This window comes from Symphalangus syndactylus, chromosome 5 (genome assembly GCF_028878055.3).
Source record: "Symphalangus syndactylus isolate Jambi chromosome 5, NHGRI_mSymSyn1-v2.1_pri, whole genome shotgun sequence".
Classification (NCBI taxonomy): Eukaryota; Metazoa; Chordata; class Mammalia; order Primates; family Hylobatidae; genus Symphalangus; species Symphalangus syndactylus.
In genome coordinates this window covers 49,170,961-49,278,544 of record NC_072427.2, presented here as the reverse complement: position 1 = coordinate 49,278,544, position 107,584 = coordinate 49,170,961, and the positions used below count along the sequence as shown (strand labels likewise).

At 42.3% G+C, this 107,584-nt stretch overlaps 1 protein-coding gene, 1 long non-coding RNA gene and 1 pseudogene across 6 annotated transcripts; 1 reads left to right on the top strand and 2 right to left on the bottom strand.

Annotated features, from left to right (window-relative positions):
• Positions 1 to 34,917: 34,917 nt before the first annotated feature.
• Positions 34,918 to 72,998, bottom strand: LOC134736786 (uncharacterized). 2 transcript variants are annotated; one of them, XR_010121042.1, is made up of 10 exons: positions 72,613 to 72,998; positions 68,342 to 68,454; positions 66,519 to 66,692; positions 59,648 to 59,679; positions 42,258 to 42,305; positions 42,059 to 42,117; positions 41,678 to 41,748; positions 40,073 to 40,132; positions 38,326 to 38,924; positions 34,918 to 38,147 (listed from the first exon to the last, which is right to left on the bottom strand). It is a non-coding gene; the product is annotated as an uncharacterized lncRNA (long non-coding RNA). The 2 variants fall into 2 exon arrangements; XR_010121041.1 differs by lacking the exons at positions 59,648 to 59,679; positions 72,613 to 72,998 and having other exon boundaries at positions 34,918 to 38,924; positions 68,342 to 68,484.
• An 8,609-nt stretch (positions 72,999 to 81,607) lies between these two features.
• Positions 81,608 to 89,759, top strand: LOC129481565 (golgin subfamily A member 6-like protein 6). Of its 4 annotated transcripts, XM_063640217.1 has the most exons (10): positions 81,608 to 81,813; positions 84,390 to 84,419; positions 84,684 to 84,734; positions 84,823 to 84,916; positions 85,011 to 85,117; positions 86,483 to 86,541; positions 86,868 to 87,009; positions 87,654 to 88,612; positions 88,655 to 88,919; positions 89,580 to 89,756. In XM_063640217.1, exons 1-10 carry the CDS (start codon positions 81,763 to 81,765, stop codon positions 89,640 to 89,642), a joined length of 1,821 nt encoding a protein of 606 aa, XP_063496287.1. In that variant the 5' UTR covers positions 81,608 to 81,762; the 3' UTR covers positions 89,643 to 89,756. The 4 variants fall into 4 exon arrangements, with proteins under 4 accessions (XP_063496287.1, XP_063496285.1, XP_063496283.1 ...); XM_063640215.1 differs by having other exon boundaries at positions 87,657 to 88,919; positions 89,580 to 89,759; XM_063640213.1 differs by having other exon boundaries at positions 87,654 to 88,919; positions 89,580 to 89,757.
• A 4,096-nt stretch (positions 89,760 to 93,855) lies between these two features.
• Positions 93,856 to 100,115, bottom strand: LOC129481564 (cyclin-dependent kinase 12-like; annotated as a pseudogene).
• Between the last annotated feature and the right edge of the window lie 7,469 nt (positions 100,116 to 107,584).

The window sequence follows — 107,584 nt, the reverse complement described above, 5'->3', positions numbered from 1 at the left end:
TTTTCCAAGACCACCCCTGCTTTTGAAACCTGACAAAGTTGAATGGCAGCCTGCAAACCTGAGCGGCATCCCTCTAGGAAACATTCTGGTCACACTGTATGATGAAGTGGACTGACTATTAATGACTAATTGGGCTTGAAATTGAGTTAATAATTGATCATCCCTATGTGATGACACATCCAGCAAAAAAAAAAAAAAAATAGAAAAATCCCTAAAGTATGGGGCTTGGGGATCTTCTGGGCTAATAAATAGAAACATTTCCACGTGTCAGGAGAGTGGTACACCCCAATTCCATGAGGCCAGAAGCTCCTGCATTTGGGACCTTTCTAGACCTCACCCTATGCATCTCTTTATGTGGCTATTCATCTGTATCCTTTGAAATGCCCTTTGTAATAAGTTGACAATAATAAGTAAACTGTTTTCCTGGCTTCTGTGAGTTTGCTAGAGAATTTCTTGGTGTACGGGGAAAGATCCCCACACATCTGATGTCAGAAGTTGTCTGTGTTGAGGATATAGTGGTAGAAAACAGTTTTTTGTTTTTTTTTTTTTTTTTTTTTTTGAGACAGAATCTTGCTCTGTTGCCCAGGCTGGAGTGCAGTGGTGCGATCTTGGCTCACTGCAAGCTCCACCACCCGGTTTCACGTCATTCTCCTCCCTCAGCCTCCCGAGTAGCTGGGACTACAGGCACCAGCCACAACGCCCGGCTCATTTTTTGTATTTTTAGTAGAGACGGGGTTTCACCGTGTTAGCCAGGATGGTCTCGACCCCCTGACCTCGTGACCCACCCCCCTCAGTCTCCCAAAGGGCTGGGATTACAGTCATGAGCCACCGTGCCCAGGCAGAACACAATTTTTAGAAAAAGACTGTACAATCCAAATGGAACAAACTTGCTTCTTATTCATTTCCTGTCAACAATGTCAAAATTGATAACTCTTTTTGTAAAAATCTACGAAACTTATTAGAAAGGATAAAGAATAAAAACTACAGTAACCACAGATATAAAAATATAAATTGTAATATTTATTCATGAAAATGTAATATTCATTCATATTCAGCATCAAATTTGCCTAAGTACACTAATAAATGCAATTTCAAACCTAAAAGCTAAAATGCAACTTTAACACCTAAAAGCTTATATTCCAAAAGGTCTTGCTTGCTATCTTGCAGTCCCTATGTAGCCTCTCAATCTCTCAATTACTTTTTTGCAACAAATGAAAGATTGGTAGAAGTCTATGGTCTCTAGAAGCTATAGTTGATGCGGGGGCTGAAATACCTCAAGGAGTACTTTGTTTAATCTTGGACAATAAAGGCAGGTGTTTATCTTGCATCATAGTTCAGCCATATTCTGTAGTTCAAGCTATGTGTCTAAAAGACATCATTCATTTTTGATATTTGACTTCTGACAGCTTTCAAGTTCCGTAGCTCACGCTTCCATTTCTGCCTCACATATAGGCAATATGGTAAGAAAATGTGAGTACTCCCTCCTTTGGTGCAGGTGGAGGAAATAAAAACCATGCATTGGAATCCTCATCCCAGCCACACTCCTAACTACCTTCAAAACCACAAGTCTATTTTCTTTTCTCATTCTCTTAAGCCATTTTTGGACCTGCTTTGGAGCTGCCTTAATTTCCCCAGAAATCTTCATTATGTGAGCAGTAAACATATTTATACCCTCTTGAGTTGTGTGTTAGTCTTATCAATTTGGATGTCTAAACCAAATTTTGGGGGAGAGGTTCATCCTGTGTCATCGAGTTAGCTAGGACAGAATATCTATGTTATATAGTGGGGTTTTCATTTGTTTGATTGTTTTTAATCTTCACTCAATTTTGAGGTTCTTGCTAGAGGCTGGTCAGTTCCTCTTCTTAAACAGCTCAGTAAGTCCATACCCCAACCACTTTCCTTTTTAGAATCTCACCCTCTGGACCATCATGCATCGGCCTTAATTGCACCAGATTCAGGTACCAGACATCTAGGGACACCTCCTATACCCTGGGGCCTAAAAGAGTATTCAAATTAGACAATCCATAAGGAGTTCACAAAACCTAGCTAACCCCACCCAACTTGCCATACGTAAGTTTCCCCCTACAGTTCCAGGTTGCTATTACCTTACCCTGTCTTCTGATGCAATCCCCTGTTTCACTCTACCTGGCAATCTCCTCTCCTTTGGAGCTGTATATAACAAAAACTTCTACTTCTCTTCTATTTGAGTGTTATTGTGTTGTGTCCTGCCATCAAAATAATTATTTAATCTTAAAAAGCAGTTGCCATCTCAAACAGGATGGCTAGGCCATGACCATGGAATCTTGCATGGCTGCAGGGAGGGACTTCACTTGGCTTGTGACAACTCCAGTCCACCATAAAAGAGGCTTGGTACAGAACGTCCACCTATGGCAAGCTTGTGCTTTAGCCTTGTTGCTTGTTTCTGTGCTTTTTGGTGTTTGCCACATTGTTCTTTGCCCAAGTTTTCTAGTTGTTACAATATTAATGATGAACTTTACTAATTGGCTAAACTTTGGGGGCTAGATACCGGCTAAGTTGGCGACCCACCCTAGGGCAATCAGAATGACAGACCACTGGCTGGGTGCGGTGGCTCACGCCTGTAATCCCAGAACTTTGGGAGGCTGAGGTGGGCAGATCATGAGGTCAGGAGATCAAGACCATCCTGGCTAACACGGTGAAACCCTGTCTCTACTAAAAATACAAAAAATTAGCCAGGCATGGTGGCGGGTGCCTGTAGTCCCAGCTACTCGGGAGGCTGAGGCAGGAGAATGGCATGAACCCAGGAGGCGGAGCTTGCAGTGAGCCCAGATCGCACCACTGCACTCCAGCCTGGGTGACAGAGCAAGACTCTGTCTAAAAAAAAAATAAAAAAAAAGAATGACAGGCCACTGAAGCCATAGTTTCCAGGGCTGGGCATTCTGGTATGTTTCTGGTCACAGCCTGTGTTTGGCAAAGACCTATTTATTTCAGGGGTCAATATTTCTTAGTTATTTATATGGATTACATGTGTCCTCTAAAAAACAATGTGAAGGAAGCTTAATTCCAAATGCAAAAGTTTTGGGAGGTTGGGCTTAATGGGAAGTGCTTAGGTCATGAGGGTTCTACCCTTATGAATGGGTTAATGTGGATTATAAAAGAGCTTGAGGCTATGAGTTTCATCTCTCTCACCATGTGATGCCTTTCTTCATGTTATGATACAGCCAGCAGGCCCTTACCAGATGCCAGCCCCCTGAACTTTCTGGCCTCCAGAACTATGAATAAAACAAACTTCAGTTGTTTATAAATTACTCAGTTTGTGGTATTCTGACATAGCAGCACAAAATGGAATAAGATAAAAATTTCATACCAATAAATGGAGGTGTTGATATAACAAACACCTGAAAATGTGGAAGTGGCTTTGGAACTACATAATGGGCAGTGGCTGAAAGAATTTGGAGAAATAGGCTAGAAAAATCCTGTATCACTATGAACAGAGCATTAGGGACCCATTCTGTTGAGGGCTCAGAAAAAGAGAACTGTAGGGAAAATCTGGAATTTTTTTTTTTTTTTTTTTTTTTTGAGATAGAGTCTCCCTCTGTCATCCAGGCTGGAGTGCAGTGGTACAGTCTGCATTCACTGCAACCTCTGCTTCCCAGGTTCCAGAGATTCTCCTGCCGCAGCCTCCCAAGTAGCTGGGATCATAGGCACATGCCACCACAACTGGCAACTTTTTTATTATTAGTGGAGATGGAGTTTCACCACATTGACCAGGCTGGTCTCAAACTCCTGACCTCAGGTGATCTGCCCGCCTTGGCCTCACAAAGTGTTGGGATTACAGGCATAGGCCACTGCACCCGGCCAAAATCTGGAATTTCTTAGATATCACTTAAGTGGTAAAATTAGAATGCTGGTCAAAATATAAACAGTAAAAGCTATTCTGACAATATACTAGATGGAACTGAGGAACAAGGCATTGGAAGCTGGAGTTAAAGGCCATTCTTTTTAAATGGTTGCAAAGAACTTGTCATAATTTTGTTCATGTCCTAGGACTTTCTGGAAGGCAGAACTTTAAAGCAATGGGATTTCTGGCAAGCTAGGACCTTGAGGGCTACATTTTCAAAAAGAGGCATATACAAGATCTCAGAATTGGCTACCCTGGGTTACCTCAAGACTCTGTTCCCCACATTCTGGGGCAGCACTCTGTGGTCACACCAGCCTTGGCTCAAGTGGGCTCAAGTGCTGCTCATCCTACTGCTTCCCGAAAGTAGAAACAGTAAACTCTGCAGTGCGCACATGGTGCTAATTCTAGAGGTGTGCAACATGCAAGAGCTGTGGCTCCCTGGTGACCTCCAGGTCTTACCTTGCCTCTAAGATTTTTCTGAAATACCTTCAAGTTCATTTTCCAATTGCTTGATGACTAGAACCTGGCTTTCTTTTATCCATATTAATCTCTTTAGAAAATGGTCACTTTGCCACACCATTAGCATTCTCTCCTGAACATATTTCTTTATTCTCTACATGGCCAAGCTTAGGGTTTTCTATATCTTTCCATTCTGATTCTGTTTGAATTATAAATTCTGTCTTTAAATAATTTCTCCCTTCTCTCATTTTACTCTAAGAGGAAAAAAAAAAATGCCACACTTTGCTTGATCAGTAGATTTCAAAGGATGCTATGGAAAATCTAGGGGCAGAAACCTGGGGCAAAGCCACCACAGAAAGTCTCCATTAGGGCAATGCCTAGTGTAGCCACAGGGGTAGGGCTGCCACTGAGACCCCAGAACTGTTGAACTACCAGTGTGCCATGCCAACCTGGAAGAGACACAGGAATTGAGACAGAGCAGGGATGGGGTTTGGCTTCAGCTCATCCCCACTAGAGCATTCTTTCATGCATTCTCACTGATCACAAAACCCACAGCACTACCTCATTGATTCCATATCTGCAAGTAGTCCTTTTACTTAATTCCAGGAACTGGCCTTAGGAGATCTGAAATATTGAACCAAGGTTGCTGAGTGTCCCACCTTGGGAAGGAATGTTGAACAATTGATTTATAGCCTTGCTGCTGTTGACCAGACCACCTGGTGGCCCATTACTCAAGATAACCATCGCAACCAGATATGCTGAACTGTGTACCCTACTCCTCACGTGCAGTGCCCAACCTAGCCTCCAAATCCTACCCCTGATGTCAATTCCCATGCTTCGCCTACTAAAAATTCTATACTGGCTCTTTTTGGAGGGCCAGCTAAAGAATCCTTGCACCTCCACTGTCTCCCTTGCACTGGAATACAAGCCCAGAAATAAAAACCTTGTCTGGGAAATCTGCTTGGCCCCATGTTAATTTCCATTATATGGGTCGTTAACAGATTCTGTGGTGACTGCAGTAGGCCATGGGATGTGGGGAGAATTTTCCTCCCTGGAGAGGGAGGTTCATGAGCCAGTGGGATGCCCAGACATGACCCCTTCACAGCTGAGGAGCGGCTGCCTGGATCTTTGATTCAACGTTGAGGCAACTGGTGAGATTTTCTCCAGCTTCCTGAAGTCTCCTTGCCAACCCTGCAGACAACACTTTCCCTCCCCTCCTGTCCCCGATTTGTTGTGTCTTTTTCCTTCTTCTTCCAGCTTTCCTTTCGTCTTTGCTTTTCGTTAATTTCATCGGCTTCCCCTAAAAAGGTACCTGTGAGGGACGGGCTGCAACAGTCGGTTGGCTCAGTCTTAATAGGCATCGTGCAGAATGGATTGAAATGGCCAATTGGTTCAGTTGATAGGAAACTCTGTCTGGCACCCTGGCTTGAACTTTATAATCTTCTTAAGTCTTCTAAGTACTTTTCCTCCCTTTGCCACACTTTGTGGAGAAGGGAAGTCTATGGGTTGTTCTATCATCTGTCTGTTCCAGCCTGTGAGCCTATTGACTCTGTGCTGTCTTTGTGAGGAGAGAACTTGACAGCATGTGGGTTTGAAGTCTGCAGCACTGACATGCTGATCTGCTTTTCCTTTTGTGTGTTTAATTTGACACCTTTTTTTCTCCATGCAATGCATTGGACAGCATCTTGCAAAAATGAGAGACTTTGTAACACAGCTTGGCCCCCACAGCTATGGTACAGTGAACAGGATCATCAAAAGCCACTCTACTTTTCTGGAAGTTACAGAGAAAGGGAACCTGGAATCCTGGAATGCTGGCGAAACAATAAGAATTTATTACCAGCCAGGCTTCTGGCCTTTCTCTGTGCAAACCAATTAGGTGAATGGTAAAAATCATTGTTTGTCTCCTCTGCATGATTTTAATTAATGGTTAAAAAAAAAACTATGAGGCTGTAGCAAATCTGGTGTACTTTGTGCTATGCAATTGTGTTTCTGTGTTGTTTTGTCTTGGATAGGGGTACCACAGGATAGAACGTGAGCCTAGGACCTTGTAAGCCTGCTGTTCAAGCTGGCCCAACCGACCGGTTAGTTACAAACTTTGCTTCAGGTCCCAGAAACAAAACTGGTAAGGTTTCCCTTCTGTCTTGTTTTATGTCCTTGAGAAATTGACTTTGTGACCATGTTAAGGTACTCTTTCTTGGTCTCGGCCATCTGGAGGGTGGGAATTTTCAGGTTTACATCAGACATCCTGTCTGAAAGAACACATGATAATGTCACGGCTAGCCTTAAGAATTCTCTTGAGCAGTTAAAATCTTTTGTAGGCTCAGAAATGACTGTTCTAACTCTTTCTGGGAAAGACACTGGCAACTGCTTCCTGCTGTAGCTTAGTAGCTAAGGTTCTTGCCTTTTCATGATGGCATCCCAGGTTCAATTCCTGGCTTAGAAAGTGAATTCTTTCTGCTTTGATGCATGTAGGACTTTTGCCATTTATTGATTTGTCTTCCCTACATGGACAGCTTCTAATTTACAGTGTTAATTTTTTTTTCTGAGCTACATTAACAGTGATTATAAATCTCGCAAGAACCACTGCCATTTCTTTGGAAAAACCTCATGTATCTGTGGTTATGTCCTAATCATAGTTAAGGCTCACTGGTTTCATCTGAGAGAATACCTGGGCGGGAAGCAGCTTAAAAGCCAGAGGTGTCAGCTATTCGTCTTAGCTATAGTTTGGTAATGGGCAATTTAAAAGGTTTTTTTGTTTGTTTTAAAGAGCTCTATCGTTGAAAGCTTAATTTAAGAAAGATATCCAAGTTATATGTATATTTAAAAGAACGTTATGCTTTTTTCTCTTATTGAATCTTGTTTTTTGAGAAAAAAGTTTTTTTTCTTCTTAGCTGAATAATTTCTCCATTGATTTCTGTGTGTTTTCTTGCTATCCTCAATGCCCACACAAAAGGACCTAAGGTATTTTCTGACAGCCTGGTGGACCTTGGGAAGAAGAGTGGTGGTGCCATAGACCCTGTTTTTGGAGAAACCTGTTTTTCTCATGGAACCCTAAGAATTTTAAGTGGACATATCCCTCTCAAAATCTAAGGCTCTGCTCTGTTTTTCATGGATACTTAACTTGTTTGAGTTTGGGGAGCATCAGAAATTACTTTTCATTATGAAAGAAATTTTAGTCTTGATATATAGGTAGAAGATATACTTCTAGGAATGGCTAATGGCAGTTGCTTACAGTGAGTGGTTATTACAGGTTGATACTTCTTTCTTCACACATTTAAATGAGAAAAGCAGGCACTTGGGCATCCTTTAAGGCATGAAATGGGGGAACGGGCTGATTACAGAATGGGTTGATTGACTTTGGGTTGCCCACAACCTTGGAGAAATGTCTTTGAAATGATATACATTGTGGAAGCATTGCACTATCTTGTCCCATAGCATTTTCCTCTTTTGGGGGACCCAGGATTTGGTGTAAAAATCAGATCCTTAATTCCTGGGGAACTGTTTCGCCTTTCAGCTGTGCTGGCTTATTAGGCCCTACAAACCACGTGCTTTCTTGGCCCTGTTCCTTGAAAGGCTCTGCCCTAAAGCCAGTAATACAATGAAAACATTTCCATGTTTAAGGGAATCTTCATGTATTAGAATGTCTGCTTTTCCTGGACATCTTAGCTGAACTTTCACTCACATCATTTTTTCTTAGAGTAAAATATAAATCCTCTATCCTGTTTTACCTAAAAGCTTTCCTTTAGGAATACAAATTTAAAGTTTTCTAGCTGGCAATTGTTTTTAGCAAGGAACAGGTAATCAAGGGACTGATGGTCTAAAATGGAAAATAGAAACTTAAACACTGGAAAGTAAAAAAATTTATAATTCTACTAGTTCTGTTTCTGTCTATTTATATGTGTTGTATGTGGAATATTTATATAAAATTAATGACTTAAAGAAAAATAAGCACTTAAAATATTTTGTCAGAAAAATGGAAACTTTAATGCCTTTAGTTCACATGACTTTAGTAATCTTTGGTAATTAAAGACAATTTTAAAGATTATTGGTAAAATAAATAAAAAGTCTTCAAAATTTAGACATTTTGTTTAAATCAAGCAGGTCAGATATTGTCTTTGCTAGATGCTTTATGGTTATAAGCTGCTTTTATGGCTTTTGATAATTGTTCAACTTGGCTGTATTAGGGTGACTAGATTCCAGGTAAGACCTGGGTACATGTGGAGTTAGCCATGCCCACTAGCTGTGCTGAAAAGGGTCAGACATTATCTGCAGTTCTTTCCTGTGTTCTAGACTCTGCACCTGACATATAATTAAAATAATTTCCCTCCTATGTTTCTCACTAAAAATAAGAGTTATGTGCTTTTGGTAAAATATTATAAAGAGGCATACGAGTGTGAGTTTTTAAAGAGAATGAATGTTGTCTAGTTTGGAGATGTTAAGTTCTCATTTGTAAGTGGAAGCTAAGCATTGAGTACATATGGACACAAAGAAGGGAACAACAGACACGAGGATCCACTTGAGGGTGGAGGGTGGGAGGAAGATGAGGATCGAAAAACTACCTAGTACCATGTTTATTATCTGGGTGTTAAAATAATCTGTACACCAAACCCCACAACATGCAATTTTTCTTCATCACAAACCTGCATATGTGCCCCAGACCTAAAATAAAATTTGAAAATAGATATAAGATTAAATTTAAGATTTAAGGCTGGGCACGGTGGCTCATGCTATAAACCCAGCACTTTGGAAGGCCAAGGTGGGAAGATCACCTGAGGTCAGGAGTTTGAGACCCGCCTGGCCACCATGGTGAAACTCCGTCTCTACTAAAAATATAAAAATTATCCAGGCATGGTGGTGGGCACCTGTAATCCCAGGAGGCCGAGGCAGGAGAATCACTTGAACCTGGGAGGCGAAGGTTGAAGTGAGCTAAGATCATGCCACTGCACTCCATTCTGGGGGACAGAGTGAGACTCTGTCTCAAAAAAAAAAAAACAAAAAACTTCAGTAAGTTATAAAAAAAATCTGTAAAATATTGATCTTAGAAGCAAAGTCCTGTGTATGAGCAAGTTGGCCAAAATATAAAGCGGATAATTTGGTTTTTCTATGGACAGCACATTAATATAAAAAGTACACTGATGCAGGCCCAGAATCGGGGCCTCTCTGCCTAAATAACAGGATTTTTGTAGAGCATTAGTTGGCTTTTTAATTAAAAAATTATAAAGAGTTTATAAAAATCTTACCTTGTGATCAAACTAATTAAAATTGAACAGATTTATTACTTTTTTATTTTTATATAATGTTAAAAATAGTGAAATATTTTTGCTTGCCTTTAGAGTAAACTGCAGAAGAAAAGGGGAAAAGAGGGGAGAAACAAGAGACAGACTCAGTTGGCCTCATGCTGTCTTTATTGGTTATTTTTAAAGGTTTTAGCCTTTTTGAAATTTTTTGAGTAATAATTTAGGCTAAATGAATGATCTGTGATCTTATTTCTTGATATCAAGTGTTTTTTTTTTATTTTTGAAAGTGAAATCAAGTTTATTAAGAAAGTAAAGGAATAAAGAATGGGTATTCCATAGGTAAAGCAGCAGCCTGAGCTGCTAGTTGCCATTTTTATGGTTATTTCTTTTTTCGAGATGGAGTTTCTCTCTTGTTACCCAGGCTGGAGTGCAGTGGTGTGATCTTGGCTCACTGCAACCCCCACCTCCCAGGTTCAAGTGATTCTCCTGCCTCAGCCTCCCAAGTAGCTGGGATTACAGGTGCCAGCCACCACACCTGGCTGGTTTTTGTATTTTTTAGTAGAGATGGGGTTTCATCATGTTTTCCAGGTTGGTCTCAGTTATTTCTTGATTACATGCTAAAGAAAGAGTAGACTATTCATGAGTTTTCTGGGAAATGGGTGGGTGATTTGTGGAACTGAGGGTTCCTCCCCTTTTAGACCATATAGGGCAACTTCCTGACATTGCCATGGCATCTGTAAACTGGAGTAGCCTGCTTTCAAACTGCTTTTTAAAACATGTGATTGATTCATAAAGCCAATAAAAGTCCCTTTGCACAACTGGCCTCATACCTTGCCTATGTGGTCCTGTAGAGGGTTTCTGACTTTTGTTAAGTAAAGAATGTCACTTTCTAACAGGTCCAAGAGCCTCAAGTTATCTTGAGGCATTGAGAGGAGAAGAATTTACCCAATTCATACAAGTATTTGCAGGCACAGATAAATATGTGGCTGACCTCATGACCTTAAAAAGTCTTGGCCGGGCGCGGTGGCTCATGCTTGTAATCCCAGCACTTTGGGAGGCCGAGGCAGGCAGATCACGAGGTCAGGAGATCGAGACCACAATGAAACCCCGTCTCTACTAAAAATACAAAAAATTAGCCGGGCGTGGTGGCGGGCGCCTGTAGTCCCAGCTACTGGGAGAGGCTGAGGCAGGAGAATGGTGTGAACCCGGGAGGTGGAGCTTGCAGTGAGCTGAGATTGCGCCACTGCACTCCAGCCTGGGCGACAGAGTGAGACTCCATCTCAAAAAAAAAAAAAAAAAAAAAAAAAAAAGTCTTTTCTGAGATTCCTTATGGAACAAAGTTCTAGAAAAGCCAAGTAAGAAGAGAACCCATAAGGAAAGTAATTATTATTGCCATTCTTTATGCAAATAAGGCTATGCATAATAACACTGAAACTTATTTTGCAAACAGATCAGTCCTATTGTGATTTGTCTTTGATAAAAATGAGAGACTGGAGAGAGAAAAATTATGCTACAACAACAATTTATAAGACACCTGCTGTTAGATTCCAGCCTTGTCCATTGTTTATTGGTTTTTATTATTTTCTGCAATTTGGACTGAATCTTATATCCTTTCTGGGCTACGGGTCTCCACACTAACATTTAAAAAATTACCTTCCAGTTTTCTGACTTAAACTCAATAGAATTGCTATTACCTTTTTTCTAAGACCCTACAACCTGAAGCTTACTCCTTGTAATATAGATGAGAATAATGTGCCAGAATGCCACTGAATTCCTCCTCTGTAACTGAAAATACATTGAGTCTAACATCTGGATACATTATGCCCACCATTAACATTTGTTTTTCTTCTGTTTCTATAGAAATACCTCTACTAAAAATCTGTTTGCCTTATATTTCAGACAACAAGAGACTGGTTTTCCAGTCTATTCACTTAGATTCTAAATGACATCTGATCTATTCTTATAAGCATTGTTAAACTAGGCTTAAGCATTTTATTAATGATCATTGGGTGCTATTTGATTTTTAAAATAATTATTTGTTATATTCAACAGAGGTGCAGACAGTTAAAGTTTATGTCTTCTAGGTCTCAGCAGTCCACGTCAAGCTGATGGTGGTGCAAGGATTTCAACCCCTAATATCCTACGGGGAGGAGCTAAGCCTCTATAACACATTCAATTAGTCAGTAAGGGATTTTTTGTGACCTCAAAAAAATTAGGCAGGGATGATGTCCCTGGCTAGCGGGAAGCAGATTCAGAAGAGGAGAACTTCAGACCTTTGTCTCTAAAAATAAGGAGGATAAAATTTTTCAGGGAGGATTGAAACAGAGTAGGGAAAGGACTTGGCTTCAACTCGCTCCCACTAGGGCATTCTTTCATGCATTCCCACTGATCACAAAACCCACAGCACTACCTCACTGATGCCATACCCACTAATAGTCCTTTGACTCAAAGAATTTAAGGAACGTGCCTTAGGAAATAGCCAAGATTGTGGAGCGTCCTATCTCAGGAAAGAATGCTGAACAATTGATTTATAGCCTTGTTGCCACCATCCAGACCACCAAGTGGACCATTACCTAAGATAGCCATCACAACCAGATATGCTGACCTACATACCCCACCCCTCACATGTTTTGTTCAACCTTGTATACAAGGGGAAGAAATACCCACTGCAAACCCACTCCTGATTTCAATGCCTACGCTTTGATTAAAAAATTTCTACTGGCTTTTTAAAGGGGCCAGCCAGAAGGTCCTTGTGCCTCTGCTGTCTCTCTTGCACTTGAGCTCAAGCCCCACAATTAAAGCCTTGTCTGGGAAATCTGCTTGGCCCCATGTTAACTTCCATTACATGAGGAGCCTAACAGTTTGTAGTTTGTAACAGAATGAGACTTTAACCTTAGACAGCCAAAGCATTGGTTGAGCCCAGTAAAGCCATCGGGCTGAGGCTACTGGAGACATTACAGGCCCAACCTACCCCAGAGTGTACAGAAGTAGCCCATGGAGTAAAAAGTTATTTTGAAGTTTTCACATTTAATGTTATCTTTCTGGTTGGGTTTTGGACTTGCTTAGGGTCTGTTATTTTCTTTTTCCCCATTTCTCTCTTTTGGAATGGACATGTATACCCCATGCCTGTCCCATAATTGTATTTTGGAAACACTTAACTGGTTTTGATTTCACAAGCCAATAGCTAGAGGGGAATTTGCTTCAAGGTGTATTGTGTCTTAAGTCTCACTCATATCTTATTTAGATGAGACTTTGGACTTCAGACTTTTGAGTTAATGCTGGAATAAATTAAGATTTGGGGGTTATTTGGTGGAATGAATATATTATATATGTGAAAAGGACATGGATTTGGGAGGCCAGGGCAAAATGTTATGGTTTGAATGTGTTCCGCAAAAGCATGTGTTGGAAACTTAATCCCCAGTGCAAGTGTTGGGAGGTTTTTATGTCATGAGCTATCCACCACCGTGAATATATTAATGCAAATTATAAAAGGGCTTGAGTCTGTGAGTTTGATCTCTTGCTCATTCTTTTGTCCATGTGATCCTTTCTGTCATGTTATGTAGCAAGATCACCAAATGCTGGCCCCTCAATATTGGACTTACCAGCCTCTAGAACTATAAGAAATAAATTTATTTTCATTATAAATTACCCATCTCTGGTATTCTGTTATAACAGTGAGGGAGAAGAAAAGGAAAAAATCAGGTAAACAGCTAAGGGTGGTCCTTGGAGAAGCAGCCTGTCTGAAAGAGTACAGCTACAGGCAAAACTACAGCAGCCTAGGGAAAATTCAGGCTGCACCTGCACAATAAGCTGGCAGGGTCCTGCACGGGGAGTTGTGCAGACAGCTTTTCAGATAAGAGAAGATACTCAAATAGCTACAGAGATGAGAGGAGTTTCTTATAAAAACTTTGAATTCCATTGTAGAAATGGCAGCTCACTCTGGCTCCCCCTCTCTGCTTTGAAGAGCTTTCTTCTTTCATTCCAACCTCATCTTTTGCAATCACACTTCTTAATTTTCTTGGATATGAGACAATGAGCTCAGACAACACTTTAGACAACAAGATCAGTGACCCTTGTCTGTTTCATTAGTGGGGGCTTATCTGGGATCCATCGAAAGGGTGAATAGGAGCAGAACCATAACTCTAGTTTTATTTCCAAGGTTTCTCGCCCTCTGGTTTTTTTTTTTTTCCTCTCAAGAGTGAAAAAAAACACTGGGCCCCTGTCAGCCATTTAGATATATTTAGTGTGGCTGCCAGGCTTAAAATTCAGGCAACAGGCTTGCTGGAGAGGACTTTGTCAATCCCCCAATTGCCCTTGAGTGTTGGGAATGTTGGCTCTGTTCCAATCCAGTTTCCTCTCACAGAGGGCCTGGTCATCGTGTGGGGCCGGAAGGAGGTCCTGGGGCAACTGAAGTTTTCTGGCTGAAGCTACACCTCTGTGTTACCTGAAGACCCCTGGACTAATTCCAGTTCCTGACTGCCCATTGAGTGTTGACAACAGGGCCTCCAGACTTTTATATCACATTTTCTTCCTTTCTTTTCATGGCTATTATATCTCCTATCCCTTCTTTGTATGCAATGTTGTGGGTGTTTCTACAACCTGGGGATATAATCTTATTGGGTAAAGTCAGCCAGTGCCTGAGTAATCAAGAATGTAATTTAAAAACTTGCTGTCTCTGTGATTCTCTTGAAATTGAGGGATTCTAAGACCTATTTATTTCCCAATAATAGCACTCATTAGGGTTGGATGGGGGGTTATTTCTCCCCGAGTGACTATCCCCCCAACCCCGATCCATTTAAGCTGTTTCTTTTTCCATGTGAGAAGCCAGCACTGTCCAGAAGAACTAGACAGCCTCTCTATGAGATGGACTATTTTTTTCTTGCTGGGAGCATGTTGAAGAGCTGGCCTATCCCTCCTCAAACTTCCCTCTCTAAGCTTTGTCTGGAGAGCATTTGGAGACTACTACTTGGTGTTCCAATCTCTGCCATGCCAACTAGTGGAATGGGATTTTTTTCTCCATGGGGGCCCTATTGGCCCGTTGGCCAAAACCTCTAATTTCCCAATTCATTTCCCTCCTATTCCCTCTACTGGGTACCAGGCTCCATGCCCCATTTGTAGACAGAAAAACTCCTCCTTCAATATCTGGAGGAAGCTACCCTTGAAAGACAAATTCTAGCCTCAGTACTGTCCCCATCAAAGGGATGACAGCCATTTCATCCTTATGTTCTTTTGAGACACCTGTTCTGCATCCAACTACATTGGCATTTAAAGAGGAGTTTTATGTTTGGAAGTCAGTTGGACCTATTCTCTAGGAATGAATACTTTAGTCTGGGCCATAATAGTGGAATATAGAGGTAGAGCCAGAACCCTCCCTTCATTAAGGGACCTTTCCCAGCAACAACTATTACACAGTTTTTCCCAGGACCCATCCAACTTGTCTCCCCCTACCTGGGGGACCTAGCGGCCATACTGGTCATGCAAGATTAGGAAGTTAAAGGGGAAGCACCCGCGGAAGACTAGGGCTATGAACAGTTAAGTGTGATTATTCCCACCAAATGGCTTCTCTGGATGCATGGGTGAAAGCCATGCTTGCATCCATGGGCAGCACCTGTGATGGTCACTGGGACCCAGAGGATGGGAGGAAAGAAGTGAAGGGGGATGCCCTTTCATCTTTCTCTCTACCCTGGGTCACTCTAAAAAAAAGAAGGAAGCTTAGGGATGCCTTGTCTCCTACTCTTTTTTTTAGATGGGTAACAACCTATCTTCAACCCTGCACTTCCCTGAAGTGCAGCTTGAATCTTCTTTAACTCTCAGACCCTGAAGTTCACTCTGAGCAACCCCCAATTCTGCTGTTGCCCCTGCAGGAAATGTCCAATGGACATGGTGCTACTAGAGTTCAAATTCCCTTCTCATTGTAGGAACTTAGACAAACAAAGGGGGGTCCTAGGCAAGTTCTCTGATGACCCCAATAGATATATAGAGAGGCTTTCCAAAATCTAATTCAAGTGTTTGATCTTACATGAAGAGATGTTGTGTTACTCCTACACCAAACCCTAACTGCCTCTGAGAAACAGGCAGCCCTACCAGCAGCAGAAAAATTCAGAGACAAATAGCATGTCCCCTATAGCCAGTCAAAAAAAGAAACCCAGTCAAAAGGGAAAAGAGGGTGAAAAAGAGACAGCATCTCCATTCCCAATAGGAAGAGAGACAGTGTCCCCTTGAAAACCCTAATTGGAGCCTAGTAATCCCATAGTTGCATGGAAAAGAAAACACTTTCTGATGTGCATAATAAAAGGCCTGCAAAGAACCAGTGCCAAACCTCTTAATTACTCTAAGTTATCCATGATAGATAAAAAAACAGATGAAAAATACAAAAATTAGCTGGGCACAGTGGCAGGCACCTGTATTCCCAGCTACTTGGGAGGCTGAGGCAGGAGAGTCACTTGAACTCAGGAGCTGGAGATTGCAGTGAGCCAAGATTGTGCCACTGCACTCTAGCCTGGGCAACAGAGCAAGACTTTGTCTCAAACAAAAACAAAAAACAAAAACATATGTTCCAAAACCATATGGGATATCTAAGGTTGTAATGTCTGAACATATGCTATCAATTGTAATTAAGATTATTATGTTAAGCTATTGTAAACCACAGAAGTAACCAAATTTCTTTGTCAAACATATTTCTGACTGTAACCACCCTGGACATTTTGTTGTTTACAGACAATTGTTGTCTTGTTTTAATCCCCTTTAAAGGATGGTTTATAATCAGCTGTAGGACTTTAACAGGTACTCTCAAATGCAGGTTTGTGATAACAGAAAAATGCACCAGATTCATGAAAAGCTGAAATGTTTATGGAATATCAGGCAGAACAAGAGTTAACTGAATGGATTGAACTAATAGAAAATTGAACTAATTTTTTTGACTTTTGATTGGAACATTGCTGATCCTTATTTTGTTTTTCAGAGTTGAGGGGACTTTCTTTTGAGCTAGCTACAGCTTTTAACAACTAAGTAAGGTATACTCCTGTGAACAAAATTTGAAACATGCTTGTTTCTCTCTGCCTGGTTCCTCTAGAATTCAGAAACTGGTTATGAGTATGCTTGACTTATAACAATATAGTTGTTTACATCAGTCCGATAAGAATTCATTTTCTTTCACAACAAGACACAATTGGAAAAACTGGTTGTTTTACCAAGGCTTTAAGGAGACTCTAAGGAGTCAAGCTCCATTTGCAGAGCCAATAAAAAAAAGCCCGTTGGGAAAACTGACCTCATACCTTGTCTCTACAGTCCCCATACCTGGTTCCTAAACTGCAGTGAGTAAAGAACGTCACTTTCTGACAGGTCCAGGAAACACATGCTCTTGGGACCTCAAAAAAAGAGGAGTTTACCCAACTCACAGGTATTTGAGGACACAAACCCATGGCTGGGTGCAGCTTCAGAAAATCCTATCTGAGATTCCTTGTAGAACAGAGTTCCAATAAAGCCAATCTAAAAGGTGTATGTAAAAAGAATTATTCTTACTGCACTTTATGCAAATAATCAGGCCCAGTATAAGACTAAAGTCCCTTTTGCAAACAACTCAGTCCTATTTTGATTTGTTTTTAAAAAAATGAGTAATGGAGAGAGAGAAACTATGTTTCAAAACTTATCATACATTTGTCATCAACGTCCAGTCTCATTAGCTGTTTTTACGTTTTTGCCTGCATTTTAAACTAACCCCGCTTGTTCCTGTGAACCAACCAGCCATCTCCGGCTGCAGCTCTGAGGAGACAGAAAGGAATGGGTAATGTAAAAATCTGGAACAATGTTCTAGTTCTGGGCAATTATCCTACAAATACTGCGAGGTAATAAGAGTAAATAGAGTGGCCATAACCCAGAGGTTTCTTTGTTTGGAAGGATAAGACAAAGGAAGCTAACCAAAGCCAAGCCCCATTGACCCAAATCTTAACAAGCACAACTATAGCAACAAGTTATCAGGGCATTTCAGCAACCTCGAGATTTTTAAGCTGTCCTTACCCTCCTTTTCTCATTTTAATACATGTCTTCTAATAACCTAAATTGTTTCTTTTCACTGAGAGGCTATCAAGCTCCAAACGACAATGCAAATGAAACCACACATAAATATGCCTTTCTTCTGAGGACCCTTATACCAGCGCCAGGAGGAATCCTACCTGCTGTTCTCCACGCAATGCCCCTCTCCAGCAGGAAGTAGCCAGAAAGATCAACACCCAGTCTTCCTAACAGCAGTTAGGGTCTCCACCCCTGAAAGGGCATGGAATGAAGGAGAGGAAAAGGAAAAATCAATTAAGCAAACAGTTAAGGCTGGTCCTCAGAGAAGCAGTCTGCTTGAAAAATTATAGCTACAGGCAAAAATAAAGCAACCTGAAAACTCAGGCTGCACCTGCACAGATAAGCAGGTGGGTCCAGCATAAAAGCCTTTTGTTCTTTGTGTAATTGGCAGACCCCAAGGAAAAAGCTTCCTCCCCTTTTCCGATATGTACATGGTGGGCTCCATGGGAACTTACACAGGGAGGAGTGGGGCTTACCTCAAACAAACCCACAGTTATACAAACAAGAAAAGTGGTGCTTTGTGCTTGCCTTGAGACATACCCACAACTACATAGATAACAGGGAGTGGTGCAGAGAGCTTTTCAGATAAGAGAAGTTACTCAAATGGCTACAGAGATGAGAAGAGTTTCTTATAAAAGGTTTTGAATTCAACTGTAAAAACAGCAACCCACTAGGGTTCCCACTCTCTGCTGCAGAGAGCTTTCTTCTTTTGCTCATTAAACTTTCACTCCAACCTCACCTTTTGTGTTGATGCTCATTAATTTTCTCAGTCATGAGATAATGAGCTCATATGACACCTTAGACAATGAGACCAATAACCCTGACCTGTTTCAGCAGCACAAAACAGACTAAGACAATTATTATCTGAGTGAAGAACTCTAGTTTTCCCCTGTGTTTCAGTTGATCCCTATGGAAGAAGGTATTGATTGTACTAACCAAACATACAGAAATGACACCTTGATTTCATCAATATTGCTCAGATAGAGGCAGTGGCCTACGTATCTTTGTTGCTGCTGTGTACTTCACTGTTCTCAGGAGCAACCTTCAAGCTCCCCAGACCCTGAGGACTATTATTGGTCACACCCTTGGAGACCAACAGCCCAGTGTTTAACCCAAAGGGGCAAGGAAAAAATATCTAATGTCTAAACTCCCTACCAGAACACCTGATAAAGTTACCCCATTGCTTAAATATTGCAAGACCTCTAACCATTTGTTTGGGTTTTAGTAAATGCATCTGCATGTTAACCTAACAGACTGATACCTTGGACAGAGGAACTAACTTGTGCTGTCCCAGTGAGAGACCACTATAAATCTCAAGGTACAAACTCCAATCTCTGGAAAGTGAACTAGGAAGCCTTGGAACAAGGGACAGATACCCATAAGGTGGTCCACTGGGGCTCTTCTTCCACTCCCCTTTTCTGTAACTACATAGAAGTTCAGTACTATGAGTTATAAGACACAAATAGAAACAAAACGATGTCTTTAGGTGGCTAGAAACCCATAACAAAAAAGAAAGAGAGAAAGAAAGAAAGAAAAAGTATTCATATAAGGGGAAGAAATACTACTGATACTCCTAAAATAATGCATTGATGATGATGATGATGAAACAGTTTTGTAATTTAACCCAACTGGAAATCCAAAATGTACTAAAATAATTTATATAACAGAGATAAAAGTGCACCGATTGGCTTTCATACCTCTATAACACAGTTCCTGAATTAAATTTAGTATTGGCTTAAATACAGCGATTGACAAAACTTCATGACTTTAATACTGGAGCTCAAATTAGAGTTACACCTGGGGATCCCACTAGATTTAAACAAGATGCCCTAATCATTTTATGAGAGTAGCTAAATATAAAATAGAGAAAAATAGGTATGTTTCACGTTATATCTTTTCCTAAATTTCCCAATCATAATACCCATTGTTCTAAATTATGTTCCAACACAATGAATAACAAATTAAACTTAAAGCAATTATTTGGCATTTACAAATTGGATTGATAAAACAGGACCCCATGTGCCCCAGGTTAAAATAGTTTATAAAGTTTAATATAACTAAAAACAGACTTTTCAAGGATTAAAATCTCTTATATAAAAGAAAATTAGTAAAGGAATGATCATTCCCATTGCTTCTCCATTTAACAGCCCAATTTTGCCAATTCTTACACCTAGGAAGAATGAAGATTGCCTCATGGTAGACTACTACAGCTAAAATGCTGTGGTCCCATTTGTTAAGGCTCCTATATTCAATATCTAATATTTTGTTATGAGAAAAAAACAGGAATATTTAGAAGAATGTCCCCACACCCTGGGAAGGAGCTAAGTGACCAAATAATAACTTGGACAAGTCCAGCTTGATGAGTACATGAGGCTTTTAGGACTTATATATAGGACATTCCTGGGCAGCAACAGGAAAACTCCAGAGATCTTCCCTGCCACACGTTTCTAAGCTGCTTTTAAGCTAATTTTTTGGTTCATTGCCTACTGCATGCAATGGATTATTTTTTCTTGGTAGGTTACCTGTACACTCCAGGATGTTTGGGTTCCCAGAAACACCTGTTGCTCAGCTGGAAACCATTGCCTTGGCTCACCACTTGGGCTTCAGGGGCCAAGCAGAAGACCTACACCCTTAAGTAACCTGGTGCAGGGGCCCATCACCCTATGTATTTACATTTCTGATTCTATTCAATCGGCAACCAAGAAATATTTTCCTATTATGGAATTGGCTAATATGTATTGTTCAGTATCTATTTCAAAAACTTCTCAGCCTCAGTTTGGCTTCACCCCCAAAGGGATACAATAGGCCCTTCTGGACTACTGTGTGGTACCTCAAAAGCTTCCTCATCACACACAATCTTTGCAGGAAAGATCTTAACTAAATCTGGCTTTCTCCAGAAACAGAGGTATCTTAGTCCATTCAGGCTGCCGTAACAAAATAGTAAAGACTGAGTACTTTATAAAGAATAGATGTTTACTTCTCACAGTTCCAGGGACTGGAGAGTCCAAGATTTAGGTGCCAGTAGATTTGATACCTTGTGAGGGCCTATTTACTGATGCATAGATGATGCCTTTCTGTTATGTCCTTATATGACAGAAGGGTGAGCTAGCTCTCTGGAGTCTGTTTTATTAGGGCATTAATACCATTCGTGAGACTTCTGCACAATCACCTCCCGGAGACTCTACCTCCTAATACTATAACATTGGGAATTAGTATTTTAACATATGAATTTTGGAGGAGGGGCCCCATGCCTTTGCTAGGCATAACCCTAGTGGCGACTCTCTGTGTTGGCTCCAACCTTACGATAGCCTGCTGCTTGAGTCTTGAGCCTGAGGCTCTGCCTGGCTTCGTTCTTCAAAATCTATGTGGGGGTAGCCATACCCCCATGGTTTATGCATTTTGTGCTTCTTTGGAGATGGCACCACATGTACCCTGCCAAGGTTTATCATCTATGCTGTGTGGAGGGGAGACCACCATGGCCTGTGCTGCACCTGGGCCCACTGGAGCCACAGCTGGTGTGGCCAAGGACAACTGTGCTCAAATTCAGGGAGCAGAGCTTTGAAATCATTCTTCCCTCCAGGTCCTTGCATAAGCCTGTAATGAGAGAGACAGATTCCATAATCTCCAAAATTCCTTCCTGGTTATTCTCTCATTGTTTTGAGAAATAGCACTTGGCTTGTGTTAGATTCCCAATCCATACCAGTCTCCTTATCAAATGGTTACTTGACCATGCCATTTTCTCTCCCTAAAAGGAGGATGAATCCTTCTCCTTCTCCTTCTTCTTCTAGACAGGGTCTTGCTCTGTTGCCCAGGCTAGGGTGCAATGGTGCAATCATAGCTCACTGCAGTCTTGAACCCTTGGGCTCAACTACTCCTCCTGCCTCAGGCTCCCACATATCTGGGACTACACGTGTGTGCTGCCACGCCTGACTAAATTTTTAAATTAGTTTAAAATTTTTTGTAGAGAGAGAGTCTTGCTCTGTTGACCAGGCTGATCTTGAACTCCTGGCCTCAAATGATCCTCTCACTTTGACCTCCAAAAGTGCTGAAATTATAGATGTGAGCCACCACACCTGGCCAGCTTTCTTATTTTTTTTTCAATGTGGATAGACTGAGAATCAAAAATTTTAAGATCCGCTTCCCTTTTGATTAACAGTAACATTTTAGACCATTTCTCTCTTCTGGAATTTTACTATAAGCCTTCAAGAAAAGCCAAGCTCCATCTTCAACACTTGGCTTAGAAATTTCCTGAGTAAAATATCCATTCATTTTCTCAGAAGTTCTACCTTCCATCAAACACTAGAATATGAACACAGTTCATCCAATTTTTTTGTCACTTCATAATGAGAATTGTCTTTCCCCCAGTTTCCAATTACATGTTTCTCATTTCTGTCTGAAACCTCAGAATGGCTTCTATCACCCATATTTCTATGAACATTGGGTTTATGGCCACCTACGCATTCTCAAAGAAGATTTACCCTTTCTCTGCAGCTCTCCTCATCTCCTTCTGAGCCTTCACTGGAATTAATCATTTAAGGCCACTCGTGGAAACATAGGTCCTTGCTAGCATGCACCTCAAAAATATTCCAGCTCCTAATCATTACCCAGTTTCAAATCTGCTACCACATTTCCATTATTTATTACAACAACACCCTAATTTCTTGGAACCAATATTCTGTCTTAGTCTTTGGGGGACTTTCTAACAAAATACAATAGCTTGAGTAGTTTACGAACAAAAGAAATGTATTTTTCACCTTCTGAAGGCTAGGAAGTCCAAAATCAAGGTGCCAGCAAGTTTGTGTCCAGTGAGGGTTAATTTTCCCATCCATAGGTGGTACTATATTATTGAGTCCTCATACGGCAGAAGGGTCAAGCTTGCTCTCTGGGGACTCTTTTATAAGCACATTAATTGCATTTGTGATGGCTCTGCTCTCACGGCCTAATCATCTATTAAAGATCCCGCCTCCCAATACCATCCCATTTTGGGTTAGGATTTCAACGCACAAATTTTGGAAGGACACAGACACTCAGTCTGTAGCTCCAAGGTACACATTTTACTCTCAGATACAATGGTGGGCTCTTAGAAACAACATTCAATGAAATTATATTTTCCCATTAGGCCCCAGGAAGCTGGATTAATTGGGAAGTCTTGTGGGCTCTTCAAATGACTCCTACTTAAGTTACAAAATAATAAATGAATTCCTAAATGGCCTCTATCTTGCCCCAGACCTTAATCTCTCTTAAGTTAAAGATGCGGAACTGGCTTATAGCAATTTTAAAAAATCTTCCCGTCACCATTGTCTATATTTAAAGGGAGATTCAAATGGATCCCAGATTGAGGATACCACTCTCTTAGGTACGTTTGCTAATCAGATTGTTTCACAAGTCAGGCACCTGTTCATCTGACATGGAACTCACTTCAACCTAAACTTACTCCCCAAAATCTTCCTCAATATTCAATATTCATTTTATAAGGGATGGAAAATTTATCTGAGCTCGTCCTCTGATTACACTAAGAAACTAAAATTACTGCCCAAAATCCAGTCCCAAAAATGGTAGAATGAAAGATAGAAAACTCCACTTAGTAACTTAAACTCACATTCAGATATTAAAAGAATAAACACTATATTCCAAAATTATTGTAGGAAAACAGCCTGTTGTATGGCAAGAGTAATGCCATCTTGAAGCAAAACTGCCATAAGGACTGATGTTTCACTCCAGCATACCAAGGCATTCCAGCAGCAAGGTCAAGAAACAATGCCTGCAGCGTAGCTAACCCCTCATAAAGAAACAATGCCTGCAGCATAGCTAATTCCTCATATAGAAACAATGCCTGCAGCATAGCTAATTCTTCATATAGAAACAATGCCTGCAGCATAGCTAATTCTTCATATAGAAACAATGCCTGCAGCATAGCTAACCCCTCATAAAGAAACAATGCCTGCGACATAGCTAACTCCTCATATAGAAACAATGCCTGCAGCATAGCTAATTCCTCATATAGAAACAATGCCTGCAGCATAGCTAATTCCTCATATAGACAGTGCCTGCAGCATAGCTAATTCCTCATATAGAAACAATGCCTGCAGCATAGCTAATTCCTCATAAAGAAACAATGCCTGCAGCATAGCTAATTCCTCATATAGAAACAATGCCTGCAGCATAGCTAATTCCTCATAAAGAAACAATGCCTGCAGCATAGCTAACCCTTCATAAAGATGCTTATCTAACCTCCCCAGTAATCACCAGTTTCACTAAAGGGTCTCAGACATAACCAGCTGCATATGTTTTACCCAAAGAAGGCTTGCTATATAAAGAATACTTTCTAGAGGGCGAGTGCAAAGATTCGCCCTCTCGTGGCCGCCTGAAACATAGCTTCTGCTCATATTAAATGTTTCTTTCTAAGAAACTGGATTTGTCAGCCTCTTTCTTTGGCCTCAGCTCCCTCAGCCTTTGAGGGTAGGTTTGCATATTCCTGCCCTGGTAATAATATATGCTAGAAAAATAAACATCATTAGATAACAAAAGTGTCAAGTGTTGCTGCACACTATTTTGTTGACAATTGGTTTTATTACTATTGAGTTGGGTGCTTTCATTGGTTTGCAATCTGGTAGTCCAAACCCTCCAAGTAAGTCATTGTTTCAAACAGACATAGCAAATGCTATGGTCCACAAGCCATCAAGTATTGCTAATACAGCCCAAAACCTCATCCACTTGCCTATCACCAACAAACCAACAACTGGGGAAAAGGGTTCATACTAAGTGGCTAAATTGGAGGACCTGCCTACAATGTAATGATGGATATGCAACCTCAGCCTCAAGATTTTAACTGGCAAAAAAAACCTGACACCTTATTAACAACATACATGCAAATCAAGCTGTGTGATTTAAAACCTATTTGTAGTAAAATGTTTCTTATCACCCATCTGAGAAAAACCTTGGACTATTGGGAGATTCAGATTTAGATGCTATTAATTATAGTGTTAATTGTGCTAGTCAAGTTCTAGCACTTTGGTACAGTTACAACAGCATGTTAGATGCAGACATTACTGTAGCTAGCCGTGCACCCACAAAGCCCCTTGACCTTAAGAATATTTGCAAGTCAAATTTCCAGGCACAACATTGCCTTCAAATTCCACAAGTGGCTCAGCCTTATTATAATATAGTAGAGGAAAAAAACATGATTCATATCAGCCCTAGTGGCTATCCAACTTGGGAAGGATACCCCAGTCTCACATCCCAGATGACAGTGGTCTGCCTAGTCCAGGAATTCACTGCTGGAGATGACTTAGCTTCAGAGAACATTGCCCCAGACCAATACTTCACCATTGGAGATGACTTCACCTCCTGCACTGGAGATTACTTTTCCCTGGACACTTAGCTTCCCCAACAATGCCCATGGGCTGCCCCTCCTAAGGCACTAAAAAATATGAAATGGGATATTTATGGTGTTTCTTCCTTTGATATTAGGAATTCTAACATGTTTTCTGAGCTCACTGTTTGCTAGACAATGATCCTGGTATATAAGATGGAGATTGGACTCCTCTTAGGGGCCTGTGGGTTGCCTCAAGCATGAAAATAAAGGAAAATCTCCAGTTCTTTCAAGGTAGTCCTGAGACGTATATAAGCGACTTGATAAGCAAGAAGGTAATTATAGCTTAAAACAATATCCAAAGAAGTTGGAATCCCCTATGGAAACTAAGGTAACATCTTAACATTTGTTATTGTTTTTCAGAAACCCAGATTTCCACCAAATGGCTCCACTGGCATATAGACCTCAATCAAGGGAGAATTGAGGACTAAATTGTGCCCACCATTCTTTTTTCTAAATTTCTTCCTGAGAGGCCTGAAGGAAGTCATACCCAGGAGCTAGAGCTAACATTTTGTTCTGCTGACTCCAAATTTTTAAACAAAGTATCTCTTAACCAATTGCAAATCAGAACATCTTTGAATCTACCTATGACCTATAAGCCCCCACTTCAAGATATCTCACCCTTTTAGGCCAAACCAATGTGTAACATCCATATATTGATTTATGATTTTCCCCTTTTACTTCTGCTTTCCTGAAATTTACCCCTACCTTTAAAATCCTTCACTTGGCAAGCAATTAGAGAGGTCAGAACTTAAGCAAGACCTGTCTGAGTCTTCTTGGTTGGTTCCTTGTAAATAAACATCCTCCTCTTTTCCTGCTGCAAACCTCAGTGTGGACATTAGCCTTACTGTCCTGGGCAGTGGATCTCAGTTTGGTTTGATAACAACTGTAACTGCAAAGGAACAACAGTCCCGAGCGGGCATCTCACCTGTGGCACATTGGCTGCTGGCTGCAGCCATGCTCAAACCCTGTCCAGAAGCTGCCTGAATGATTGTATTCAGGGATGGATTCTTGCATCTGGCAACTGACCACCATTATAAAAGAAAGGCCTATGGTGCTTTCTTTTTAATTTTTTTTTTTTTTTTTTTTTGAGACAGAGTCTTGCTCTGTCACCCAGGCTGGAGTGTGGTGGCATGATCTCGGCTCACTGCAAGCTCCACCTCCTGGGTTCACGTCATTCTCCTGCCTCAGCCTCCTGAGTAGCTGGGACTACAGGCACCCGCCGCCACACCCGGCTATTTTTTTTTTTAATTTTTAGTATAGACGGGGTTTCACCATGTTAGCCAGGATGGTCTTGATCTCCTGACCTCGTGATCTGCCTGCCTTGGCCTTCCAAATTGCTGGGATTACAGGCATGAGCCACCGCGCCCAGCCTTCAATTTTTAATTTTAATTTGTGTGGGTACATAGTAGGTGTGTATATTTATGAGGTACATGACATGTTTTGATACAGGCATGCAATATGTATTAACCACATCATATAAAGTGGGGTGTCCTTCCCCTCAAGTGTTTATTCTTTGTGTTACAAACAATCCAATTATACTTTTAGTTATTTTAAAATGTACAATTAAATTATTATTGACTATATTCACCCTGTTGTGCTATCAAATACTAGGTCTTATTCTCTATTTTTTGTACCCATTAACCATCCCCACCTGCCTCCCACCCTACCCCCACTTCCCTTCGCAGCCTCTGGTAACCATCTTTCTACTCTCTATCTCCATGAATTCAATTGTTTTGATTTTCAGATCCCACAAATGAGTGAGAACATGCAAATTTTTGTCTTTCTGTGCCTGGCTTATTTCACTTAACATGATGACCTCCAGTTCCATCCATGTTGTTGCAAATGACAGGATCTAGTTCTTTTTTATGGCTGAATAGTATTCCATTGTATATATGTACCATATTTTCTTCATCCATTCATCTGCTGACAGACTAGGTTGCTTCCAAACTTTGGCTATTGTGAACGGTGCTGCAACAAACATGGGAGTACAGATACCTCTTGGATATATGGATTTCCATGCTTTTGGGTATATTCCCAATAGTGGGATTGCTGTATCTTATGGTAGCTCTATTTAGTTTTTTAAGGAACCTCCAAACTGTTCTCCATAGTGGTTGTACTAATTTACATTACCACCAACAGTGTTTGAAGCTTCCCTTTTCTCCACATATTCACCAGCATCTGTTGGTGCTTTACTTTTTGCAGTGTCAGAAATGAGGCACTGTTTTTGGTAAGTGGAGCTTGTGAACAATGGCCCCAAGCAATTTTTCCTTTAGATGCTGGGTTCTGCTTCAGCAGGACATCTGGCCTTGCTTTGGAAAGGCACAAGGCTCTGCTGAATGAGAGCATATTTAGTGGGGATTACCTTACAGAGAACTGGAGGGATCAAGACCTTGAGAAATTGCATTTTGACTTTGATTTGCTTTCTTGAAATTCTGTCCAAAGCCCAGCTGAGTCCTTAAGGGTTTGTCACCTAAGGCTTTGTCATCTAAAAAAGAAAGCATGAGCTCTATTCCTCCTTGTAGTCCATTGAGGTGCATTAATACAACGCTGCAGCCAGGGGTCAGTGTGCCATAAATGAGATGCCCACTCAGGACTTTTGTACCTTGCATTCACCAATTGTTATCAAACCAAATTGAGGTCCACTTGCCCAGGGTATTATGTCCAAACATCAACACCAAGGTTTTCATTAGGAGAAAAGAAGATATTTATTTGTAGGGTGCGAAACATTTTAGCTTTGGACCCACAAAAAGGAATAAGTTTTTTTATTGCAGCACTACTTGGCCACAATATTATTTAGACTCCAGAGGAAAACAACCTGAAAAAAGGGATCCTTTAGATTCCTAAATTTAAAAAGATTTTAGAGATCTCTTATTAAACAATTGATGGGAAAATCAAATTTTAAAAAGACAACGATAGTATCATGGTTAGCCTTAGGAATTCTCTTTACTAAATCAAAGAGCAAAAATCTGACCTAAGACAAAGTTAAAATTATTTGCAAGCCTAGAACTGTCCACTTCAGATCATCTCTGTGAACAATAGTGAAGACAATCCCATGCTATAATCCACCAGCTAAAGTTCTGCCCTTTCACTGTGACAGCCTGAGTTTGATTCCCAGCCAAGGAACAAGTCCTTTTGGTTTGCTATTTGTGAGATTTTTGCCATTTGTTGATGCATTTTTCTTTCATGGACAGCTTTTGATTTCCATCTGTGGGGGTATATGAGGCTTTTGAGCCTTGTGTGCAGATAGTCAACTAAGAACCTGAGACTCTAGAGAATTTGGGAAATAAGAATGTAGATTATACTCCATTTGTAGCTAGCAAAGTTTTCATTTCTTTGAACTGTCAAAAGACGGGGTGGGTTTGGATCTTGTGAATATTGCTTTCCACCTCTCTGGAGACACCTCATACGTCCTTGGTTAAATCATAATCTTGGTGAAGCTTAACTTAAATGATGCCTTTAAGAAATAAAAAGGATATGGCCAGGTGCGGTGGCTCATGCCTGTAATCTCAGCATTTGGGAGGCAGAGGCGGGCGGATCACAAGGTCAGGAAATCCAGACCATCCTGGCTAACATGGTGAAACCCCGTCTCTACTAAAAATACAAAAAAAAAAAAAAAATTAGTGGGGCGTGGTGGCGGGCGCCTGTAATCCCAGCTACTCGGGAGGCTGAGACAGGAGAATGGCATGAATCCAGGAGGCGGAGCTTGCAGTGAGCTGAGATTGCACCACTGCACTCCAGCCTGGGAGACAGCAAGACTCCCTCTCAAAAAATAAATAAATAAATAAATAAAATAAAAATAAAAAGGATACAAAGTCTTCAATATCAGCTGTTTGTCCTGTTAAAATTCTCTAATAAGAAGTTTGAAAGGATTTTTAAAGAGCTGGATAGTCAAAAGTCAACTTAATTGAAACTGCTATTTAGGTTATATGTATGTTGTGTGTGTGCGCATACACATGTGTGCACATGTGTGTATGCACAAGAGTCTTTGTTTTAAGGCCTCTGTTCTGTCTTTGTGAGAATTTCTCCATTGGCTAAATTTCTGTCTCCTTGCACCCATGGCAGTTAAATATGTGCTCCCTCTGCCCGTTTCTCCTTTTCCTTCTGTCAGCCCCTGTTGCATCTTGCCACCCTCGGTGCCACATGAGAGGACAAGAAATTTTTTTTTTCTAACAGACCGAAATTCCTTAAGGAAATCAGAAAAAGATGTGGTGGATTCCTCTTTTGGCGAGGAACTTCTGTTTTTCCTCAGGGAATCTCAAGAGGACAGAGTCCTCCCAGATCTAAAATTACTCCACCTTATCTCTTCAGCTTTTGCTGTACCAGGAATGACTCCGTATTATGAGAAAACTTGCCTTATAAAATCTTATGGTGAATTCCTGTGATTTTGTGTTGCTTTGGTATCCATTTTGAGTCTTCCTTTAACAAAGCTTAAACTCTTTTTTTTTTTCTTTTTCGAGATGGAGTCTTGCTCTGTCGCCGAGGCTGGAGTGCAGTGGTGTGATCTCAGCTCGCTGCAACATCCACCTCGTGGGTTCAAGCAATTCTCCTGCTTCAGCCTTCCAAGTAGCTGGGACTACAGGCACATGCCACCACGCCTGGCTAATTTCTGTATTTTTAGTAGAGACAGGGTTTCACCATGTTGGCCAGGCTGGTCTCGAACTTCTGACCTCAGGTGATCTGCCCGCCTCGGCCTTAAATCCTTTCTTAAAGGAGAAAAAATTGTCTCTCTCTCTCTGCTTTGAGATATGCGTTGCCAGCTTGTTTCCTCTGGGATCTATTGAGGTCTTGAGCTATGTGGAACAGGTGGATTTTGACTTGTTCCATTTATAGAGATGTAACTGGAATCCAGCTGCCGTTTTTGGACTGGTGAGCTTTGCCAGTCTAATAGCCAGAGTTTTAAAATCAAGAGTCTAGGGGCTTTGTTTATGTCTGTTTTGATCTTTATGTATGCATGCGTGTATGTCTTTGCATGTTGTCTACAATAGCAAATTGGCTTATAAATAAAAGAGTATTCATAAATTAAATACATAAATTTAAATGCTTTTCAGGTTAATGTGATTTTAATAATGATATTCAACAAATAAAGATAGTTTCAAAATTGTTCTTAAAAGCATCTTCAGAATTGAATTTGGACATTTTTGCCTAGATGTATTGGTCAGATACTATCTCTGTTAGATGTTTTAAGATCATAGAATGGTTGCTCCTGTAGTGCTTTTGATACTTGCTTAAATTTTCTATAAACTTATGCCTTTAGATTTGAGCCTTTAGGCCATGATGAGACCTATCCCCAAGTCTGGTACTTTGTCCTGGGCTACACACCTGACACATAATTAAAACTGCTTGCTTCCTGGGCTTGTCACTGAACATAAGGGTTACTAAGAGTTTACATTGTAAGTAATTTATGTAATTAGGACTACTAGACATAAGAAAAGCAATTTTACATCCAAACGCTCTAAAGAAAATAGAATGCACTTTTAATTTAAAAAAGGTTGTAAGAAGGCAAGAGAATGTGGTTTTTGTTAAAGGAAAAGTAAAATGTAAGAGAGTTTGAGAGAGAGAGAGAAGTTTTTCATTTACATGAGAGAGAATTCTGTGTGGTCATAAAGATAAGGGGGAAAATAAAGTAAACCTTTGTCCTAGGATAGAATAGTAAGACATGATACACATAACTGAAGGTTTAAGTAAGTTGTAGAAAGTTTGTGAAAGACTGATCTTGTGAAAATAATTTTGTGTATGATCACGTTGGCTGAAATTAAAAAGAGGTCATTTAGTTTTTCTAAAAATTAAACCTAAATATGAAAAGCACACCGGTGCACGGCCAGAGCCTGGACCACTGTGTCCGAGTAACAGGGTTTTCTTGGAGCATTGATCTGCTCATTAATAAAAAATATAAGAGTTTAGGCCGGGCGCGGTAGCTCACGCCTGTAATCCCAGCACTTTGGGAGGCCGAGGGGGGCAGATCACGAGTTCAGGAGATCGAGACCTGGCTAACACGGTGAAACCCTGTCTCTACTAAAAATACAAAAAATTAGCCGGGCATGGTGGTGGGCGCCTGCAGTCCCAGCTACTCGGGAGGCTGAGGCAAGAGAATGGTGTGAACCCAGGAGGCGGAGCTTGCAGTGAGCCAAGATTGCACCACTGCACTCCAGCCTGGGCAACAGAGCGAGACTCCGCCTCAAAAAAAAAAAAAGTGTAAGACTTTATAAAAGGTTTATGAAAACCTTTTCTTGTGTGGTCACAACTGACTGATATTGGATGGACTTGTTTATAAGGTTTTATAAAAATTAGCTTTAGCTTCAACAATACACTAATGCAAAGGCAGAATTTGACTTTCTCATTTTAACAAGATTAGGCTGCTGGTTTTCTCAAAGGTGAAAACTGCTGGAGTCTTCCATGGAGAAGCCCACGGGAGTCTCTTAAAGTGCTTACTGCAGGGTCCTTTGTAGTGAGAGATGAAGCCTTTGCTGTAGCTGTTGAGGTCCTCAGTGGCAAAGACTGCTGGGGTCCTCTGTAGAGCAGGCCGGGGGCCATGGTGGCTTCACCATGTGGTTGATGCTGATAGCCTCACTTTTCTCTTTGTCCCTAGCAATCTGCAGACATCTTGGCTATGTCTGTCTCCCCAGCAATCTTGGCAGGGTTAAACCAAAGTGAGCCCTTCAAGCGGTACCCCCAAAAGGTGGGGAAGCTGGTCGTTCACTCTGCTCTCCTTCTCTGCTGTGAGGGGAACTCATGGGCCAAGGAAATTGCTCTCAGTGCTGAGCTATGCAGAGCAGGGACATCGGCTGATGCAGGCAAAATGAAACTCCACTTCCAACATTTTTCTGTGCAGTTTTCTCAATTTTTTTTCTCCACTGTGTTGGTAAAGCTTTTTTTTTTTTTTTGAGACGGAGTCTCGCTCTGTCGCCCGGGCTGGAGTACAGTGGCACAATCTCGGCTCGCTGCAAGCTCCGCCTCCTGGGTTCACGCCATTCTCCTGTCTCAGCCTCTCTGAGTAGCTGGGACTACAGGCACCCGCCACCACGCCCGGCTAATTTTTTGTATTTTTAGTAGAGACGGGGTTTCACCGTGGTCTCGATCTCCTGACCTCGTGATCCGCCCGCCTCGGCCTCCCAAAGTGCTGGGATTACAAGCGTGAGCCACCGCGCCCGGCCGGTAAAGCTTTTTAACTGGACACCTGAGCTCTCCCAGAGCAATGTTGCTCATGGTTAGCTAATTGTGGTTTGTTTATTTTGTGGTGAGCAAAGGCTGTGTCTCCTACTCTGCCATCTTGCTGATGTCACTCCATTGTTGCAGGCACTTAAAAAAACAAATGTATTGATGTATGATTTGTATACCACCAAATCCACACAGTTCAAATGTACATTATTATGAATTTTAGTAAATTGGTACAGTTTTTCAACCATTACCATAAATCAGTTCTAGAACATTTGCATCACCCCAAAACATTTCTCCATGGCTGTTTATAGTCAATCCCCACTCTCATGCTCAGACTCGGGAATATATAGGTTTTTATTCTACAGATTTGCCCTTCTAAAATTTAATATAAGTTGAATCTTACAATGAGATGTCTTTTTGTCTGTTTTTTTTTCAGTTAGCACAATTTTTTTACATCTAAGTAGTATATTATATTGTATAAACGTGCCACAAAGTTTATTAATCAGTGGAAAAACCTTTGAATTGTGTCTGATATCTGGCTACTATGAACAATGCTTATGAATACTCATGCTTGAGTCTTTCTGAGGACACATATATTCACTTTTCTTGGGGCGATATCTTGATATGAAATTGCTGGGTTGTATAACAAGCATGTGCTTAACTTTTTGAGAAACTTCCAAATTACTTTCCATAGCAGGGGTACCATTTTACATCCTTACTAGTAATGTATAAAGATTTCAGTTTTTACACAGCCACACCAAGGCAGTACTGATGGTGCTTTGGACTATATTTACTCTAGAGTGTGTGTACGCTGATTTACAGTTTCCTAATTACTAATAATCTAATAATGATTGGCAACTTTTTCTGTGCTAATAATCAATATATTTGTTATTTTTGATGACATATATTCAGTTTGTCCATTTTTTTCAAAATTTTTTGTTTTTTAAGAGACAGGGTTTTGTTCTGTCACTGAGACTGGAGTGCAGTAGCACCCTCATAGCTCATTGCAGTCTCAAACTCCTGCGCTCAAGGGATCCTCCCATCTCAATCTCCCAGTGGCTAGGGTTATAACTGCCAGCCAATTTCTTACTTTGCTACAATATATTATGTACTTTACATATTCTGGATACAATTACTTTGACAGATATATTATTTACAAGTATTTTCTCATATTCTGTGCATTTTTTTATTTTTAATGGTTTGTTGAAGAATAAAATGCTACATTTTGATGCTCAATTATCTCTCTGTTTTTAAGGATTGTAAATCATAACTAAGAAGTTTTTGCCTAATCCAAGTCACAAAGATTTTCTACTAAGTTTTTATTTAGAAGTTTTATAATTTTAGGTCTTATATTTAAGTTAATGATGCATGCTTTTCCAAACACTCAGTTCTATTGCATTCACTATATGTCTATCTTTATGCCAGGACCACTTTGTCTAGATTGCTATTGCTTTGTAGTAACTTTTAAAATCAGGTAGTAGACCTATTTTTAAAATAGTTTTAGCTATTCTAGGTTCTTTAAATTTCCATATAAACTATAAAATTAAATAATCAGTTTCTAGACAAAAACTACTTAAATTCTGATAGTGATTGCATTACCTCTATGGATCAATTGGGGAATTGCCATTTTAATAATACCGACTCATGCAATTCACATTTATGCATTTATCTGAATTTATTTAGATCTCCTTTAATTTTGCTATGCAAGTTTTGTTGCTTTCAACATGCAAGTCCCACGCTTCTTTTTTTTTTAAAAAAAGTCCTCTTAACTATTTGATTTTTACTTTATTATGAAAAAATTGTTTTTTTATTTTAAATTATTTTCATTTTTACATATTTAGAGAGTACAAATGCAAATTTCTTACATGCATATATTGAGTAGCGGTGAAGTCTGGGCTTTTAGTGCATCCATTATGTGAACAGTGAACATCATACCCAATAAGTTATTTTTCAGCCCTCACCCCTCTTCCATGCTTCCACCTTTTGTAGTCTCCCATGTCTATTATTTCACTCTGTATGTCCATGTGTACTCATGGCTTAGTTCCAGCTTATAAGTGAAAACATGCAGTATTAGGCTTTCTGCTTCTGAGTCATTTCACTTAGGATCATGGCCTCCAGTTCCATTCATGTTGCTGCAAATGAATGATTTTATTTTGTATGACTGAATATTATTCCATGCTCTGTGTGTGTGTGTTTGTATTTAAAATATATATATATATATATATATCTCCAACCCTTCATTGATGAACACTTAGGTTGGTTCCGTGACTTTGCTATTGTGAATAGTGCTGTGATAAACATACAAATGCAGGTATCTTGGTATCTTTTTGATAGAATGATATATTTCCCTTTGGGTAGACACCCAGTAGTGGGATTGTTGGACTAAATGGCAGTCTTGTTTTTAGTTCTTTAAGATGTCTCTATACTGTTGTGAAGGTTGCATTCATTTACATTTCCATCAACAGTGAATAAACATTCTCTTTTCTCTGCATCCTCACCATCTGTTGTTGTTTTTTTATGTTTTAGTAATAGCCATTCTGACTGGTGTAAGATGGTATCCCATTGTGGTTTTAATTGCATTTCTGTTATGATTAATGATGTTGAACATTTTTTCATTTTTTGGCTACATGTATATTGACATATACATTACAGCTATATATATTTTAATCCTGCCTCCCCCCCACAAAAAAAAAATCATTGATAAGAACAAATTTTTGGTTTCACTGATTTTTTTTGATATTTAATTGTTTTTCTGTTTTCTATTTTGACGATTTCTGTTCTGATATTTATTTTTTCCTTCATTTTACTTACTTGAAGTTAATTTTCTACTCATTCTGGGGCTTCATAATGTGGCATCTTATATTATTGATTTTTAGATGTTTTACTTGTTCTCATATAAGCATTTAAAGCTACAAATTTCCCTCTGAGAACTACTTAGGTGTGTCTCATACAGGTTGTAATATTTTGTTTTTATCCTTATTACAGTGAAAATATTTTCTAATTTACTTGCGATTTTTGATTAATTAAAATCTGTGTAATTAAATTATTAAATGATTTCCAAAATAAATTTAAAGTTATTTTTAATCTAATTATGTTGTGATCAGAGAACATACTTTGTACAATTACTCCTTTTAAATATAGTGAGACTTGTTTTATGACCTAGGATGTGATTTATCCAGAGAATGTGTCATGTTATCTTAGAAAGAATGGGTATTTCTGCTGTTTTGGGATGTCATGTGCTACAAATGTCAAATTGAGTTGGGCTACTGTGTTGTTCACATATTCTATATCCTTACTAATTTTATTTCTATTCTCCAATCAACTCCTAGAGGATATATATTAAGATATCTAACTGCGATTGTTAAACTCTTTATTGCTTCTTTTAATTGTCAGTTGTGCTTCATGTATTTTGGGACTCTCTTGTTCAAGCATGTATGATGTTGTCATTGTTATATCTTTCTATGTGTGATCATTTATCATTAAGAAATGTCTTTGTCTGTAGTAGTATTTACTGTCTTAAACTGTATTTTGTCTGATATTCATATAGTTGCTTCACCTCTCCCATCATTACTGTTTGCATGGTCCACATTGTCTATCGTTTTACTTTCTATCTATTTGTGCCATTTAATCTGAAGGATGTCTTGTGCAGACAGCATATTCTTCAGCTTTGCTTTTTAAAAAATCTAGTCTGAACATTTATGACTTTTGATATAATACAATTATTGATATTGGATTTATATCTACCATATTGCTGTTTTCTGTAATTTTCATGTATTTTTGTTCTTTTCTCCCTCTTTACTAACAGATATTTGTAGTGTATTATTTTAGTTCAATTGTTGATTCCTAATTCTATTTTTTCAACATATTTTCCTAGAATTTGTTCTAGGAATATACCTACATCTATACTTATCCCAAACTTCTTTAGGCTTATAATGATGTCTGCCTGATGAAACACAGCAACTTTGCCACAGTGTAACTCCATTTTCTCTCTTCTTTGTGCAGTTATTGTAACACACATTACAGCGATCTATGTTTTAACTTCTGTCTCCGCAGAAAACATTGAGGAGTATCTTCATGACATTGGGATTTGTCAAACATTTACTTAAAAGTAGCAAAAACATTATCAAGACAAAATATTGCTAAATTAGATTTTATTAAAATTAATAACTACGGCTCATCAAAAGAAAGTAAAAAATCAAGACACATTGTGACAGAGAATAATTATAATACATATATCCACAAATGTGCATAATATTTGTAAAACTCCTAAAATCAATAAGAAAAATGTAGACTTTCCAGTAGACACATTACAAAAGTGCATATTGAAATGTCAATAAACATATGAAAATGCACTCAATGTCAGTGATGATCAGGTTAATGCAAAATTACTCCAGCATGGGACCAAATACTCAATAAAATGGTTTAAATGCATGTGAGAATTAATTTCATGTGTCAGCTAGACTGAATCATGGGTTGTGATTTTTGTTTAAACATTATTCTGGGTGTGCCTGTGAGCATGTTTGTGGATGAGCTAAACATTTGAATTGGTGACTAAGAAGATTGTGCTTTCCAGTGTGGGTGGGCCTGATACAATCCAAGAAGTCCTGAACAGAAACAAGAAGATGATTAAGAGCAAATTCACTCTCTCCCAGCAGGTCTTTAAGCTGGGACATGAGTCTCGTTCTGCCTTCAGGCTCAGGTTGGAATTTATACCATCAGGTCTCCCAGTACACAGGATTGCAATCTTGTCTGTCTGTCTGTCTATCTATCTATCTATCTATCTATCTATCTATCTATCTATCTATCATCTATCTCTCTATCTATCTGTCTATCTATCTATCCAGTCTATCTCCTATTGGCTCTGTTTCTGTGGAGAACACTGATTTTTGTAACAAGAGTGGTTCTGGAGGAACAGAATTTTAAGAATGAGTTTTCTGAATTGATTTTGGGGTTTCTGGAATTGACCCTCTAATCTGATTAGATTTAAAGGCACCAATCACTGTATTTATAGTAGTAAAGAAAACACAGATAGTCTATGACATGATCTGGCAATAGAGATATACAAATATCTTCATCGGATACTACTAATCAAACACTTAGAAGAAGCAAGAAGCTGTATCAATGTGCATATAATTCTGAACACTTTTGGAGAAATGACAAATATACAGCAATGTGCCACATAATGAGGTTTTGATCAACAGCAGACCACATATATAAGAGTAGTCCCATAAGATTACAATGGAGCTAAAAAACTTCTGTTGCCTAGTGATACACTGTCATAAGGTCATAGTTCAATGCATTCCTTTTTCTATATTTAGACATTTTTAGATACACAAATACTTAACATTGTGTTAAAATTGCCTACAGCATTCAATATGGTAACATGCTTTACAGGTTGTAGCCTAGGAGCAATAAGCTATACTATGCAGCCTAGGTTTGTAGTAGGCTATGCCATCTAGGTTTGTGTGAGTACACTCTGTGATGTCACACAATAACGAAATCATCTAAGAACACATTTGAAAGAATGTATCTCCATTGTTAAGTGACACATGATTAATGAGGTTGGCTGGTTGTTTCTAAAGTTACTGGACAAAGTGCTGAAAGAGTGATATCAGGGATTAGAATTCCTAGCTCAAGTGCAGCGTAAGTGACCAGAAAAATTTATCTGTGCTCTTAAAAAGACTCTCATCTGCAGTAGCTACAAGGCTGAACTTGCTAAAAATCACATACACAAATCCTGTGACTGTTTGCCTTACAGAAAGCCAATCACTGAGGTTAAGACTGTGATTGTTTTTCCTGTAGGGATCCCAGAGGGACAGGTTTTAACCAAGTGTTATGAATCCATGGTTTAATGCTGGCTAACTTGACAGATGAGGGGGTGATCAGCAGCATCTCAAAAGGACTGGACCATTGTGGTTGCAGCTGGCCTTCACCCAGGTGGGATTTTCAGGTCTTCAGCAGGACTTGGTTCCTGGAGTTAAAGAGTGAAGAGGCGCATCTTTAGGAAACTGGAGACTTTCAGAAGCAAATTCAGGAAGACTAGTCAGTATATTTTTAATTGTTTTATATATGATAAAAATCCACAAGTCTCGGGGAGTTCAGAGAAGTAGTCTCTCATAAAATGTTTTGAAGGGGAAGAGGCAACTCACTTTAGGGGGGCTATTGTGTCTTCAGCAAAGCAAGAGAAAAGACCTATTCCTAGGTAAGGTTGTGTCTTGACAACTGTGGTCCCTTTGGCACAAGTAGGTCCATTCAGTCAGTAGGGCACTTAGGACTTTATTTTAGTTTGACCCCTCATGGTCAAGACACGCAAGACAGAGCATCAGTGGCAAAGCTTTTATTTTGTACCATATTATTGCCAGGTTACTGTGGCTACTTGGCCTGAGTCCAACCTGTCTCTCAGTGAGGCTACCTATGGCCAAGAGACTTAGAGTGAAAAGACTTATATCCAAGTAAACATGTTAGGCCAGACAGGAATGAAGGTGGGTAGGCACCCATTAATTCTAAAAACCCTTTTAAACAACTTAATAGCCAAAACCCAAAGTCAAAAAGTAAGGTTAATATTCCCGTCATCAGGCTAATCCCCCATGGCTTGCATAGGAAGTCTATCAGCTGCATCATCTGGGTGCTCCACTTGCCATTGACAGGTGGAGTTGTGCAATCCCTCTTCTCAGGATCAACAGATCTTACAGTGACTTTCATCCAGTCCACCAGGCTGGCTTTCTCTCAGAAATAACCTCCTGTGTGTCTGGAATGAATATATATGTGAATGTATATATACACACATCTCCATCTGCAACATATATATACACATTATATATATATACACACACACACATACACACACATATATAGACACATGCACACACACACACACACATACGTATACATATATCTCCATCTGCAACAATTCAATAGTCAGGTGCAGGTCATGCATCAACCAAAACATGCTCTTCCATTCTGCAATGTTTAAAACCAAAGACATTGCTCCAACATTACAATCAATTTTAGTAAAGGTTCCTCAGGAAGCTGACGACACCAATGTATAAAATGGAACATTTTTGAAAAAACATCATACCCTCCAGTTTCAGTAGTTACTTGTTTTTGCCCTTCCCTGACATTGACTAACTTCTTAGAAACCACAGGTCTCAGAGGTACATTCTGGTTTCCTGGCATGATTTCCCCCTTTTGTGGGTAGCCTTGAAACTAGTGATCTCAGCTCAGACAGACCCATGTCTGAATTTGGTCTGGCTTCAGGGTCCAACTCAGCACTCTTACTTTTACTTTAGCTGTTATGGATAACAATAACCAAGAGATTGAATATTTCACTTTTTCCTTATTTGTTTACATTTTTATGCATCCAGTGAACCAACTCCCTAGGAGTTGAATTTATTTCTAAATTGTATTGGTAACTTTTATTGTTAATAATTGCATGCAGCACAGCTGCAACTCTATATCATGGGTGACCAGGTTGCCAATCAGGAGTCAAAGATTAATCTAGGTGGTGCACGGTGGCTCATGCCTGTAATACCAGCACTTTGGGAGGCCGAGGCAGGCAGATCACAAGGTCAGGAGATCGAGACCATCCTGGCTAGCATGGAGAAACCCTGTCTCTACTAAAAGTACAAAAAATTAGCCGGGCGTGGTGGTGGGCACCCGTAGTCCCAGCTACTCAGGAAGCTGAGGCAGGAGAATGGCGTGAACCCGGGAGGTGGAGCTTGCAGTGAGCCGAGATTGTGCCACTGCACTGCAGCCTGGGCAACAGAGCGAGACTCCATATCAAAAAAAAAAAAAAAAAAAGAAAACCATTTCAACAAAGTATCAGGCCAATCTTTCCACGCAGATTTATCAGATCTACAAGGTCAATTTCCACTTCTCAAATTGGTCTTCTCATACCAAAATATATGTCATTTCAGTCAAAGCCTTGGTAGAATAACCAATGTCTTCAATTGTGTCCTGTTATAAAAGAAAACAGATTTTAATTAATTTATAAAATAACTACATTTCTATGAATTAAAAATATTCACAAATGGTTTTCAAAATCTGGAGAAATCAGGTAGAGAGAAATATGCTTCAAATTTTATTTACAAAAGTATATTCTACTCAATTGTTGCAGGTGATAAGTAGTTCAAAAAAACATTTTTAACTCTGAAAAACAAAACAAAATCAGCAAATTTAAAAAAAAAAAATTATTTTCATCCTGTATTAGTTGAGAGCATGCAATTAACTTGGGTTTTTGTCAGACTGGATTAGCTCCTTTTGAAAATATCCACGTTTTAATTAGAGTCCTGGAAGTTTTCTTCTTTCTACTCCAAAGTCTTCAAAGTAATCACAAACCTGCATTCAAGAGTCTTTTTCAGCCGGGCGCGGTGGCTCAAGCCTGTAATCCCAGCACTTTGGGAGGCTGAGGCGGGCAGATCACAAGGTCAGGAGTTTGAGACCAGCCTGGCTAATATGGTGAAAGCCCATCTCTACTAAAAATATACAAAAATTAGCCTGGCGTGGTAGCACATGGCTGTAACCCCAGCTACTCGGGAGGCTGAGACAGGAGAAATCGCTTGAACCTGGGAGGAGGAGGTTGCAGTGAGCCAAGATCATGCCACTGCACTCCAGCCTGGGTGACAGAGCAAGACTCTATCTCAAAAAAAAAAAAAAAAAAAGAATATTTTTTTCATGAACTTCCCTGAAATACTTAGTTTTGGACTGTAGCTGATTGTGAACTTCTTCTCAGATCAGAGCAGAACTAAATGAAATTGAAATAACAACAACAAAAATATACAAAAGATAAATGAAACAAAAAGCTGATTCTTTAAAAAAAAAAAAAAAGAAAATTGATAGACCATTAGCAAGATTGCCCAAGAAAAAAAGTGAGAAAATCCAAATAATCTCAATAAGAAACAAAACGGGAGATATTACAAGTGACACCACTGAAATACAAATGATCATTCAAGGCTACTATGAACACCTTTATGCACATAAACTATAAAACCTAGAAGAGATGGATAAATTCCTGGAAAAATACAACCACAACCCTCCTAGCTTAAATCAGGAAGAATTAGATACCCTGAACAGACCACTAACAAGCAGTGAGATTGAAACGGTAATTTAAAAATTACCAACAAAAAATTGTCCAGGACCAAGCAGATTCACAGCAGGATTCCACCAGACATTCAAAGAATAATTGGTATCAATCCTTTTGACACTATTCCACAAGACAGAAAAAGGGAACCCTCTCTAATTCATTCTATGAAGCCAGCATCACCCTAATACCAAAACCAGGACAGGATATAACCAAAAAAGAAAACTACAAACCACACCCAGATAACTGATAGCTATAGTTATGCTTGCTAGGATTGGGATGCATGGTGCTTGACTTTCGTTAGCTCCCTTGGTTTTACTTTCCCAAAGAAGAAACCTCTGGGTGATGGGCACCCTATTTATTCCCAGGATTTGCAGGATAATTGCTCAGAACTCTATTATTGATCCAGATTTTTACATTACCCATCTCTCTTGTTCTTTCTGAGCTGCAGCTGGAGACTGCTGGTTGGTTAACAGGAACAAGTAGAGTTAGTCTAAAACGTAGGCAAAACTTAATTAACAACTAATGATTTTAGAATTTAACGACAAATGTATAAGTTTTGAATCATAATTTCTCTCTCCAGTCCTCATTTTTGTTAAAAAACAAATGATCACAGGACTGAGTGGTTTGGAAAACAGACTTGGTCTTATACTTGGCCTGATTATTTGCATAAAGTGCAGCAAGAATAACTATTTCTACATAGGCCTTTTAGATCGGCTTTGAAGGAACTCTGTTGCACAAGGAGCCTCAGATAAAAGGTCTTTTAAAGCCAAGCCCAGCCATGGGTTTGTATCCTCAAATACCTGTTAGTTGGGTGATCCTCTCCTCTTAAGGTCCCAAGATAAACTTGGTGCTCCTGGACCTGTTAGAAAGTGACATTCTTTACTGACCACAGGTCAGGAACTCTGTACGGGGACTGTGTAGGCAAGGGTGTCAGGCCAGTGTCCCCAAGAGGTTTTATTGGCTCTGCAAGTTGAGATTGACTCCTTAAAGGAAGCATACCTTTCCAGTCAAAGCCTTGGCAAAATAACCAGTTTCTCCAATTGTGTCCTGTTGCAAAAGAAAAATGGATTCTTATTGCACTGAGGCCAACAACAATATTGCCATAAGTTAAGAATACTCCCAGATAGTTTCTAATCTCCAGAGGAACCAGGCAGAGAGAAACAAACATGCTCCAAATTTTGTTCAGAGGAGTCTACTTTACACAATTATTAAAGGCTGCAAGTAGTTCAAAATAAGTTTCCTTGACCATTAAAAACAATCCTTTAACCCTAGGCAAAAATTTACATTTTCATGCCTTTTTATAACCTTTTACTAAAAACACATTTTACTGTTCTCACACACCTCACATGTAAATCTATTTCCAGTAGTTTCGATTACATGTTATAATGGTAACTCCTAGCAATTTTAACTTAAACATAAAACCTGGCAAGTTGTTTTAATTTTGTGCTTGGTGCAGCCAAGGTTTTACTCCTTCCAGCATAATTGAAAGTGCAGTTAGTTCTATAAGTCCCCAGGACTTACCTGTTGTACAGCAGGGAAGTCAAATAGTTCTCAAAACCCAAAAAGCAGTTTATAACCTTAAAACACTTAGCAAACCTTGCATCTAACCTGCATAATTTAGTCCACCTATTTATATTTTAAAGACACCTGCATTTTACCAATAATCTTTAAGGCTGTTTTTATTACACAAAGATTAAAGTCACGTGGATGGAAAGCTACCATGGCTTTTATCTTCCCTTTAAAAAAAAAAATTTGACCCAACACTTGTCTTCCTTTTGGCCAAATTAGCGATTTTTTATAGACATTACATACAACACACATATACAATTACACAGACAGGCAGGAGAAAACCCAGTCCCCACAAGTTCCTTTCACACAACCAAAACTTTACAGAGAAAATAAACAGGGATCCTTATCATTCCTACCCTAGTAAAATATCTTCCAAAAGAGAGAGAGAGAGAGAGAGAGAAAAAAAAAAAGAAAACTCCTTTAAAAGTTAACTGCTGACAGGATGGAGAAGAAAGGATTCCCGGCCGGGTGCGGTGGCTCACGCTTGTAATCCCAGCACTTTGGGAGGCGGAGGCAGGCAGATCACGAGGTCAGGAGAATGAGACCATCCTTGCTAATATGGTGAAACTCCATCTCTACTAAAAATACAAAAAAATTAGCCAGGTGTGGTGGCAGGCACCTGTAGTCCCAGCTACTCCAGAGGCTGAGGCATGAGAATGGTGTGAACCCGGGAGGCAGAGCTTGCAGTGAGCCCAGATGGCACCACTGCACTCCAGCCTGGGCGACAGAGCAAGACTGGGTCTCAAAAAAAATACATAAATAAGTAAAAATGAAAGAAAGAAAGAAAGAAAGAAAGAAAGAAAGAAAGAAAGAAAGAAAGAGAAAGAGACAGAAAGAAAGAAAGAAAGAAAGAAAGAAAGAAAGAAAGAAAGAAAGAAAGAAAAGAAAGAAAGAAAGAAAGAAAGAAAGAAAGAAAGAAAGAAAGAAAGAAAGAAAGAAAGAAAGAAAAAAGGATTCCTGGCGGAAGAACCTCTTATTCTCATGTAACTGGTTCCTCCATCAGGGAGAAAAGCTTAATTGCTGTGAAAAAAGAGCTGGCCTCCCTGGCCAGGGGATGTGGTAGGGAATGCCAGCCAGCCGCGTGGGGCACCTTGGGGCCCAGACAGCCACTGTGGCTGATTCCCGCCTTGCATGGCCATGTTTGGACACCATGCAGACAGGTGGCAGGTAAGGCCATGCACCCCAGCTGATAGGAAAGCAGGAGCATAGAGCTGCCCCGCCTATCTCACGAGCACACCTGTGGATGTTGGGGTGGATGCGAACCCCTTCCAGTATTGTAAAAGAAAAAAGAAGTGCCATTACTGAAAAAGGGAAGAGGAATGCCACAGGACCAAAAGGCTCAGAAGCAATAGTTAGAAGTTTTGAATACCCACTTCCCTCACCCCTTCTCAAGCCCCATGTTCTGGGCAACAAAGCTGTTGCAGGACTTTTTCCTTTATTCAGCTAAGAGCCGGGTTTTTGTCACACAGCCATCAGAGATTAGGCTTGCAGACACTTTGAGGGGTGAGAAAAAAATGGAATTTATTGGGAAAAAAGCGGAAACAGGGACCCTCCACAAAGCCAGAGTCCTGCTAGTTTGCTTCCTGCCTTGCAGATGAATCTCAGGTTCCACCCAGTGGAGGAGGGGCCAGGCTCCTCCCCACTGTGAAGGGCACAAACTTCTGTGGCTCCACCCCAGTGTGGAGTCCTCCCAGTGCACCATCTGGCTGGAATTTCTCCGGGGACCCCTTTACACTTGACTGTCTCAAAACCTGATAAAAAACTTAGACATATCAAGAAAAGCCAAGAGTATAGAATCAAGTTATCCTAGAGGAAAACATTGCTTTTCTAGATAAACATTCAAGGTAAACATTTCAGCATCAGGCCACGACAGCAGCTAGAACCAGAGGAAAAACATTACAGAAGCCTATGAAACCTTTGTAAGAGAGAATTATTGGCCAGGCGCAGTGGCTCACACCAGTGATCCCAACACTTTGGGAGGCTGAGGTGGGTGGATCACGAGGTCAGGAGATCGAGACCATCCTGGCTAACACAGAGAAACCCCATCTCTACTAAAAATACAAAAAATTAGCCAGGCGTGGTGGCGGGCACCTGTAGTCCCAGCTACTCGGGAGGCTGAGGCAGAAGAATGGCATGAACCCGGGAGGTGGAGCTGGCAGTGAGCCAAGATCGTGCCACTGCACTCCAGCCTGGGTGACGGAGCGAGACTCCGTCTCAAAAAAAAAAAAGAGAATTATTATCATCTGAGGCCTCTTTAAGTGGAGAATAAAAGCTGAAAGCAGCAAGACACAGCAAAGTTGCACTTCTGAGATAGGAATCTGAGAAGTTTTCAAAAAGTAGCAGAGTATAGAATCAAAATAAAAACTTCTTGTAATTTTATTAAGAACAAATCAATATTTTAAGGAAGCCTTGTTCTAACAAAAAGGGCCAATGTTAACCTTTTTACATCTCTCTCCCCTGTTTACAACTTCCTTTTTACCTGGGTTCATAAATAATCCTTCCAAGTCTATAATTTAAATGATAACTTTTGAATTAGACAAAATTATTTTTTTCAATGCAAACATATCTTTTTAGCATATTTTATATACAGGATTGTATAATAACTAGAATTCTTATTCTTAGTAACCTTAAATTTTACTGCAATATTTAGGAAGCAAGAAATCCTGAACTGTCTATCAGATATTAGCATTTTGTAGGTTAGATGATTTTACAATTTTTTTAAAAAAAATGTTTCCCCATATCATAATTTTCTTAATTTGAAATGACCCAGATATGTTTGGATTCGCACCCAAAACAATTTCAATACTTTAAATTACACAAAAAGGTCACCTACAGTAATTATCTCATCTATTTTATTTATTTTTAGCAGTTTATCTAGATTATTTATGAGAACTGAGATATCAGAAAAATGTAGTTATTTTCTTCTTCACCATCCTTATGACCTGCACATATTAAATGTTTACCTAAGTAAGAGGCTTAAAATTAACTACATGGACATCATTGCTAATAACTCAGAAGATTCAGCAGCTTTTATTAAACCAGCCTCATTAAATTAGACTTATTTCTCAAAAAAATCTCGCAAACACAGATCATTTTCCTCTTGGCTGGGTTTACAATCTTATAAACTTTTGTGCCAAACTCTGACACCTTAAAATACCTACCAGAGAAATATAAAATCCAGGCAAAAATGTATGCCAACAATTTCAAAAGCATCTTTATTTTACCAAAAATCTTAAAGCCATCTTGTTTAGTAAAGATTTACCAATGTCAAATGAACTTTTTAAATGCTTGGACTTATTTACTTAATTTATGAGTGATCTTTTACTTATAAGTCAGTTTGGTACCCTATAAAAACAACACATAACATCCAGAAACATATACACACATACAAAGATTCAATACCTTTGACCTCAGAATTCTAGCTGTAAGATAGCATTACAAACTCACCAGTTTATGAATACGTTCACATAACTAAACTCTCCCCAGTAGGCAATCTTGTGAAGGCTGGGAAACAAAATTTTGGGTAAAACAGCTTCCACGGTAGTTTGATTTTTTAAGGCCAAACCTCTTCAGACTCCAAACAACACTGGGGTCAAACACACCAAAGAAGGACATCACATACTCACCAGGCCTGACCCTGTTGAGAACAGCAGCATCAAAGCCTGCATATGCAGAGCTCCATCTCACTTTCCTGTTCAGCAGCAAAATGAACCCAATCGTAATACAGCACGACGTTTCAAAGACCCATGGAGAGTCCAAACCTTTCCAGACTGCAAAGAACACTGCAGCCAAACAGCATTACAAAAGAGTATCACGTTCCTTTGTTCCATTGGCTCCTAATTATATTCAGACTACTTTTGAAGAGTGTACCCAAGCAGGCTGCATTCTGGAATTGAATTCTGATTTCCCATGACTATATTCTCACACACACACACACACAACACACACACAAACACACACACATACACATACATGCATGCAAACAACCATCAAAATAGAATATCTAACTGTAGTACGGACTAACAATCTCCAAGAATGTGGTTTTCTAATTTATGCAAGCAGAAATCCAGCAAGTGTGTAGGGGAATAGATATTAAGGGTGTGGTCCAATGAGGGAAGAAATAAAAAGTTGAATCTGTATTAATTTATTAATACAGGCTCATTAAGCAGAAATTCTGCACTTAACATTGCAGCTCAGGGAATTAAAAAGAGCTCTAACTGGTGGGTTGGTTGGCTAAAACATGGATCAAAGATGGACCTCTGTGAGCAAACTGGAAATGCTGGATCCCCCTTGGTTTAACATAGAGATTGTAATGTTAGAATAAATTGGTCCTGTAAGACCTGCTCATCCACAGGGGGAGGGTCCAAAAAACATACCTGTCACCAATTACGTGAGATATAAATTTGTGAGAGGAGCCCAGCATCCTTCAAAAGCTCTGTGATCAGTCCTCTGCAAGCCAGACCTTACAGTGGAAACTACAGCCACTAAATCATGAAAACTAATGCAATGAGAATATTAGGTCCAAGGATACTAGGGGCCAACTGGCAAGAATCAATCACAAACCATAAGGTAAGCATGGTTACAGTGATAGACAGCAGATTCAAAGCAGCAGTTATAAAAGTCTGACTCATGCATACCTATGGCATTGGCTAGTTGATCATAGTGTTCTTAGAGATGAGATAGATAGAAAGCCTATTAAATTCTTATTTGATATATATAAGCAGAAAAAGTTAAAGGTTAAGTGAACAAAAGTCTAATTTTAATAATGAAAACAGTAATGGCATCTCTGTCAATTCCAAGATTTGAGTCATGTTACAGACCCAGAACCCCTTGAATTAAAGAGCGCTATTTCCCCTTGAGGAAGGGCTCTGATATACTACCAACAATTTATACTGTTCATATTTATCCCAGCCTTCCTCAAAGAAAGCTGTAGCTTTTTACTAAGATTCTTGTGCATTAGAAAAGTAAAATAATTAGACCTTTTGGTGACTACTGGACACTATCTCTTAACTGACACTAATTCAGGAGACTCAAACCATCACTGTATATAGTTTCACATACTCTAGAGTAAGGATGTATATATGAAAGTCAGGTGATCAATGGAGTTTTAGCTCAGGTCTATCTCACAGCAGGTCTCTGAACCAGTCCTGTGTGTTTTCTTTGTTTAGTTTTAGAATGCATGATGGAAACAGACATACTGAGCAGTTGGCATAATCCCCACATTGGTTTCCTAATGTGTAGAGGGTTGGTCGTTATTATGATAAGAAAGGCAAGTAGGCAAGTGGAAGCGTCTAGAACCGGTGCTATGTATGAAAATAGTAAACCAAAAGCAACTGCACATTTCTGTAATGATTGCAGAAATTATTTTCACCATCAGGGACTTGAAGCATGCACAGGTGGTGATTCTCACCATATCCCTATTTAGCTCTCTCATTTGGCCTGTGCTGAGGACACATGGATCTTGGAATGTGGCCACAGATTATTGAAAGCTTAATCAGGTGTTGACTCCAGATGTAGCTGCTGTACCAGATGTAATTCCATTGACTGAGCAAATTATTACATGACCTGGCAAGTTGTGAGTTGTATGCAGCTACTAATCTAGCAAATGCCTTTTTCTCCTTCCCTGTCATTAAGATTCATTAGAAGTTTGCTTTCAGCTGGCAAGGCAAGGAATACATCTTCATTGCCCCACTTCCGGGATACAGTAAGTCTTCACTTAATGCCATTGATAGGTTATTGGAAAGTGAAACTTTAAGCAAAATGATGTATAAAAAAACCATTTTTTCTCATCAATGTTATAACAAAAGCCATTGAACAAAACAATGTTATTTGGGGACCTGCTGTGTGTTGTTTTGCTTAAAGTCACATTTTTCCAAGAACTTATCAGAATGACTTTAAGTGATAACTCACTGAATATAAACTCTCCAGCTCTATGTCAAAATGTACTTCACAGGAATCTTGACGGTCTTTCCTTTCCATATGATATCACACAGGCCTATCACATTGATGACATTAGGCTGACTGGACCTAGTGAGCAAGAAGTAGTAAATACTCTAGACTTATTGGCAAAATATTTTCTTGTCAGAAGATGGGAAATAAATGCACCTAAAATTCAGGGATCTTCTACCTAAGTGAGATTACCAGGGCACCAGTGGTGTAGAGCATGATCATTTATCCTTCTAAGATGAATTAATAAGTTGTTACCTCTGGCCTTTCCTACGACAAAAAAAAAAAAAAAAAGAGGCACAATATCTAGAGGGACTGTTTGGATAATGAGGCAACACATACATCAGTTGCGTATGCCACCCAACCCCATTTACTGAGTGACTCATAAAGCTATGAGTTTTGAGTGGGCTCCAGAACAAAAGAAGGTTCTGCAACTGGTCCAGGCTGCTGTACAAGCTTCTCTGACAACTGGGCCACATGATTCAGCAGATTCAGTGATGTCTGAAGTGCCAGTGCAGAGAGAAATGTTGTTTGGCAGGTCTCCTTAGGTGAATCCACAGCACAGGCTCTTAGGATTTTGGTGCAAAGTTCTATCATTCTCCTCAGATAACTGTTCTTTTTTTGAGAAACAGTTATTGGCCTGCAGTTGGTTGTTAGCAGAACACTTACCATGCAACCTCAGCTGCCCATGATGAACTATGTGTCATCTGACCCACCTGGCCATAAATTTGAGGTAGACAGCAGCAACATTATGAAATGCAAGGGGTTTATATATGATTGAGCCAGAACAGGCCCTAAGGCACAAATAAGTTAAATGAAAAAGTGGTCAAAATGCCATGGTCTCCACTCCTACTAAACTGCCTTATCTTTCCCCACTGAATGCATGGTCTTACAGGGAACTTCCTATGACTAGTCAACAGAGAAATTAAAAGCGAAGATCTGTCTGCAGATGGTTTTGCATACTATGCAGACACTACATAATGGTGGGCATTTGCAACACTACAACCTCTGTTTGGGACATCTCTGAAGGACAACGGTGAAGAGAAATCTGCCCAGTCAGCAGACCTTTAGACAGTGCACCTAGTTGTGCACTTTCTTGGAAGAAAAAATGGCCAGACATGCAATTATATACTGATTCATGGGCTCCCACCAATGGTTTGGCAGGATATTCAGGGACTTGGAAGGAAAATTGTTGAAAAATTGGTGACAAAGATGTTTGAGAAAGAGGTATGATAATAGACTTCTCTGAGTGAGCAAAAGCCACGAAGATATTTATTGCCCATGTGAATACTCACTAAAGGGTGATCTTAAGGGGAGAGGATTTTAATAATCAAATGGATAGAAGATTCGTTCTTTGGATATTAGTCAGCCTATTTCCCAGTAACATGTCATCATCCAGTGGGTTCATGAACAAAGTGTTTATGGTGGCAGAGATGGGGGTTAAGTATAGGCTTAGCAACATGGACTTCCAATCACCAAGACTGACCTGACTATGGCTACTGTGGAGAGCCCAATCTACGAGCAGCACTGTGCCCCCAATATGGCACCATTTCCCAGGTAATCAGCTAGTTATCTTGTGACATATTAAATAAACTGGACCACTTCCATCATGGAAGAGCCAATGTTTATTTTCTTATTGGAATAAACACTCTGGAAATAAAATTGCATTTCCTTCATGCACTGCTTCTACCAAAAGTATCACTTGTGGACTTACAGAATGTCTTATCCACAATCATGGTAATTCTACACAGCATTGTTAATCATGGAACTCACTTCACCAAAAAGACATGTGGTAATGGGCCCATACTCATGGAATTCAGTGGTTTTACCATGTTCCCCACCACCTTGAAGCAACTGGCTTCATGGAACAGTGAAGTGGCCTTTATAAAAGTTGACTGAGTCACAACAGTAGCTAAGAGGCAATACTTGGTAGGGCTGGGGCAAGGTTCTCCAACAGACTGTATATATTTTAAATTAGGGTCTAATATATGGTACAGTTTCTCTGATATCTAGGATCCACGGATCCATGAATTAAGGGGTGGAAATGGGAAAAGCACTGACACGGACAGGAGGCAGGGAAATTCTGGGCAGAAGAGGGTGGGTCCCCAGTGAGGGCCTGACCCTCAAGCTGAAAGGCCTGATACCACGGTCCAAAGTGAGAATTTACATCCCTGTTTTCCCACTAGAATGTTGCCTTTTCCAAAACCTCCCATGGCCCACCCTGCTGTCCATTCTGTGCCTATAAAAAACACAAAACTCAGTCAAGAGAGGACAGTGAAACAGCTGGAGATTATGGTTGGCCATTGGAGAGAAGCGGCTTGACTTTAGAGGGACAGTTGATGGTTTAGCTTCGGATAGGAGTCTGGCCAGGGATGGCTGGACTTCAGGGCATGATTACCTTCCCAATCCATCCCCCTTTCAGCTCCCCTTCACACTCAAAGCCACTTTCATTGACAATAAAATCCCCTACATTTACCATCTTCAATTCGTTTGTGGAACCTCATTCCTCCTGGACTCCAGACAAGAACTCGGGTGCCATGAGTGCAGGTGCGAAAGACTGTCACACTAACCCTCCACTGAGCTGTTAACACTTAAGCTGTCTGCAGATGGCTGAGCTAAAACAGCACGATAACACTTCTTCTGGGGCTTCAGGGGTCGTGGGCACAGCCCCAGCTGCTGCTGCAGGGCCTGTATGGAGTTTGCTCCTGCCTGCACCCAAAAGCACTTGCCCTGGCTCCTGTACCCACTCACATGTGTGCTCCCTCCCATGAAGGGTGGAATGGGAATGCAGCAGGGAAATATCCTGCATCAGCACCACATACTATTATTCCTAGCGACCCACTAATTTTTTTCTTACTGTTCTTATGACTTTTTGCTTGTATGGCCTAGAGTTTTTATTTCCAAAGGAATGCTTCCACCAGAAGACACAACCATAATTCAATCACACTAGAATTTGAGACTGCCGCTCCATCACTTTGGACTTCTCATGTCTGAATCAACAGGCAAAGAAGAGAGTTATGGTGCCACCTGAAGTGACTGATAGATTTCCAATGGGAAATTGACCTGCTACTCCACAATGGAAGTATGGAAGAATATATTTGGAATATAGGGGATCTGTTAGACATTTCTTAGTAATGTGATATCCTTCAATTAAAGTGATTAGAAAACTACAGCGTCCTAGCCAAGGCAGGACTACTGATTGTCAAGATCCTTTAGGAATGAACTTTTGGGTAACCCATGAAGTAAACAACCACAACCAGCTAAGGTGCTTCCTGAAGGCAAGGGGAGTACAGAATAAACAGCAGAAGAAAATAGTTATAAATACCAACTACATCCTTGCCACAATTTATAGAAAGAAGAATTTTTTGTAATGATCATGAGCATCTCCTTATTTTGTTTAAAATGTGCTTTTAGGTATGTAACAAATATATTTTTTATTTTCTCTTATTTTCTTATCTATCAAATGCGTATTAAGTTTATATCACAGGATTTTAATGTCATAATATTTAAGTTATGGGATATCAAGTGGAGAAGCAGTACTCAAAGACTTTAATCTTTCTTCTGAAAAGGGTATTAATTAGTGCATTTTTGGTTGTATGCATGATAGTTGTATCATGTTATGTCAAATTATGACTTTGTTATTATCTTCATTTGGAAATTAAGAATGGTTTAATGACATGCATATGAGTAAACAATTGACAAGCCGTAGCTTTGTGATGGTTAATTTTATGTGTCTACTTGACTGGGACACAGAATGCCCAGACATTTAGTTCGGCATTATTCTATGTGTGTGTGAGGTGTTTCTGGATGATAATAACACTGGAATCAGTGGACTGAGTAAAGAAGATTGCCCTCCCCAGTGTAGGTGGACCTTAGCTAATCCACTGAAGGCATGAATTGAACAAAAGCCTGAGCAGAGAGAATTTTCTCTCTCCCTGACTGTCTCCAAGCTGGGACATCAGTCTTCCGCCTTCAGACTCAGACTGGAACTTACATCATCAGCTCTCCTGGCTTTCCTGCCTGCAGACTCAGATTCACGCTGCACTACTGACTCTCTAGGCTCCTAGGTGTTTGGACTGCAGATTTTGAGACTTCTCTGCTTCCACCATCATGAAAGCTAATTTTCTATCATATATATCTATAAATACATAGATATATATATTTTATTATTAGTTGTGTTTCTCTGGAGGATTCTATCCATATGATGAGAAAGCCAAATCTATTAATTGTTGGAGTGGATATGGTGTAACCAACATACTTGTACATTTCTGTATAATTAATTTGGAAAAATGTTTGTTTTAATACAGATTTTTTTTTTTCTTTTTTGAGAAGGAGTCTGCTCTGTTACCCAGGCTAGAGTGCAGTGGCACGATCTCGGCTCACTGCAAGCTCCGCCTCCCGAGTTCACGCCATTCTCCTGCCTCAGCCTCCCGAGTAGCTGGGACTACAGTGCCCGCTACCACGCCCGCCTAATTTTTTTTTTTTTTGTATTTTTAGTAGAGACGGGGTTTCACGCTGTTAGCCAGGATGGTCTCGATCTCCTGACCTCGTGATCTGCCCACCTCGGCCTCCCAAAGTGCTGGGATTACAGGCGTGAGCCACTGCACTCAACCTCAGAATTTTTTAAACTTATGACACAGCACTTCCTCTAGTCATGTAATCAAAATAATGGAATGATTCTGCTAGACACCACCTCCACCATGTACTAGGATATTCATAAAGCACTATTTTAATGGTCCCAAACTGGAGAAAAACTAAATGTTCATCAACATTTAGTATAATGTTTAAAATTTTTTTATGTATACATAAATGTCAAGCATACAACAATGAGAATGAATAAACTACATCTCCATGAAAAAACATAACTGTGTATCTCACAGATTTAAGAATAAGTAAAAGAAGCTGGATACAGAAACAAACCCACATAATTTATGACTACATAGTTATATAGTTAAAAATAATCAGCTGGGCACAGCGGCTCAGGCCTGTAATCCCAGCACTTTGGGGGGCCAACACGGGTGGATCACGAAGTCAGGAGATCAAGACTATCCTGGCCAACATGGTGAAACTCTGTCTCTACTAAAATACAAAAAATTAGCTGGGCGTGGTGGCACATGCCTGCAGTCCCAGCTACTCGGGAGGCTGAGGAAGGGGAATCGCTTGAACCCTGGAGGAGGAAATTGCAGTGGGATGAGATCTCGCCATTGCACTCCAGCCTGGCGACACAGCGAGACTCCATCTCAAAAAAAAAAGAGTCCAGATCAGTCTATACTGTTAGAAACCAATATAAAAGTAGGTAACAATTTTAGTGATTGGAAGGGGACTTCTTTGGGCTGTTAATTATGATAATTATGTTAATTATAATTCATTAAATATGATATGATTGCATTTGTGTATTCAATTTGTAAGTATTTATAAAGCTGTGTACTTACTATTTGAGAATAAATGTTTGTATATATGTTATACTTCAACAGAAAATGTGTATTAAACATTTGTGAGGGGAAAAATGGGTAACTGGGTGATGTGTTTCTGCAATGAAAAAAAAGTAGGTGAAATTCTTCTTTTTTTTTAACAAAATTGCTTTCTACTTTCTTAAGGAAACCATATAGACTAAACACAATGTTTGAACTTAATATATGTATGGCAAGCTAGAGACAGAGTTACCAAGAGAGAGAAAGACAGGGATAAAGAACGCACACGCACACACACACACACACACACACACACATACATTTGAGCCATGATACCTCCTTCAGGTGCCGAGTAAGAAAGATATTGGCAGATAGAATCTGGAAACTGTGTTGCATGGAAGCATGCACTGGAAAGGCCACAGAGTAAGAATCAACAGAATTAATCCATATTGTGCCTCCTGGGAGATTCTTGTTAAAATAAGAGGTTAAAATACTTGTAAAATATGCCCTAGTGCATTTTCTGTCCCCTTTCCTCATCAAAATATTTGTGGCTATTATTTTTCAAAAGGGAGAAAAATCATTCACCAATAACCAAACTGTCTAATTGATCTTCATTGAATATCCAGTGTGTAATAACTTGGGTTAACTTATTAGTATTTTGAACCACTAGGTGTCCCTATAAGCAAATGATTGAATAATTTCTAAAAATCAGCAAGCCTTGGAAAGTTTGACCAACATGATCAGTGAACTTGAGTTAACTGATGTATGTAAAACACCAGGCCCCCGATCTAGACGGCACACTGTTCTCAAGTACACATTGGCAGCATGCTGAGCTTGAAACCGATCTCAGTAATTTCAAAGACTTGACATCATCCAGAATATATTCTCCAATGATAGTCTGAGATTTTAAGAAATCAATAACAAATAATAACTAGAAAATTATTCTTACATTTGACATTTAAATCTCAATATGCATATTTCTATATTACTAACATTTCAAAGAAAAAAATAAAAATTTTAATAAATATTTTTATTTGTTTTTTCTTGTTTGTTTCATTTTTCTTTTTTCTTTTTTTTTTTGAGAGGGAGTCTCACTCTTTTGCCCAGGCTGGAGTGCAGTGGTGCAATCTTGGCTCACTGCAACCTCCACTGCCCAGGTTCAAGCATTTCTCATGCGTCAGCCTCCTAGGTAGCTGGGGTTACAGGCACCCGCCACCGCACCTGGCTAATTTTTGTATTTTAGTGGAGACGGGGTTTCACCCCGTTGGCCAGGCTTGACTGGAACTCCTGACCTCAAGTGAACCACCCGCCTCGGCCTCCCAAAGTGCTGAGAATACAGGCGTGAGCCACTGTGCCCGGCCAATATTTTGATTTGTTAATGAAAATTTCGAGTTAAAAACTTTTGTGTGCCAGGCATGATGGCTCGTGCCTGTAACTGCAACACTTTGGGAGGCCAAGATGGGAGGATCACTTAAAGCCAGGAGTTTGAAACCAGCCTGGGCAACAAAGTGAGACTCCGTTTCTGCAAAAATTAAAATTGAAATCCTCAGGCATGGTAGTGCACACCTGCAGTCCCAGCTACTCGGGAGGCTGAGGTGGGAGGATCGCTTGAGCTGAGGAGTTTGAGGCTGCAGTGAGCCGTGATTGCACCACTGCACTCCAGCCCAGGTAACAAAGAGAGACCTTGTCTCAAACAAACAAACAACAAACAAACAAAAAACGAACTTCTGTGGTTTTGCAGGACATCAGCCAGATGACTGAGTGAGAAACATCAGCCTTTTCCCCTGCAAAAATAAAAATCAGACAACTATCCGCAAATAAACAGAGCCCTGGGAGGGCTCAAAAGTCCATTTAAGAATGGGCAGCCATACATGTAACAATAAAAGGAAAATAACTGCGTACAAAATATTATTGGAGAGGTCGACAAACTTGAGCTGTCTGGAGACAGCTAGGACAAGAACAGGAAGGCTATCAACATCAGACAGGCAGTGGGTACCACCTTGATCCTGAGTGGCCTGCCCTATGAAGAATCTGGCAGCCTTTTCTACTGAAGATCTTAACAGCCCAGTGGCAGCTGAAGACTCCCTGAATCTTTCACACAGAGGATTCCCTAGAGTTTATTAGCACAAACCCCAGTGGCCTGCTCCACAGAGAATTCCAGGCACTTTTGCTACCGAGCTAAACCAACAGCCATTGCTGCCACAGGAACCCTGGAGCGTAAAACACTGCTGTATCCCCCTACAAAGAAGGAGCAACTGTTGTGCTGCCACAGAAATGGGGCTGTCACCCCACCCAAACCCATGCATGCCCTGTACCCTTGCGCTGCATTCAATTTGTGCATGCCTGCACCCCAGACCTCACTCTCTGCAACCATTCTATGTGTATCTGTGCATCAACCACTGGAGTTACCACCCTGGATGGCTAGCCCACATTCCAGACCCCAGAGTCACTGCAACTCTGTACATGCCCGAGTTTCAAACCCAGCTCCCTGCCTGCTACATGGTACCCACTCCTGTCACACCAATACCAATGCTGCAGCTGAGTGCCTGTGCCCCAAGCACTGGTGTCAACACTGCCCAGAATCCTGGAGTCAAAGTCTTCCATCCATGTCAATGCTTCAGGTCCCACCTCTGTGGCTGATCCAAGGGTAATATGCATCAGACATCAGTACCACCACTGTTGCAAGTGTGCTTGCAAGCCAGGCCCAGTACCAAGAGACATACCCTTGGCCATGCTTCCATCATGGGAAAAAAAGAGTTTAGGAGGACTCCAGAATCACTTGCCACTGAATATCCCAACAATTCTTGCTGCCACTATGGATATCTGCAGCCTCAGCCATTAAGGACATTTGCAATCTTTACTGATGCTGAACTCAGCTTATCAGCTGCATAGAAGCTATGCACCTGTGCCCTCACTGGAATGAGAACTAACACACCCCACACAGCTGGTGCACTCACATCTTCTGTAAGTATAAGTCTCTCCCCACTGAAACCAGTCCTCAAAACCTAGAGGTAGTGACTGCACTATGAAATGTGAAGACATCAACTCTAGGCCAGAAGAAACAGGAAAATTTAAGGAAATATGACACTATCAAAGAAACATAATAATTTTCCAGTAACCAAGCACAATAAAATGGTGATCTACAAATGGACAGACAAATAATTCAAAATAATTGTTTGAAGGAAGCTTATTAATCCACAAGAAGGTACAGATAAAAATCGCAACAATTATCAGGCAAACAATACATGAACAAAATGAGAAGGTCAAAAAGACGTAGAGCTGGGCACAGTGGCTCATGCCTATAATCCCAGCACTTTGAGAGTCCGAGGTGGGCGGATCACGAGGTCAGGAGATCGAGACCATCGTGGCTAACACGGTGAAACCCTATCTCTACTAAAATACAAAAACAAAAACAAAAAAATTAGCCAGGCGTAGTGGTGGGCACCTGTAGTCCCAGCTACTCGGGAGGCTGAGGCAGGAGAATGGCGTGAACCTGGGAGGCGGAGCTTGCAGTGAGCCGAGATCATGCCACTGCACTCCAGCCTGGGTGACAGAGCGAGACTCCGTCTCAAAAACAAACAAACAAACAAACAACAAAAAAAAACCCATAGAATTTATAAGAGAACAAACAAATTTTGAAAGCAGCAAGAGAAGAAACTCATTACAAGAGAAGAAACTCATTCAAGAAGCCATAAAAAATCAGGAAAAATAAAGAATTTTGAAAGCAGCAAAAGAGAAGTAGCCTGCTCTTAGGCTATCAGCAGACTTCTCAGTAAAACACTGCAGTCCGAGAGAGTGGGATGATATGTTTAAAGTGCTAAAAGAAAAAAAAACAATGGCCAACTAAGAATGTTTACTTGACAAAGATGTTCTTCAGAAATGAAGAAGAGAGATTTTCCAAAACAAAAATGTTGAAAAACTACCATCACTAGAACTGATGATATAGTTTGGATGTGTGTTTCATCCAAATCTCGTGTTGAAATGTAACCTCCAATGTTGGAGGTGGACCTAGTGGGAGGTGTTTGGGTCTTGGGGGTGGATCCCTCCTGAATGGCTTAGTGCCCTCCTTGTGGTAATGAATGAGTTCTCACTCTGAGTTTATGTGAGATCTGGTTGTTTTAAAGAGTCTGGGATATCGTCCATCTTTCTCTTGCTTCTGCTCTCACTATGTGATATGCCTGCTCCTACTTCACCTTTTGTTATGAGTAAAAGCTCCCTGAGGCCTCACCAGAAACTGAGCAGATGCTGGCACCATGCTTCTTCTTCTCCTTTTTTTTTTTTCTGAGGCAACGTTTCACTCTTGTCGCCCAGGCTGGGATGGTTTGGTGTGATTTTGGTTCACTGCAACCTTTGCCTCCCAGGTTCAAGTGATTCTCCTGCTTCAGCCTCCTGAGTAGCTGGGATTACAGGTGCACACCACCATGCCCAGCTAATTTTTGTGTTTTTAGTAGAGATAGGGTTTCACCGTGTTGACCAGGCTGGTCTCAAACTCCTGACTTCAGGTGATCCATCCACCCTGACCTCCCAAAGTGCCGGAATTACAGGCATGAGCCACCGCGCCCGGCCAGCCTTATGTTTTAATGTTATTTGCCCTGCCCTGCCAGGTTTTGGACTTACTTAGGACCTATTCCTCCTTTCTTCTTGTTTATTTCTCTCTTTTGGAAAGGAAATATTTGACCTATGCCTGTGCCACCATTGTATTTTGAAAGCACATAATTTGTTTGATTTCATAGACTTCCAGCTGAGAAATTTATCTCAGAATGAATTGTCCCTTAAGTCTTACCCATCTCTGGTTTAGACGAGACTTTGGACTTAGACTTTAAAGTTGATACTGGAATGAGTTTTAACAGTTTGGGGGAATATTAGGATGGGATGATTGCATTTTGCATGTGAGAAGAACATGAAATTTGGGTGCCAGGGGTAAAATGCTATGGTGTGAATATGTGTTCCAAAACTAATGTGTTAGAAATTTAATCCTCACAGCAACAGTGTTGGAAGGTGGGGCCTTTGGGGAGGTATTTAGGTCATAAGGATCCACCCTCATGAATGGATTAATGCCATTATCAAGAGCTTGATAGAGAGCGTTTGTCCCTTTTCACTTTTCCTTCTCTTCTGCAATGTGAGGTCGCAGTGTTCCTCTCCTCCAGAGAATACAGGATTTAATCCGACATCTTGGAAGCAGATAATGAGCGCTCCCAAGATAGCCAAACCTGCTAGTGTTTGATCTTGAAATTTTCAGCCTCAGGAGCTACGAGAAATAAATTTCTGTTCTTTGCTAATTACCTGGTCTCAGGTATTTTGTTATTGCAGCACAGAATGGACCAAGAAAGGTATAGTATAGAAGTAATGTACCTCAGCATAATAAAAACTCTATATGGCAAACCACATCTAACATATTCAATGACGAAAGGCTGAAAAATTTTCCTCTGAGATTGAAAACAAGACAAGGATGCCAACTCTCACCTCTTCTGTTCAACAGGATACTAGAAGTCATACTAGAGAGATTAGGCAAGAAAAAAAGAGGTAAAACACATCTAAATTACAAAGTAAGAAGTACAATTTTTTCTGCAGATGATGTAGTCTTATGTACAGAGAACTCTAATGACTATAAAAAACTTTTTAAACTAATAAACAAATTAAGTAAATTATGCGGGATACTTATCATACAACATTTATGTTTCCATATAATAACAATGAGCTATTTAAAAACATTAAGAAAACAATCCCAACAGCATCAAAAATAATAAAGTACTCAGGAATAAATTTAACCAAGGAAATGAAAGATCTGTACACTAAGATATATAAAATATTGATGAAATAAATTGAAGACAACACAAACAAAAGGAAAGATAGTTCTTGCTCATAGATTGGAATAATTAATATTGTTAATATTTTCATACCCCAATTCAATGCGATCTCTATTGAAACTCTGGTGCCATTTTATAGTAAATGTTAACATTTTATGCTCCTCGGCATCAATTTTGAACATCATAAGTTTAACTTTCTCATTGCAGAAGTAGGGTTCAATCACTCTTGACACAGTTTCCATTCTACCAAACGGCTCAAGCTGGTAGCCAGGGACTGGAACTTAGAAGCATCTCTCCCTCCTAGCACACTGGGCTCCCTGCTTTCTCATCTTTCTTTTAAATGGACCATTCAGCATTTTCCTGTAAACTGAAAGAGACCCACATCTCACTTCCTTACACATATTGCTAGTTGTCGTGCACTCTTTTCTCTCTGCCTGACTCTTCCTTCCTGCCTGGAGTTGCTATGAGACAGAGTGTGGCAGGCCAGGTTTCACTAACGCAGGCCTCTATCACGACTCTTTCAATACTGTCTCAGTGGTTAGGTCAAATATTAAAAGCTAAAAAGAGCCAGTGCCCTTACACAAAGGCTGGAATATAACAAAAGCCCATCAAGAGTTTTGCCTAGGCCTTTCCTGGGCCTTAAAGCATGGCAAAATAACGAAGGCATTCTTAACCGGACCCATTTAGGATTAAACACGCTTTACTGGGGGTCTGAAGAAACTCCTCAGGCATCCCCAGAAGTTTACTGGAGGAAGGAAGGAACTCCCTAAACCTCCGTGATTTGGCAGGAGACAAGATAAGGGTAATCATCCCAGCACCTAGACCCATTTAGATTAACCAAATTTACTGAGGCTCCAGAAGAAGGTCTTTAGGACTCAGACCTTAGTTATAGATTAAAAGAAGTTAATCACTTACGTATTTAGACGTATGCACACTTACATGTACACATACAGCTTAGAAGGTACATAAGCTCTGAAAAACTTTGTAATTTTGAGTTTGCCTGGTGATAATTTCCAGACCTTCTCCCTGTAACTAGCTACAGAAATGAAAACTTCCTTCCTCCCCAGTTCATCTGCGTCTTGTTATTGGGCTGCGAGAAATAGACCAACCCTTAGTTTGGTCCAGGAACAGAAGGGCTGTCATCCCAACACACTGCCCACTCCTTGCCCAGGATCTGTAAGTAACAATTTTTGAACTTGTTTTGTATTGTGGTGGTGTATTGAATTTGCATCTTCTATCTGAAAAACCAGGGGTTGCTCTGGGCCGTGTTTTTCCCACAAGGTTGGGGAGAAGAAAATGTGGGGCTCCCAACACCAGAGCGATGGTTAGGCAGAAATAAAGTGGACTTGTGTCCAGCAAGGGCATCTGCCAGTATAAACAAGTTTCCAGTGAGAGGGACCCCCTGGTCAAGGGTCAGGCAACTTTTACCTGCTGTCCACCAGGCAAAAGAAGTATCCTGGCCGGGCGCGGTGGCTCACGCCTGTAATCCCAGCACTTTGGGAGGCCGAGGCGGGCGAATCACAAGACCAGGAGATCGAGACCATCTTGGCTAACATGGTGAAACCCCGTCTCTACTAAAAATACAAAAAAATTAGCCAGGCATGGTGGCGGGCACCTGTAGTCCCAGCTGCTTGGGAGGCTGAGGCAGGAGAATGGCGTGAACCCAGGAGGTGGAACTTGCAGTGAGCCGAGACCACACCACTGCACTCCAGCCTGGGCGACAGTGCAAGACTCCGTCTAAAAAAAAACACAACAACAAAAAAAAAGAATAAAAACATGAAATAATTGCACCTGTAATCCCAGCACTTTGAGAGGCTAAAGTGGGCAGATCAGGAGTTTGGGACCAGCCTGGCCAACATGATGAAGCTTTGTCTCTACTAAAAATATAAAAATTAGCCAGGTGTGGTGGCAGGCGCCTACAATCCCAACTACTCGGGGGGCTGAGGCAGGAGAATCACTTGAGTCTGGGAGGTGGAGGTTGCAGTGAGAGGAGATCATGCCACTGCACTCCAGCCTGGGTGACAGAGTGAGATTCCATCTCAAATAAAATTTCAAAACAAAATGAAAGAATTGAAATAAATAGCTCAGTAGACAGGCTCTACAACAGAATGGAAAGGAGAGAGAGAGAACCGACAAACCTGAAAACAGAAACTACCCTGACCAGCAGAGAGAAGGGAGACAAAAACAGAAGAGATAAGTCTACAGGGACTTTTGGGATTATGTCTTGTGACATTAAAAAAACTGAAATCATACAGAGTGTGCTTTCTAACCAAAATAGAATCAAATGAGAAATCAACAGGAAAAAGGTAACAGGAAAATTTCCAAACACTTAGAAACTAAACAACTCCCTTCTAAATAATCCATGGGCCAAAGAAGTCTCATCTCATGGGAAATAGAAACAAACAAACAAAGAATAACAAAAATATCTACCCAGAACCAAATGAAAATACAGCATATAAAAATGTGTGGTACACCAATACACAGGAGCTGTGAGGGAAATTTATAGCACTAAATGCTTATATTAGAAAACATTTCAAATCAATCTTTAAGCTTTCACATACAGAAAATAAAAAGAAAAATAAAACCGAAGCAAGCAAAAAATAATACAAATGAGATCATGAAATTGAAAACAGAAAAATAGGGAAAAATGAAAAAAAAGCATTTTTAGAAGATCAGTAAAATTGATAAGCCTCCAATATGACGAATAGAAATAGTAAGAGAGAAGACACAAATCACGAACATTAGGAATGCACCAAGGGATATAATCACAGATCCTGACGATATAAAAATTATGTTAAGGAAATATTATGAATAATTCCCCAGATATAATAAACCTGACAAGTAAGATGAAATGGGCTAATTTCTCAAAAAAACACAAATAACCACAAACATCTATTATTAGGAAATAAACAATTTAAATAGCACTACTTCCAGGCACAGTGGCTCACACCTGTAATCCCAGCACTTTGAGAAGCTGAGGTGAGAGGGTCGTTTGAGCCATGGCTTTTGAGGCTGCAGTGAGCTATAATCACACCACTGCACTGCAGCCTAGGCTACAGAGCAAGACCCTGTTTCTAAAAAACACATCAGGCCAGGTGCGGTGGCTCATGCTTGTAATCCCAGCACTTTAGGAGGCTGAGGCAGGTGGATCACTTGAGGTCAGGAGTTCTTGACCCGCCTGGCCAACATGGGGAAGCCCCATCTCTACGAAAAATACAAAAATTAGCTGGGCATGGTGGTGCATGCCTGTAGTCCCAGCTACTGGGGAGGCTGAGGCAGGAGAATCGCTTGAACCTGGGAGGCAGAGGTTGCAGTGAGCTGAAATTGTGCCACTGCACTCCAGCCTGGGTGACAGAGTCAGACTCCATCTAAAAAAATAAATAAATAAAAAAGCAGATCAAATTCATAATTTAGAAACTGCCAAAAGGAAATCTCCAGTCACAGACAGATTTACTGCCAAACTCTACCAAATGCTTAAAGAACTGACGCCAATTCTACACAATGCCTTCCTGGAAACAGAAAAGGAGATTGCTTCCCATGCATTTAATGAGGCCAGTAACCTTAATACCAAAATTAAGCAAAGACCAGAAAAAAAAAACCACACAAAACTACAGACCAATATCTCTCTGTATTTAGATGCAAAATCTCTTAGCAAAATGCAAGCAAATATATATTGTTCAACATTGTGTAAAAGAATCGAATGGCATGACCAAGGGGGATTCCTTCCGTAGATTCAAAGCTGGTTCAATATTTAAAAAAATCAATGTAATTAACCATACTAACATGTCAAAAAAGAAAAATCACATGATCATACTCATTGATGTAGAAAAAGCATTTGATAAAACTCAGTACTTATTCATGATAAAAACTCTCCAAAAATTATCAACAGCATAGAACTTCCACAACTTGATAAGGAACATCTACCCCAAACCTATAGGTGACATAATATTTAAAGAAAGAATGTATGTGTTCCCCCTAAGATAAGGAAAAGACAAGGATGTCCACTTTTCACTATTATTATTCAACATGGTACTGGAATTTCTAGTAAGCATGGCAAGTCAAGAAAAAAACATATAGATTATAAAGGAAGATATAAAACTGTCCCTATTTGGAAGTAATATAAGGAACTATGGGGAAAATCCCAAAGGACCTTTGAAATAATTCCTTCAACTAATAAGTGATTTCAGCAATACGAGCATACAAGATCAACATGGAAATGAACTCAGATTCGAGAAATCAATTAGAGGCATATACGAATTGAAAAATATAACATAAAGCAATTCCTTTTTGCAAGTGATGTGACAGCATATCTAGAATCCCTAACAATAAAAAGATAAAACTAGCTCAAACAATAAATTCAGTAAGGTAAAATGATATAAAGTTAACCAACAAAAATCAATAGTCTTCAAACAGAAATTAATAAGTTAGAAGAAATAACACTACAAAAAAAATCCCATTACAGTAGTAAAAAATAATTTAGGAAAAAGGTTAATTAGAAATGCACAAAAACTATATGATGAAAACTTAAACACACTTCTGAAAGATACAGAAGCAGAAAGGCACACATTGAATAATATGAAAACGCATGTGGACAACATGCAGTGTGTTTAGAATTTCAGAATATTGAAAATAATCTAAATGCTGTTCTATAGAGTGGTTGAACAAGGTATGGTACATACTTGTTATGGGTAGACTGTGTGTTCCAAAAGGATGTTGAAGTCCTAACACTCAGTACCTGTAAATGTGACCCTGTTTGAAAACAGGGTCTTCACAGATGGTTAAGACAAAGTGATCACGGAGAGCCCTGATTCAATATGACCGGTATCCTTATAAGAAGGGGAAAACTGGGCACAGAGACAGCCACGCACACAGAAAAAAATGTCACATGAAGATAAAGGCAAAGACTGGAGTGATGTGTTTCTACAACCCAAAGAATGGTACTGTCAGCAAACCACCAGAAGCTAGGACAGAGGCACAGAACACATTCTCTCTCAGAAGGACCTCAGAAGGAACCAACCCTGCTAACACCCTGGTCTCAGACTTCTAGCTCCAGAATTATGAGAGAATAAATTTCTGCTAAGCAACCCAGTTTGTGGTACTTAATTATGGCAGCCCTAGCAAACTAATATCATGCTCAATGCAAACCACGATACTATAAAAATGAATAAGCAAAGAAAATTTCATTGAATTGATATGTAGTGATTTCCAGGATATAGTTAGGTGAAATAAGTAAAATGCAAAAAAAATACAGTATGCTACCTTTTGTATGAAACAAAGAAGCAATAACAAAATTTACATGTATCAGCTAATTTTTGCAAGGAAAAGCAAAAAAAGAAACTGAATCTAATGAGACTAATTACCTATAGGAGCGGATTGGATGAGGAAGAAATGGAAGGAGAAAGGGGGAATGATAATTCCATATGGATTATTTTTGTATAATTCTGAATTGTGGATTCTTATTAATGCCACGTATAATTAAAAATATCATGAAGAACGGAGGGAAATTTCTAAATAGAATTGTATTAGTTGGCCTGGGCTATTGCTGCCATAACAGAACACCACAGCCTGGGTAGCTTAAATAACAGACATTTTTTGTGTCACAGTTCTGGAAGCTGGGAGTACCAGCTAGGGTGTTGGTAGCTTTGGTTTCTTCTGAGGGGTCTCTTCTTTTTTTTTTTTTTTTTTTTTGAGACGCAGTCTTGCTCTGTCGCCCAGGCTGGAGTGCAGTGGCGCAATCTCGGCTCACTGCAAGCTCCGCCTCCCGGGTTCGCGCCATTCTCCTGCCTCAGCCTCTCCGAGTAGCTGGGACTACAGGCGCCCGCCACCACGCCCGGCTAATTTTTTGTATTTTTAGTAGAGACGGGGTTTCACCGTGGTCTCGATCTCCTGACCTCGTGATCCGCCCGCCTCGGCCTCCCAAAGTGCTGGGATTACAAGCGTGAGCCACCGCGTCCGGCCCAAGGGGTCTCTTCTTGGCTTGCAGATGGTCTTCCCTCTGTGTGTGTGTGTGTCCAAATTTCTTCTTATAAGGATACTAGTCAGACTGGATTAGGGCCCACCCTGCCAGCCTCCTTTTAATTTACTTACCTCATTAAAAACCCGTCTCCAAATACAGTCACATTTTGAGGTACCAGCATTTAGGGCTTCAACATATGAATTTTGGGGGGATACAATCCAGCCCATAACCAGAATACGAACAAAACTATATTACAGGCCAGGTGCAGGGGCTCACACCTGTAATTCTACCACTTTGGGAGGCCTACGCAGGTGGATCACCTGAGGTCAGGAGTTCAAGACCAGCCTGGCCAACATGGTGAAACTCTGTATCTACTAAAAATACAAAAATTAGCCGAGCGAGGTGGTGGGCACTTGAATCCGAGAGGCATAGGCTGCAGTGAGCTGAGATGGCGCCACTGCACTCCAGCCCGGGTAACAGAGCGAGATTCTGTCTCAAAAACAGCAACAACAACAAAATTATATTTCAAATGAATTACGTACAAACAGCAAAGGAGAAGAAAATAACTTACCCCAGTAACTTCTCAACTAGCATTTTGACCATAAACCTTCAATCTTAAGATGATAAGAATCGGCCGGGCACCGTGGTTCACGCCTGTAATCCTAGCACTTTGGGAGGCCAAGGCGGGTGGATCACGAGGTCAGGAGATTGAGACCATCCTGGCTAACGCGGTGAAACCCCGTCTCTAGTAAAAATACAAAAAAAAAAATATTAGCCGGGCGTGGTTGCAGGCGCCTGTAGTCCCAGCTACTCGGGAGGCTGAGGCAGGAGAATGGCGTGAACCCGGGAGGCGGAGCTTGCAGGGAGCCGAGATCGCGCCACTGCACTCCAGCCCGGGCGACAGAGCGAGACTCCGTCTCAAAAAAAATTTTTTTAAATGAATAAAAAATAAATAAAAATATGATAAGAATCATACACAAATAGTAAATTATAGTTAGTAGGTTTGCTTTCCATAGGCCAGGCATATGGGTTAAAAACAAACTAGGATTCTAAGTTTGAGCAAAAGAGTAAATATATTTAGGATAATGGGAGCCAGGTTCTTCATTTTGAAGAAAGGACTAACACAGGCAGCCAGGAAGGCGAGGAATGAACTCCATGGTACTAGACTAGCCTCAGTATGAATGAATGTTTTTATAGACAGACATAGACATGTGTGCATACAGATGTATGTGTGTATGCATGTTTGTACAGATTTGTCCCCTGGGAGAGTCTATGAGCAATGATACCCTAGTAGCAATGTGTACACCTACACCCAGATTTGGTTTCAACAATTCCATTCACCACAAAAAGGAATCAAAGCTTCTTGGCGAAATGGCAGATTCCAGGACTGGGATAGGGAAAGAACAAAATAAGCCTAAAATATCTTGTTGTGCTAAAAAAATAAGGAAACAATAAAAATAAATAATAGGTATATGTCAAAAGGATACAGAAGCCAATTTGAATGGGCTCCCATGGAAGAAATCTGGGTAATTTCAGCATTAAAATCAATAATAATAGTAACATGTCATAAACTATTGAATAAAATAAAGATCCATGAGTTCCTACCAATATAAAAAATAAATAAATGAAGTAGAAGGGAAAGTTCTTACTCATAGAAGAACCGATTACAAATGTAGAAAGAATAGTATTTTAAAAGTCTAGCCGGGCGCGGTGGCTCACGCTTGTAATCCCAGCACTTTGGGAGGCTGAGGCGGGCGGATCACGAGGTCAGGAGATCGAGACCACGGTGAAACCCCGTCTCTACTAAAAATACAAAAAAAAAAAATTAGCCGGGCGTGGTGGCGGGCGCCTGTAGTCCCAGCTACTCGGAGAGGCTGAGGCAGGAGAATGGCGTGAACCCGGGAGGCGGAACTTGTAGTGAGCCGAGATTGCGCCACTGCACTCCAGCCTGGGCGACAGAGCGAGACTCCGTCTCAAAAAAAAAAAAAAAAAAAAAAGTCACCATTTTTCAGTCTTCATTGTAATAACCGGCTTATATAGGAATCATTTTATAGGAATGCTATAGGTAGTGGTTAAAATTTTGGTAAAAAGAAATTTAAATATCCTCAAAACATTTTCCCACAAATTACTTATTAATTACAACTTAACATCTTGTGACCATGAGCACTTAATATCTCTAAATTTTCCCTCACCTTCAAAACAGAAATAATTAACTACTTTTTACAGTTCCCCTAAGACTTAAATACAGGAATTGATAAAGTGTCTAGAAGTAACTAACAGTAGGTGCTTATCAAATGCTAATCCATTTTCCCTTTTCTAAAAAGGAGCCCATATCAGCTAACTCTTGAGTAATTAAGATAGAATTTCAGAAGTTAAAAAAAAAAATCAACTCACATGTAATTGTGTCAAGGCCTCCTCCTCCAGAGGAAGTGTAGAGAAGACAGAGCTGGCAGAGAAGAAAGAAGCCATGAGTGACCGAGGCACCAGATCAACTTACAGCAGCCAGTCTGGGTTTCAGGAACAAAGTGAACATTTTAATCCACTGGGCCCATTAGCTGCCCTGTTCCGTAAGCCCTTGTTTTCCCCACTGACCTACCTGAAAAGGCATTTTGCACCTATTTTTGCATGTTTCCCTCCCAGAGTCTTCGTAACTTTCACCTTTTGACTCAGGATTTTGGGTTGAGCTGTCCATGTTAAGACATGTTTTATGTCCATGTTAAGACATGTTAAGACATGTTTTAGACAAATACTCATGTGTATGGGCAAAAAACTCGAGGACTGTATTTTCAACTAATTGTAAAACAGGTTATTTTAGTTTCTATTCTGGGGAAAGTGTAAACATTCCAATAAAGGGTTTTAATGTAGATTTTTTTTGCACCCATGCTGTTGATTGCTAAATGTAATAGTCTGATCATGACCCTGAATAAATGTGTCTTATTTTTCAAATGTGCTTTGTAAAGCTGGTTTACTTTGAAGCCATCTTGGTAAATTTCCCCAACAGTGTGAAGTTACAATTCCTCCAGGGTGATTGCCAGATTCTATTTACAATCTGCTTGGGTGGAGACACCATTGTCTTCAGAAATCTTGGTGTAGTTGAACTGATAGGTACGTCATGACCTGAAGTTCACCATTAAAAGGGATCACCCAAGTAAAATAATGAAATTGTTGGTTATAAAAATGGTCGTTGGCACATCCTATGCAGTATATCTAAATTAAATAATGGTATCAGGTAAAATTGTAGATGGGAATGAAGCTTGTGTATCATACATTATCATGTGTAATTAATAAACGATTTAATTCTTCTAAAAAAAATGGGACAGAGCAAGACTCCGTCTTAAAAAAAAAGGTGGGGGGACATTTTAACACCCTAAGATTCTAAAGAAAACCAACTAGAGGACATACACCACTCACAAACCCTGAACAAATTTGCTACATAGCTGGAATTCGCTATACTGGCAGAAGAGGGTGCCATTGCACCGAGAATCTTGAAAACTCGCAAGAAAGCCACAAAAAAATGAGAAGAAAACGCCATGTTTTAGAGGTTAGTATAAAAAATTATATCCAATATACTTTGACTAATTCAAATCTCCCCAAATAAAATAACTATGAATCAGGATAAAATTCTAAGCTGACACTTCAAGTAGAATAAAATGTATTCAAATAAGCATTTGTGGATATGAAAAGCCAATTGAGTCAGATATCTAAAAAATAAGAACAAAAATGGGCAAAAACATAAGGAAATGAAAATATAGTTAATTAAAACCAGAAGAGAAATGAAAGAAAGGAAGACAAAGTTATCTCCTAAAGAAAAAGAGAACTACAAGGTCACGAAAGAGAATAGACTGAAATGAAAATATAATGACTAGCACTGAAGAAAGGTAGAAAAACAACCTGGAGAATGAAAATGACATGAGGGAAAAAGAGGTCACAGAAAAGTGGTAGAACTCAAAGTTAAGCAAAGGCACTATTCACAAAGTTGGAGTCCCAGGAAAAAAGTAATAAAACAATGGAATAAACTAATAGATAATATTTAAAAGTATGTTGTAAGAAATTTATGCTGAAATAAACTTAAGTCAACTATTTGGGAAAATTCTCCTGAAACAGTAAACCTTAAGTCATAAGCTAGTAAAATCATTAGCCTTTATAGATTTTTGAACCAAACAACATTGACAAGAATGCACATCAAAACTTGCTATGGCTAAAAGCAAATACATCAATGTAACTATGCACGTACTAGGATAAAAAAGGTGAAGAGTAAGTGACAATTGTGTAGTTAAGGGCACATGAAGTAAAATGAGACATTTAAAGACAAACTCTTCCTGGTCTTCAAGAAAAAAGATCACACAAAATGCCTTTTTTTTTTTTTTTTTGGAGATGGAGTCTTGCTCTGTCACCCAGGCTGGAGTGCAGTGTCAGGATGATGGCTCACTGCAACCTTGACCTCCCAGGTTCAGGTGGTCCTCTCACCTCAGCCTCCTGAGTAGCTGGAACTACAGGCATGCGCCACTATGCCTGGCTAATTTTTGTATTTTTTAGAGACAGGGTTTCGCCATGTTGCCCAGGGAACTCCTGGCCTCAAGCAATCCTCCTGCCTTTGCCTCCCAAAGTGCTGGGACCACAGGTGTGAGCCACTGCACTTGTCCAGTGAAAATGTTTTGAAACAGATAAAGGTGATGGTTCCATGAACCCAGTGAATGTGATCATTGCTGTTAAATTGTACATTTTTAAAGGGTTAATTTTGTTATATAAATTTTACCTCAAAAAGAAAAAAAGAGATGATCCAACAATAAAAATCCAAAGGTGAAATTGTGTAGACCAAGCAAACTGGGTGGAGAACTCTGAAAAAAGGGGTTAAAATGAGACAGAGCTTTATATTATTAAAAATGTGTTCCCAAAAAGTTTGTTGTGAATTGAACTCTTAATTATTGTATTTTCTCCTTTGACTTGTAGCAACTTTTTTTCTAGCTTGAGGAATGAGGACTTATAGAAATTATGTATCTTTAAGGTGTACAATGTATGCTTTAATATATGTATAAATTATGAAATCATTACTGACAATCAAGCTAACTTTTTAAAGATATTTTTATTTCAGGTTGGCCCTCAATTGGTAGAAATTCACAAATCCAGTTTTAGGTCTCTCTGCCTCCCATTTCAGAATGGTGCAGCAGAATTGCATTATTTTGAATACTGTGATGTATAATTTGTGATTATTCCAATTATTCCAATAAAGGTTGTTTTGCCTGAATAAACTACAGTGTACAACCATGTGTGGATAAATACATAAGATACTTAAGAACAGAAGTGTTAATAAAAAAGAAGTGTAGGCTGGGTGCAGTGGCTGACGCCTGTAATCCCAGCACCTTGGGAGGCCGAGGCAGGCGGATCACCTGAGGTCGGGAGTTCGAGACCAGCCTGACCATGGAGAAACCCCGTCTCTACTAAAAATACAAAATTAGCCAGGCATGGTGGCGCATGCCTGTAATCCCAGCTACTTGGGAGGCTGAGGCAGGAGAATCACTTGAACCGGGGAGGCAGAGTTTACAATGAGCCGGGATCGTGCCATTGCACTCCACCCTGGGCAACAAAAGCGAAATTCATTTTCAAAAGAAAAAGAGTAAATTCTGACACATGCTACAATATGGATAAACCTTGAAGGCATTATGCTAAGTGAAACAAGCCAAACACAGAAAACAAAAACAATATGTGATTTCACATTATATGAGGTACCTAGAGTAGTCAGATTCACAGAGAAGGTAGAACAGTGGTTACCAAGAGCTGGGTCAGAGGAGAATGGGCAGGTGTTGTGTAATGGGTACAGAGTTTCAGTTTTGGTGAGATGAAAAGGCTCAGGAGAGGGGTGGTGGTGACTGTTGCACAACAAAGTGAGTGTAGTTAAAGCCACTGATTTATCTTAATAGGACAAATCAAAACCAGTCTTTAGAATACACCATTTTCATTTTTCCTTTACTTTATGCCAAGATGTGTAAGTTACGAAACAAAAATGCATCTTTATTTGTATTCAGTTCTTGTAGTAAGTATATGGCCTGTTGGAAGTCATACTCTTCCCAAACCATCAATCATTAAAGTGTGCAGTTCTAAAAATATAGATATAAAAATACCTTTTCCCGAATATTCATTTTTTATTTATATTTTCACCTTCCGATTTTGTGTATCATATAAGAAATGAGTATGCCTCATGGTTAAGAACGTGGGCTCTGGTGCTAGAAGGATTTATCACGAATGTCCCGGAGTAACTCTGGGGCTTTACCACTTGGCACTTAATCTCAGATTAAGGGAAACACTTGCCTCTCATAAAAGCAGAAAGAGAAAAAAAAAAGGATAAAAAGAAAGTGAGAGACAGAAAACGCGAGTTTCTGTCATAACTGATTTTATCTAGAGAATTAAAGAAAATGAAGGGAGAGAGAAATCAAGGAAGTTTCTAAATCCACATGCTTTATCTTTCCTTTTATGCGAGCGATAATAAACTTATAAGTAACTCCTTCTGTATTCCTTACAACACTGAACTTCGAGTGGTCCCAACAGGAGGCTAGTCATGCTTGCAGTTCAGCTGAATTTTTATTTTTATTTTTTTTTTTAACAAGACTTGCTCTCATTTCTGGTTTCTCCCCAGCCTCTTTATGGGTGCGCGGTAAAATAACACTTACCTACCGGCTTCCATTTACTTCCGTCCCTGTCCTGTGGGACCCGCTGGGCAAGATCCCCCCGCCTCTCCAGCCCACAAACTGGAAGGTGCTGCGCCCAGGGCGCACAGCTCCCGGGTGGCAGTGGGACTCATGCACGAGAAGGCCATCCCCGCGCTAAGCTGAGGCGTTTCTGGAAGGTACCCTCTGCAGGTGCCGGCAGTGGCCGCAGAATGCGCCCCAGGGGACAGAGCGCATCATCAAGGTGCTTTGGCCACATTGAGGCCTCCTTCTCTCCCTGGCCTCCGTTCCCACATGCCCTGACCCACGGCGACCTGTGCTGGCGCCCGGTATTCACCTAAGGCGTTGGCGGCCGCGGCTTTCAGCACACGCGCCATCTCCGCTGTGTCCCCACCAGCCGCTGACCAGTGCCAGGTGTGCGGTGGAGGACGGGGTGACCCCGCAGGGGACGTGGTGAAGCCCGCTGATTTCCTACTGCATACAACACACCCACTATACCTAAAGCAGTAATTAAAGCCAGGAGGCGCCATCCTTTGTGCGCCCCTGAAAAGTACAAAACGAAGTTTGGAGACAGTTCAAATGCGCTTGGGTTGACCAGTGGCAATTTTTGTTTTCCGCTGCACTGCACACGCGAAAGCACTCACGCTGCCATTGGCTGGAGTTGGGGGTGAGTCTGGAACCTGTGAGCCGCGGAACTTTCGGCTCAAGTGATTCTGCCTCAGCCTCCTGAGTTGCTGAGATTAGAGGTATATGCCACCATGCCTGGCTAACTTTTGTGTTTTTAGAAGACACGGGGTTTCACCGTGTGGCCAGGCTGGTCTCGAACTCCTGACCTCAGGTGATCCTCCTGCCTCGGCCTCCCAAGTGCTGAGGTTACAGATGTGAGCCACTGTGCCCCAGCCTTCCCTATTTTTCTTCTTATAACTATTAACCATCCTTTGAAAACAAATATCTTGGCCAGGTATGGTGGCTTACGCCTGTAATCCCAGCACTTTGGTAGTCTGAAGCAGGAGGATCGCTTGAGCTCAGGAGTTCAAGACCAGCCTGGGCAACATAGTGAGACCTTGTCTCTACAAAAATTACAAAAATTAGCGGGATAAGGTGGTGTATGCCTGTAGTCCAGCTACTCGGGTGGCTGAGGCGGGAGGATCACTTGAGCCCAGGAGGTCGATGCTGCAGTAAGCAATGATCATATCACTGCTCTCCAGCCTGGGCGGTGGGGCAAGATCCTGTCTTCAAACAAACAAACAAACAAACAGAAAACTGAAAATCTTGCTGCTACTCTATAAAGCAAAAGCACACTATATAGAGATGCCATGTGGAAAGCATGTGATTTGCAAAAATCAGGGCCTGCATTACCCAGCCTATAGCTTTCAGCTTGGGGCCTGTGTGTAAAATGGCTGTTTCTTTTCTGTCTCCCTTATGTCTTTATATGTATAGCGTGTCTCTCCTGACAAAGCTGTCCCGAGAGCCTCTTCTTGTAACTGTTTTGACTGCTCTGGAGGATACCGCCTATGTCTTTAAGGTGCTCCACAGATTTTGGTGAGTGCCAAATAGCCGTAATTTTAATTAATACCATGACAAAGATATCTTCCAAAGTATGTCATGATTTCAGACAAGTGAAATTTCATTTAATTTTAGTAGATGTAGTCTGGCTCCAATAATTGGGCTATATTATTTATCCAATCTTAAAATTTTATTATAATAAAAATGAGAATCATGCCAGGCACAGTAGCTCACACTTGTAATCCCAGCACTTTGGGAGGCTGAGGAGGGAGGATTGCTTGAGCCCAGGAGTTCGAGACCAGACTGGGCAACGTGGTGAAACCCCGTCTCCACTAAAAATTTAAAAAATTAGCTGGGCATGGTAGCGTGAGCCTGTAGTCTCTGCTGCTCGAGAGGCTGATCTGGGCTCATCACTTGAGTCCAGGGGTTCAAGGCTGCAGTGAGCTACGATTGGACCACGGCACTCCAGCCTAGGCAACAGAGCTGGGAATAGGCAAATAAAAGATACCAAGAATATCAAAAGAATTATTTTTAAAATCTGTGAATCTAAATTAAATTCATCATTGTCAGATTGTCCCTAGAAGATAAATTCTAAAGGGAAAAAAAAAAAAACATAAAGTATCAATGAGTTAGTGTCCTCCCATCCTACTCCTCCCACCCTCCCCCTACAAAAAAGAAAGAAAGGTTTGGCTTTGCTTTGAAATTATATCAGACCTTCAAGTGAAGTTTTCAGTAAGTCACAAATAATTTATTGCAATTTCCACATATAAAGAATAAAGTAGAACTTTCAAACTTTTTTCTTTTGAAACTGTTAGAACATGAAAACCCAAACCTGACAAAGGTAGCATTAAAACACACACACGCTCTTCTTCATGACTAGTGAGGCAAACATAGCACAGTGGAAAAAATTATGCCGCACAACCATATGAACCTTATTCTCTTGAATCACTATTAGAAGATGTGCTATGATTCCTGGTTGGAAGATGTTAAGGAGAAAATGCATGGTTTTCTCCATATGTGTTAGAAAGACATTTGATAAAATTCAATATTTATTTCTAATTTTTCTTTTTTACTCCTAGTGGATTATAAATACGTCTAGCCAAAAGCTGCCATCATGCATGATAGGTGAAATTCTACAAACATCCCTTTAAGATCAGGAATAAGACAAAATGTCCAGTATTACAGTTACCCCGTTAATTAACACTAACAGTTAATAACCACATAAGCCAGTGCAACTACAAAAGATAAAGAAAAGAGATTAGGAAAACCACCAGGAGCAGTGGTTCACACCTGTAATCCCAGCACTTTGGGAGCTCAGGATCTCTCAGCACTTGAGCTCAGGAGTTCGAAACCAGCCTGGGCAATGTGGTGAGACCTCATCTCTGCAAAAAAAATACAAAATTGGGTAGGTGTGTTACACATGCCTGTGGTCCCAGCTACTTGGGAGTCTGAGGTGAGAGGACTGCTTGAGCCTGGGAAGCGGAGGTTGCAATGAGCTGAGATCGTGCAATTGTACTCCAGCCTGGGCAACAGAGGGAGACTCTGTCTGAAAAAAAAAAAAAAAAAAAAAAAAAGATTAGGTATACTAAAATGAAAACATTAGTGTTTGGAGAGAAAACCGAATGGATGAACTGAATCAATATTAGGAAAATAACAGAATTCTGTAAGGTAGCTGAAAAAGCTGGTATTTTATACACTGAAGTCATAATTGTTGTCTTTTAGAAGTTTGAGTTTAGAGTCAAAAGGGCCAGGCTCCATCAAATCCTAATATCCTAATCAAAGAATTACTTGGCCAGGTGTGGCGGCTCATGCCTGTAATCCCAGCACTTTAGAAGGCCAAGGCAGGCGGATCACGAGGTCAGGAGATCAAGACCATCCTGGCTAACATGGTGAAACCCCATCTCTACTAAAAATACAAAAAATTAGCCAAGCATGGCGGGGGTGCCTGTAGTCCCAGCTACTCCAGAGGCTGAGGCAGGAGAATGGTGTGAACCCGGGAGGCAGAGCTTGCAGTGAGTGGAGGAGATAGCAGCACTGCACTCCAGCCTGGGCAACAGAGCGAGAGACTTTATCTAAAAAAAAAAGGAATTACTTAACTTTAGGATGCTCTATAATCAAAATTGATAGTGGCTTGTGAACAGATAGATTACTTGAATAGAATAGAGCCCAGAAATAAACCCAAATTCTTCTGGGGGAGTTTAGTATATTATAAACATAACATTTCAAATCAATGAGGAAAAGAAATCATTTGCAGCTCACCCCACCATAGGCAGCAGGAATAGGAAGTCATTGGCAGAATAAAAAGATGATAAACACAGAAGAGAATTGTAGAACAGTACATTTCTTGCCTCCCCACTTTTCAAAGTAGTTTTTGCTTTTACACAAGTATAAGTGAAATTTCATTTTCTAAATGCATACTAATTCTTTTGTCTCTTTCTTAAATGAATGAAAAAAATTACATCTTTAGAATAAGAGTCGTGAGAGAAAAGCCTTGGCTGCATCTAGGGGAAGTGACAGCACAGAAGAGACCAGAGAATAGCCTCCTGGAGGAGACCCTGTGCTTTGACCATGTTGTCCGGATGGGTACGGTGCCCTCTTCTGCAAAGTGTTCACTTCTATGCTTTTTCTATGGTTCCATTTCATAGAAAGATTTTGGGTGATGTTTCTTTTCCCTCAACTTTTTATTTTAAAAACTTGCAAGCACAGAAAAGTTGATAAAATCATACAGTGAACATCTGTATGCTATTCAACTGGATTCACTAGTTAACGTTTTGTCATATTTGTTTTCTCTCCTCCGCGTATGGAAGATTGTATATGTGCCCTTTTTCCCCCTGAATCATTTCAAAGTAAGTTGCCAGTATCAGAGCGTTTCACTGTTAAGTACTTTCACAGATATCTTGTAAGAACCAGGACATTCTCCTACATAATCACAATACCATTAATCCACCCAAAAAATTTAACATCCGTACACTAATGATACCTACTGTATAGATTATAATCAGCTTTCTTGTAGTAATCTGTTTAGAAGGCTTGCATCCTGTCACTGTCCACTGATTAAACTTTGAACTCTAACTTGAAACCCTGGTCATCTCATTGCCTTCTTTCTTATACCCATTAAATCCAAATGAGCTCTCATTTTATTTCAACAGAAAAGAGAATGGAAAAGAGGGGAAGGTAACTTGGATAAAGTATGAGCACTTACTACCATATGTATTCTAGTTCTGTAGTTTTCAAACTTCAGGGAGCATCTCAAGGCTTATTAAAGCACAGATAGCTGTCCCTCTTCCCCACTTTCTGATTCGGGAGGTGTGGGGCTGGCCCAGGAATTTGCATGTCTAACAAGTTCCCATGTGTTGCTGATGCTGAGGGTCTAAGGACTACAATGCAAGAATCAGTGGTTTAGTGGATATCCACCTAATGAATACATGTTGTATTTCCTTTAGCACCTGTGATTACAGAGGAAACACCTTTCAACTGGAAGATGTCATTAAACAGAGGATAAGAGATCAGGTCAGTAAGAATTAAATTCAACTTAATTGAAATGTCACTGAAATTTTTAGAAATAATATGACAGGCCAGGCACAGTGGCTCATGCCTGTAATCCCAGCACTTTGGGAGGCCAAGGCAGATGGATCACTTGAGGTGAGGAGTTCAAGACTACCTGTCCAAGATGGTAAAACTCCCTCTCTACTAAAAATTCTAAAATTAGCTGGGCATGGTGGTGCATGCCTGTAGTCCCAGCTACTCGGGAGGCTGAGGCAGGGGAATCGCTTGAACTCGGGAGATGGAGGTTGCAGTGAGCTGAGATGTGCCACTGCACTCCAGCCTGGGCAACAGAGCGAGACTCCATATCAACATAAATAAGTAAATCAATAAAATAAAAATAAAAAATAAAGGGAAGATGGGGCAGCTTTGTGTACTTCACATCCTGAAAATGGGCTGATTTCCCTCAAGAGGCAGCGATTTAAGCTCTCTAGCCTGCATGGAATACATACAGGAGAAAAAAGAAGAAAAAGAAAAGAAATATAAATATAAATAAATGAAAATAACTCTTCTCCCTGATTATAAAGGAAATCGCATTTTTTTCTAATAATTTGGATGACAAAATATAAAGAAAAATATTTAATTTTGCCACTCAAAGCATTCTGGTTTGTTGCTTTTTACACTGTTTATGCATATAAACATTTTAAAAAGTAGAATCATAACATATGGTCTTTTGTCACTTACTATATTTTAAGCATGTTTCTATGGCAGAAATATATCCTGGCATCATCATTTTTAATAGTTGGATGTTTTTTTTTTTTTTTTTGAGACGGTGTCCCACTCTGTTGCCCAGGCTGAAGTGCAGTGGTGCCATCTTAGCTCACTGGAAGCTCTGCCTCCCAGGTTCATGCCATTCTCCTGCCTCAGCCTCCCAAGTAGCTGGGACTACAGGCACCCACCACCACGCCCCACTAATTTTTTGTCTTTTTTTAGTAGAGACGGGGTTTCACCTGTTAGCCAGGATGGTCTCGATCTCTTGACCTCGTGATCCGCCTGCCTTGGCCTCCCAAAGTGCTGGGATTACAGGTGTGAGCCACTGCACCCGGCCTACAGCTGGATGTATGTTAAGTGAATCGTTGCCACCCTAGAGGTGAATTTCCTTCTATATACATTTTTACGGACTCGAGTAAGGATTTTTGCATTGAATTCATAGAAGTAGAATTCCTAAAGGAAAATGATATAAAACTGTTTTAGGATTTTTAAAAGAAATTTCAAATTATCCAGTAGGAAAATTGGTTCAGTTTATGCTCCCACCAACAGGGACGGAGCTCCAGGTTCCCCCTGCCATTGGTCATCTTTGCTGGTCTTTAAGCAGAAAATCTCATTGTTTTCATTACATTTTTTGATTACTAGTGCTTTTGAATCTTTTTCATATGTTCACTGGCCATTTTTATTCTTATAGGAAGTACCAGTTTCTCCATTGCCCATTTTCTGCTGGAAATCATTCTTTTTTTTTTCTGAGTAATTTTAAAGATTTCTTTATAGGCTAAGGATACAAATCTTTTATCTGTCAATGAGGTTACAAAGACTTTCTCTCAGTAAGTAATTTGTCATTTCACTTTATTTATTTTTTGCTAGCAAAGCACCAAAATCAAATCTCACTTAATTTTTATCCTGCTGAATGAACACATTTTACCTTAGTGATTTTAGTGGAAACAGGAGCAGGACAGAATGTAATAACTAGATCTCGCTCTATCACCCCAACTGGAGTGCAGTGGCATGATCATAGCTACTACAGCCTCAAACTCCTGGGCTCAAGTGATTTTCCCACCTCAGCCTCCCAAGTAGCTCTAGGACTACAGGTGTGTGCCGCCAAGCCCAGCTAATTTTTAAATTTTTTTGTAGAGATGTGAATTCGCTATGCTGCCCAGGCTGGTCTCGAACTCCTGACTTACCCACCTTGGCTTGCCAATATGCCGGCAGCACAGGCGTGAACTACTGCTCCCGGCCAAGAGCTTACCTCTGTTTGCTAGCGAGGTTCTTGTTATCTTTTTATATTTGAGGCTTTCGTGCTAGTGCTGAAGTATTACACTCACCATCTGAGGTTTACAGGACTTTTGTTTTAATATTGAACAGAGCGAACTGTTTAGTTTTGCATCTTTGCAGGTATACAAAATGTGCCTACCGGGACTCTGCTTTATATCTATTGAAAAGCAAGAAGTAATACAGTAAAAGTTTGCCTGGCTAGAGGCTTTGGAAGAATGGAGTATTCTGGTTTAATTCTATTAACTTGGAAGGATGAAGGTGAAAAAAATTCAAAACTTTAATTTCCTGTTGAACGCAATTTGAAAATATAGCGAATGAGTCCACTTTTCTTCTCTACTAAGTTTGGACATTCAGAGCTACTTGGTCTTTTATCATAGAGCTCCTAGTGCACCTGAGTTTTACATTGTGAAGATCCTTTTCCAAAACTTTAGATGTAAGAGGACAGAAATGATATTGGATGAGATCAGGCTGGATGAGAACTGATACGTGTAAATATATTTTTTAGATGAAATCTCTGATTGCCACGTGTTTTCTTATTGAACTCATAAAAATAAAACACACTGGCTGGAGGGTGGAAGTAGGAAGGAGATTTATGTCTTTTAATTGCATGTCATTGTTTCATATCAAGACAGAACATATAGTATCCCTGGCTTTGGACCTACAGAAGGAAACACATTTTTCTACCTGCTGTATGGCAGAGGTTCCTGAGCACCTGGATGGCTTACTGCAGCACAGGTTGCTGGGCCCTACTCCAGAGTTTCTGATTCATCAGCTCTAGGGTGGGACCTGAGAATTTATATTTCTAAGAAGTTCCCAGGTGCTCCTGGTCCAGAGACTATATGTTTGAGAGCCACTCTTACACACTAACTGTAAATTGTAGAACTCTATAAAAAAGCTTAGTTTGGTCTGAGATAAGAAGCACATAGGTAATTGAGCAAATCATGAAAAAGTAAAGCCTTGATCCCAGGTAACAAGCAGTACACAGTGACATAACACAATTCTTGGTTTTCATGATTGCAAGTCATAGCCAAGTATCAAGTGAGAAATTCAGTTTCATTTTCAGGGCTTAGAGGCCAGTTGATTCTAGAAAAATAGGATTTAGTGATTAACCTCATGAGAGTAGAAGTTATTTATGTCCTTTTTCTCTCCCCCATCGCTTAGCATTTAGCCTTACTTTAGAAGGGTCCTGTATTTGCTTTAACCATGTTAAGAAGTTTGAGTGCTTATTAAATGGAAAGCTCTGTGTGTGTGTGTGTGTGTGTGTGTGTGTGTATGTATTTAGAGACAGAGTCTCGTTCTGTAGCCCAGGCTGAAGTGCAGTGGCACGATTTTGGCTCACTGCAACATCCGCCTCACAGGTTCAAGGGATTCTCCTGCCTCAGCCTCCAAAGTAGCTGGGATTACAGGCACCTGCCACCATGCCCAGCTACTTTTGTATTTTTAGTAGAGACAGAGTTTCATCATGTTGGCCAGGCTGGTCTTGAATTCCTGAATTCGGGTGACCCACCTGCCCCAGCCTCCAAAAGTGCTGGGATTACAGGCATGACCCATCGCGCCTGGCTCAAAAGCTTTGTGTTTTTAAAGATATTAGACATGTTTCTTGTTTTTTTTTTTTAAAAAAAAAAACCTAACACTAATGTAGGAGAATAAGAGAAAGTTTTTCCAAAAAAGAGAAAACATTGTGATTATTTTATCTTATTGGAATGTTGGATATTAAAGTCTGCTTTATCAATCATCAAGCACACTGTAAAATTTCCATTTTAATAGGATTTGTACCTCAATTGAGGTAATAAAGTTTTAAAGATTTTAAAGTGAAAGCCAGCCCCACCCCTCTCCTGGAGTGGGCCGGGACAGGGGTTGCATGGGCAGGTTTCCTTGTGACAACACAGGTCCTTCATGACACACTGCTGTCTGGCCACACCTCTTTTCCCTTTCATCTTTCTCATTGACAATGGGCTTCAAGCATTAAGGCCACGCCCCTCTTCTGCATTCTAGTGCAGCCCTGGTTACGCCTCCTCTGGCTCAGTCACTCAGCTACCTATAGGTGACTGGAGGTGTATAGTTGTCCTCATCTGGATCATGCTGATGTAGCCCCAACCCCACCTCCCTACCCATCCCATGATGTCCAACGAAACCCGACAGAGCAAATTGGCCGAGGCCAAGGGAAAGGTAAATGCACCAACACCCCAACCCAACCCGAGGCCCCCTCTGATAGCCGAACTGCTGCCAGAGTCTGTGCCACTCCTGAGGCACACCGGGCTGGCCTCCCCAGTGCCTCTGCGCTCCCCACACCAAAATCTTGTCAGCCAGCCCAACCCCCTCATGAGTCCTGCCCCTGCCCTGCCCAGAACCCCAGGGTGACTTTGAGCAGGTGACTCCCGGGGCTTCCAACTTCATACTCTGCCCTTACCTCCTGCTACCCCAAACCTGACCTCCCTGGGCTCTTTGGGCTCACATCTCCAAGGACCTGGGTGCCCCAGAACCTGCCCTCACCAGTTGCCACAGGGTGACTTTGGGGATGTGACTCCTGGGGCTCCTTGCTCCTTACTTGGCCCTCACCAACTGCTGCCCCAAGCCTGACCTCCCGGGGCTCTTTGGGGTCACGTCTCCAAGGAACTGGGTCCCAATTTTGTGACCCCCTCCCCAGTCTCAAAGCGGCAACTTAGGCATTGCACTCATGTGTCCCCCCCAACCCCCGCCACTCCGCCGAGGAGTGGAATGTAGTGATGTCACAGTCCCTCTACAAACTGTCATTACTACCACAAGATCGGCCTTTGGTCTCAGGACCCAGTCCCCTAAGTGTTCTTGCCCATTTCTGTTTCCTCTGGTTGCAGCACAGGTTTCCAGCTGGAAAGAGAATGGGGACTGTGGGACCTAGAAGAGAGAGGTTTCAGGCTGCCTTACTTCCATACCACAGACGTTGACAGTGTGAAAAGCCTACACTTCCCCCATGAGCTCAACACGTTGACAGTGTCTCTGGGTGGCAATGGGAGAATGGGTTTGGTTTGGTTTTCTCCCAGGCTTCTACTCTCCAGAGAGACTTTAACATTATTTCTGAGTTCTGTACCTCAGATTTGAATTCTCCTCCATTGTTCTGAGACCAGAGTGCCCCTCAGTCACTGGTTTCTGGAGTGAGATCTGCTTATCTTCTGTGGAACACATCTTGGGAAACTGAACTTGACAGCTTGAGTCTTCCTCATCTCATCTCAGCCTGGGGAACTTTTGAGTGCCACAGGATAAATATGGGGCATCTTTATGAAGCATCAGTTTCCCTTGATTCTATTGAGAGACAAAACATTAATGTACTTAGGGATGAAAGTCACATAGATTTATAAGACTATACATGACTTCTCTCTGAAATGAGGCTTGGGTTGTCCTCTTTCTGTTAAATTCCCAGATTTAACAGAAAGGCTGCCTTCTGCCATGAGGATACATTGATGTAAAAGTTTGAGAGGTACTGATGTACTTCTTAGCACTAACAGACGTGTGAGGGTGAATAACTCTAAACCACATAGTGGACAGTTCCTGCCTACCTAATATTTGCTTTTCCACCTCTGCCTCTGGTTTTGGACCCTAGCAGCTGCTGATCTGTGTCAAAATCCCAGAGCTCAGAGTCAGAAAACAGTTTAAGTTCCATTATTGCCTTTTTTTTCAACCATGGTATCGATCTCTCTCAGTCACTAAGTGATTGTGACAACATTTCCTACGGTTGGTGGTATTAAATCAGATGGTCTATAAGAGTATTTAGTGTAAACTGTAAAGCAGGATATGACTGTAGGAGCTTGTAGTTCTCAGGAGTATCACTGCTCTTCCTTTCCACAGTTGAGAGGCCATCATCCCCAGACCAACCCCAGTGTTGGTATAGGAGCAAGTGACACCAAAAAGAAGAAAATAAATAATGGCACTAACCCTGAGACAACCACTTCTGGTGCTTGCCACTCACCTGAGGATGTGTCTTGGCTGGCCAGGCTCCTGGGGACAGAGGGCCCAAGGTGGGGTGGAGGGTAATTGTTAAGATTGTGGAAGAACTGCCAGGTACTGGTTAAGAATTCTGGGCTTGAATCCTACCTCTCCATCTGCTAGGGATATGATTTAGGGCAAATTGCTTGAGCTCTTTGGGCCTCTCTTTTCACATCTGTAAACTATGAGTGGTATCGTTTTACTTACATTTGTGAAGTTTAAATGAGATTTTTCATTGTGTTTTTATGTTAATCCCTAGTCCAGGGCCTGCTGTAAACTCTCCTTCTTGGGCTTGCGTTTCCTGAGGTAGAGTTAGAGAGTATCAGAGGTTTCTGTTAGCTCTGAGAGTCTGAGAGTTAAAGGCCCACTAGAATGGAAACCTCGGGGCCAAGGGCTCCCATCTGCCTTTTCCATCCCATATCCCCGCTGTGAAGAACCTCCCTGGCCCGTATGTGCTCAATGTTTGCTGAATGAATGCACCTTTCTAGATCACAAGCTGGCAGAAGGGTGGGCTTTTCTCACACTCCATCTCTGAGGGTTTCTGTTACTGTCTTTTCAAGAGAATCTAGTTTCAGACTTTGAGTTCTGTGGCTGTGGGCAAAAACCAACAAAGACCCAAATCCTTCTTCCTTGGGAGTTGAGGAGAGTTTACCAGTTCGTGTTCCCATTGGGTCTGAGAACTGTGCCTTTTAAATCCATTCCTGGCCCCTGCCTATCACTTCCTGGCCTGAAGAATAGAGTCGAGAGGGCCACCCACAGTCACCTTCCTTTGACTCTCCCCACAGAAACAACAGAACCGAGCTCAGCTGGAAGAAGTAACGTGATTTCTTTGTTTGCTCACGACATGACCGCTGGGTTTGGGGGCACTCAGATGTAGAGGCCCCAGTCTCATCTCGCCCACTCCCAACCTGGTGAAGAAGGCTCACTCCCCATATTCCACCCCATCCCAACAGGGTCCCTGATAAACTGGTCCCATGGGTGGGCCTGTCCTAGGGCAGTGGTGCCATTCTGGGGGCATGTCTCTTGCTGTGCCATCTCTGCCTCCGCCTAGTAAGAACTCTGTCTTCCTCTTTCTATAGGAAAAGACGGCAAGCCTCCAACATCAGGAAGCCCTAAGGAGGGAGCTAGAGGTGAGTGGAGGGTGTGACGTTCCCTCCTGTCCTCTGGAGAGTGTTTCTTTGCTTCTCTTTCAGCATTTGCTTGTCTCTTCTCCCAAAGGCCCAGGTTCATACCATACGAATCCTTACATGTCAGAAAACGGAGCTTCAGACGGCACTCTATTACAGCCAGCATGCTGTCAAGCAGTTGGAAGGTGGGAATCTGGCACCCTGTCATCCTTCAACCTGGCACTTTGACAGGACTTTGGGGGAGTCCTTTGGGCCTCATCTGAATGTCTCTCATTCCAGGAGAGTCCAGGGATCTGAACAGCCGCCTGCATGATTCATGGATGTTTGCAGGAGAGTTAGAGCAGGCTCTCTCTGCTGTGTCTACACAGAAGAAGAAGGCGGATAGGGTGAGTCCAACCACCTGCCCTGTCCCCTGGGAGCCCAGCTTCGCAGATGGAGGAGTGAGCCTAGAGGTCCCTTCTGTAGGATGGACTGTCCTGCCCAGAAGGCAGCATGGCAATTTCTTGCTGCTTTTGTGTGTGGTTGTTAGAGGCAGATTGGGGCTGAGTCGGCTGCTGTGGGTGTGTTGGGGAGCACTGTGGGGAGCGAGCACTGGACAAAGAGCTCAGAGGCCAAGTGCCCACCCTGCCCATACTTGGCTGTGGCCTTGGCCACGTCCTGAGTGGTCGTTAGGGTACTTGTACCATAAAGGTACAGAAGAGTATCTTGAGTATGTTATTATTTGTGTGGAGAGAGGGGGCAGGTATATATGTGTGTGTGTACATATTATGGTAATATATATATATAACATGTTTGTAAGGATTCATAAAAAAATTCAGGATAGAGGCACAGTGTTGGGGGAGATATTTCCCTTCTGGACTTTCTGAGTTTTGGACTATGCGAACGTATCACCCTTTCAAAAATTCAACAAAGGATTAATTTCCTCCTTCTTAACTGTGCCCCTACCTCCAGCGAAAGAATGGGCTTAGAGAATTAGATATACCTGGGTGTTGAAATCCCAGCTATAAGTGATCTTAGGCAGCACTTAACCTTTAATACCGCATGTTTTTCATCTACACAATAGAGATAATAATGGTAACCATCTCCTATGGAGGTTGTGAGGATTAAATGGGATTGTTAGCATAGTGCCTGGTGAAGCACTCAATAAAAGTTCCAACAGTGGTAGTAACAACAGTAATAACAATAGCAATATTATCTGATCTCTCTGGGCCCCTGTTAGCCAGCCCTAAATTCAATCTCTTTCCCTGTCCCTTCCACCTTCACTGAGTTCTTTGAAAAACAAATGAGGGCCAGGTGCTCTCGCTCATGCCTGTAATGCCAGCACCTTGGGAGGCCGAGGTGGCGGATCACCTGAGGTCAGGAGTTCAAGACTAGACTGACCAACATGAAGAAACCCCGTCTCTACTAAAAATACAAAATTAGCCGGGTGTGGTGGCACATGCCTGTAATCCCAGCTACTTGGGAAGCTGAGGCAGGAGAGTCACTTGAACCCAGGAGGCGGAGGTTGTGGTGAGCCGACATTGCGCCATTGCACTGCAGTCAGGACAACAAGAACGAAACTCTGCCAAAAACAAAAAAAAAAAACAAAAAAAAACAAATGAGACCATGGGCTTGGAAATGCCTTGAGAACATGTCAGGTGTGATTGAGAGTGAGGGAGAGTTACTGTGGAGTATCAGTGTAGCTGTTGTTCCTGGTGGGCCCGCTGCTCCTCTACCTGCTCTATTCTGACTTCACCTTTCTCTATTTGCAGTACATCGAGGAGTTAACCAAGGAGAGGGACGCCCTGAGTCTGGAACTGTACAGGAACACGTAGGATGGGGGAAGGTGGAATGGGGGGTCTGGGGGCCCTTTGGGTAGTGTGCTGGGAGGTGGGGGGTACAGGTGAGCATGGGGAGAGGCTCCTACAGGTTTTCATGTGTGCACAGGGAAACTCTAGTGCCGGCTGGGCCACTGATTCATGGGGTAGCCTCAGGCAACTCATGTCTTCTCTCTGGCCTGCCACCTGTGACTTTTAATTCCTGGGGTCCCTACCAATGCCACCGTTCTGTGGTTGTAGGGCAAAAGTAGAGGGTTGATCACCAAAGCGGTCCTTTCTGTTCTTCGTTCATTCCTTTCTCTGCTGCCTCTGGCCATAGCATAACCAATGAGGAGTTGAAGGAGAAAAATGCCGAACTACAAGAAAAACTTCGACTTGTAGAATCTGAAAAGTCTGAGATCCAGCTCAACGTAAAGGAGCTAAAAGGGAAGCTGGAGAGGGCCAAGCTCCTGCTGCCACAGGTGAGCGGCTGCAGCCCTGGGGGTTGTGGGAGCCCCATCCAGCTGGGACCATGGTCTAGGGATCATGCAGGGTATGGGGAGCTTCCAGCCAAGAGCTGGAAAATTTGGGTCCTTGTTCTGGTCCCGCCATAGAATCCTCTAGAGTGTGCTAAAAATGTACAAATTGGGCCCCTGCCTGGGGAATCAGCATCTCAGAGTTAGGGCTTAAAAATATTTTTTTTTAAAGGATCATGGATGAAAACCATTATTTTATAGGTTACATTTATTTATTTATTTATTATTTTGAGACAGAATCTTGCTCCTTCACCCAGGCCAGAGTGCATTGGCGCAATCTCGGCTCACTGCAAGCTCTATCTCCCGGGTTCATGCCATTCTCCTGCCTCAGCCTCCCAAGCAGTAGCTGGGACTAAAGGCACCCGCCACCACACCTGGCTAATTTTTTGTATTTTTAGTAGAGACAGGGTTTCACCGTGTTAACCAGGTTGGTCTCGATCTCCTGACCTCATGATCTGCCTGCCTGGGCCTCCCAAAGTGCTGGGATTACAGGTGTTAGCCACCGCACCTGGCCTATAGATGACATTTATATGGCTAGCTCATGAGTCTGTTTCCTTCTGAGGTTCAAACCAACACTTTCACGATTCCAGCAGCAGCTGCAGGCGGAGGCTGACCACCTGGGTAAGGAGCTGCAGAGTGTGTCAGCAAAGCTCCAAGCCCAGGTGGAAGAGAACGAGTTGTGGAACCGCCTGAACCAGGAACAGGAGGAGAAGATGTGGAGGCAGGAGGAGAAGATACGGGAGAAGGAGGAGAAGATACGGGAGAAGGAGGAGAAGATGCGGGAGAAGGAGGAGAAGAGGCGGGAGAAGGAGGAGAAGATGCGGGAGAAGGAGGAGAAGATGCGGGAGCAGGAGGAGAAGAGGCGGGAGAAGGAGGAGAAGATGCGGGAGAAGGAGGAGAAGGAGGAGAAGATGCAGGAGAAGGAGGAGAAGATGCGGGAGAAGGAGGAGAAGATGCGGGAGAAGGAGGAGATGATGCGGGAGAAGGAGGAGAAGATGCGGGAGAAGGAGGAGATGATGCGGGAGAAGGAGGAGAAGATGCGAGAGAAGGAGGAGAAGATGCGGGAGAAGGAGGAGAAGATGCGGGAGCAGGAGGAGAAGATGTGGGAGCAGGAGGAGAAGATGCGGGAGCAGGAGGAGAAGATGCGGGAGAAGGAGGAGAAGATGCGGGAGAAGGAGGAGAAGATGCGGGAGAAGGAGGAGATGACGCGGGAGAAGGAGGAGAAGATGCGGGAGAAGGAGGAGAAGATGTGGGAGAAGGAGGAGAAGATGCGGGAGAAGGAGGAGAAGATGCGGGAGAAGGAGGAGAAGATGCGGGAGAAGGAGGAGAAGGAGGAGAAGATGCAGGAGAAGGAGGAGAAGATGCGGAGGCAGGAGGAGATGATGCAGGAGAAGGAGGAGAAGATGAACGAGCAGGAGAAGATACAGGAGCAGGAGGAGAAGATATGGAGGCAGGAGGAGAAGATACGAGAGCAGGAGGAGAAGATACGAGAGCAGGAGGAGAAGATGTGGGAGAAGGAGGAGAAGATGCGGGAGAAGGAGGAGAAGATGTGGGAGAAGGAGGAGAAGATGCGGGAGAAGGAGGAAAAGAGGCGGGAGCAGGAGGAGAAGATATGGAGGCAGGAAGGGAAGATAAGGGAGCAGGAGGAGAAGATACGGGAGCAGGAGGAGAAGATACGGGAGCAGGAGGAGAAGATGCGGGAACAGGAGGAGAAGATGTGGGAACAGGAGGAGAAGATGCAGGAACAGGAGGAGAAGATGCAGGAACAGGAGGAGAAGATGCAGAGGCAGGAGGAGAAGATGTGGGAGCAGGAAGTGAGGCTGCGGCAGCAGGAGGAGAAGATGCAGGAACAGGAGGTGAGGCTGCAGGAGCTGGAGGAGAGGCTGGGGGAGCTGGGGCGGAAGGCCGAGCTCTGGGGGGAGCAGGCGAAGGTGCGTGCAAACCCTGGAGATCATACAGAACGACCTCACCACAACTTAGCAGATGGTGGTTGGCTCCCTCTGCTTTTCCACCAGTCTGTGGCCTACAGTTTAAATGGTGGGAAGAAGGGTGTGAGATTTGAGGCTGGGGAGGGAGGCATGGGCCTCTAGGCAAGGGAGGCAGTCACTTAGGCCTGGAGGAAGGGGCCAGGGCCAGGGGCCTGGGCAGGTGACAGAGCCCCGCAGTGCCCTCGCTACCCTGTTTATGGGCCCAGAATCTGGAAGCCAGCCACTACCTACCCTGACGCCTATCCTGCAGATAGAGCTGAAGAGCCAAGAGGCTGAGAGTCTGCAGCAGCAGCAGTGAGACCATTACCTGGGTCACCTGCAGCAGTACGTGGCCACCTATCAGCAGCTGGCCTCTGAGAAGGAGGCACTGCCCAGCTGCAGCAGCAGGAAGCTCAGGGCGAAGCGGTGGCCAAGATGGCCCACCAATAGTTGCAGGAGACCCAGTTGAGGGAGTTCATGAGGGCAGGGCCCCACGGGGGATGACCTGGCAAACTCCGTGCCTTCTCACTCTCTTTCTTGGCTCCTTAGGAGCACCTGGAAGCTGCCATCTACCGAGCAGATGACAAGAAGGCAAAGACAATAAACATGTAAAAGCCGGCAGCAAGGCCTGGAGAAGAGTAAGCCGCCATGTGACTGTTTAGAATATAGTCTCAGCACAAACCTGAAAAAAATATTTATTTATTTTAATTTTTATTGATTTTTATTTTTATTTTTATTTATTTATTTTTTTTTTGAGACAGAGTCTCGCTCTGTCGCCCAGGTTGGAGTGCAGTGGTGCAATCTCGGCTCACTGCAAGCTCCGCCTCCCGGGTTCACGCCATTCTCCTGCCTCAGCCTTTCAGAGCAACTGGGACTACAGGCGCCCGCCACCACGCCCGGCTAATTTTTTTTTTTTGTATTTTTTAGTAGAGACGGGGTTTCACCATGGTCTCGATCTCCTGACTTCGTGGTCTGCCCACCTCGGCCTCCCAAAGTGCTGGGATTACAAGCGTGAGCCACCGCGCCCGGCAAAATTTATTTATTTTAAATTGTGGCAAAATACTGGCCAGGCGCGGTGGCTCAGGCCTGTAATCCCACCAATGTGGGAGGCCGAGGTAAATGGATGACCTGAGGTCAGGAGTTCAAGACCAGCCTGGCCAATACAAAAATTAGCCTGGCATGGTGGCGCATGCCTGTAATCCCAGCTACTTGGGAGGCTGAGGCAGGAGAATCGCTTGAACCTGGGAGGCAGAGGTTGCAGTGAGCTGAGATCGTGCCACTGCACTCAAGCCTGGGTGACAGAACGAGATTCTGTCTCAAAAAAACCAAAAAAAGTTTCTTCCCTACATGTATGTTTCTATTAGTTTTCTTCTTGGTCTTTCTCATTTAGTCTTGTGTTGTCTTATGGCATTCCTGGTAAACTTTTATCTGCCTCCAGAGAGTATTGACTTTGACTTTATGGCACACGATTGGAGTAAGTGCAGATCACCTTCATCTAGTTTGGGACTAAGCTGGTTCAAAGCAGGTTTTAGGTTTTGTGACGGCTGGTCTATGTTTTATTCATTTGGACTCCTAGGGGTGGCCCTTCCAGGGTCCCCACCAAGGTCCCATCTCCTTCCTGGGACCCAAATTCTCATTAGGTCATTTCAGCCCTGTGAGAGTGCCAGACATTCAGCTAGGCTTTCCAGCCTGTTAACTACCACTTCATACTCAGTTTCTTAGCCTCTTAGCCCTCTACTGTTGACCAATCACCAAATGTGGGAAAGCACTACAGACTGTCAGGGTCACCTCCTAGGCCTGGTCACTCAAGTCCTGGCTGAGGTCTTCAATTACCTTCCAACAATTGTTTTTGATTGGGGCGGGGCACATTTTTGTCCAGTTTTTCTAACTGCTCTGGTGGGGAGGCTAATCTGTAACAAGCTCCTCTGCCTTTAGTGAAAGTTGAAAACCTTCATCTGTCCTTTTTTTGTTGTTTTTGAGATGGAGTCTCGCTCTGTTGCCCAGGCTCTAGTGCAGTGGCACGATCTCTGCTCACTGTAACGTCTGCCTCCTGGGTTCAAGCAATTCTCCTGCCTCAGCTTCCCCAGTAGCTGGGATTACAGGCGTGTGCCACCATGCTTGGCTAATTTTTTTATGTGCCTTTCATAGAGACAGGATTTCACCACGTTTTCCAGGCTGGTCTCCAGCTCCTGACTCAGGTGATCTACTCGCCTCAGCCTCCCAAAGTGCTGGGATTACAAGTGTGAGCCACTGCGTCCAGCCCATCTGTCTTTTAAAAAATGTTTTTAATTGGAGGTATAATTTATATTCAGTGAAATGCATGAATCTGGTTTACATTTTGATGAGTTTTAACTCATTTAACATTACCCATGTAACCTACCTCCTTTGAAGATATAGAGTATTTCTATCATCCAGAAAGTTCTCCTGTGCTTTAATCCTGTCCAGCACTCCTCCAGCAGTTGATGAACGTGCTGAGGACATTGGTACTGGATTCTGGCCACCCCAAAAGAGCCGCTTTGACAAGGCTTACCCAGCACTAAATCCCTACCTGCTCTCTCGAAATTTCCATCTTTAAACTGGTTGTACCTATAACCCTCCCTCATCAAGTCAATAGATAAACAAACCCTGAAAAATAAACACCCCTTCCTGGCCCAGCAGCCCACAGCCTAATATTTACTGTATTCCCAGGCTTTCAGAAATGTAACTCGCCTGCCGGTTCACCCTCACTAGGGCGGCAGCTGCACAGGAGCAGCTGGGCTCACCCATTAAGCAAGAAGCCAATAGCTGGACAGTGACACTCAGACCCCAGCCTGGGTGAGCCTGGCTGAAAGCCCCCTTCCTTCCGGTCAGACTGTGGAGAGAGGGGGGCGGAGCATACACAACTCTACTGTCCTCCGCATCCTTCAGCTGTGCTTCCTCCTGGGAGGGGGAGCCGCTCATTAATTTGGCCAAAGCCTTCTTGAGGGCTGTAGGTTTCACAGGCTGGGTGTGTGGGGGCCACCGTGCTAGAGAGAGAGGCTGGTGTGTCAGAAGGCAGCCACCTGGCCAGAGGAGGGTCAACCCCCTTGGTGACCTCCTTCCCCCGGCTAGACACAGCGCCCTGCACTCTCCACCTGTGACTGTTCCCCTCAGAGCTGCTTCCAGGGCAGGGGTTCTAACCCTGTGGGTGGGGACATTGTGTTACTTTACAGTGGGCCATGGCTCCCTCTGACATCTGCAACTCAGAGGCAGTAGAGAGAAGATGAGAAATTCCCTGCCCTTCCTCCCTCAGCACCCCCACCTCTGCACACATCCACATGTGGAGACCCTGACAATGGGCCCTGGGAGTGCCACCATCTGCGCCTCCTTTCCATGCCTGCAGCAGCCATCCCCACGCTCCAGACCCACACCCACCTGGCTCAGTAGACGCTGCACTGCCTGTGGTCCTGCGCCTACACCTGGGCCTCTGTACCCGTCAGTTCCCCAGTCTGGTTCTTATTCCCCCCAAAGAGTAGGGAGCCTGTAAGGTCACCTGTTGAGCAAGCTGGGGGAGAAAAGTAGGGTGGGGCTGGGAGGATGAGGAGGAGAAGCTCATGGTCATGCTGGAGACAGCTGAGCAGAGTCTCTGCAGGCCCATTGGCTGCCTAGCCAGTGGTGATCCCGCTCCCACCCTCATTTCTTCTTTGTTAACAAAACCATGACCTCATTAAATATTGGACACGTATAAACTTCATGGACCCTCCTCCAGCCTCCCCACCGTGTACTGGTGAGTCTAAGTCAACTCTAGTCATTTCATTCCTCTGGACATTGACTGCTTAGGGCTTGGGCATGAGCTGCCTCTTCACCTGAGCCTGAGCCACAGGTACCCTCTGCACCTACCACGCTGATGCACTGGGCCAGGAAGAGCCCCGTCTCGATGGAGATGAGCTGTGAGGAGCTGGCGGCTGGGCGGATCAGGTTGTTGTAACGGGTTTTGTTCAGAAGGTCATCCATCAGTTTCTGCTCGGCATGGGCCACGCGGCAGTGCCCTGGGTAAACACACAGACACGCTGGGCCGTTGTGCAGCTGTCCCCCACTGCAGCTGGCAGCTATGAAGTGGGAGCTGAGAGGGCCAGGGAGCACAGACACCCTGAGAGCTGGCTGAAGCAGTGAAGGAACTGGTGGGCCTGGCTTTCCCTGGGGACTACAAATGACATTCATGACAGGGCTCAGCTACCTCCTCCCCATGCCATACCTCTTCCTCCTCCTCCTCCCTCAATCAATGAACAGCATCCCATGCTCTACACATCTGATACAAAACTGGGTGTCTCTTCCAGACTCCTCCCTTTGTTCATCCACGTAGCCACCAAGTCCTGTTTTTCCTCCCATCTCCATGGCTACAGCCAGGTGCCTGCCTCCCCCGCCCTGCCCACCTTCTATTCTCTCCACCGGCACTCTGCCCCTGCCATCCATGTGCCATACAGTGGCAGACTGGTCTTTCTACAGCAAACTGGACTAGGGCCCTTCCCTACCCACAGCTCTCAGAGCTGGAGGTGGAGTTGAAGCTCATGTTCTGGCTTGGCATTCACAGCTCTTTCCCCCTCGGCACTGGCTTATCCAGAGTGCTCACAGTGCAGGGCAGGAGCCTCATGACTCAAATGTGGGTTTGGTGCAGAACTGGGTCTGAGGTGGTGCTTTCCCTATGAAGAGACAGGGCCGACATGGGGGGATTTGCTGGGTTCAGAGTTAGACCTACAGAGTGCAAAGTTCCTCTGAGGCACCAAATAGGGGGGTCCAGCTAGCAGCTGGCTCCTGGTCTGGAGCTTCAAGGAGAGGTCTCAGCTCAGAGCCACGTTCAATAGCCAGCTTACATGCGGCCTCCTGCAGGGAGCCCCTGGAGCTTCCACAGCCTCAGATCTGCCCCTCTGCATACCCCAGATCTCTTGCCAAATGGCGTTTGGGTATTCATGTCATCTCCCTCCCTTGTCTGGGAGTAAAGGTGAGGTGCAGGGACTTGCGCTTGTGTACTCTGGTGTCTTAAGGGAGAGTGTGTCAAGTAGAGTGGAGGCGGCTTGGAAAGAGGGAGACTCAGAGGAGAGTGAAGGACATGTGACCTGGCGAGCCTGGGAGCAGGAAAAGAGAGTGAGCAGAGGAAACTGCTGGGTCAGGGTGTTAGGTAACAGGGGTACCTTAATGGCGCCGGTTCCCGGTTCTTCTCCCCTCCTTGACCGGGCACTGTCTGAACCCGCCAAAGGAGGGCCAATCAGAAAGAAGCATCTCCCACCTTCCCTTGGGCCCACCCCACGTAGGCCCAAGGGATATAAAACCCAGCACACCAGCAGCTCTCTCTCTCTGCCCTTCTCTTCTCTTCTCTTCTCTTCTCTTCTCTTCTCTTCTCTTCTCTTCTCCTCTCTTCTCTTCCTTCTCTGCTCGATACCTCCAATAAAGATCTCTTGACCTCAGCCGGTATAGTCTGATCCTTGCCCGGCCTCTTTCACAGGGGAGCAGATGGGAAGATCAGGGAATGAGGGGGGGCTGGAGAGGTGGGGGTTGGGACGCTGGGGAAGGGCTGCCTGGCTCTCCAGTCTCAGGAGTCAGTTACATCCTCCCACAAGGGCCAGCTCACCTGGTCGCCCCAAAGCCCTCCCTCTGTGGGTGGGACCAGATGGCCAAGAGCACGGATAACCCAATTGAGCAGGACTGAGGTGGACTCAGGTGGGTGCTGGGCTGGACTCCTGGCTGTGGGGAGCAGCTGCCACCCTGCCTACTGCATCCACTTTCCAACTCGCTGCCTATCTGAGCAGATGCAGTATTTGGCACCTTGTGAAACATGCTCCTGGTGCACCTGCTGCCTGCTGCCCCTCCTGCAGAGTGCCCGGGCTCTCCAGAGGGGATTCCTGTGGAGGCTTGGCCTAGATTCTGAGTCCTGCCTCTCGTACCCGGGGCTGCTACCCCAAAGGCCAGCTGCTTGAGTACCCTGGAAGCCAGTCTGTAGCCCTAGGCTACAGCTGGGTGCATCCCACAGCCCTTCTGTAGTGTATCTATTTGAACTGACTGCTCATTTCATAGAGAGGGGTGTGTCTTGCCCCAGCCCATCTGGCATGTCTAAGGCAGCTGTGGGGTCAGAATCAGCGGCTCCCAGCCCTCAGCCCTGCAATAGTAGGAGAGGCTGGACCCCACATCTCTGAAGTCCCACTGGGTTGGTGAGAGCGGGCTCCCAAGTCCATAGCTGCTCTGCAGGCTGTGGGGCTCATGCACCAGCTTTGAACCCACCTGATGTGCTCAGGTTGCTCACCTTTGGGCCTGTCCTGACTCTCAGGCATTCGGCTGACCCTGAGGCCCTCTCCCTCATCCTTAGCACCGGCTACAGGCTCTGACTTAGAGGTTCCCAGAACCTTAGACCATTTGGCTGGCTTCCCATTTCTCAGCTGAGGAAACTGAGGCCAAAGAGGGGAAGCAACTTTTTCAAGGATCCCCAGCAATTCAGAGGCAGAACCAGGTCTAGGAGCCTCTTCTCGATAGAGGTTCCCCTGTCTCCTGAGCCTTCTTTAGTGCCTCATTAACTTCCCTGTAAGGAAACTGCCCCGCTGAGGCTGGAAATGGTGCTGTCCAGAGTGGTGTGTGCCGGTGACTGCGCCTGTGTTTGTACTTGTGAGTGTGTATGGCGGTGGGCATGAGGGGTAGGAATAAACAGCAGGGATTCTGGGGGCTGGATGCACTCCACCTCACCCCAAAAAGGGGTGCAGGAGAGCCCAGCCAAGCACAGCACATGCTTCGACTTTCCAATCTGCTGAATGCCTGTGAGGCCGGCTGGGCCCAGAAGACAAGGGACAGGCCTTTCCACATAGATGGCAGGGAGTGCCCAGGATGGGTGGAAGCTTCTGCTGCAACTTTGGGGGTCACATCCCAGCCCATGGGCTGACACTTAAGCAGAAAAAGCTACCTCTAAGAGGCAGTCATGATCTAGTGATTCCGATGAGGAGGGGGCCCCACCAGCCTCTGTCCAGGGTCTTGTCTGGGAAAAACTGCTCCCTGACAGAAAGGGGCTAATAATTTGAGAGGAAGCCATAGCTGAAATCCTAAATTGTGTGAGTGTGTGTCCAGTTTGAAAAAGCATATCCAACTTAAACATTTATATTGAAAAAATGGAAAGATATTCCCCTTGTTTTGGAATACAAACTACAGAAAGCAACAGTTGACAGAATCTTATCAGAAAGGTCAGATTCTGCATCTGGAAAGGCACAGTGATTTTCAACTGAGGTGTGTGTCCTTAACTGAGGAAGGGAAGGTGAGATTTATGTTTAATAAAAGGCAGCTATTAATTTACCTTTTATAAAGAGCTTGCTATATACTATTAGTGCTTTTCAATTCATGTCACAATCAGCCAGATGCCTGTGGAAATGCAGATTCCCAGGCTTCATTCCCAGAGATTCTGGTCCTATGAGCCTAGGGTGGGGCCCAGAAATCTCTATGGGGTGGTGCACGCTGCCCCAGGACCACACCAAGAAACACTGCAACTGGCCCACACACATCCCAGTCCACAAATATGTAGGCAGGCATCTTATCTCCACAGAACAGATAGGGAAACTGAGGTCCAGAGTGGGGAAAGAAACATCACGGGGCCACCCAGCAAGTAGTAGCAGAGCCACGATACACCCACTGCCTGCAGACACCATCTCTGACGAGAGCTCCACCTCCCCACAGGAATCTTGCCTACCCCCACCCCACCTCCTGCTGCCCCTATGGTGGGTCTCTGTCCAAGGAAGATGTATCCTAGGTCCTCTGGGCTGACTGGGGCTCAGAGGAAACCTTGGCCCAGAGTGTAGAAGCTAGAGGGGTCCCTGGAATTCATGTGGGGAATTTGAGGCCCAAAGAAGGCAGCCCTCACACTTGAACTCTGTCTGGAGAAGGGCTGGGTCTCCTTCCTGAGTGGTAGGTTTGACTTCACCAGCCTGACTGCAGTGAGCTGAGATTGTGCTACTGCACTCCAGTCCGGGCAACAGAGTGAGGCTCCATCTCAGGGTGGGGAAAAGAAATTGTTCTTAGTCACATTAATAAAAGTAAAAAAAAAAAGCATACATAAAATTAATTGTAATAATGGCTGGGTGCAGTGGTTCATGCCTGTAATCCCAGCACTTTGGGAGGCCAAGGCGGGCAGATTACTTGAGGGCAGGAGTTCGAGACCAGCCTGGCCAACATGGTGAAACTCTGTCTCTACAAAAGTACAAAAATCAGCCAGGCGTGGTGGTGTACGCCTGTAGTCCCAGCTGCTCGGGAGGCTGAGGCAGAAGAATCACTTGAACCCAAGGGCCGGAGGTTGCAGTGAGTCAAGATTGTGCCACTGCACTCCAGCCTGGTCAACAGAGCAAGACTTCATCTCAAAAAATAAAATATGATTTTAATAATGTATCATAGTTATCCCAACAGATTGAAGATACTACCATTTCAGCATGAAATATAAGAAAAATTATTGAGATATTTTACATAGGTTATTTCATATTAAGTCCTCAAAAACCATGCACTCTGTAGCTTACGTATATAGCACATTTCAATTTGGACAGTGAAATTTGCATTGAAAATATCTGATCTGCACTTAAGACTCATAAAATATACAGTTGACAAAGTAGACTCACATGGCCAAGTGATTCTAAACATACTTAAATGCTTCCTAATAGTGGAATGAAGTTTTTAAACCTGCATTTTAATTAATAAAAATTAAACAGATAAAATATTCAGTGTCTCAGCTATGATGGACACACTTCAAGTGCTGATCAGTAAACGGTGTAAGCGCCAGCCATACTGGCCACTGCAAGCTACACTGCTGCAGCTGAAACAGCACAGCTGCAGGTGAAACAGGCCAGTGTCTCTGCGCATGGGAACAGTCTGAGCAAGCAGGAGATGGGGAAAACAGGCACTGCCCTTGTGAGAACAAAGGAACCATAACAGGAGCCCTGCACTCACCCCCTGCCAAAGACACCAAGAGCCCACGATGCAGCCTCCTCACAAAAGGGAGAGGCATTCAAGAACTTAGAAAAGCACCTCTGGAAAATGCTCACTTTAAAACTTTGCATGTAACTTTACATTTTAATTACAAGGTTTTTAACATCCATTTTCTCATGTATTCTTAACTCTGTGAAAGTAAACACAGCTTTTATTCTTACTCCTATAGTTACTGTGTTGGAAGTTCACCTATGTGAACAAGTTGTTGCAACTGAAATTTTCTGAGAACAAATCCCAAACTCTTTCCATTAACACAAACTATATTAAGTTTAGTTCCCTAATTTCCATTAGTTAAAGGCCAGAATGTGTGAAATATGCATTATCAGATTAGAAAAACAAAAGAAACATCAGAAAAATATTTTGCAACATAGCATTTACTAAACTCTATGATAGAAACTAGCTCTAAAACTTCCTGTTTCAAAATTTCACTGTGTGTCCACTAAGTTTTTTCTGGCTGTGGACAGCAGGCCCACCCCATGCCACAGGCCCACCCCATGCCGGAGGCCCACCCCATGCCGCAGACCCACCATGCCCCCGTGAACAGGCCAGCTGAGAGCTGCGGCCACACCCCAGGGCTCCCTGCTCTGTGCTCGGCTGCCTGATCCAACTGGCCAGGGCTCTGCTTTCTCTATGTGTAGAAACAAAAACCAGGAGTACAAGTTGACAAAAAGCAGATTTTTATTAAACAGAGGTACAAATGTGTTTCATTTTCTAATAAATCTCTTTCACAAATCACTTCACCTTTTTGCTCTTGTTGAGTGATCAATTTTAGACAACACTGTCTGACCATTTTGGCTTCTGCCAAGGTTAGCTTCTGTTCACAGGCTGAGTCTGACTTCTTCCCATCTCCTCCTAGTCGGGCCTTCCAAAACAATGCTCACCATTCTTTCACACTGACTTCAGTTTTGAAAAGAAAAGTTATCTTACAAAGTAGTATGTATAACTCTGTAATATATAAAGTGAGGCAATGATACAACCAGTTTTAAAAATAACCTTCCATGACGATTTTCATCTGCATCCACCTGCTTATTAGTAAGAATCTTTTTCCAGGTTTACTGCACACCCAATTTCTCTTCTGTGAAAAACTTTTGAACATCACCACACCCTCCAACTTCTCCTCTCACCTATATTTAAAAGGGTCTGCTCTTTATCCTAAAATCTATACTAGGTAATTTTCAGAATATTCCTTCAATCACCAAACAAATTTTTGAGATCCTTGTGCTAGATTTCACTATCTTAATATGAAAACCAATAATCACCTATTAAAATTCAATACAGGCCAAGCACAGTGGCTAACACCTGTAATCCCAACATTTTGAGAGGCCAAGGCAGGTGGATCACCTGAGGTCAGGAGTTTGAGACCAGCCTGACCAATATGGTAAAACCCCATCTCTACTAAAAATACAAAAATCAGCCAGGTGTGGTTGCAGATGCCTGTAGTCCCAGCTACTCGGGAGGCTGAGGCAGGAGAATAGCTTGAACCCAGGAGGCGGAGGTTGCAGTGAGCCATGATCGTGACATTGCATTCCAGCCTGGACGATAGAGCGAGACTCCATCTCAAAAATATATGTATATATATTAATAAGTAAATAAATAGGCCAGGTGTGGTGGCTAATGCCTGTAATCCCAACATTTTGGGAGGTCAAGGTGGGTGGACCACCTGAGGTCGGGAGTTCAAGACCAGCCTGACCAACATGAAGAAACCCCGTCTCTACTAAAACTACAAAATTAGCCGGGCATGGTGGCGCATGCCTGTAATCTCAGCTGCTTGAGAGGCTGAGGCAGAAGAATTACTTGAACCTGGGAGGTGGAGGTTGCCGTGAGTCAAGATCGCGCCACTGCACTCCGGCCTGGGCAACAAGAGTAAAACTGTCTCAAAAAAAAAAAAAAAAAAGTAAATAAATAAAACACAATACAATACAGCTACTACAATTTACCGAAGAAGCTGTTGTATGAGCTGAACCAGAGGCAAACACTGTTTGCCAGAAGAATCACAGATTCGCATATTAATAAGGTCTTTATCCAGTGGAGTCCTGCTTCTATGAAATGTTGAGACATTTGCTTCCTGTTCATCAATTTCTTTTTCCTTCTGTGCTTCTTTTCTGTCTTCAGTGTCCCGTAATTCATAAACGGAAATTGTTTACAAGTGATCTCATTAGCAGGTGTGAAGGCACACAGGCTGGCGGAGGCCTGACCCCAATGCCAAGCTATCCCAGCCTCTGTGGCTACCGCACACGCTTACCCACAGGCCCCCACCTGCCCTGGTGGAAACCCCAACTCAGTTGTGCAGTTTCAAACAGTGTCTTCTTTTTACAGATCCAAGGTCCAGGCTGCCTCTGCTGATGCTCTCCAGCCTCCTTCTGTGAAGTCCCTAAAATCATTAACCCTGCTAATGGCTCTCACAAAACCCAATGTGATCTGCTGCACAAACGCAGCATCCAGCTGCTTTGTAAGGTCAAGCAGAAGCTGGAATTCTCACACACAAAAGTCCTGGTTCAAATGTAAATGGCAAAGCCACTTTGGGAAACTATGAACACACACTTACCCCAGGACCTAACAAATTCCACTCCAAGTGTTTACCCAAAGGGAGAACATATGTTCACTAAAGTACGTGTTCACAGCACAATCGTGGCAGCTCTACACGGCCAAAAACAAGAAAGCCTGGGCGCGGTGGCTCACGCTTGTAATCCCAACACTTTGGGAGGCCCAGGTGGGGTGATCACTTGAGCCCAGGAGTTCAAGACCGGCCTTGCAACACAGTAACACCTTGTCTCTACAAAAAATCAAAAAACTAGCCGGGCATCGTGACATGTCTGTGGTCCTTGCAACACAGGAGGCTGAGGTGGGAGGATCATTTGAGCCTAGGAGGACAAGGCTGCAGTGAGCCAACATCAGGTCACTGCATCTAGCCTGGGTGACAGAGCAAGACCCTGTCTGAAAAAAAAAAAAACAAAAAAAAAAAACAAAAAACAAAAACAAAAACATTTAAATGTCCTTCAATAGGAGAATGAACTAACAAAGAGTACTACATCTATAAAATGGAAAACTTCCCAGTAATGAAAACGAAGTCACAATACACACAACAGTGAGTGAATCTGAAAATCATTCTGCAAGGCAAAGCAGGAAAGAGTGCATACTATACAGTTATATTGCTGTGACACTCACAGCAGGCAAAATGAATCTAATCTGAGGGCAGGGGAGTATCCTGGCTGCAAGTGCCGAGGGGCACAGGGATCTTTCCGGGTGACGGGAATGGTCTACATGATGAACAGGTTACCTGTTAACTTCACTGAAACAGACAACATGCAGTATTTTATCACAAATCATCTCAATAATTTTTTAAATTAGCACATAAAAGAATTTTAACTTAAAAAATACTTCGATATGATAAAAGTTTAGTGTTTTACTGTTTTCTCTTATTCTTCACATGTGTGAGTGTGGTATGTCCGATCTCAGCGCACCACCAGGTCACGTGTGCCTCCAAGGCCATACCTGGATCTCTGCACTAATGGCTGCGTGTAAGGCTGACTCCAACCCTCCATCAGCCATCAAGCTGCCCAACAGAACATCAATCATGAATTGATGACCTGGACTCATGTTCACTTCATTGCCTGAAACCGAAATAGAAAGTGTGTGCCCATTTGAGTGAAACGCCATCCCCTCCCAGCACCCTGACCCATGCCCTCTCCTGTGCCTTCCCTGATCCCACCTGCGCAGGGCAGGAGAGCAGAGAGTGCCCGGTCTGGCTTCCCGGCGGTGGGCAGCAGCATGGACCAGCCTCTCTGCAGCACGGCCTGGGCGGCCGACTGCACGGTGCTCAGCACACCCGCGCTGCTGGCCAGGGTCACCACCGCCTGCTTCAGGCTGTTCAGGAGGACGCTGCCCAGACCTAAACCAAGGAATTCTGGGTCAACCTGGTGACTAATGGCAGCATGCAACTGAAAGGAGAGAAACAATTTTCACTTAGAACCCTTAAAAATGAGTGAATTTCAAATTTTATTAAACACTGAATAAAACTCAATTTGAAGTATTATTTAAATAGACAAAATAACTCCTCAGTTTATGTATTTTTAAAAACTGGACTAAAAAAACTCTTACCCACAATAGTTGAAGTATTTTCTAGAGGAATTTTTTTAACCCCACTATGAACACGTATATGGAAAAGCTCAAGATCAGCAGAGGAGCTAAACAACTAGCAACAGCAACCTCCACCCCGCCCCAACAATCTGCACCAAACACAGAAATAATGGCTACAATGTAACCACAAAAGCTGCCACAGGTGGTGGCTCATGCCTGTAATCCCAGCACTTTGGGAGGCCAAGGTGGGAAGCTCACTTGAGATCAGGAGTTCAAGATCAGCCTGGCCAACATGATGAAACCCCATCTCTATAAAAAAATCAGCCGGGTGTGATGGTACACACCTGTAGTCCCAGCTACTTGGGAGGCTGAGGCAGGAGAATCACTTGAACCTGGTAGGCCAAGACTGTACCACTGCATTCCAGCCTGGGTGACAAAGTGACACCCTGTCTAAAAAAAAAAAAAAAAAAAAAAAAAGCTGCTAAAAATTAGATTGCGGAGCTGAGAGTACACAAGGAAACTCCTCAAGTGCAAAACCAAAATTCACATGGGCACACACAGCAGGAATCAAGAGGTTCCGGGCTCTGAAAGCAGAGCCAAGCCGCCAGGCTTCAGAACAACCTCCCACACGGGAATGCACACAAGGACCCACTGAACCCGAGCTTCCTGCAGAAGGCTGGGAGCCACCCAGGATCACCTGCCTGCCAGCCAACCCCAGCCAGGGGGCAACACACTGCCCGTCCCAGGCTTTGGGTAGCAAGAGGCCCCACGAGAAAACAGAGACCCAGCCTTGCTCTGTGAGTAGAAGTGAAATCAAAAGCACACCACTCATCTAGGTATAGATATCACGGGTCAGGAAATGACCACCGAAACTCACCTAGAGTCTGTGAAACCTACAGAACCCTCAGGACCCCGGAGAGGCAAATGCAAAACCATACGCCGGGACACCTAGACAGCCTAAGACATACACAAGGCCATGCTCCACAGCACCGACCAGAACAGAAACATCACTGCAAACCAGGAGGGGCAGCAAACACCTGGGGTGCACCCACGCAAACGCCAGGACGCCACAGGTATGGTGATAAATGAGTGCTACAGAGGACTAGAGGAGAAGCACGCTCCAGACCTCTGCTCAGTTCATTACTGCAACTAAACTCTACACTCAGTTCTGTACATTCTAGAAGCAGGGCAAAAAGCGGAGGGGCTGAAAGAGGGACACGATGGGTTGTTACACAGAAACCACTGTAATAAAAGGGAAAAATTACTATGTCAAGAAAACCGTGGTTCTTGCCATTAAGTTATAGGGTTTTATTACAAAGACAAAGAAAAGATGATGATCAAAGACTTCAGCTTTAGTTTTGCCAGGGCGGAAGACTTTTGTAGCTTTTATTTTGTCCCTAACCATAAACTTCATGGTGAGGAAAGGAAGGTATTGCTGTAGGGAGCTGAGCTTACTGAGTAGATGAAGCTTGTCCAACCCATGGCCTGAGGGCAGCATGTGGCCCAGGACGGCTTTGAATGCGGCCCAAAGTAAAATTTCTTAAAACATTATTAGATATTTTGGGGATTTTTTTAAGCTCATCAGCTATTATTAGTGTATTTTTATGGTAGCCCAAGACAATTCTTCTTCCAGTGTGGCCCAGGGCGTTATGGCCATCATGAACATGTCACAGTGCTGCACAGATTTTCTTTATGGCCAGTTTTGGGGCCAGTTTATGGCCAGGTTTTTGGGGGGGGCTTGTTCCCAACAGTTCAGAAGGGAAAAGAGAAAATAAGAAAAGGGTAAGCCAGAGAATCAATGAATGCAGTTGCTTAGAATCTCTATAAAGGATGAAATCTACAAGACCTATATGTGTATTAGTAATCCATGTTCCAGAAATCCGTATTACCAAAGCATACATGATTATTGATACTCTCGTATTCTCCTTCCTATTAAAAATTACTAAAAATAGGCCAGGCGTGGTGGCTCACACCTGTAGTCCCAGCAATTTGGGAGGCCAAAGCAGGTGGATCACAAGGTCAGGAGATTGAGACCATCCTGGCTAACACAGTGAAACCCCGTCTCTACTAAAAATAAAAATAAAAATAATAATAATAAAAACCAGCTGGGCATTTTGGCAGGCGCCTGTAGTCCCAGCTAGTCAGGAGGCTGAGGTAGGAGAATGGCGTGAACCCGGGAGGTGGAGCTTGCAATGAGCCGAGATTGCACCACTGCACTCCAGCCTGGGCGACAGAACGAGACTCCGTCTCAAAAAAAAAAAAAAAAACTAAAAATAATCCCCCGCCCAAGCTACTATCTAAGCATAAATCTAAGTCTAAGAAAATGGACACCAGCCTTTATAGAAAAAATAGAACCAGACAAAAATTCAAGAATAACATTAACATGGGAATGATCTCCTTTAATCCTACAAATGGAGATAGACACGCTTTACACTGCTGCTTTAAGGATGAGTACTACTATTCAGCCTTATAAAGGAGATCCTGCCATTTGCAATGACATGAATAAACCTGGAGGACATTATGTTAAGTGAAATAAGCCAGGCATAGAAAAAAAATGCCATGCGCTCTTCTTTCTTAGGTGGCATCTAAACAGAAATAGAATACACACAAACCAAAAATAAAAGACTGTTTTCCAAGGGAAGGGAAGAGAAGAAATAGGGAGAAATAGGTCAAAGGCACTGAGGTACAGTTATGTAAGATGAATAAGTCTGAAGACCTACCATAAAATGAGGACTCTAGTTAATAGAAGGGTATTGTATATTAAAAATTTATTAAGAGAGTAGATTTTAAGTACTCTTACCAAATACAAAAAAAATGACTATGTAATAATGGATCTGTTAACTGGCTTCACTGTAGGAAGCAATTCACTATGTGATATGGTTTGGATGTATGTCCCCATCCATACCTCATATTGAAATGTAATTCCTAATGTCGGGGGTTGGGCCTGGTGGGAGGTCATTTGGTCATGGTGGTGGATTTCTCATGAATGGTTTTGCACCATCCCTCTTGGTACTGTCTTCATGACAATGAGTGAATTCTCATGAGATCTGGGTACTCAAAAGTGTGTGGCACCTCCCTGCTCTCTCTATCTTGCTCCTGCTCTGGCCATGTGACATGCCTTCCCCCCCTTCAGCTTCTGCCATGATTGTAAGCTCCTCAGAAACCAGCATCACGCTTCCGGTACAGCCTGCAGAACTATGAATCGATTAAGGCTCTTAGCTTTATAAATTATCCAGTCTCAAGTATTTCTTTATAGCAATGCAAGAACAGACTACTAATACACTATGTATATCAAAACATCATGTTGTGCCTTAAATATATGTAAATTTTTTTTCTTTTCTTTTTTGAGATGGAGTCCCGCTCTGTCGCCCAGGCTGGAGTGCAATGGGGTGATCTCGGGTCACTGCAAGCTCCGCCTCACAGGTTCGCACCATTCTCCTGGCTCAGCCTCCCGAGTAGCTGGGACTACAGGTGCCAGCCACCACACCCAGCTAAATTTTGGTGTTTTTAGTGGAGATATGGCTTCACCATGTTAGCCAGGATGGTCTTGATCACCTGACCTCGTGATCCACCCGCCTTGGCCTCCCAAAGTGCTTGGATTACAGGCATGAGCCACCATGCCCAGCCAAAAAAATTTTCTTAAAGGATGAGGAAAGTTAAAAAGTTCAGAGTTGAGCCTTGAGCCCAGATTGTTTTCACTCTAAAAGCTTCAGAAGTACAGTAATTTTATAAAATAGTCCCCAAATTCTGTGGTACTTAATTAAAAAGGAGGGTATCTGTCCCCATTCCTCTTGAATTGGATGGCTGCTTCAACCATTGTGTGCAGTGTTCCTTCCAAGGCTGCATCATAAAAGCTGACCAAGCTTCTGCCTTGTGCTGGGACCCTTGTGCCAGGAGCCCTGAGCTTCCACACAAAAAGTTTGATGATTCTGAAGCTGCCATGTCATGAGGAAGACAGGCTGTATGGAGAGGCCTCATGTGGAATCATCCTCATCTTCCAGATGCCTCATTCTACACACACAATATGGGAATCAACAGACCTTCAAGTCTCCCAAAGATAGGTCCCCAGTAGTCAAGTCCCCCCAACCTTCAAGTCTTCCCAGGTGAAGCCCCAGACAGTGTGCAGCAAAAACAGGCCATTTCCACTGGGCTTTGTCCAAATTTATACTCCCCAAATTCACAAACACATGGTTGTTGCTGAGATTCAAGGTAATTTGTTACATAGAGAGAGTCTCAAGAATAACACCCTTCACCGTGACGGGCCACATTCCCTGCCTGAAACTCAGCAAAGCATGGTGGTAGCATAGGACTAACTAAAGCTGAAATCAAAACTCAGCCACGAGTAAATCATAGATATGTGGGAGGCCGGGCGCTGTGGCTCATGCCAGTAATCCCAGCACTTCGGGAGGCTGAGACGGGCAGATCATGAGGTCAGGAGTTCGAGGCCATCCTGGCTAACACGGTGAAATCCCATCTCTACTAAAAATACAAAAAGTTAGCTGGGCGTGGTGGCAGGTGCCTGTAGTCCCAGCTACTCGGGAGGCTGAGGCAGGAGAATGGCGTGAACCAGGGAGGGGTACCTTGCAGTGAGCCGAGATCGCGCCACTGCACTCCAGCCTGGGCGAAAGTGGACTCCGTCTCAAAAACAAAAAATCATGGATATGTGGGAATACACAGATACACATCAACATGCACACAGGCAGAATATCTCTTATCAACTTTACAAACAATGAAACAAATACATTTAAAGAATGACCTGAAACACAGCATGAATCATTTTGGTATAGAAATAAACACTTGATAAAAACCACCCCCTCTAGAAAAGCCCCGATCAAGCAAATAGAAGACATGCTACATTTAATTCGAGCCAATGATCTTTAGTTGGGTGTAAGGCAATTTTCTTTTCTTTTTTTTTTTGGGGGGGGGGGACAGAGTTTCGCTCTGTCGCTCAGGCTGGAGTGCAGTGGCGCCATCTTGGCTCACTGCAAGCTTCCCCTCCCAGGTTCTTGCCATTCTCCTGCCTCAGCCTCCCGAGTAGCTGGGACTACAGGCAACCGCCACCATGCCAGGCTAATTTTTTTGTATTTTTAGTAGAGACAGGTTTCACCGTGTTAGCCAGGATGGTCCTGATCTGACCTTGTGATCTGCCCGCCTTGGCCTCCCAAAGTGCTGGGATTACAAGTGTGAGCCACTGTGTCCAGCCGGGTGTAAGGCAATTTTTTTACATGCAGCAGGAATAGAAAACATCCCAATTTTGCTCCAAGGTACTTCATAGGAATTGAGATGGGATTCCACAGAAACAGATAAACTGACTCTACAAAGCAGCAGAGCATCAAGACATTCTGATCAATCCACAAGTCTTCACAGATTCCCAAAACAAAACCATACAGCAAAAATCTTCAGAGGAAATTGTATTCCCAGTTGTGGGAATACATTAAAGACTGTTGGGACAAACATGTCCGGGGATGATCTGTATCAAGTGGCAAAGGAATAAACAGAAACCCATTTTAAAACTCAGC

Excerpts from the sequence above, each read along its gene's own strand:
- LOC129481565 (XM_063640213.1), top strand. The coding sequence starts at position 81,763 with ATGATGTCCAACGAAACCCGACAGAGCAAATTGGCCGAGGCCAAGGGA. Across the intron at positions 84,420-84,683 it reads ACCGAGCTCAGCTGGAAGAA|GAAAAGACGGCAAGCCTCCA; the intron begins GTAACGTGATTT and ends CTCTTTCTATAG. Across the intron at positions 88,920-89,579 it reads AGAAGATGCAGGAACAGGAG|GAGCACCTGGAAGCTGCCAT; the intron begins GTGAGGCTGCAG and ends TTGGCTCCTTAG.